This window comes from Pelodiscus sinensis, chromosome 1 (genome assembly GCF_052426305.1).
Source record: "Pelodiscus sinensis isolate ZL-2025 chromosome 1, ASM5242630v1, whole genome shotgun sequence".
Taxonomy (NCBI): domain Eukaryota; kingdom Metazoa; phylum Chordata; order Testudines; family Trionychidae; genus Pelodiscus; species Pelodiscus sinensis.
The window spans coordinates 139,545,231-139,683,750 of NC_143052.1; positions in this window are offsets into that span (position 1 = coordinate 139,545,231).

A 138,520-nucleotide genomic window follows, 5' to 3' on the forward strand; every position below is an offset into this window, starting at 1 on the left:
CGGACGTGATTTTTTCGCTCCGCTGCCCGGGTCGCCATTTTGACCTTCAAAAGTCGATTTCGGCCATCGCGGCCCGAATAGGGCGTTTTCGGGCTCCGCAGGTGAATTTCTGGCTCCACAGCCCGGGTCTCCGATTCCGGCTTCAAAAGTCGATTTTGGCCATCGCGGCCCGAGTAGGGCGTATTCAGGCTCTGGAAGTGATTTTCTCGGTCCGCAGCCCGGGTCGCCGTTTTTGGCTTCAAATTCGATTTCGGCCATCGCGGCACGAGGATAACGTTTTCGGCCTCCGGACATGGATTACTGGCTCCGCAGCCCGGGTCGCCGTTTTCGGCTTCAAAAGTCGATTTCGGCCATCACGGCCCGAAGAGGGTGTATTCGGGCACCGGATGTGGATTTAGGCCTACGCAGCCCGTTTCGACGTTTTCAACTACAGAAGTCAATTTTGTCCATCGCGGGTTGAGGAGGGCGTTTTCAGCCTCCGAACGTGCATTTGGCCTCCGAAGCCCGTGTCTCCATTTCTGGCCTCAAAAGTCGATTTCGGTCATCGTGGCGGGAGGAGGACGTTTTCGCGCTCTGGATGTGGATTTCTGGCTCCGCAGCCGGGTCGCCATTTTCACCTTCAAAAGTCATTTCGGCCATCGCGGCCCGAGAAGGGCTTTTTCGGGCTCTGGACGTGATTTTTTCGCTCCGCTGCCCGGGTCGCCATTTTGACCTTCAAAAGTCGATTTCGGCCATCGCGGCCCGAATAGGGCGTTTTCGGGCTCCGCAGGTGATTTTCTCTCTCCGCCGACCGGGGTCACCGTTTTCACCTTCAGAAGTGGATTTCGGCCATCATGGCCCGAGGAGGATGTTTTCAGGCTCCGGACATGAATTTCTGGCGCCGCGGCCCGTGTCGCCGTTTTCGGCTTCAAAACTCGATTTTGGCCATCGCGGCCCGAGTAGGGCGTATTCAGGCTCTGGAAGTGATTTTCTCGGTCCGCAGCCCGGGTCGCCGTTTTGTCTTCAAAAGTCAATTTCGGCCATCGCAGCATGAGGAGGACGTTTTTGGGCTCCGGAGGTGAATTTCTGGCTCCACAGCCCGGGTCTCCGATTCTGGCTTCAAAAGTCGATTTTGGCCATCGCGGCCCGAGTAGGGCGTATTCAGGCTCTGGAAGTGATTTTCTCGGTCCGCAGCCCGGGTCGCCGTTTTTGTCTTCAAAAGTCGATTTCGGCCATCGCTGCACGAGGATAGCGTTTTCGGCCTCCGGACATGGATTACTGGCTCCGCACCCCGGGTCGCCGTTTTCGGCTTCAAAAGTCGATTTCGGTCATCGCGGCCCGAATAGGGCGTTTTCGGGCTCCGCAGGTGATTTTCTCTCTCCGCCGACCGGGGTCACCGTTTTCACCTTCAGAAGTGGATTTCGGCCATCATGGACCGAGGAGGATGTTTTCAGGCTCCGGACATGAATTTCTGGCGCCGCGGCCCGGGTCGCCGTTTTCGGCTTCAAAACTCGATTTTGGCCATCGCGGCCCGAGTAGGGCGTATTCAGGTTCTGGAAATGATTTTCTCGGTCCGCAGCCCGGGTCGCCGTTTTGGCTTCAAAATCGATTTCGGCCATCGCAGCACGAGGATAGCGTTTTCGGCCTCCGGACATGGATTACTCGCTCCGCTGCCCGGGTCGCCATTTGACCTTCAAAAGTCGATTTCGGCCATCGCGGCCCGAATAGGGCGTTTTCGGGCTCCGCAGGTGATTTTCTCTCTCCGCCACCCGGGGTAACCGTTTTCACCTTCAGAGGTGGATTTCGGCCATCATGGCCCGGGGAGGATGTTTTCAGGCTCCGGACATGAATTTTTGGCTCCGCAGCACGGGTCGCCGTTTTCGGCTTCAAAACTCGATTTTGGCCATCGCGGCCCGAGTAGGGCGTATTCAGGCTCTGAAAGTGATTTTCTCGGTCCGCAGCCTGGGTCGCCGTTTTTGTCTTCAAAAGTCAATTTCGGCCATCGCAGCATGAGGAGGACGTTTTTGGGCTCCGGAGGTGAATTTCTGGCTCCACAGCCCGGGTCTCCGATTCCGGCTTCAAAAGTCGATTTTGGCCATCGCGGCCCGAGTAGGGCGTATTCAGGCTCTGGAAGTGATTTTCTCGGTCCGCAGCCCGGGTCGCCGTTTTTCGGCTTCAAAAGTCGATTTCGGCCATCGTGGCACGAGGATAGCGTTTTCGACCTCCGGACATGGATTACTGGCTCAGCAGCCCGGGTCGCCGTTTTCGGCTTCAAAAGTCGATTTCGGCCATCACGGCCCGAAGAGGGTGTTATCGGGCACCGGAATGGATTTAGGCCTACGCAGCCCGTTTCGACGTTTTCAACTACAGAAGTCAATTTTGTCCATCGCGGGTTGAGGAGGGCGTTTTCAGCCTCCGAACGTGCATTTTGGCCTCCGAAGCCCGTGTCTCCATTTTTGGCCTCAAAAGTCGATTTCGGTCATCGTGGCGCGAGGAGGACGTTTTCGCGCTCTGGATGTGGATTTCTGGCTCCGCAGCCCGGGTCGCCATTTTCACCTTCAAAAGTCGATTTCGGCCATCGCGGCCCGAGAAGGGCTTTTCGGGCTCCGCACGTGATTTTTTCGCTCCGCGGCCCGGGTCGCCATTTTGACCTTCAAAAGTCAATTTCGGCCATCGCGGCCCGAATAGGGCGTTTTCGGGCTCTGCAGGTGATTTCCTCTCTCCGCCGCCCGGGGTCACCGTTTTCACCTTCAGAAGTGGATTTCGGCCATCATGGCCCGAGGAGGATGTTTTCAGGCTCCGGACATGAATTTCTGGCTCCGCAGCACGGGTCGCCATTTTCACCTTCATAAGTCGATTTCGGCCATCGCGGCCCGAGTAGGGCGTATTCAGGCTCTGGAAGTGGTTTTCTCGGTCCGCAGCCCGGGTCGCCGTTTTCGGCTTCAAAAGTCGATTTCGGCCATCGCGGCCCGAATAGGGCGTTTTCGGGCTCCGCAGGTGATTTTCTCACTCCGCTGCCCAGGTCACCGTTTTCAACTTCAGAAGTGGATTTCGGCCATCATGGCCCGAGGATGATGTTTTCAGGCTCCGGACATGAATTTCTGGCGCCGCGGCCCGGGTCGCCGTTTTCGGCTTCAAAACTCGATTTTGGCCATCGTGGCCCGAGTAGGGCGTATTCAGGCTCTGGAAGTGATTTTCTCGGTCCGCAGCCCGGGTCGCCGTTTTGGCTTCAAAAGTCGATTTCGGCCATCGCGGCACGAGGATAGCGTTTTCGGCCTCCGGACATGGATTACTGGCTCCGCTGCCCGGGTCGCCGTTTTCGGCTTCGAAAGTCGATTTCGGCCATCACGGCCCGAAGAGGGTGTTTTCGGGCACCGGACCTGGATTTAGGCCTACGCAGCCCGTTTCGACGTTTTCAACTACAGAAGTCAATTTTGTCCATCGCGGCTTGAGGAGGGCGTTTTCAGCCTCCGAACGTGCATTTTGGCCTCCGAAGCCCGTGTCTCCATTTTTGGCCTCAAAAGTCGATTTCGGTCATCGTGGCGCGAGGAGGGCGTTTTCGCGCTCTGGATGTGGATTTCTGGCTCCGCAGCCCGGGTCGCCATTTTCACCTTCAAAAGTCGATTTCGGCCATCGCGGCCCGAGAAGGGCTTTTTCGGGCTCCGGACGTAATTTTTTCGCTTCGCGGCCCGGGTCGCCATTTTGACCTTCAAAAGTCAATTTCGGCCATCGCGGCCCGAATAGAGCGTTTTCAGGCTCCGCAGGTGATTTCCTCTCTCCGCCGCCCGGGGTCACCGTTTTCACCTTCAGAAGTGGATTTCGGCCATCATGGCCCGAGGATGATGTTTTCAGGCTCCGGACATGAATTTCTGGCTCCGCAGCCCGGGTCGCCGTTTTTGTTTTCAAAAGTCAATTTCGGCCATCGCAGCATGAGGAGGACGTTTTTGGGCTCCGGAGGTGAATTTCTGGCTCCAAAGCCCGGGTCTCCGATTCCTGCTTCAAAAGTCGATTTTGGCCATCGCGGCCCGAGTAGGGCGTATTCAGGCTCTGGAAGTGATTTTCTCGGTCCGCAGCCCGGGTCGCCGTTTTTGGCTTCAAAAGTCGATTTCGGCCATCATGGCCCGAAGAGGGTGTTTTCGGGCACCGGACGTGGATTTAGGCCTACGCAGCCCGTTTCGACGTTTTCAACTACAGAAGTCAATTTTGTCCATCGCGGGTTGAGGAGGGCGTTTTCAGCCTCCGAACGTGCATTTTGGCCTCCGAAGCCCGTGTCTCCATTTTTGGCCTCAAAAGTCGATTTCGGTCATCGTGGCGCGAGGAGGACGTTTTCGCGCTCTGGATGTGGATTTCTGGCTCCGCAGCCCGGGTCGCCATTTTCACCTTCAAAAGTCGATTTCGGCCATCGCGGCCCGAGAAGGGCTTTTTCGGGCTCCGGACGTGATTTTTTCGCTTCGCGGCCCGGGTCGCCATTTTGACCTTCAAAAGTCAATTTCGGCCATCGCGGCCCGAATAGAGCGTTTTCAGGCTCCGCAGGTGATTTCCTCTCTCCGCCGCCCGGGGTCACCGTTTTCACCTTCAGAAGTGGATTTCGGCCATCATGGCCCGAGGATGATGTTTTCAGGCTCCGGACATGAATTTCTGGCTCCGCAGCCCGGGTCGCCGTTTTTGTTTTCAAAAGTCAATTTCGGCCATCGCAGCATGAGGAGGACGTTTTTGGGCTCCGGAGGTGAATTTCTGGCTCCAAAGCCCGGGTCTCCGATTCCTGCTTCAAAAGTCGATTTTGGCCATCGCGGCCCGAGTAGGGCGTATTCAGGCTCTGGAAGTGATTTTCTCGGTCCGCAGCCCGGGTGCCGTTTTTGGCTTCAAAAGTCGATTTCGGCCATCACGGCCCGAAGAGGGTGTTTTCGGGCACCGGACGTGGATTTAGGCCTACGCAGCCCGTTTCGACGTTTTCAACTACAGAAGTCAATTTTGTCCATCGCGGGTTGAGGAGGGCGTTTTCAGCCTCCGAACGTGCATTTTGGCCTCCGAAGCCCGTGTCTCCATTTTTGGCCTCAAATGTCGATTTCGGTCATCGTGGCGCGAGGAGGACGTTTTCGCGCTCTGGATGTGTATTTCTGGCTCCGCAGCCCGGGTCGCCATTTTCACCTTCAAAAGTCGATTTCGGCCATCGCGGCCCGAGAAGGGCTTTTTCGGGCTCCGGACGTGATTTTTTCGCTTCGCGGCCCGGGTCGCCATTTTGACCTTCAAAAGTCAATTTCGGCCATCGCGGCCCGAATAGAGCGTTTTCAGGCTCCGCAGGTGATTTCCTCTCTCCGCCGCCCGGGGTCACCGTTTTCACCTTCAGAAGTGGATTTCGGCCATCATGGCCCGAGGATGATGTTTTCAGGCTCCGGACATGAATTTCTGGCTCCGCAGCCCGGGTCGCCGTTTTTGTTTTCAAAAGTCAATTTCGGCCATCGCAGCATGAGGAGGACGTTTTTGGGCTCCGGAGGTGAATTTCTGGCTCCAAAGCCCGGGTCTCCGATTCCTGCTTCAAAAGTCGATTTTGGCCATCGCGGCCCGAGTAGGGCGTATTCAGGCTCTGGAAGTGATTTTCTCGGTCCGCAGCCCGGGTCGCCGTTTTGGCTTCAAAAGTCGATTTCGGCCATCACGGCCCGAAGAGGGTGTTTTCGGGCACCGGACGTGGATTTAGGCCTACGCAGCCCGTTTCGACGTTTTCAACTACAGAAGTCAATTTTGTCCATCGCGGGTTGAGGAGGGCGTTTTCAGCCTCCGAACGTGCATTTTGGCCTCCGAAGCCCGTGTCTCCATTTTTGGCCTCAAATGTCGATTTCGGTCATCGTGGCGCGAGGAGGACGTTTTCGCGCTCTGGATGTGTATTTCTGGCTCCGCAGCCCGGGTCGCCATTTTCACCTTGAAAAGTCGATTTCGGCCATCGCGGCCCGAGAAGGGCTTTTTCGGGCTCCGGACGTGATTTTTTCGCTTCGCGGCCCGGGAAGCCATTTTGACCTTCAAAAGTCAATTTCGGCCATCGCGTCCCAGCAAGGGCATTTCGGGCTCCGCAGGTGATTTTCTCTCTCCGCCGCCCGGGGTCACCGTTTTCACCTTCAGAAGTGGATTTTGGCCATCATGGCCCGAGGAGGATGTTTTCAGGCTCCGGACATGAATTTCTGGCGCCGCGGCCCGGGTCGCCGTTTTCGGCTTCAAAACTCGATTTTGGCCATCATGGCCCGAGGAGGATGTTTTCAGGCTCCGGACATGAATTTCTGGCGCCGCGGCCCGGGTCGCCGTTTTCGGCTTCAAAACTCGATTTTGGCCATCGCGGCCCGAGTAGGGCGTATTCAGGCTCTGGAAGTGATTTTCTCGGTCCGCAGCCCGGGTCGCCGTTTTTGTCTTCAAAAGTCAATTTCGGCCATCGCAGCATGAGGAGGACGTTTTTGGGCTCCGGAGGTGAATTTCTGGCTCCACAGCCCGGGTCTCCGATTCCGGCTTCAAAGTCAATTTTGGCCATCGCGGCCCGAAGAGGGTGTTTTCGGGTACCGGATGTGGATTTAGGCCTACGCAGCCCGTTTCGGCGTTTTCAACTACAGAAGTCAATTTTGTCCATCGCGGGTTGAGGAGGGCGTTTTCAGCCTCCGAACGTGCATTTTGGCCTCCGAAGCCCGTGTCTCCATTTCTGGCCTCAAAAGTCGATTTTGGTCATCGTGGCGCGAGGAGGACGTTTTCGCGCTCTGGATGTGGATTTCTGGCTCCGCAGCCCGGGTCGCCATTTTCACCTTCAAAAGTCGATTTCGGCCATCGCGGCACGAGAAGGGATTTTTCGGGCTCCGGACGTGATTTTTTCGCTCCGCTGCCCGGGTCGCCATTTTGACCTTCAAAAGTCGATTTCGGCCATCGCGGCCCGAATAGGGCGTTTTCGGGCTCCGCAGGTGAATTTCTGGCTCCACAGCCCGGGTCTCCGATTCCGGCTTCAAAAGTCGATTTTGGCCATCGCGGCCCGAGTGGGGCGTATTCAGGCTCTGGAAGTGATTTTCTCGGTCCGCAGCCCGGGTCGCCGTTTTTGGCTTCAAATTCGATTTCGGCCATCGCGGCACGAGGATAACGTTTTCGGCCTCCGGACATGGATTACTGGCTCCGCAGCCCGGGTCGCCGTTTTCGGCTTCAAAAGTCGATTTCGGCCATCACGGCCCGAAGAGGGTGTATTCGGGCACCGGATGTGGATTTAGGCCTACGCAGCCCGTTTCGACGTTTTCAACTACAGAAGTCAATTTTGTCCATCGCGGGTTGAGGAGGGCGTTTTCAGCCTCCGAACGTGCATTTTGGCCTCCGAAGCCCGTGTCTCCATTTCTGGCCTCAAAAGTCGATTTCGGTCATCGTGGCGGGAGGAGGACGTTTTCGCGCTCTGGATGTGGATTTCTGGCTCCGCAGCCCGGGTCGCCATTTTCACCTTCAAAAGTCATTTCGGCCATCGCGGCCCGAGAAGGGCTTTTTCGGGCTCTGGACGTGATTTTTTCGCTCCGCTGCCCGGGTCGCCATTTGACCTTCAAAAGTCGATTTCGGCCATCGCGGCCCGAATAGGGCGTTTTCGGGCTCCGCAGGTGATTTTCTCTCTCCGCCGACCGGGGTCACCGTTTTCACCTTCAGAAGTGGATTTCGGCCATCATGGCCCGAGGAGGATGTTTTCAGGCTCCGGACATGAATTTCTGGCGCCGCGGCCCGTGTCGCCGTTTTCGGCTTCAAAACTCGATTTTGGCCATCGCGGCCCGAGTAGGGCGTATTCAGGCTCTGGAAGTGATTTTCTCGGTCCGCAGCCCGGGTCGCCGTTTTTGTCTTCAAAAGTCAATTTCGGCCATCGCAGCATGAGGAGGACGTTTTTGGGCTCCGGAGGTGAATTTCTGGCTCCACAGCCCGGGTCTCCGATTCTGGCTTCAAAAGTCGATTTTGGCCATCGCGGCCCGAGTAGGGCGTATTCAGGCTCTGGAAGTGATTTTCTCGGTCCGCAGCCCGGGTCGCCGTTTTTGTCTTCAAAAGTCGATTTCGGCCATCGCTGCACGAGGATAGCGTTTTCGGCCTCCGGACATGGATTACTGGCTCCGCAGCCGGGTCGCCGTTTTCGGCTTCAAAAGTCGATTTCGGTCATCGCGGCCCGAATAGGGCGTTTTCGGGCTCCGCAGGTGATTTTCTCTCTCCGCCGACCGGGGTCACCGTTTTCACCTTCAGAAGTGGATTTCGGCCATCATGGACCGAGGAGGATGTTTTCAGGCTCCGGACATGAATTTCTGGCGCCGCGGCCCGGGTCGCCGTTTTCGGCTTCAAAACTCGATTTTGGCCATCGCGGCCCGAGTAGGGCGTATTCAGGTTCTGGAAATGATTTTCTCGGTCCGCAGCCCGGGTCGCCGTTTTTGGCTTCAAAATCGATTTCGGCCATCGCAGCACGAGGATAGCGTTTTCGGCCTCCGGACATGGATTACTCGCTCCGCTGCCCGGGTCGCCATTTTGACCTTCAAAAGTCGATTTCGGCCATCGCGGCCCGAATAGGGCGTTTTCGGGCTCCGCAGGTGATTTTCTCTCTCCGCCACCCGGGGTAACCGTTTTCACCTTCAGAGGTGGATTTCGGCCATCATGGCCCGAGGAGGATGTTTTCAGGCTCCGGACATGAATTTTTGGCTCCGCAGCACGGGTCGCCGTTTTCGGCTTCAAAACTCGATTTTGGCCATCGCGGCCCGAGTAGGGCGTATTCAGGCTCTGAAAGTGATTTTCTCGGTCCGCAGCCTGGGTCGCCGTTTTTGTCTTCAAAAGTCAATTTCGGCCATCGCAGCATGAGGAGGGCGTTTTTGGGCTCCGGAGGTGAATTTCTGGCTCCACAGCCCGGGTCTCCGATTCCGGCTTCAAAAGTCGATTTTGGCCATCGCGGCCCGAGTAGGGCGTATTCAGGCTCTGGAAGTGATTTTCTCGGTCCGCAGCCCGGGTCGCCGTTTTCGGCTTCAAAAGTCGATTTCGGCCATCGCGGCCCGAATAGGGCGTTTTCGGGCTCCGCAGGTGATTTTCTCACTCCGCTGCCCGGGTCACCGTTTTCACCTTCAGAAGTGGATTTCGGCCATCATGGCCCGGGGATGATGTTTTCAGGCTCCGGACATGAATTTCTGGCTCCGCAGCCCGGGTCGCCGTTTTTGTTTTCAAAAGTCAATTTCGGCCATCGCAGCATGAGGAGGACGTTTTTGGGCTCCGGAGGTGAATTTCTGGCTCCAAAGCCCGGGTCTCCAATTCCTGCTTCAAAAGTCGATTTTGGCCATCGCGGCCCGAATAGGGCGTATTCAGGCTCTGGAAGTGATTTTCTCGGTCCGCAGCCCGGGTCGCCGTTTTTGGCTTCAAATTCGATTTCGGCCATCGCGGCCCGAAGAGGGTGTTTTCGGGCACCGGATGTAGATTTAGGCCTACGCAGCCCGTTTCGACGTTTTCAACTACAGAAGTCAATTTTGTCCATCGCGGGTTGAGGAGGGCGTTTTCAGCCTCCGAACGTGCATTTTGGCCTCCGAAGCCCGTGTCTCCATTTCTGGCCTCAAAAGTCGATTTCGGTCATCGTGGCGCGAGGAGGACGTTTTCGCGCTCTGGATGTGGATTTCTGGCTCCGCAGCCCGGGTCGCCATTTTCACCTTCAAAAGTCGATTTCGGCCATCGCGGCCCGAATAGGGCGTTTTCGGGCTCCGCAGGTGATTTTCTCTTTCCGCCGCCCGGGTCACCGTTTTCACCTTCAGAAGTGGATTTCGGCCATCGTGGCCCGAGGAGGATGTTTTCAGGCTCCGGACATGAATTTCTGGCGCCGCGGCCCAGGTCGCTGTTTTCGGCTTCAAAACTCGATTTTGGCCATCGCGGCCCGAGAAGGGCGTACTCAGGCTCTGGAAGTGATTTTCTCGCTCCGCAGCCCGGGTCGCCATTTCGGCTTCAAAAGTCGATTTCGGTCATCGCGGCCTGAATAAGGCGTTTTCGGGCTCCGCAGGTGGTTTTCTCTCTCCGCCGACCGGGGTCACCGTTTTCAACTTCAGAAGTGGATTTCGGCCATCATGGACCAAGGAGGATGTTTTCAGGCTCCGGACATGAATTTCTGGCGCCGCGGCCCGGGTCGCCGTTTTCGACTTCATAACTCGATTTTGGCCATCGCGGCCCGAGTAGGGCGTATTCAGGCTCTGGAAGTGATTTTCTCGGTCCGCAGCCCGGGTCGCCGTTTTTGTCTTCAAAGTCAATTTCGGCCATCGCAGCATGAGGAGGACGTTTTTGGGCTCCGGAGGTGAATTTCTGGCTCCACAGCCCGGGTCTCCGATTCCGGCTTCAAAAGTTGATTTTGGCCATCGCGGCCCGAGTAGGGCGTATTCAGGCTCTGGAAGTGATTTTCTCGGTCCGCAGCCCGGTTCGCCATTTTCAGCTTCAAAAGTCGATTTCGGCCATCGCGGCCCGAATAGGGCGTTTTCGGGCTCCACAGGTGATTTTCTTACTCCGCTGCCCGGGTCACCGTTTTCACCTTCAGAAGAGGATTTCGGCCATCATGGCCCGGGGAGGATGTTTTCAGGCTCCGGACATGAATTTCTGGCGCCGCGGCCTGGGTCGCCGTTTTCGGCTTCAAAACTCGATTTTGGCCATCGCGGCCCGAGTAGGGCGTATTCACGCTCTGGAAGTGATTTTCTCGGTCCGCAGCCTCGGTCGCCGTTTTTGTCTTCAAAAGTCAATTCGGCCATCGCAGCATGAGGAGGACGTTTTTGGGCTCCGGAGGTGAATTTCTGGCTCCACAGCCCGGGTCTCCGATTCCGGCTTCAAAAGTCGATTTTGGCCATCGCGGCCCGAGTAGGGCGTATTCAGGCTCTGGAAGTGATTTTCTCGGTCCGCAGCCCGGGTCGCCGTTTTTGGCTTCAAATTCGATTTCGGCCATCGCGGCACGAGGATAACGTTTTCGGCCTCCGGACATGGATTACTGGCTCCGCAGCCCGGGTCGCCGTTTTTCGGCTTCAAAAGTCGATTTCGGCCATCACGGCCCGAAGAGGGTGTATTCGGGCACCGGATGTGGATTTAGGCCTACGCAGCCCGTTTCGACGTTTTCAACTACAGAAGTCAATTTTGTCCATCGCGGGTTGAGGAGGGCGTTTTCAGCCTCCGAACGTGCATTTGGCCTCCGAAGCCCGTGTCTCCATTTCTGGCCTCAAAAGTCGATTTCGGTCATCGTGGCGGGAGGAGGACGTTTTCGCGCTCTGGATGTGGATTTCTGGCTCCGCAGCCGGGTCGCCATTTTCACCTTCAAAAGTCATTTCGGCCATCGCGGCCCGAGAAGGGCTTTTTCGGGCTCTGGACGTGATTTTTTCGCTCCGCTGCCCGGGTCGCCATTTTGACCTTCAAAAGTCGATTTCGGCCATCGCGGCCCGAATAGGGCGTTTCGGGCTCCGCAGGTGATTTTCTCTCTCCGCCGACCGGGGTCACCGTTTTCACCTTCAGAAGTGGATTTCGGCCATCATGGCCCGAGGAGGATGTTTTCAGGCTCCGGACATGAATTTCTGGCGCCGCGGCCCGTGTCGCCGTTTTCGGCTTCAAAACTCGATTTTGGCCATCGCGGCCCGAGTAGGGCGTATTCAGGCTCTGGAAGTGATTTTCTCGGTCCGCAGCCCGGGTCGCCGTTTTTGTCTTCAAAAGTCAATTTCGGCCATCGCAGCATGAGGAGGACGTTTTGGGCTCCGGAGGTGAATTTCTGGCTCCACAGCCCGGGTCTCCGATTCTGGCTTCAAAAGTCGATTTTGGCCATCGCGGCCCGAGTAGGGCGTATTCAGGCTCTGGAAGTGATTTTCTCGGTCCGCAGCCCGGGTCGCCGTTTTTGGCTTCAAATTCGATTTCGGCCATCGCGGCACGAGGATAGCGTTTTCGGCCTCTGGACATGGATTACTGGCTCCGCAGCCCGGGTCGCCGTTTTCGGCTTCAAAAGTCGATTTCGGCCATCACGGCCCGAAGAGGGTGTTTTCGGGCACCGGATGTGGATTTAGGCCTACGCAGCCCATTTCGACGTTTTCAACTACAGAAGTCAATTTTGTCCATCGCGGGTTGAGGAGGGCGTTTTTCAGCCTCCGAACGTGCATTTTTGCCTCCGAAGCCCGTGTCTCCATTTCTGGCCTCAAAAGTCGATTTCGGCCATCGCGGCCCGAGAAGGGCTTTTTCGGGCTCCGGACGTGATTTTTTCGCTCCGCGGCCCGGGTCGCCATTTTGACCTTCAAAAGTCAATTTCGGCCATCGCGGCCCAGGAAGGGCATTTCGGGCTCCGCAGGTGATTTTCTCTCTCCGCCGCCCGGGGTCACCGTTTTCACCTTCAGAAGTGGATTTCCGCCATCATGGCCCGAGGAGGATGTTTTCAGGCTCCGGACATGAATTTCTGGCTCCGCAGCACGGGTCACCATTTTAACCATCATAAGTCGATTTCGGCCATCGAGGCCCGAGTAGGGCGTATTCAGGCTCTGGAAGTGATTTTCTCGGTCCGCAGCCCGGGTTGCCGTTTTCGGCTTCAAAAGTCGATTTCGGCCATCGCGGCCCGAGAAGGGATATTTCGGGCTCCGCACGTGATTTTCTCGCTCCGCGGCCCGGGTCGCCGTTTTCACCTTCAAAAGTCGATTTCGGCCATCGCGGCCCAGGAAGGGCCTTTTCGGGCTCCGCACGTGATTTTCTCAGTCCTTGGCCCTGGTCGCCGTTTTCGGCTTCAAAAATCGATTTCGGCCATCGCGGCCCGAATAGGGCGTTTTCGGGCTCCGTCGGTGATTTTCTCACTCGGCAGCCCGGCTCACCGTTTTCACCTTCAGAAGTGGATTTCGGCCATCATGGCCCGAGGATGATGTTTTCAGTCTCCGGACATGAATTTCTGGCGCCGCGGCTCGGGTCGCCGTTTTCGGCTTCAAAACTCGATTTTGGCCATCGCGGCCCGAGTAGGGCGTATTCAGGCTCTGAAAGTGATTTTTTCGGTCCACAGCCCGGGTCGCCGTTTTTGTCTTCAAAAGTCAATTTCGGCCATCGCAGCATGAGGAGGACGTTTTTGGGCTCCGGAGGTGAATTTCTGGCTCCACAGCCCGGGTCTCCGATTCCGGCTTCAAAAGTCGAGTTTGGCCATCGCGGCCCGAGTAGGGCGTATTCAGGCTCTGGAAGTGATTTCCTCGGTCCGCAGCCCGGGTCGCCGTTTTTGGCTTCAAAAGTCGATTTCGGCCATCGCGGCCCGAATAGGGCGTTTTCGGGCTCCGCAGGTGATTTCCTCTATCCGCCGCCCGGGGTCACCGTTTTCACCTTCAGAAGTGGATTTCGGCCATCATGGCCCGAGGATGATGTTTTCAGGCTCCGGACATGAATTTCTGGCGCCGCGGCTCGGGTCGCCGTTTTCGGCTTAAAAACTCGATTTTGGCCATCGCGGCCCGAGCAGGGAGTATTCAGGCTCTGGAAGCGATTTTCTCGGTCCGCAGCCCGGGTCGCCGTTTTTGTCTTCAAAAGTCAATTTCGGCCATCGCAGCATGAGGAGGACATTTTTGGGCTCCGGAGGTGAATTTCTGGCTCCGCAGCCGGGTCGCCGTTTTCGGCTTCAAAAGTCAATTTCGGCCAACGCGGCCCTAGTAGGGCGTATTCAGGCTCTGGAAGTGATTTCCTCGGTCCGCAGCCCGGGTCGCCGTTTTTGGCTTCAAAAGTCGATTTCGGCCATCGCGGCACGAGGATAGCGTTATCGGGCTCCGGACATGGATTACTGGCTCCGCAGCCCGGGTCGCCGTTTCGGCTTCAAAAGTCTATTTTGGCCATCACGGCCCGAAGAGGGTGTTTTCGGGCACCGGATGTGGATTTAGGCCTACGAAGCCCGTTTCGACGTTTTCAGCTACAGAAGTCAATTTTGTCCATCGCGGATTGAGGAGGGCGTTTTCAGCCTCCAAACGTGCATTTTGGCCTCCGAAGCCCGTGTCTCCATTTTTGGCCTCAAAAGTCGATTTTGGCCATCGCGGCCCGAGTAGGGCGTATTCAGGCTCTGGAAGTGATTTTCTCGGTCCGCAGCCCGAGTCGCCGTTTTTGGCTTCAAAAGTCGATTTCGGCCATCGCGGCACGAGGATAGCGTTATCGGGCTCCGGACATGGATTACTGGCTCCCCAGCCCGGGTCGCCGTTTTCGGCTTCAAAAGTCTATTTTGGCCATCACGGCCCGAAGAGGGTGTTTTCGGGCACCGGACGTGGATTTAGGCCTACGCAGCTCGTTTCGACGTTTTCAACTACAGAAGTCAATTTTGTCCATCGCGGGTTGAGGAGGGCGTTTTCAGCCTCCGAACGTGCATTTTGGCCTCCGAAGCCCGTGTCTCCATTTTTGGCCTCAAAAGTCGATTTCGGTCATCGTGGCGCGAGGAGGACGTTTTCACGCTCTGGATGTGTATTTCTGGCTCCGCAGCCGGGTCGCCATTTTCACCTTCAAAGTCGATTTCGGCCATCGCGGCCCGAGAAGGGCTTTTTCGGGCTCCAGACGTGATTTTTTCGCTCCGCGGCCCGGGTCGCCATTTTGTCCTTCAAAAGTCAATTTTGGCCATCGCGGCCCGAATAGGGCGTTTTCGGGCTCCGCAGGTGATTTTCTCTCTCCGCCGCCCGGGGTCACCGTTTTCAGCTTCAGAAGTGGATTTCGGCCATCATGGCCCGAGGAGGATGTTTTCAGGCTCCGGACATGAATTTCTGGCGCCGCGGCCCGGGTCGCCGTTTTCGGCTTCAAAACTCGATTTTGGCCATCGCGGCCCGAGTAGGGCGTATTCAGGCTCTGGAAGTGATTTTCTCGGTCCGCAGCCCGGGTCGCCGTTTTGTCTTCAAAAGTCAATTTCGGCCATCGCAGCATGAGGAGGACGTTTTTGGGCTCCGGAGGTGAATTTCTGGCTCCACAGCCCGGGTCTCCGATTCCGGCTTCAAAAGTCGATTTTGGCCATCGCGGCCCGAGTAGGGCGTATTCAGGCTCTGGAAGTGATTTTCTCGGTCCGCAGCCCGGGTCGCCGTTTTCGCCTTCAAAAGTCGATTTCGGCCATCACGGCCCGAAGAGGGTGTTTTCGGGCACCGGACGTGGATTTAGGCCTACGCAGCTCGTTTCGACGTTTTCAACTACAGAAGTCAATTTTGTCCATCGCGGGTTGAGGAGGGCGTTTTCAGCCTCCCAACGTGCATTTTGGCCTCCGAAGCCCGTGTCTCCATTTTTGGCCTCAAAAGTCGATTTCGGTCATCGTGGCGAGAGGAGGACGTTTTCACGCTCTGGATGTGTATTTCTGGCTCCGCAGCCCGGGTCGCCATTTTCACCTTCAAAAGTCGATTTCGGCCATCGCGGCCCGAGAAGGGCTTTTTCGGGCTCCGCACGTGATTTTTTCGCTCCGCGGCCCGGGTCGCCATTTTGACCTTCAAAAGTCAATTTTGGCCATCGCGGCCCGAATAGGGCGTTTTCGGGCTCCGCAGGTGATTTTCTCTCTCCGCCGCCCGGGGTCACCGTTTTCACCTTCAGAAGTGGATTTCGGCCATCATGGCCCGAGGAGGATGTTTTCAGGCTCCGGACATGAATTTCTGGCGCCGCGGCCCGGGTCGCCGTTTTCGGCTTCACAACTCGATTTTGGCCATCGCGGCCCGAGTAGGGCGTATTCAGGCTCTGGAAGTGATTTTCTCGGTCCGCAGCCCGGGTCGCCGTTTTTGTCTTCAAAAGTCAATTTCGGCCATCGCAGCATGAGGAGGACGTTTTTGGGCTCCGGAGGTGAATTTCTGGCTCCACAGCCCGGGTCTCCGAATCAGGCTTCAAAAGTCGATTTTGGCCATCGCGGCCCGAGTAGGGCGTATTCAGGCTCTGGAAGTGATTTTCTCGGTCCGCAGCCCGGGTCGCCGTTTTCGGCTTCAAAAGTCGATTTCGGCCATCGCGGCCCGAATAGGGCGTTTTCGGGCTCCGCAGGTGATTTTCTCACTCCGCTGCCCGGGTCACCGTTTTCACCTTCAGAAGTGGATTTCGGCCATCATGGCCCGAGGAGGATGTTTTCAGGCTCCGGACATGAATTTCTGGCGCCGCTTTCGGCTTCAAAACTCGATTTTGGCCATCGCGGCCCGAGTAGGGCGTATTCAGGCTCTGGAAGTGATTTTCTCGGTCCGCAGCCCGGGTCGCCGTTTTTGTCTTCAAAAGTCAATTTCGGCCATCGCAGCATGAGGAGGACGTTTTTGGGCTCCGGAGGTGAATTTCTGGCTCCACAGCCCGGGTCTCCGATTCCGGCTTCAAAAGTCGATTTTGGCCATCGCGGCCCGAGTAGGGCGTATTCAGGCTCTGGAAGTGATTTTCTCGGTCCGCAGCCCGGGTCGCCGTTTTCACCTTCAAAAGTCGATTTCGGCCATCACGGCCCGAAGAGGGTGTTTTCGGGCACCGGACGTGGATTTAGGCCTACGCAGCTCGTTTCGACGTTTTCAACTACAGAAGTCAATTTTGTCCATCGCGGGTTGAGGAGGGCGTTTTCAGCCTCCGAACGTGCATTTTGGCCTCCGCAGCCCGGGTCGCCATTTTCACCTTCAAAGTCGATTTCGGCCATCGCGGCCCGAGAAGGGCTTTTTCGGGCTCCGGACGTGATTTTCGCTCCGCGGCCCGGGTCGCCATTTTGACCTTCAAAAGTCAATTTTGGCCATCGCGGCGTTTTCGGGCTCCGCAGGTGATTTTCTCTCTCCGCCGCCCGGGGTCACCGTTTTCACCTTCAGAAGTGGATTTCGGCCATCATGGCCCGAGGAGGATGTTTTCAGGCTCCGGACATGAATTTCTGGCGCCGCGGCCCGGGTCGCCGTTTTCGGCTTCAAAACTCGATTTTGGCCATCGCGGCCCGAGTAGGGCGTATTCAGGCTCTGGAAGTGATTTTCTCGGTCCGCAGCCCGGGTCGCCGTTTTTGTCTTCAAAAGTCAATTTCGGCCATCGCAGCATGAGGAGGACGTTTTTGGGCTCCGGAGGTGAATTTCTGGCTCCATAGCCCGGGTCTCCGAATCAGGCTTCAAAAGTCGATTTTGGCCATCGCGGCCCGAGTAGGGCGTATTCAGGCTCTGGAAGTGATTTTCTCGGTCCGCAGCCCGGGTCGCCGTTTTCGGCTTCAAAAGTCGATTTCGGCCATCGCGGCCCGAATAGGGCGTTTTCGGGCTCCGCAGGTGATTTTCTCACTCCGCTGCCCGGGTCACCGTTTTCACCTTCAGAAGTGGATTTCGGCCATCATGGCCCGAGGAGGATGTTTTCAGGCTCCGGACATGAATTTCTGGCGCCGCTTTCGGCTTCAAAACTCGATTTTGGCCATCGCGGCCCGAGTAGGGCGTATTCAGGCTCCGGAAGTGATTTTCTCGGTCCGCAGCCCGGGTCGCCGTTTTTGTCTTCAAAAGTCAATTTCGGCCATCGCAGCATGAGGAGGACGTTTTTGGGCTCCGGAGGTGAACTTCTGGCTCCACAGCCCGGGTCTCCGATTCCGGCTTCAAAAGTCGATTTTGGCCATCGCGGCCCGAGTAGGGCGTATTCAGGCTCTGGAAGTGATTTTCTCGGTCCGCAGCCCGGGTCGCCGTTTTCGCCTTCAAAAGTCGATTTCGGCCATCACGGCCCGAAGAGGGTGTTTTCGGGCACCGGACGTGGATTTAGGCCTACGCAGCTCGTTTCGACGTTTTCAACTACAGAAGTCAATTTTGTCCATCGCGGGTTGAGGAGGGCGTTTTCAGCCTCCGAACGTGCATTTTGGCCTCCGAAGCCCGTGTCTCCATTTTTGGCCTCAAAAGTCGATTTCGGTCATCGTGGCGCGAGGAGGACGTTTTCACGCTCTGGATGTGTATTTCTGGCTCCGCAGCCCGGGTCGCCATTTTCACCTTCAAAAGTCGATTTCGGCCATCGCGGCCCGAGAAGGGCTTTTTCGGGCTCCGCACGTGATTTTTTCGCTCCGCGGCCCGGGTCGCCATTTTGACCTTCAAAAGTCAATTTTGGCCATCGCGGCCCGAATAGGGCATTTTCGGGCTCCGCAGGTGATTTTCTCTCTCCGCCGCCCGGGGTCACCGTTTTCACCTTCAGAAGTGGATTTCGGCCATCATGGCCCGAGGAGGATGTTTTCAGGCTCCGGACATGAATTTCTGGCGCCGCAGCCCGGGTCGCCGTTTTCGGCTTCAAAACACGATTTTGGCCATCGCGGCCCGAGTAGGGCGTATTCAGGCTCTGGAAGTGATTTTCTCGGTCCGCAGCCCGGGTCGCCGTTTTTGTCTTCAAAAGTCAATTTCGGCCATCGCAGCATGAGGAGGACGTTTTTGGGCTCCGGAGGTGAATTTCTGGCTCCACAGCCCGGGTCTCCGAATCAGGCTTCAAAAGTCGATTTTGGCCATCGCGGCCCGAGTAGGGCGTATTCAGGCTCTGGAAGTGATTTTCTCGGTCCGCAGCCCGGGTCGCCGTTTTCGGCTTCAAAAGTCGATTTCGGCCATCGCGGCCCGAATAGGGCGTTTTCGGGCTCAGCAGGTGATTTTCTCACTCCGCTGCCCGGGTCACCGTTTTCACCTTCAGAAGTGGATTTCGGCCATCATGGCCCGAGGAGGATGTTTTCAGGCTCCGGACATGAATTTCTGGCGCCGCGGCCCGGGTCGCCGTTTTCGGCTTCAAAACTCGATTTTGGCCATCGCGGCCCGAGTAGGGCGTATTCAGGCTCTGGAAGTGATTTTCTCGGTCCGCAGCCCGGGTCGCCGTTTTTGTCTTCAAAAGTCAATTTCGGCCATCGCAGCATGAGGAGGACGTTTTTGGGCTCCGGAGGTGAATTTCTGGCTCCACAGCCCGGGTCTCCGATTCCGGCTTCAAAAGTCGATTTTGGCCATCGCGGCCCGAGTAGGGCGTATTCAGGCTCTGGAAGTGATTTTCTCGGTCCGCAGCCCGGGTCGCCGTTTTCGCCTTCAAAAGTCGATTTCGGCCATCACGGCCCGAAGAGGGTGTTTTCGGGCACCGGACGTGGATTTAGGCCTACGCAGCTCGTTTCGACGTTTTCAACTACAGAAGTCAATTTTGTCCATCGCGGGTTGAGGAGGGCGTTTTCAGCCTCCGAACGTGCATTTTGGCCTCCGAAGCCCGTGTCTCCATTTTTGGCCTCAAAAGTCGATTTCAGTCATCGTGGCGCGAGGAGGACGTTTTCACGCTCTGGATGTGTATTTCTGGCTCCGCAGCCCGGGTCGCCATTTTCACCTTCAAAGTCGATTTCGGCCATCGCGGCCCGAGAAGGGCTTTTTCGGGCTCCGCACGTGATTTTTTCGCTCCGCGGCCCGGGTCGCCATTTTGACCTTCAAAAGTCAATTTTGGCCATCGCGGCCCGAATAGGGCATTTTCGGGCTCCGCAGGTGATTTTTTCTCTCCGCCGCCCGGGGTCACCGTTTTCACCTTCAGAAGTGGATTTCGGCCATAATGGCCCGAGGAGGATGTTTTCAGCCTCCGGACATGAATTTCTGGCGCCGCGGCCCGGGTCGCCGTTTTAGGCTTCAAAACTCGATTTTGGCCATCGCGGCCCGAGTAGGGCGTATTCAGGCTCTGGAAGTGATTTTCTCGGTCCGCAGCCCGGGTCGCCGTTTTTGTCTTCAAAAGTCAATTTCGTCCATCGCAGCATGAGGAGGACGTTTTTGGGCTCCGGAGGTGAATTTCTGGCTCCACAGCCCGGGTCGCCGTTTTTGTCTTCAAAAGTCAATTTCGGCCATCGCAGCATGAGGAGGACGTTTTTGGGCTCCGGAGGTGAATTTCTGGCTCCACAGCCCGGGTCTCCGAATCAGGCTTCAAAAGTCGATTTTGGCCATCGCGGCCCGAGTAGGGCGTATTCAGGCTCTGGAAGTGATTTTCTCGGTCCGCAGCCCGGGTCGCCGTTTTCACCTTCAAAAGTCGATTTCGGCCATCGCGGCCCGAATAGGGTGTTTTCGGGCACCGGATGTGGATTTAGGCCTACGAAGCCCGTTTCGACGTTTTCAGCTACAGAAGTCAATTTTGTCCATCGCGGCTTGAGGAGGGCGTTTTCAGGCTCCGAACGTGCATTTTGGCCTCCGAAGCCCGTGTCTCCATTTTTGGCCTCAAAAGTCGATTTCGGTCATCGTGGCACGAGGAGGACGTTTTCGCGCTCTGGATGTGGATTTCTGACTCCGCAGCCCGGGTCGCCGTTTTCGGCTTCAAAAGTCGATTTCGGCCATCGCAGCCCGAGAAGGGATTTTTCGGGCTCCGGACGTGATTTTCTCGCTCCGCGGCCCGGGTCGCCGTTTTCACCTTCAAAAGTCGATTTTGGCCATCGCGGCCCGAGTAGGGCGTATTCAGGCTCTGGAAGTGATTTTCTCGGTCCGCAGCCCGGGTCGCCGTTTTCGGCTTCAAAAGTCGATTTCGGCCATCGCGGCCCGAATAGGGCGTTTTTGGGCTCCGCAGGTGATTTTCTCACTCCGCTGCCCGGGTCACCGTTTTCACCTTCAGAAGAGGATTTCGGCCATCATGGCCCGAGGATGATGTTTTCAGGCTCTGGACATGAATTTCTGGCGCCGCGGCCCGGGTCGCCGTTTTCGGCTTCAAAACTCGATATTGGCCATCGCGGCCCGAGTAGGGCGTATTCAGGCTCTGGAAGTGATTTTCTCGGTCCGCAGCCCGGGTCGCCGTTTTTGTCTTCAAAAGTCAATTTCGGCCATCGCAGCATGAGGAGGACGTTTTTGGGCTCCGGAGGTGAATTTCTGGCTCCACAGCCCGGGTCTCCGATTCCGGCTTCAAAAGTCGATTTTGGCCATCGCGGCCCGAGTAGGGCGTATTCAGGCTCTGGAAGTGATTTTCTCGGTCCGCAGCCCGGGTCGCCGTTTCGCCTTCAAAAGTCGATTTCGGCCATCATGGCCCGAGGATGATGTTTTCAGGCTCCGGACATGAATTTCTGGCACCACGGCCTGGGTTGCCGTTTTCGGTTTCAAAACTCGATTTTGGCCATCGCGGCCCGAGTAGGGCGTATTCAGGCTCTGGAAGTGATTTTCTTGGTCCGCAGCCCGGGTCGCTGTTTTTGTCTTCAAAAGTCAATTTCGGCCATCGCAGCATGAGGAGGACGTTTTGGGCTCCGGAGGTGAATTTCTGGCTCCACAGCCCGGGTCTCCGAATCAGGCCTCAAAAGTCGATTTTGGCCATCGCGGCCCGAGTAGGGCGTATTCAGGCTCTGGAAGTGATTTTCTCGGTCCGCAGCCCGGGTCGCCGTTTTTGTCTTCAAAAGTCAATTTCGGCCATCGCAGCATGAGGAGGACGTTTTTGGGCTCCGGAGGTGAATTTCTGGCTCCACAGTCCGGGTCTCCGATTCCGGCTTCAAAAGTCGATTTTGGCCATCGCGGCCCGAGTAGGGCGTATCCAGGCTCTGGAAGTGATTTTCTCGGTCCGCAGCCCGGGTCGCCGTTTTCGGCTTCAAAAGTCGATTTCGGCCATCACGGCCCGAAGAGGGTGTTTTCGGGCACCGGATGTGGATTTAGGCCTACGAAGCCCGTTTCGACGTTTTCAGCTACAGATGTCAATTTTGTCCATCGCGGCTTGAGGAGGGCGTTTTCAGGCTCCGAACGTGCATTTTGGCCTCCGAAGCCCGTGTCTCCATTTTTGGCCTCAAAAGTCGATTTCGGTCATCGTGGCACGAGGAGGACGTTTTCGCGCTCTGGATGTGGATTTCTGACTCCGCAGCCCGGGTCGCCGTTTTCGGCTTCAAAAGTCGATTTCGGCCATCGCGGCCCGAGAAGGGATTTTTCGGGCTCCGCACGTGATTTTCTCGCTCCGCGGCCCGGGTCGCCGTTTTCACCTTCAAAAGTCGATTTTGGCCATCGCGGCCCGAGTAGGGCGTATTCAGGCTCTGGAAGTGATTTTCTCGGTCCGCAGCCCGGGTCGCCGTTTTCGGCTTCAAAAGTCGATTTCGGCCATCGCGGCCCGAATAGGGCGTTTTTGGGCTCCGCAGGTGATTTTCTCACTCCGCTGCCCGGGTCACCGTTTTCACCTTCAGAAGAGGATTTCGGCCATCATGGCCCGAGGATGATGTTTTCAGGCTCTGGACATGAATTTCTGGCGCCGCGGCCCGGGTCGCCGTTTTCGGCTTCAAAAGTCGATTTTGGCCATCGCGGCCCGAGTAGGGCGTATTCAGGCTCTGGAAGTGATTTTCTCGGTCCGCAGCCCGGGTCGCCGTTTTTGTCTTTAAAAGTCAATTTCGGCCATCGCAGCATGAGGAGGACGTTTTGGGCTCCGGAGGTGAATTTCTGGCTCCACAGCCCGGGTCTCCGATTCCGGCTTCAAAAGTCGATTTTGGCCATCGCGGCCCGAGTAGGGCGTATTCAGGCTCTGGAAGTGATTTTCTCGGTCCGCAGCCCGGGTCGCCGTTTTCGGCTTCAAAAGTCGATTTCGGCCATCATGGCCCGAGGATGATGTTTTCAGGCTCCGGACATGAATTTCTGGCACCACGGCCTGGGTTGCCGTTTTCGGTTTCAAAACTCGATTTTGGCCATCGCGGCCCGAGTAGGGCGTATTCAGGCTCTGGAAGTGATTTTCTCGGTCCGCAGCCCGGGTCGCTGTTTTTGTCTTCAAAAGTCAATTTCGGCCATCGCAGCATGAGGAGTACGTTTTCCGGCTCCGCACGTGATTTTCTCGCTCCGTGGCACGGGTCGCCGTTTTCACCTTCAAAAGTCGATTTTGGCCATCGCGGCCCGAGTAGGGCGTATTCAGGCTCTGGAAGTGATTTTCTCGGTCCGCAGCCCGGGTCGCCGTTTTGTCTTCAAAAGTCAATTTCGGCCATCGCAGCATGAGGAGGACGTTTTTGGGCTCCGGAGGTGAATTTCTGGCTCCACAGCCCGGGTCTCCGATTCCGGCTTCAAAAGTCGATTTTGGCCATCGCGGCCCGAGTAGGGCGTATTCAGGCTCTGGAAGTGATTTTCTCGGTCCGCAGCCCGGGTCGCCGTTTTCGCCTTCAAAAGTCGATTTCGGCCATCACGGCCCGAAGAGGGTGTTTTCGGGCACCGGACGTGGATTTAGGCCTACGCAGCTCGTTTCGACGTTTTCAACTACAGAAGTCAATTTTGTCCATCGCGGGTTGAGGAGGGCGTTTTCAGCCTCCGAACGTGCATTTTGGCCTCCGAAGCCCGTGTCTCCATTTTTGGCCTCAAAAGTCGATTTCGGTCATCGTGGTGCGAGAAGGGCTTTTTCGGGCTCTGGACGTGATTTTTTCGCTCCGCGGCCCGGGTCGCCATTTTGACCTTCAAAAGTCAATTTTGGCCATCGCGGCCCGAATAGGGCGTTTTCGGGCTCCGCAGGTGATTTTCTCTCTCCCCCGCCCGGGGTCACCGTTTTCACCTTCAGAAGTGGATTTCGGCCATCATGGCCCGAGGAGGATGTTTTCAGGCTCTGGACATGAATTTCTGGCGCCGCAGCCCGGGTCGCCGTTTTCGGCTTCAAAACTCGATTTTGGCCATCGCGGCCCGAGTAGGGCGTATTCAGGCTCTGGAAGTGATTTTCTCGGTCCGCAGCCCGGGTCGCCGTTTTTGTCTTCAAAAGTCAATTTCGGCCATCGCAGCATGAGGAGGACGTTTTTGGGCTCCGGAGGTGAATTTCTGGCTCCACAGCCCGGGTCTCCGAATCAGGCTTCAAAAGTCGATTTTGGCCATCGCGGCCCGAGTAGGGCGTATTCAGGCTCTGGAAGTGATTTTCTCGGTCCGCAGCCCGGGTCGCCGTTTCGGCTTCAAAAGTCGATTTCGGCCGTCACGGCCCGAAGAGGGTGTTTTCGGGCTCCGCAGGTGATTTTCTCACTCCGCTGCCCGGGTCACCGTTTTCACCTTCAGAGTGGATTTCGGCCATCATGGCCCGAGGAGGATATTTTCAGGCTCCGGACATGAATTTCTGGCGCCGCGGCCCGGGTCGCCGTTTTCGGCTTCAAAACTCGATTTTGGCCATCGCGGCCCGAGTAGGGCGTATTCAGGCTCTGGAAGTGATTTTCTCGGTCCGCAGCCTGGGTCGCCGTTTTTGTCTTCAAAAGTCAATTTCGGCCATCGCAGCATGAGGAGGACGTTTTTGGGCTCCGGAGGTGAATTTCTGGCTCCACAGCCCGGGTCTCCAATTCCGGCTTCAAAAGTCGATTTTGGCCATCGCGGCCCGAGTAGGGCGTATTCAGGCTCTGGACGTGATTTTCTCGCTCCGCGGCCCGGGTCGCCGTTTTCGCCTTCAAAAGTCAATTTCGGCCATCACGGCCCGAATAGGGCGTTTTCGGGCTCCGCAGGTGATTTTCTCACTCCGCCGCCCGGGTCACCGTTTTCACCTTCAGAAGTGGATTTCGGCCATCATGGCCCGAGGAGGATGTTTTCAGGCTCCGGACATGAATTTCTGGCGCCGCGGTCCGGGTCGCCGTTTTCGGCTTCAAAACTCGATTTTGGCCATCGCGGCCCGAGTAGGGCGTATTCAGGCTCTGGAAGTGATTTTCTCGGTCCGCAGCCCGGGTCGCCCTTTTTGTCTTCAAAAATCAATTTCGGCCATCGCAGCATGAGGAGGACGTTTTTGGGCTCCGGAGGTGAATTTCTGGCTCCACAGCCCGGGTCTCCGAATCAGGCTTCAAAAGTCGATTTTGGCCATCGCGGCCCGAGTAGGGCGTATTCAGGCTCTGGAAGTGATTTTCTCGGTCCGCAGCCCGGGTCGCCGTTTTCGGCTTCAAAAGTCGATTTCGGCCATCACGGCCCGAAGAGGGTGTTTTCGGGCACCGGACGTGGATTTAGGCCTACGCAGCTCGTTTCGACGTTTTCAACTACAGAAGTCAATTTTGTCCATCGCGGGTTGAGGAGGGCGTTTTCAGCCTCCGAACGTGCATTTTGGCCTCCGAAGCCCGTGTCTCCATTTTTGGCCTCAAAAGTCGATTTCGGTCATCGTGGCGCGAGGAGGACGTTTTCACGCTCTGGATGTGTATTTCTGGCTCCGCAGCCCGGGTCGCCATTTTCACCTTCAAAAGTCGATTTCGGCCATCGCGGCCCGAGAAGGGCTTTTTCGGGCTCCGCACGTGATTTTTTCGCTCCGCGGCCCGGGTCGCCATTTTGACCTTCAAAAGTCAATTTTGGCCATCGCGGCCCGAATAGGGCGTTTTCGGGCTCCGCAGGTGATTTTCTCACTCCGCTGCCCGGGGTCACCGTTTTCACCTTCAGAAGTGGATTTCGGCCATCATGGCCCGAGGAGGATGTTTTCAGGCTCCGGACATGAATTTCTGGCGCCGCGGCCCGGGTCGCCGTTTTCGGCTTCAAAACTCGATTTTGGCCATCGCGGCCCGAGTAGGGCGTATTCAGGCTCTGGAAGTGATTTTCTCGGTCCGCAGCCCGGGTCGCCGTTTTTGTCTTCAAAAGTCAATTTCGGCCATCGCAGCATGAGGAGGACGTTTTTGGGCTCCGGAGGTGAATTTCTGGCTCCACAGCCCGGGTCTCCGAATCAGGCTTCAAAAGTCGATTTTGACCATCGCGGCCCGAGTAGGGCGTATTCAGGCTCTGGAAGTGATTTTCTCGGTCCGCAGCCCGGGTCGCCGTTTTCGGCTTCAAAAGTCGATTTCGGCCATCGCGGCCCGAATAGGGCGTTTTCGGGCTCAGCAGGTGATTTTCTCACTCCGCTGCCCGGGTCACCGTTTTCACCTTCAGAAGTGGATTTCGGCCATCATGGCCCGAGGAGGATGTTTTCAGGCTCCGGACATGAATTTCTGGCGCCGCGGCCCGGGTCGCCGTTTTCGGCTTCAAAACTCGATTTTGGCCATCGCGGCCCGAGTAGGGCGTATTCAGGCTCTGGAAGTGATTTTCTCGGTCCGCAGCCCGGGTCGCCGTTTTTGTCTTCAAAAGTCAATTTTGGCCATCGCAGCATGAGGAGGACGTTTTTGGGCTCCGGAGGTGAATTTCTGGCTCCACAGCCCGGGTCTCCGATTCCGGCTTCAAAAGTCGATTTTGGCCATCGCGGCCCGAGTAGGGCGTATTCAGGCTCTGGAAGTGATTTTCTCGGTCCGCAGCTCGGGTCGCCGTTTTCGGCTTCAAAAGTCGATTTCGGCCATCATGGCCCGAGGATGATGTTTTCAGGCTCCGGACAAGAATTTCTGGCACCACGGCCTGGGTTGCCGTTTTCGGTTTCAAAACTCGATTTTGGCCATCGCGGCCCGAGTAGGGCGTATTCAGGCTCTGGAAGTGATTTTCTCGGTCCGCAGCCCGGGTCGCCGTTTTTGTCTTCAAAAGTCAATTTCGGCCATCGCAGCATGAGGAGGACGTTTTTGGGCTCCGGAGGTGAATTTCTGGCTCCACAGTCCGGGTCTCCGATTCCGGCTTCAAAAGTCGATTTTGGCCATCGCGGCCCGAGTAGGGCGTATTCAGGCTCTGGAAGTGATTTTCTCGGTCCGCAGCCCGGGTCGCCGTTTTCGCCTTCAAAAGTCGATTTCGGCCATCACGGCCCGAAGAGGGTGTTTTCGGGCACCGGATGTGGATTTAGGCCTACGAAGCCCGTTTCGACGTTTTCAGCTACAGAAGTCAATTTTGTCCATCGCGGCTTGAGGAGGGCGTTTTCAGCCTCCGAACGTGCATTTTGGCCTCCGAAGCCCGTGTCTCCATTTTTGGCCTCAAAAGTCGATTTCGGTCATCGTGGCACGAGGAGGACGTTTTCGCGCTCTGGATGTGGATTTCTGACTCCGCAGCCCGGGTCGCCGTTTTCGGCTTCAAAAGTCGATTTCGGCCATCGCGGCCCGAGAAGGGATTTTTCGGGCTCCGCACGTGATTTTCTCGCTCCGCGGCCCGGGTCGCCGTTTTCACCTTCAAAAGTCGATTTTGGCCATCGCGGCCCGAGTAGGGCGTATTCAGGCTCTGGAAGTGATTTTCTCGGTCCGCAGCCCGGGTCGCCGTTTTCGGCTTCAAAAGTCGATTTCGGCCATCGCGGCCCGAATAGGGCGTTTTTGGGCTCCGCAGGTGATTTTCTCACTCCGCTGGCCGGGTCACCGTTTTCACCTTCAGAAGAGGATTTCGGCCATCATGGCCCGAGGATGATGTTTTCAGGCTCTGGACATGAATTTCTGGTGCCGCGGCCCGGGTCGCCGTTTTCGGCTTCAAAAGTCGATTTTGGCCATCGCGGCCCGAGTAGGGCGTATTCAGGCTCTGGAAGTGATTTTCTCGGTCCGCAGCCCGGGTCGCCGTTTTTGGCTTCAAAAGTCGATTTCGGCCATCATGGCCCGAGGAGGATGTTTTCAGGCTCCGGAGGTGAATTTCTGGCTCCACAGCCCGGGTTGCCGATTTCGGCTTCAAAAGTCGATTTTGGCCATCGCGGCCCGAGTAGGGCGTATTCAGGCTCTGGAAGTGATTTTCTCGGTCCGCAGCCCGGGTCGCTGTTTTCGGCTTCAAAAGTCAATTTCGGCCATCGCAGCATGAGGAGTATGTTTTCCGGCTCCGCACGTGATTTTCTCGCACCGTGGCCTGGGTTGCCGTTTTCGGTTTCAAAAGTCGATTTTGGCCATCGCGGCCCGAGTAGGGCGTATTCAGGCTCTGGAAGTGATTTTCTCGGTCCGCAGCCCGGGTCGCTGTTTTTGTCTTCAAAAGTCAATTTCGGCCATCGCAGCATGAGGAGTACGTTTTTGGGCTCCGGAGGTGAATTTCTCGCTCCACAGTCCGGGTCTCCGATTCCGGCTTCAAAAGTCGATTTTGGCCATCGCGGCCCGAGTAGGGCGTATTCAGGCTCTGGAAGTGATTTTCTCGGTCCGCAGCCCGGGTCGCCGTTTTCGCCTTCAAAAGTCGATTTCGGCCATCACGGCCCGAAGAGGGTGTTTTCGGGCACCGGACGTGGATTTAGGCCTACGCAGCTCGTTTCGACGTTTTCAACTACAGAAGTCAATTTTGTCCATCGCGGGTTGAGGAGGGCGTTTTCAGCCTCCGAACGTGCATTTTGGCCTCCGAAGCCCGTGTCTCCATTTTTGGCCTCAAAAGTCGATTTCGGTCATCGTGGTGCGAGAAGGGCTTTTTCGGGCTCCGGACGTGATTTTTTCGCTCCGCGGCCCGGTCGCCATTTTGACCTTCAAAAGTCAATTTTGGCCATCGCGGCCCGAATAGGGCGTTTTCGGGCTCCGCAGGTGATTTTCTCTCTCCACCGCCCGGGGTCACCGTTTTCACCTTCAGAAGTGGATTTCGGCCATCATGGCCCGAGGAGGATGTTTTCAGGCTCCGGACATGAATTTCTGGCGATGCAGCCCGGGTCGCCGTTTTCACCTTCAAAACTCGATTTTGGCCATCGCGGCCCGAGTAGGGCGTATTCAGGCTCTGGAAGTGATTTTCTCGGTCCGCAGCCCGGGTCGCCGTTTTTGTCTTCAAAAGTCAATTTCGGCCATCGCAGCATGAGGAGGACGTTTTTGGGCTCCGGAGGTGAATTTCTGGCTCCACAGTCCGGGTCTCCGAATCAGGCTTCAAAAGTCGATTTCGGCCATCGCGGCCCGAGTAGGGCGTATTCAGGCTCTGCAAGTGATTTTCTCGGTCCGCAGCCCGGGTCGTCGTTTTCGGCTTCAAAAGTCAATTTCGGCCATCGCGGCCCGAATAGGGCGTTTTCGGGCTCTGCAGGTGATTTTCTCTCTCCGCTGCCCGGGTCACCGTTTTCACCTTCAGAAGTGGATTTCGGCCATTATGGCCCGAGGAGGATGTTTTCAGCCTCCGGACATGAATTTCTGGCGCCGCGGCCCGGGTCGCCGTTTTCGGCTTCAAAACTCGATTTTGGCCATCGCGGCCCGAGTAGGGCGTATTCAGGCTCTGGAAGTGATTTTCTCGGTCCGCAGCCCGGGTCGCCGTTTTTGTCTTCAAAAGTCAATTTCGGCCATCGCAGCATGAGGAGGACGTTTTTGGGCTCCGGAGGTGAATTTCTGGCTCCACAGCCCGGGTCTCCGATTCCGGCTTCAAAGTCGATTTTGGCCATCGCGGCCCGAGTAGGGCGTATTCAGGCTCTGGAAGTGATTTTCTCGGTCCGCAGCCCGGGTCGCCGTTTTAGCCTTCAAAAGTCGATTTCGGCCATCACGGCCCGAAGAGGGTGTTTTCGGGCACCGGACGTGGATTTAGGCCTACGCAGCTCGTTTCGACGTTTTCAACTACAGAAGTCAATTTTGTCCATCGCAGGCTGAGGAGGGCGTTTTCAGCCTCCGAACGTGCATTTTGGCCTCCGAAGCCCGTGTCTCCATTTTTGGCCTCAAAAGTCGATTTCGGTCATCGTGGCGCGAGGAGGACGTTTTCACGCTCTGGATGTGTATTTCTGGCTCCGCAGCCCGGGTCGCCGTTTTCGCCTTCAAAAGTCGATTTCGGCCATCGCGGCCCGAGAAGGGCTTTTTCGGGCTCCGCACGTGATTTTTTCGCTCCGCGGCACGGGTCGCCATTTTGACCTTCAAAAGTCAATTTTGGCCATCGCGGCCCGAATAGGGCGTTTTCGGGCTCCGCAGGTGATTTTCTCTCTCCGCCGCCCGGGGTCACCGTTTTCACCTTCAGAAGTGGATTTCGGCCATCATGGCCCGAGGAGGATGTTTTCAGGCTCCGGACATGAATTTCTGGCGCCGCGGCCCGGGTCGCCGTTTTCGGCTTCACAACTCGATTTTGGCCATCGCGGCCCGAGTAGGGCGTATTCAGGCTCTGGAAGTGATTTTCTCGGTCCGCAGCCCGGGTCGCCGTTTTTGTCTTCAAAAGTCAATTTCGGCCAGCGCAGCATGAGGAGGACGTTTTTGGGCTCCGGAGGTGATATTCTCACTCCGCTGCCCGGGTCACCGTTTTCACCTTCGGAAGTGGATTTCGGCCATCGCGGCCCGAGGAGGATGTTTTCAGGCTCCGGACATGAATTTCTGGCGCCGCGGCCCGGGTCGCCGCTTTCGGCTTCAAAACTCGATTTTGGCCATCGCGGCCCGAGTAGGGCGTATTCAGGCTCTGGAAGTGATTTTCTCGGTCCGCAGCCCGGGTCGCCGTTTTTGTCTTCAAAAGTCAATTTCGGCCATCGCAGCATGAGGAGGACGTTTTTGGGCTCCGGAGGTGAATTTCTGGCTCCACAGCCCGGGTCTCCGATTCCGGCTTCAAAAGTCGATTTTGGCCATCGCGGCCCGAGTAGGGCGTATTCAGGCTCTGGAAGTGATTTTCTCGGTCCGCAGCCCGGGTCGCCGTTTTCGCCTTCAAAAGTCGATTTCGGCCATCACGGCCCGAAGAGGGTGTTTTCGGGCACCGGACGTGGATTTAGGCCTACGCAGCTCGTTTCGACGTTTTCAACTACAGAAGTCAATTTTGTCCATCGCGGGTTGAGGAGGGCGTTTTCAGCCTCCGAACGTGCATTTTGGCCTCCGAAGCCCGTGTCTCCATTTTTGGCCTCAAAAGTCGATTTCGGTCATCGTGGCGCGAGGAGGACGTTTTCACGCTCTGGATGTGTATTTCTGGCTCCGCAGCCCGGGTCGCCATTTTCACCTTCAAAAGTCGATTTCGGCCATCGCGGCCCGAGAAGGGCTTTTTCGGGCTCCGGACGTGATTTTTTCGCTCCGCAGCCCGGGTCGCCATTTTGACCTTCAAAAGTCAATTTTGGCCATCGCGGCCCGAATAGGGCGTTTTCGGGCTCCGCAGGTGATTTTCTCTCTCCGCCGCCCGGGGTCACCGTTTTCACCTTCAGAAGTGGATTTCGGCCATCATGGCCCGAGGAGGATGTTTTCAGGCTCCGGACATGAATTTCTGGCGCCGCGGCCCGGGTCGCCGTTTTCGGCTTCAAAACTCGATTTTGGCCATCGCGGCCCGAGTAGGGCGTATTCAGGCTCTGGAAGTGATTTTCTCGGTCCGCAGCCCGGGTCGCCGTTTTTGTGTTCAAAAGTCAATTTCGGCCATCGCAGCATGAGGAGGACGTTTTTGGGCTCCGGAGGTGATATTCTCACTCCGCAGCCCGGGTCACCGTTTTCACCTTCAGAAGTGGATTTCGGCCATCATGGCCCGAGGAGGATGTTTTCAGGCTCCGGACATGAATTTCTGGCGCCGCGGCCCGGGTCGCCGTTTTCGGCTTCAAAACTCGATTTTGGCCATCGCGGCCCGAGTAGGGCGTATTCAGGCTCTGGAAGTGATTTTCTCGGTCCGCAGCCCGGGTCGCCGTTTTTGTCTTCAAAAGTCAATTTCGGCCATCGCAGCATGAGGAGGACGTTTTTGGGCTCCGGAGGTGAATTTCTGGCTCCACAGCCCGGGTCTCCGATTCCGGCTTCAAAAGTCGATTTTGGCCATCGCGGCCCGAGTAGGGCGTATTCAGGCTCTGGAAGTGATTTTCTCGGTCCGCAGCCCGGGTCGCCGTTTTCGCCTTCAAAAGTCGATTTCGGCCATCACGGCCCGAAGAGGGTGTTTTCGGGCACCGGACGTGGATTTAGGCCTACGCAGCTCGTTTCGACGTTTTCAACTACAGAAGTCAATTTTGTCCATCGCGGGTTGAGGAGGGCGTTTTCAGCCTCCGAACGTGCATTTTGGCCTCCGAAGCCCGTGTCTCCATTTTTGGCCTCAAAAGTCGATTTCGGTCATCGTGGCGCGAGGAGGACGTTTTCACGCTCTGGATGTGTATTTCTGGCTCCGCAGCCCGGGTCGCCATTTTCACCTTCAAAAGTCGATTTCGGCCATCGCGGCCCGAGAAGGGCTTTTTCGGGCTCCGGACGTGATTTTTTCGCTCCGCGGCCCGGGTCGCCATTTTGACCTTCAAAAGTCAATTTTGGCCATCGCGGCCCGAATAGGGCGTTTTCGGGCTCCGCAGGTGATTTTCTCTCTCCGCCGCCCGGGGTCACCGTTTTCACCTTCAGAAGTGGATTTCGGCCATCATGGCCCGAGGAGGATGTTTTCAGGCTCCGGACATGAATTTCTGGCGCCGCGGCCCGGGTCGCCGTTTTCGGCTTCAAAACTCGATTTTGGCCATCGCGGCCCGAGTAGGGCGTATTCAGGCTCCGGAAGTGATTTTCTCGGTCCGCAGCCCGGGTCGCCGTTTTTGTCTTCAAAAGTCAATTTCGGCCATCGCAGCATGAGGAGGACGTTTTTGGGCTCCGGAGGTGAACTTCTGGCTCCACAGCCCGGGTCTCCGATTCCGGCTTCAAAAGTCGATTTTGGCCATCGCGGCCCGAGTAGGGCGTATTCAGGCTCTGGAAGTGATTTTCTCGGTCCGCAGCCCGGGTCGCCGTTTTCGCCTTCAAAAGTCGATTTCGGCCATCACGGCCCGAAGAGGGTGTTTTCGGGCACCGGACGTGGATTTAGGCCTACGCAGCTCGTTTCGACGTTTTCAAGTACAGAAGTCAATTTTGTCCATCACGGGTTGAGGAGGGCGTTTTCAGCCTCCGAACGTGCATTTTGGCCTCCGAAGCCAGTGTCTCCATTTTTGGCCTCAAAAGTCGATTTCGGTCATCGTGGCGCGAGGAGGACGTTTTCACGCTCTGGATGTGTATTTCTGGCTCCGCAGCCCGGGTCGCCATTTTCACCTTCAAAAGTCGATTTTGGCCATCGCGGCCCGAATAGGGCGTTTTCGGGCTCCGCAGGTGATTTTCTCTCTCCGCCGCCCGGGGTCACCGTTTTCACCTTCAGAAGTGGATTTCGGCCATCATGGCCCGAGGAGGATGTTTTCAGGCTCCGGACATGAATTTCTGGCGCCGCAGCCCGGGTCGCCGTTTTCGGCTTCAAAACTCGATTTTTGCCATCGCGGCCCGAGTAGGGCGTATTCAGGCTCTGGAAGTGATTTTCTCGGTCCGCAGCCCGGGTCGCCGTTTTTGTCTTCAAAGTCAATTTCGGCCATCGCAGCATGAGGAGGACGTTTTTGGGCTCCGGAGGTGAATTTCTGGCTCCACAGCCCGGGTCTCCGAATCAGGCTTCAAAAGTCGATTTTGGCCATCGCGGCCCGAGTAGGGCGTATTCAGGCTCTGGAAGTGATTTTCTCGGTCCGCAGCCCGGGTCGCCGTTTTCGGCTTCAAAAGTCGATTTCGGCCATCGCGGCCCGAATAGGGCGTTTTCGGGCTCAGCAGGTGATTTTCTCACTCCGCTGCCCGGGTCACCGTTTTCACCTTCAGAAGTGGATTTCGGCCATCATGGCCCGAGGAGGATGTTTTCAGGCTCCGGACATGAATTTCTGGCGCCGCGGCCCGGGTCGCCGTTTTCGGCTTCAAAACTCGATTTGGCCATCGCGGCCCGAGTAGGGCGTATTCAGGCTCTGGAAGTGATTTTCTCGGTCCGCAGCCCGGGTCGCCGTTTTTGTCTTCAAAAGTCAATTTCGGCCATCGCAGCATGAGGAGGACGTTTTGGGCTCCGGACGTGAATTTCTGGCTCCACAGCCCGGGTCTCCGATTCCGGCTTCCAAAGTCGATTTTGGCCATCGCGGCCCGAGTAGGGCGTATTCAGGCTCTGGAAGTGATTTTCTCGGTCCGCAGCCCGGGTCGCCGTTTTCGGCTTCAAAAGTCGATTTCGGCCATCATGGCCCGAGGATGATGTTTTCAGGCTCCGGACAAGAATTTCTGGCACCACGGCCTGGGTTGCCGTTTTCGGTTTCAAAACTCGATTTTGGCCATCGCGGCCCGAGTAGGGCGTATTCAGGCTCTGGAAGTGATTTTCTCGGTCCGCAGCCCGGGTCGCCGTTTTCGCCTTCAAAGTCGATTTCGGCCATCACGGCCCGAAGAGGGTGTTTTCGGGCACCGGACGTGGATTTAGGCCTACGCAGCTCGTTTCGACGTTTTCAACTACAGAAGTCAATTTTGTCCATCGCGGGTTGAGGAGGGCGTTTTCAGCCTCCGAACGTGCATTTTGGCCTCCGAAGCCCGTGTCTCCATTTTTGGCCTCAAAAGTCGATTTCGGTCATCGTGGCCCTAGTAGGGCGTATTCAGGCTCTGGAAGTGATTTTCTCGGTCCGCAGCCCGGGTCGCCGTTTTCGGCTTCAAAAGTCGATTTCGGCCATCGCGGCCCGAATAGGGCGTTTTCGGGCTCCGCAGGTGATTTTCTCACTCCGCTGCCCGGGTCACCGTTTTCACCTTCAGAAAAGGATTTCGGCCATCATGGCCCGAGGATGACGTTTTCAGGCTCCGGACATGAATTTCTGGCGCCGCGGCCCGGGTCGCCGTTTTCGGCTTCAAAACTCGATTTTGGCCATCGCGGCCCGAGTAGGGCGTATTCAGGCTCTGGAAGTGATTTTCTCGGTCCGCAGCCCGGGTCGCCGTTTTTGTCTTCAAAAGTCAATTTCGGCCATCGCAGCATGAGGAGGACGTTTTTGGGCTCCGGAGGTGAATTTCTGGCTCCAAAGCCCGGGTCTCCGATTCCTGCTCCAAAAGTCAATTTTGGCCATCGCGGCCCGAGTAGGGCGTATTCAGGCTCTGGAAGTGATTTTCTCGGTCCGCAGCCCGGGTCGCCGTTTTCGCCTTCAAAACTCGATTTCGGCCATCACGGCCCGAAGAGGGTGTTTTCGGGCACCGGACGTGGATTTAGGCCTACGCAGCCCGTTTCGACGTTTTCAACTACAGAAGTCAATTTTGTCCATCGCGGGTTGAGGAGGGCGTTTTCAGCCTCCGAACGTGCATTTTGGCCTCCGAAGCCCGTGTCTCCATTTTTGGCCTCAAATGTCGATTTCGGTCATCGTGGCGCGAGGAGGACGTTTTCGCGCTCTGGATGTGGATTTCTGGCTCCGCAGCCGGGTCGCCATTTTCACCTTCAAAAGTCGATTTCGGCCATCGCGGCCCGAGAAGGGCTTTTTCGGGCTCCGGACGTGATTTTTTCGCTCCGCGGCCCGGGTCGCCATTTTGACCTTCAAAAGTCAATTTCGGCCATCGCGGCCCAGGAAGGGCATTTCGGGCTCCGCAGGTGATTTTCTCTCTCCGCCGCCCGGGGTCACCGTTTTCACCTTCAGAAGTGGATTTCGGCCATCGCGGCCCGAGTAGGGCGTATTCAGGCTCTGGAAGTGATTTTCTCGGTCCGCAGCCCGGGTCGCCGTTTTTGTCTTCAAAAGTCAATTTCGGCCATCGCAGCATGAGGAGGACGTTTTTGGGCTCCGGAGGTGAATTTCTGGCTCCACAGCCCGGGTCTCCGATTCCGGCTTCAAAAGTCGATTTTGGCCATCGCGGCCCGAGTAGGGCGTATTCAGGCTCTGGAAGTGATTTTCTCGGTCCGCAGCCCGGGTCGCCGTTTCGCCTTCAAAAGTCGATTTCGGCCATCACGGCCCGAAGAGGGTGTTTTCGGGCACCGGACGTGGATTTAGGCCTACGCAGCTCGTTTCGACGTTTTCAACTACAGAAGTCAATTTTGTCCATCGCGGGTTGAGGAGGGCGTTTTCAGCCTCCGAACGTGCATTTTGGCCTCCGAAGCCCGTGTCTCCATTTTTGTCCTCAAAAGTCGATTTCGGTCATCGTGGCGCGAGGAGGATGTTTTCAGGCTCCGGACATGAATTTCTGGCGCCGCGGCCCGGGTCGCCGTTTTCGGCTTCAAAACTCGATTTTGGCCATCGCGGCCCGAGAAGGGCTTTTTCGGGCTCCGCACGTGATTTTTTCGCTCCGCGGCCCGGGTCGCCATTTTGACCTTCAAAAGTCGATTTCGGCCATCGCGGCCCGAGAAGGGCTTTTTCGGGCTCCGCACGTGATTTTTTCGCTCCGCGGCCCGGGTCGCCATTTTGACCTTCAAAAGTCAATTTTGGCCATCGCGGCCCGAATAGGGCGTTTTCGGGCTCCGCAGGTGATTTTCTCTCTCCGCCGCCCGGGGTCACCGTTTTCACCTTCAGAAGTGGATTTCGGCCATCATGGCCCGAGGAGGATGTTTTCAGGCTCCGGACATGAATTTCTGGCGCCGCGGCCCGGGTCGCCGTTTTCGGCTTCAAAACTCGATTTTGGCCATCGCGGCCCGAGTAGGGCGTATTCAGGCTCTGGAAGTGATTTTCTCGGTCCGCAGCCCGGGTCGCCGTTTTCGCCTTCAAAAGTCGATTTCGGCCATCACGGCCCGAAGAGGGTGTTTTCGGGCACCGGACGTGGATTTAGGCCTACGCAGCTCGTTTCGACGTTTTCAACTACAGAAGTCAATTTTGTCCATCGCGGGTTGAGGAGGGCGTTTTCAGCCTCCGAACGTGCATTTTGGCCTCCGAAGCCCGTGTCTCCATTTTTGGCCTCAAAAGTCGATTTCGGTCATCGTGGTGCGAGGAGGACGTTTTCGCGCTCTGGATGTGTATTTCTGGCTCCGCAGCCCGGGTCGCCATTTTCACCTTCAAAAGTCGATTTCGGCCATCGCGGCCCGAGAAGGGCTTTTTCGGGCTCCGCACGTGATTTTTTCGCTCCGCGGCCCGGGTCGCCATTTTGACCTTCAAAAGTCAATTTTGGCCATCGCGGCCCGAATAGGGCATTTTCGGGCTCCGCAGGTGATTTTCTCTCTCCGCCGCCCGGGGTCACCGTTTTCACCTTCAGAAGTGGATTTCGGCCATCATGGCCCGAGGAGGATGTTTTCAGGCTCCGGACATGAATTTCTGGCGCCGCGGCCCGGGTCGCCGTTTTCGGCTTCAAAACTCGATTTTGGCCATCGCGGCCCGAGTAGGGCGTATTCAGGCTCTGGAAGTGATTTTCTCGGTCCGCAGCCCGGGTCGCCGTTTTTGTCTTCAAAAGTCAATTTCGGCCATCGCAGCATGAGGAGGACGTTTTTGGGCTCCGGAGGTGAATTTCTGGCTCCACAGCCCGGGTCTCCGAATCAGGCTTCAAAAGTCGATTTTGGCCATCGCGGCCCGAGTAGGGCGTATTCAGGCTCTGGAAGTGATTTTCTCGGTCCCCAGCCCGGGTCGCCGTTTTCGGCTTCAAAAGTCGATTTCGGCCATCACGGCCCGAAGAGGGTGTTTTCGGGCACCGGACGTGGATTTAGGCCTACGCAGCTCGTTTCGACGTTTTCAACTACAGAAGTCAATTTTGTCCATCGCGGGTTGAGGAGGGCGTTTTCAGCCTCCGAACGTGCATTTTGGCCTCCGAAGCCCGTGTCTCCATTTTTGGCCTCAAAAGTCGATTTCGGTCATCGTGGCGCGAGGAGGACGTTTTCACGCTCTGGATGTGGATTTCTGGCTCCGCAGCCCGGGTCGCCATTTTCACCTTCAAAGTCGATTTCGGCCATCGCGGCCCGAGAAGGGATTTTTCGGGCTCCGCACGTGATTTACTCGCTCCGCGGCCCGGGTCGCCGTTTTCACCTTCAAAAGTCGATTTCGGCCATCCCGGCCCAGGAAGGGCATTTCGGGCTCCGCACGTGATTTTCTCAGTCCATGGCCCGGGTCGCCGTTTTCGGCTTCAAAAGTCGATTTCGGCCATCGCGGCCCGAATAGGGCGTTTTCGGGATCCGCAGGTGATTTTCTCACTCCGCTGCCCGTGTCACCGTTTTCACCTTCAGAAGTGGATTTCGGCCATCATGGCCCGAGGATAATGTTTTCAGGCTCCGGACATGAATTTCTGGCGCCGCGGCCCGGGTCGCCGTTTTCGGCTTCAAAACTCGATTTTGGCCATCGCGGCCCGAGTAGGGCGTATTCAGGCTCTGGAAGTGATTTTCTCGGTCCGCAGCCCGGGTCGCCGTTTTTGTCTTCAAAAGTCAATTTCGGCCATCGCAGCATGAGGAGGACGTTTTTCGGCTCCGGAGGTGAATTTCTGGCTCCACAGCCCGGGTCTCCGATTCCGGCTTCAAAACTCGATTTTGGCCATCGCGGCCCGAGTAGGGCGTATTCAGGCTCTGGAAGTGATTTTCTCGGTCCGCAGCCCGGGTCGCCGTTTTCGGCTTCAAAAGTCGATTTCGGCCATCGCGGCCCGAATAGGGCGTTTTCAGGCTCCGCAGGTGATTTTCTCACTCCGCTGCCCGGGTCACCGTTTTCACCTTCAGAAGAGGATTTCGGCCATCATGGCCCGAGGATGATGTTTTCAGGCTCCGGACATGAATTTCTGGCGCCGCGGCCCGGGTCGCCGTTTTCGGCTTCAAAACTCGATTTTGGCCATCATGGCCCGAGGAGGATGCTTTCAGGCTCCGGACATGAATTTCTGGCGCCGCGGCCCGGGTCGCCGTTTTCGGCTTCAAAAGTCGATTTTGGCCATCGCGGCCCGAGTAGGGCGTATTCAGGCTCTGGAAGTGATTTTCTCGGTCCGCAGCCCGGGTCGCCGTTTTTGTTTTCAAAAGTCAATTTCGGCCATCGCAGCATGAGGAGGACGTTTTTGGGCTCCGGAGGTGAATTACTGGCTCCACAGCCCGGGTCTCCGATTCCTGCTTCAAAAGTCGATTTTGGCCATCGCGGCCTGAGTAGGGCGTATTCAGGCTCTGGAAGTGATTTTCTCGGTCCACAGCCCGGGTCGCCGTTTTTGGCTTCAAAAGTCGATTTCGGCCATTGCGGCACGAGGATAGCGTTTTCGGCCTATGGACATGGATTACTGGCTCCGCAGCCCGGGTCGCCGTTTTCGGCTTCAAAAGTCGATTTCGGCCATCACGGCCCGAAGAGGGTGTTTTCGGACACCGGACGTGGATTTAGGCCTACGCAGCCCGTTTCGACGTTTTCAACTACAGAAGTCAATTTTGTCCATCGCGGGTTGAGGAGGGCGTTTTCAGCCTCCGAACGTGCATTTTGGCCTCCGAAGCCCGTGTCTCCATTTCTGGCCTCAAAAGGCGATTTCGGTCATCGTGGCGCGAGGAGGACGTTTTCGCGCTCTGGATGTGGATTTCTGGCTCCGCAGCCCGGGTCGCCATTTTGACCTTCAAAAGTCGATTTCGGCCATCGCGGCCCGAATAGGGCGTTTTCGGGCTCCGCAGGTGATTTCCTCTCTCCGCCGCCCGGGGTCACCTTTTTCACCTTCAGAAGTGGATTTCGGCCATCATGGCCCGAGGAGGATGTTTTCAGGCTCCGGACATGAATTACTGGCGCCGCGGCCAGGGTCGCCGTTTTCGGCTTCAAAACTCGATTTTGGCCATCGCGGCCCGAGAAGGGCGTACTCAGGCTCTGGAAGTGATTTTCTCGGTCCGCAGCCCGGGTCGCCGTTTTTGTCTTCAAAAGTCAATTTCGGCCATCGCAGCATGAGGAGGACGTTTTTGAGCTCCGGAGGTGAATTTCTGGCTCCACAGCCCGGGTCTCCGATTCCGGCTTCAAAAGGCAATTTTGGCCATCGCGGCCCGAGTAGGGCGTATTCAGGCTCTGGAAGTGATTTTCTCGGTCCGCAGCCCGGGTCGCCGTTTTCGGCTTCAAAAGTCGATTTCGGCCATCGTGGCACGAGGATAGCGTTTTCGGCCTCCGGACATGGATTACTGGCTCAGCAGCCCGGGTCGCCGTTTTCGGCTTCAAAAGTCGATTTCGGCCATCACGGCCCGAAGAGGGTGTTATCGGGCACCGGAATGGATTTAGGCCTACGCAGCCCGTTTCGACGTTTTCAACTACAGAAGTCAATTTTGTCCATCGCGGGTTGAGGAGGGCGTTTTCAGCCTCCGAACGTGCATTTTGGCCTCCGAAGCCCGTGTCTCCATTTTGGGCCTCAAAAGTCGATTTCGGTCATCGTGGCGCGAGGAGGACGTTTTCGCGCTCTGGATGTGGATTTCTGGCTCCGCAGCCCGGGTCGCCATTTTCACCTTCAAAAGTCGATTTCGGCCATCGCGGCCCGAGAAGGGCTTTTCGGGCTCCGCACGTGATTTTTTCGCTCCGCGGCCCGGGTCGCCATTTTGACCTTCAAAAGTCAATTTCGGCCATCGCGGCCCGAATAGGGCGTTTTCGGGCTCTGCAGGTGATTTCCTCTCTCCGCCGCCCGGGGTCACCGTTTTCACCTTCAGAAGTGGATTTCGGCCATCATGGCCCGAGGAGGATGTTTTCAGGCTCCGGACATGAATTTCTGGCTCCGCAGCACGGGTCGCCATTTTCACCTTCATAAGTCGATTTCGGCCATCGCGGCCCGAGTAGGGCGTATTCAGGCTCTGGAAGTGGTTTTCTCGGTCCGCAGCCCGGGTCGCCGTTTTCGGCTTCAAAAGTCAATTTCGGCCATCGCGGCCTGAATAGGGCGTTTTCGGGCTCCGCAGGTGATTTTCTCACTCCGCTGCCCAGGTCACCGTTTTCACCTTCAGAAGTGGATTTCGGCCATCATGGCCCGAGGATGATGTTTTCAGGCTCCGGACATGAATTTCTGGCGCCGCGGCCAGGGTCGCCGTTTTCGGCTTCAAAACTCGATTTTGGCCATCGTGGCCCGAGTAGGGCGTATTCAGGCTCTGGAAGTGATTTTCTCGGTCCGCAGCCCGGGTCGCCGTTTTTGGCTTCAAAAGTCGATTTCGGCCATCGCGGCACGAGGATAGCGTTTTCGGCCTCCGGACATGGATTACTGGCTCCGCTGCCCGGGTCGCCGTTTTCGGCTTCGAAAGTCGATTTTGGCCATCACGGCCCGAAGAGGGTGTTTTCGGGCACCGGACCTGGATTTAGGCCTACGCAGCCCGTTTCGACGTTTTCAACTACAGAAGTCAATTTTGTCCATCGCGGCTTGAGGAGGGCGTTTTCAGCCTCCGAACGTGCATTTTGGCCTCCGAAGCCCGTGTCTCCATTTTTGGCCTCAAAAGTCGATTTCGGTCATCGTGGCGCGGGGAGGACGTTTTCGCGCTCTGGATGTGGATTTCTGGCTCCGCAGCCGGGTCGCCATTTTCACCTTCAAAGTCGATTTCGGCCATCGCGGCCCGAGAAGGGCTTTTTCGGGCTCCGGACGTAATTTTTTCGCTTCGCGGCCCGGGTCGCCATTTTGACCTTCAAAAGTCAATTTCGGCCATCGCGGCCCGAATAGAGCGTTTTCAGGCTCCGCAGGTGATTTCCTCTCTCCGCCGCCCGGGGTCACCATTTTCACCTTCAGAAGTGGATTTCGGCCATCATGGCCCGAGGATGATGTTTTCAGGCTCCGGACATGAATTTCTGGCTCCGCAGCCCGGGTCGCCGTTTTTGTTTTCAAAAGTCAATTTCGGCCATCGCAGCATGAGAAGGACGTTTTTGGGCTCCGGAGGTGAATTTCTGGCTCCAAAGCCCGGGTCTCCGATTCCTGCTTCAAAAGTCGATTTTGGCCATCGCGGCCCGAGTAGGGCGTATTCAGGCTCTGGAAGTGATTTTCTCGGTCCGCAGCCCGGGTCGCCGTTTTTGGCTTCAAAAGTCGATTTCGGCCATCATGGCCCGAAGAGGGTGTTTTCGGGCACCGGACGTGGATTTAGGCCTACGCAGCCCGTTTCGACGTTTTCAACTACAGAAGTCAATTTTGTCCATCGCGGGTTGAGGAGGGCGTTTTCAGCCTCCGAACGTGCATTTTGGCCTCCGAAGCCCGTGTCTCCATTTTTGGCCTCAAAAGTCGATTTCGGTCATCGTGGCGCGAGGAGGACGTTTTCGCGCTCTGGATGTGGATTTCTGGCTCCGCAGCCCGGGTCGCCATTTTCACCTTCAAAAGTCGATTTCGGCCATCGCGGCCCGAGAAGGGCTTTTTCGGGCTCCGGACGTGATTTTTTCGCTTCGCGGCCCGGGTCGCCATTTTGACCTTCAAAAGTCAATTTCGGCCATCGCGGCCCGAATAGAGCGTTTTCAGGCTCCGCAGGTGATTTCCTCTCTCCGCCGCCCGGGGTCACCGTTTTCACCTTCAGAAGTGGATTTCGGCCATCATGGCCCGAGAATGATGTTTTCAGGCTCCGGACATGAATTTCTGGCTCCGCAGCCCGGGTCGCCGTTTTTGTTTTCAAAAGTCAATTTCGGCCATCGCAGCATGAGGAGGACGTTTTTGGGCTCCGGAGGTGAATTTCTGGCTCCAAAGCCCGGGTCTCCGATTCCTGCTTCAAAAGTCGATTTTGGCCATCGCGGCCCGAGTAGGGCGTATTCAGGCTCTGGAAGTGATTTTCTCGGTCCGCAGCCCGGGTCGCCGTTTTTGGCTTCAAAAGTCGATTTCGGCCATCACGGCCCGAAGAGGGTGTTTTCGGGCACCGGACGTGGATTTAGGCCTACGCAGCCCGTTTCGACGTTTTCAACTACAGAAGTCAATTTTGTCCATCGCGGGTTGAGGAGGGCGTTTTCAGCCTCCGAACGTGCATTTGGCCTCCGAAGCCCGTGTCTCCATTTTTGGCCTCAAATGTCGATTTCGGTCATCGTGGCGCGAGGAGGACGTTTTCGCGCTCTGGATGTGTATTTCTGGCTCCGCAGCCCGGGTCGCCATTTTCACCTTGAAAAGTCGATTTCGGCCATCGCGGCCCGAGAAGGGCTTTTTCGGGCTCCGGACGTGATTTTTTCGCTTCGCGGCCCGGGAAGCCATTTTGACCTTCAAAAGTCGATTTCGGCCATCGCGGCCCGAATAGGGCATTTTCGGGCTCCGCAGGTGATTTTCTCTCTCCGCTGCCCGGGGTCACCGTTTTCACCTTCAGAAGTGGATTTCGGCCATCATGGCCCGAGAAGGATGTTTTCAGGCTCCGGACATGAATTTCTGGCGCCGCGGCCCGGGTCGCCGTTTTCGGCTTCAAAACTCGATTTTGGCCATCGCGGCCCGAGTAGGGCGTATTCAGGCTCTGGAAGTGATTTTCTCGGTCCGCAGCCCGGGTCGCCGTTTTTGTCTTCAAAAGTCAATTTTGGCCCTCGCAGCATGAGGAGGACGTTTTTGGGCTCCGGAGGTCGCCGTTTTCGGCTTCAAAACTCGATTTTGGCCATCGCGGCCCGAGTAGGGCGTATTCAGGCTCTGGAAGTGATTTTCTCGGTCCGCAGCCCGGGTCGCCGTTTTTGTCTTCAAAAGTCAATTTCGGCCATCGCAGCATGAGGAGGACGTTTTGGGCTCCGGAGGTGAATTTCTGGCTCCACAGCCCGGGTCTCCGAATCAGGCTTCAAAAGTCGATTTTGGCCATCGCGGCCCGAGTAGGGCGTATTCAGGCTCTGGAAGTGATTTTCTCGGTCCGCAGCCCGGGTCGCCGTTTTCGGCTTCAAATGTCGATTTCGGCCATCGCGGCCCGAATAGGGCGTTTTCGGGCTCCGCAGGTGATTTTCTCACTCCGCTGCCCGGGTCACCGTTTTCACCTTCAGAAGTGGATTTCGGCCATCATGGCCCGAGGAGGATGTTTTCAGGCTCCGGACATGAATTTCTGGCGCCGCGGCCCGGGTCACCGTTTTCGGCTTCAAAACTCGATTTTGGCCATTGCGGCCCGAGTAGGCTCTGGAAGTGATTTTCTCGGTCCGCAGCCCGGGTCGCCGTTTTTGTCTTCAAAAGTCAATTTCGGCCATCGCAGCATGAGGAGGACGTTTTTGGGCTCCGGACATGAATTTCTGGCTCCACAGCCCGGGTCTCCGATTCCGGCTTCAAAAGTCGATTTTGGCCATCGCGGCCCGAGTAGGGCGTATTCAGGCTCTGGAAGTGATTTTCTCGGTCCGCAGCCCGGGTCGCCGTTTTCGCCTTCAAAAGTCGATTTCAGCCATCATGGCCCGAAGAGGGTGTTTTCGGGCACCGGACGTGGATTTAGGCCTACGCAGCTCGTTTCGACGTTTTCAACTACAGAAGTCAATTTTGTCCATCGCGGGTTGAGGAGGGCGTTTTCAGCCTCCGAACGTGCATTTTGGCCTCCGAAGCCCGTGTCTCCATTTTTGGCCTCAAAAGTCGATTTCGGTCATCGTGGCGCGGGGAGGACGTTTTCACGCTCTGGATGTGTATTTCTGGCTCCGCAGCCCGGGTCGCCATTTTCACCTTCAAAAGTCGATTTCGGCCATCGCGGCCCGAGTAGGGCGTATTCAGGCTCTGGAAGTGATTTTCTCGGTCCGCAGCCCGGGTCGCCGTTTCGGCTTCAAAAGTCGATTTCGGCCATCACGGCCCGAATAGGGCGTTTTCGGGCTCCGAAGGTGATTTTATCACTCCGCTGCCCGGGTCACCGTTTTCACCTTCAGAAGTGGATTTCGGCCATCATGGCCCGAGGAGGATGTTTTCAGCCTCCGGACATGAATTTCTGGCGCCGCGGCCCGGGTCGCCGTTTTCGGCTTCAAAACTCGATTTTGGCCATCGCGGCCCGAGTAGGGCGTATTCAGGCTCTGGAAGTGATTTTCTCGGTCCGCATCCCGGGTCGCCGTTTTTGTCTTCAAAAGTCAATTTCGGCCATCGCAGCATGAGGAGGACGTTTTTGGGCTCCGGAGGTGAATTTCTGGCTCCACAGCCCGGGTCTCGGATTCCGGCTTCAAAAGTCGATTTTGGCCATCGCGGCCCGAGTAGGGCGTATTCAGGCTCTGGAAGTGATTTTCTCGGTCCGCAGCCCGGGTCGCCGTTTTCACCTTCAAAAGTCGATTTCGGCCATCGCGGCCCGAGTAGGGCGTATTCAGGCTCTGGAAGTGATTTTCTCGGTCCGCAGCCCGGGTCGCCGTTTTTGTCTTCAAAAGTCAATTTCGGCCATCGCAGCATGAGGAGGACGTTTTTGGGCTCCGGAGGTGAATTTCTGGCTCCACAGCCCGGGTCTCCGAATCAGGCTTCAAAAGTCGATTTTGGCCATCGCGGCCCGAGTAGGGCGTATTCAGGCTCTGGAAGTGATTTTCTCGGTCCGCAGCCCGGGTCGCCGTTTTTGTCTTCAAAAGTCGATTTCGGTCATCGTGGCGCGAGGAGGACGTTTTCACGCTCTGGATGTGTATTTCTGGCTCCGCAGCCCGGGTCGCGGATTCCGGCTTCAAAAGTCGATTTTGGCCAGCGCGGCCCGAGTAGGGCGTATTCAAGGCTCTGGAAGTGATTTTCTCGGTCCGCAGCCCGGGTCGCCGTTTTCGGCTTCAAAAGTCGATTTCGGCCATCGCGGCCCGAATAGGGCGTTTTCGGGCTCCGCAGGTGATTTTCTCACTCCGCTGCCCGGGTCACCGTTTTCACCTTCAGAAGTGGATTTCGGCCATCATGGCCCGAGGAGGATGTTTTCAGGCTCCGGACATAAATTTCTGGCGCCGCGGCCCAGGTCGCCGTTTTCGGCTTCAAAACTCGATTTGGCCATCGCGGCCCGAGTAGGGCGTATTCAGGCTCTGGAAGTGATTTTCTCAGTCCGCAGCCCGGGTCGCCGTTTTTTTCTTAAAAAGTCAATTTCGGCCATCGCAGCATGAGGAGGACGTTTTTGGGCTCCGGATATGAATTTCTGGCTCCACAGCCCGGGTCTCCGATTCCGGCTTCAAAAGTCGATTTTGGCCATCGCGGCCCGAGTAGGGCGTATTCAGGCTCTGGAAGTGATTTTCTCGGTCCGCAGCCCAGGTCGCCGTTTTCGCCTTCAAAAGTCGATTTCGGCCATCACGGCCCGAAGAGGGTGTTTTCGGGCACCGGACGTGGATTTAGGCCTACGCAGCTCGTTTCGACGTTTTCAACTACAGAAGTCAATTTTGTCCATCGCGGGTTGAGGAGGGCGTTTTCAGCCTCCGAACGTGCATTTTGGCCTCCGAAGCCCGTGTCTCCATTTTTGGCCTCAAAAGTCGATTTCGGTCATCGTGGCGCGAGGAGGACGTTTTCGCGCTCTGGATGTGTATTTCTGGCTCCGCAGCCCGGGTCGCCATTTTCACCTTCAAAAGTCGATTTCGGCCATCGCGGCCCGAGAAGGGCGTATTCAGGCTCTGGAAGTGATTTTCTCGGTCCGCATCCCGGGTCGCCGTTTTTGTCTTCAAAAGTCAATTTCGGCCATCGCAGCATGAGGAGGACGTTTTTGGGCTCCGGAGGTGAATTTCTGGCTCCACAGCCCGGGTCTCGGATTCCGGCTTCAAAAGTCGATTTGGCCATCGCGGCCCGAGTAGGGCGTATTCAGGCTCTGGAAGTGATTTTCTCGGTCCGCAGCCCGGGTCGCCGTTTTCACCTTCAAAAGTCGATTTCGGCCATCACGGCCCGAAGAGGGTGTTTTCGGGCACCGGACGTGGATTTAGGCCTACGCAGCTCGTTTCGACGTTTTCAACTACAGAAGTCAATTTTGTCCATCGCGGGTTGAGGAGGGCGTTTTCAGCCTCCGAACGTGCATTTTGGCCTCCGAAGCCCGTGTCTCCATTTTTGGCCTCAAAAGTCGATTTCGGTCATCGTGGCGCGAGGAGGACGTTTTCGCGCTCTGGATGTGTATTTCTGGCTCCGCAGCCCGGGTCGCCATTTTCACCTTCAAAAGTCGATTTTGGCCATCGCGGCCCGAGAAGGGCTTTTTCGGGCTCCGCACGTGATTTTTTCGCTCCGCGGCCCGGGTCGCCATTTTGACCTTCAAAAGTCAATTTTGGCCATCGCGGCCCGAATAGGGCGTTTTCGGGCTCCGCAGGTGATTTTCTCTCTCCGCTGCCCGGGGTCACCGTTTTCACCTTCAGAAGTGGATTTCGGCCATCATGGCCCGAGGAGGATGTTTTCAGGCTCCGGACATGAATTTCTGGCGCCGCGGCCCGGGTCGCCGTTTTCGGCTTCAAAACTCGATTTTGGCCATCGCGGCCCGAGTAGGGCGTATTCAGGCTCTGGAAGTGATTTTCTCGGTCCGCAGCCCGGGTCGCCGTTTTTGTCTTCAAAAGTCAATTTCGGCCATCGCAGCATGAGGAGGACGTTTTTGGGCTCCGGAGGTGAATTTCTGGCTCCACAGCCCGGGTCTCCGAATCAGGCTTCAAAAGTCGATTTTGGCCATCGCGGCCCGAGTAGGGCGTATTCAGGCTCTGGAAGTGATTTTCTCGGTCCGCAGCCCGGGTCGCCGTTTTCGGCTTCAAAAGTCGATTTCGGCCATCGCGGCCCGAATAGGGCGTTTTCGGGCTCCGCAGGTGATTTTCTCACTCCGCTGCCCGGGTCACCGTTTTCACCTTCAGAAGTGGATTTCGGCCATCATGGCCCGAGGAGGATGTTTTCGCGCTCTGGATGTGTATTTCTGGCTCCGCAGCCCGGGTCGCCATTTTCACCTTCAAAAGTCGATTTCGGCCATCGCGGCCCGAGAAGGGCGTATTCAGGCTCTGGAAGTGATTTTCTCGGTCCGCATCCCGGGTCGCCGTTTTTGTCTTCAAAAGTCAATTTCGGCCATCGCAGCATGAGGAGGACATTTTTGGGCTCCGGAGGTGAATTTCTGGCTCCACAGCCCGGGTCTCGGATTCCGGCTTCAAAAGTCGATTTTGGCCATCGCGGCCCGAGTAGGGCGTATTCAGGCTCTGGAAGTGATTTTCTCGGTCCGCAGCCCGGGTCGCCGTTTTCACCTTCAAAAGTCGATTTCGGCCATCACGGCCCGAAGAGGGTGTTTTCGGGCACCGGACGTGGATTTAGGCCTACGCAGCTCGTTTCGACGTTTTCAACTACAGAAGTCAATTTTGTCCATCGCGGGTTGAGGAGGGCGTTTTCAGCCTCCGAACGTGCATTTTGGCCTCCGAAGCCCGTGTCTCCATTTTTGGCCTCAAAAGTCGATTTCGGTCATCGTGGCGCGAGGAGGACGTTTTCGCGCTCTGGATGTGTATTTCTGGCTCCGCAGCCCGGGTCGCCATTTTCACCTTCAAAAGTCGATTTTGGCCATCGCGGCCCGAGAAGGGCTTTTTCGGGCTCCGCACGTGATTTTTTCGCTCCGCGGCCCGGGTCGCCATTTTGACCTTCAAAAGTCAATTTTGGCCATCGCGGCCCGAATAGGGCGTTTTCGGGCTCCGCAGGTGATTTTCTCTCTCCGCTGCCCGGGGTCACCGTTTTCACCTTCAGAAGTGGATTTCGGCCATCATGGCCCGAGGAGGATGTTTTCAGGCTCCGGACATGAATTTCTGGCGCCGCGGCCCGGGTCGCCGTTTTCGGCTTCAAAACTCGATTTTGGCCATCGCGGCCCGAGTAGGGCGTATTCAGGCTCTGGAAGTGATTTTCTCGGTCCGCAGCCCGGGTCGCCGTTTTTGTCTTCAAAAGTCAATTTCGGCCATCGCAGCATGAGGAGGACGTTTTTGGGCTCCGGAGGTGAATTTCTGGCTCCACAGCCCGGGTCTCCGATTCCAGCTTCAAAAGTCGATTTTGGCCATCGCGGCCCGAGTAGGGCGTATTCAGGCTCTGGAAGTGATTTTCTCGGTCCGCAGCCCGGGTCGCCGTTTTCACCTTCAAAAGTCGATTTCGGCCATCACGGCCCGAAGAGGGTGTTTTCGGGCACCGGACGTGGATTTAGGCCTACGCAGCTCGTTTCGACGTTTTCAACTACAGAAGTCAATTTTGTCCATCGCGGGTTGAGGAGGGCGTTTTCAGCCTCCGAACGTGCATTTTGGCCTCCGAAGCCCGTGTCTCCATTTTTGGCCTCAAAAGTCGATTTCGGTCATCGTGGCGCGAGGAGGACGTTTTCGCGCTCTGGATGTGTATTTCTGGCTCCGCAGCCCGGATCGCCATTTTCACCTTCAAAAGTCGATTTCGGCCATCGCGGCCCGAGAAGGGCTTTTTCGGGCTCCGGACGTGATTTTTTCGCTCCGCGGCCCGGGTCGCCATTTTGACCTTCAAAAGTCAATTTTGGCCATCGCGGCCCGAGTAGGGCGTATTCAGGCTCTGGAAGTGATTTTCTCGGTCCGCAGCCCGGGTCGCCGTTTTTGTCTTCAAAAGTCAATTTTGGCCCTCGCAGCATGAGGAGGACGTTTTTGGGCTCCGGAGGTCGCCGTTTTCGGCTTCAAAACTCGATTTTGGCCATCGCGGTCCGAGTAGGGCGTATTCAGGCTCTGGAAGTGATTTTCTCGGTCCGCAGCCCGGGTCGCCGTTTTTGTCTTCAAAAGTCAATTTCGGCCATCGCAGCATGAGGAGGACGTTTTTGGGCTCCGGAGGTGAATTTCTGGCTCCACAGCCCGGGTCTCCGAATCAGGCTTCAAAAGTCGATTTTGGCCATCGCGGCCCGAGTAGGGCGTATTCAGGCTCTGGAAGTGATTTTCTCGGTCCGCAGCCCGGGTCGCCGTTTTCGGCTTCAAAAGTCGATTTCGGCCATCGCGGCCCGAATAGGGCGTTTTCGGGCTCCGCAGGTGATTTTCTCACTCCGCTGCCCGGGTCACCGTTTTCACCTTCAGAAGTGGATTTCGGCCATCATGGCCCGAGGAGGATGTTTTCAGGCTCCGGACATGAATTTCTGGCGCCGCGGCCCGGGTCACCGTTTTCGGCTTCAAAACTCGATTTTGGCCATTGCGGCCCGAGTAGGCTCTGGAAGTGATTTTCTCGGTCCGCAGCCCGGGTCGCCGTTTTTGTCTTCAAAAGTCAATTTCGGCCATCGCAGCATGAGGAGGACGTTTTTGGGCTCCGGACATGAATTTCTGGCTCCACAGCCCGGGTCTCCGATTCCGGCTTCAAAAGTCGATTTTGGCCATCGCGGCCCGAGTAGGGCGTATTCAGGCTCTGGAAGTGATTTTCTCGGTCCGCAGCCCGGGTCGCCGTTTTCGCCTTCAAAAGTCGATTTCAGCCATCATGGCCCGAAGAGGGTGTTTTCGGGCACCGGACGTGGATTTAGGCCTACGCAGCTCGTTTCGACGTTTTCAACTACAGAAGTCAATTTTGTCCATCGCGGGTTGAGGAGGGCGTTTTCAGCCTCCGAACGTGCATTTTGGCCTCCGAAGCCCGTGTCTCCATTTTTGGCCTCAAAAGTCGATTTCGGTCATCGTGGCGCGAGGAGGACGTTTTCACGCTCTGGATGTGTATTTCTGGCTCCGCAGCCCGGGTCGCCATTTTCACCTTCAAAAGTCGATTTCGGCCATCGCGGCCCGAATAGGGCGTTTTCGGGCTCCGCAGGTGATTTTCTCTCTCCGCCGCCCGGGGTCACCGTTTTCACCTTCAGAAGTGGATTTCGGCCATCATGGCCCGAGGAGGATGTTTTCAGGCTCCGGACATGAATTTCTGGCGCCGCGGCCCGGGTCGCCGTTTTCGGCTTCAAAACTCGATTTTGGCCATCGCGGACCGAGTAGGGCGTATTCAGGCTCTGGAAGTGATTTTCTCGGTCCGCAGCCCGGGTCGCCGTTTTTGTCTTCAAAAGTCAATTTCGGCCATCGCAGCATGAGGAGGACGTTTTTGGGCTCCGGAGGTGAATTTCTGGCTCCACAGCCCGGGTCTCCGAATCAGGCTTCAAAAGTCGATTTTGGCCATCGCGGCCCGAGTAGGGCGTATTCAGGCTCTGGAAGTGATTTTCTCGGTCCGCAGCCCGGGTCGCCGTTTTCGGCTTCAAAAGTCGATTTCGGCCATCGCGGCCCGAATAGGGCGTTTTCGGGCTCCGCAGGTGATTTTCTCACTCCGCTGCCCGGGTCACCGTTTTCACCTTCAGAAGTGGATTTCGGCCATCATGGCCCGAGGAGGATGTTTTCAGGCTCCGGACATGAATTTCTGGCGCCGCGGCCCGGGTCGCCGTTTTCGGCTTCAAAACTCGATTTTGGCCATCGCGGCCCGAGTAGGGCGTATTCAGGCTCTGGAAGTGATTTTCTCGGTCCGCAGCCCGGGTCGCCGTTTTTGTCTTCAAAAGTCAATTTCGGCCATCGCAGCATGAGGAGGACGTTTTTGGGCTCCGGAGGTGAATTTCTGGCTCCACAGCTCGGGTCTCCGATTCCAGCTTCAAAAGTCGATTTTGGCCATCGCGGCCCGAGTAGGGCGTATTCAGGCTCTGGAAGTGATTTTCTCGGTCCGCAGCCCGGGTCACCGTTTTTGGCTTCGAAAGTCCATTTCGGCCATCGCGGCCCGAGTAGGGCGTATTCAGGCTCTGGAAGTGATTTTCTCGGTCCGCAGCCCGGGTCGCCGTTTTTGTCTTCAAAAGTCAATTTTGGCCCTCGCAGCATGAGGAGGACGTTTTTGGGCTCCGGAGGTCGCCGTTTTCGGCTTCAAAACTCGATTTTGGCCATCGCGGCCCGAGTAGGGCGTATTCAGGCTCTGGAAGTGATTTTCTCGGTCCGCAGCCCGGGTCGCCGTTTTTGTCTTCAAAAGTCAATTTCGGCCATCGCAGCATGAGGAGGACGTTTTTGGGCTCCGGAGGTGAATTTCTGGCTCCACAGCCCGGGTCTCCGAATCAGGCTTCAAAAGTCGATTTTGGCCATCGCGGCCCGAGTAGGGCGTATTCAGGCTCTGGAAGTGATTTTCTCGGTCCGCAGCCCGGGTCGCCGTTTTCGGCTTCAAAAGTCAATTTCGGCCATCGCGGCCCCAATAGGGCGTTTTCGGGCTCCGCAGGTGATTTTCTCTCTCCGCCGCCCGGGGTCACCGTTTTCACCTTCAGAAGTGGATTTCGGCCATCATGGCCCGAGGAGGATGTTTTCAGGCTCCGGACATGAATTTCTGGCGCCGCGGCCCGGGTCGCCGTTTTCGGCTTCAAAACTCGATTTTGGCCATTGCGGCCCGAGTAGGGCGTATTCAGGCTCTGGAAGGGCTTTTTCGGGCTCCGCACGTGATTTTTTCGCTCCGCGGCCCGGGTCGCCATTTTGACCTTCAAAAGTCAATATTGGCCATCGCGGCCCGAATAGGGCGTTTTCGGGCTCCGCAGGTGATTTTCTCTCTCCGCCGCCCGGGGTCCCGTTTTCACCTTCAGAAGTGGATTTCGGCCATCATGGCCCGAGGAGGATGTTTTCAGGCTCCGGACATGAATTTCTGGCGCCGCAGCCCGGGTCGCCGTTTTTGGCTTCAAAAGTCGATTTCGGCCATCGCGGCACGAGGATAGCGTTTTCGGCCTCCGGACATGGATTACTGGCTCCGCAGCCCGGGTCGCCGTTTTCGGCTTCAAAAGTCGATTTCAGCCATCACGGCCCGAAGAGGGTGTTTTCGGGCACCGGAATGGATTTAGGCCTACGCAGCCCGTTTCGACGTTTTCAACTACAGAAGTCAGTTTTCTCCATCGCGGGTTGAGGAGGGCGTTTTCAGCCTCCGAACGTGCATTTTGGCCTCCGAAGCCCGTGTCTCCATTTTTGGCCTCAAAAGTCGATTTCGGTCATCGTGGCGCGAGGAGGACGTTTTCGCGCTCTGGATGTGTATTTCTGGCTCCGCAGCCCGGGTCGCCATTTTCACCTTCAAAAGTCGATTTCGGCCATCGCGGCCCGAGAAGGGCTTTTTCGGGCTCCGGACGTGATTTTCGCTCCGCGGCCCGGGTCGCCATTTTGACCTTCAAAAGTCTATTTTGGCCATCGCGGCCCGAATAGGGCGTTTTCGGGCTCCGCAGGTGATTTTCTCTCTCCGCCGCCCGGGGTCACCGTTTTCACCTTCAGAAGTGGATTTCGGCCATCATGGCCCGAGGAGGATGTTTTCAGGCTCCGGACATGAATTTCTGGCGCCGCGGCCCGGGTCGCCGTTTTCGGCTTCAAAACTCGATTTTGGCCATCGCGGCCCGAGTAGGGCGTATTCAGGCTCTGGAAGTGATTTTCTCGGTCCGCAGCCCGGGTCGCCGTTTTTGTCTTCAAAAGTCAATTTCGGCCATCGCAGCATGAGGAGGACGTTTTTGGGCTCCGGAGGTGAATTTCTGGCTCCACAGCCCGGGTCTCCGAATCAGGCTTCAAAAGTCGATTTTGGCCATCGCGGCCCGAGTAGGGCGTATTCAGGCTCTGGAAGTGATTTTCTCGGTCCGCAGCCCGGGTCGCCGTTTTCGGCTTCAAAAGTCGATTTCGGCCATCGCGGCCCGAATAGGGCGTTTTCGGGCTCCGCAGGTGATTTTCTCACTCCGCTGCCCGGGTCACCGTTTTCACCTTCAGAAGTGGATTTCGGCCATCATGGCCCGAGGAGGATGTTTTCAGGCTCCGGACATGAATTTCTGGCGCCGCGGCCCGGGTCGCCGTTTTCGGCTTCAAAACTCGATTTTGGCCATCGCGGCCCGAGTAGGGCGTATTCAGGCTCTGGAAGTGATTTTCTCGGTCCGCAGCCCGGGTCGCCGTTTTTGTCTTCAAAAGTCAATTTCGGCCATCGCAGCATGAGGAGGACGTTTTTGGGCTCCGGAGGTGAATTTCTGGCTCCACAGCCCGGGTCTCCGATTCCAGCTTCAAAAGTCGATTTTGGCCATCGCGGCCCGAGTAGGGCGTATTCAGGCTCTGGAAGAGATTTTCTCGATCCGCAGCCCGGGTCACCGTTTTCGGCTTCGAAAGTCGATTTCGGCCATCGCGGCCCGAGTAGGGCGTATTCAGGCTCTGGAAGTGATTTTCTCGGTCCGCAGCCCGGGTCGCCGTTTTTGTCTTCAAAAGTCAATTTCGGCCATCGCAGCATGAGGAGGACGTTTTTGGGCTCCGGAGGTGAATTTCTGGCTCCACAGCCAGGGTCTCCGAATCAGGCTTCAAAAGTCGATTTTGGCCATCGCGGCCCGAGTAGGGCGTATTCAGGCTCTGGAAGTGATTTTCTCGGTCCGCAGCCCGGGTCGCCGTTTTTGTCTTCAAAAGTCAATTGCGGCCATCGCAGCATGAGGAGGACGTTTTTGGGCTCCGGAGGTGAATTTCTGGCTCCACAGCCCGGGTCTCCGATTCCGGCTTCAAAAGTCGATTTTGGCCATCGCGGCCCGAGTAGGGCGTATTCAGGCTCTGGAAGTGATTTTCTCGGTCCGCAGCCCGGGTCGCCGTTTTCGGCTTCAAAAGTCGATTTTGGCCATCGCGGCCCGAGTAGGGCGTATTCAGGCTCTGGAAGTGATTTTCTCGGTCCGCAGCCCGGGTCTCCGAATCAGGCTTCAAAAGTCGATTTCGGCCATCGCGGCCCGAATAGGGCGTTTTCGGGCTCCGCAGGTGATTTTCTCACTCCGCTGCCCGGGTCACCGTTTTCACCTTCAGAAATGGATTTCGGCCATCATGGCCCGAGGAGGATGTTTTCAGGCTCCGGACATGAATTTCTGGCACCGCGGCCCGGGTCGCCGTTTTCGGCTTCAAAACTCGATTTTGGCCATCGCGGCCCGAGTAGGGCGTATTCAGGCTCTGGAAGTGATTTTCTCGGTCCGCAGCCCGGGTCGCCGTTTTTGTCTTCAAAAGTCAATTTCGGCCATCGCAGCATGAGGAGGACGTTTTTGGGCTCCGGAGGTGAATTTCTGGCTCCACAGCCCGGGTCTCCGAATCAGGCTTCAAAAGTCGATTTTGGCCATCGCGGCCCGAGTAGGGCGTATTCAGGCTCTGGAAGTGATTTTCTCGGTCCGCAGCCCGGGTCGCCGTTTTCGCCTTCAAAAGTCGATTTCAGCCATCACGGCCCGAAGAGGGTGTTTTCGGGCACCGGACGTGGATTTAGGCCTACGCAGCTCGTTTCGACGTTTTCAACTACAGAAGTCAATTTTGTCCATCGCGGGTTGAGGAGGGCGTTTTCAGCCTCCGAACGTGCATTTTGGCCTCCGAAGCCCGTGTCTCCATTTTTGGCCTCAAAAGTCGATTTCGGTCATCGTGGCGCGAGGAGGACGTTTTCACGCTCTGGATGTGTATTTCTGGCTCCGCAGCCCGGGTCGCCATTTTCACCTTCAAAAGTCGATTTCGGCCATCGCGGCCCGAGAAGGGCTTTTTCGGGCTCCGCACGTGATTTTTTCGCTCCGCGGCCCGGGTCGCCATTTTGACCTTCAAAAGTCAATTTTGGCCATCGCGGCCCGAGTAGGGCGTATTCAGGCTCTGGAAGTGATTTTCTCGGTCCGCAGCCCGGGTCACCGTTTTCGGCTTCGAAAGTCGATTTCGGCCATCGCGGCCCGAGTAGGGCGTATTCAGGCTCTGGAAGTGATTTTCTCGGTCCGCAGCCCGGGTCGCCGTTTTTCTCTTCAAAAGTCAATTTCGGCCATCGCAGCATGAGGAGGACGTTTTTGGGCTCCGGAGGTGAATTTCTGGCTCCACAGCCAGGGTCTCCGAATCAGGCTTCAAAAGTCGATTTTGGCCATCGCGGCCTGAGTAGGGCGTATTCAGGCTCTGGAAGTGATTTTCTCGGTCCGCAGCCCGGGTCGCCGTTTTTGTCTTCAAAAGTCAATTGCGGCCATCGCAGCATGAGGAGGACGTTTTTGGGCTCCGGAGGTGAATTTCTGGCTCCACAGCCCGGGTCTCCGATTCCGGCTTCAAAAGTCGATTTTGGCCATCGCGGCCCGAGTAGGGCGTATTCAGGCTCTGGAAGTGATTTTCTCGGTCCGCAGCCCGGGTCGCCGTTTTCGGCTTCAAAAGTCGATTTTGGCCATCGCGGCCCGAGTAGGGCGTATTCAGGCTCTGGAAGTGATTTTCTCGGTCCGCAGCCCGGGTCGCCGTTTTCGGCTTCAAAAGTCGATTTCGGCCATCGCGGCCCGAATAGGGCGTTTTCGGGCTCCGCAGGTGATTTTCTCACTCCGCTGCCCGGGTCACCGTTTTCACCTTCAGAAGTGGATTTCGGCCATCATGGCCCGAGGAGGATGTTTTCAGGCTCCGGACATGAATTTCTGGCACCGCGGCCCGGGTCGCCGTTTTCGGCTTCAAAACTCGATTTTGGCCATCGCGGCCCGAGTAGGGCGTATTCAGGCTCTGGAAGTGATTTTCTCGGTCCGCAGCCCGGGTCGCCGTTTTTGTCTTCAAAAGTCAATTTCGGCCATCGCAGCATGAGGAGGACGTTTTTGGGCTCCGGACATGAATTTCTGGCTCCACAGCCCGGGTCTCCGATTCCGGCTTCAAAAGTCGATTTTGGCCATCGCGGCCCGAGTAGGGCGTATTCAGGCTCTGGAAGTGATTTTCTCGGTCCGCAGCCCGGGTCGCCGTTTTCGCCTTCAAAAGTCGATTTCAGCCATCATGGCCCGAAGAGGGTGTTTTCGGGCACCGGACGTGGATTTAGGCCTACGCAGCTCGTTTCGACGTTTTCAACTACAGAAGTCAATTTTGTCCATCGCGGGTTGAGGAGGGCGTTTTCAGCCTCCGAACGTGCATTTTGGCCTCCGAAGCCCGTGTCTCCATTTTTGGCCTCAAAAGTCGATTTCGGTCATCGTGGCGCGAGGAGGACGTTTTCACGCTCTGGATGTGTATTTCTGGCTCCGCAGCCCGGGTCGCCATTTTGACCTTCAAAAGTCGATTTCGGCCATCGCGGCCCGAATAGGGCGTTTTCGGGCTCCGCAGGTGATTTTCTCACTCCGCTGCCCGGGTCACCGTTTTCACCTTCAGAAGTGGATTTCGGCCATCATGGCCCGAGGAGGATGTTTTCAGGCTCCGGACATGAATTTCTGGCGCCGCGGCCCGGGTCGCCGTTTTCGGCTTCAAAACTCGATTTTGGCCATCGCGGCCCGAGTAGGGCGTATTCAGGCTCTGGAAGTGATTTTCTCGGTCCGCAGCCCGGGTCGCCGTTTTTGTCTTCAAAAGTCAATTTCGGCCATCGCAGCATGAGGAGGACGTTTTTGGGCTCCGGAGGTGAATTTCTGGCTCCACAGCCCGGGTCTCCGAATCAGGCTTCAAAAGTCGATTTTGGCCATCGCGGCCCGAGTAGGGCGTATTCAGGCTCTGGAAGTGATTTTCTCGGTCCGCAGCCCGGGTCACCGTTTTCGGCTTCAAAAGTCGATTTCGGCCATCGCGGCCCGAATAGGGCGTTTTCGGGCTCCGCAGGTGATTTTCTCACTCCGCTGCCCGGGTCACCGTTTTCACCTTCAGAAGTGGATTTCGGCCATCATGGCCCGAGGAGGATGTTTTCAGGCTCCGGACATGAATTTCTGGCGCCGCGGCCCGGGTCACCGTTTTCGGCTTCAAAACTCGATTTTGGCCATGGCGGCCCGAGTAGGGCGTATTCAGGCTCTGGAAGTGATTTTCTCGGTCTGCAGCCCGGGTCGCCGTTTTTGTCTTCAAAAGTCAATTTCGGCCATCGCAGCATGAGGAGGACGTTTTTGGGCTCCGGAGGTGAATTTCTGGCTCCACAGCCCGGGTCTCCGATTCCGGCTTCAAAAGTCGATTTTGGCCATCGCGGCCCGAGTAGGGCGTATTCAGGCTCTGGAAGTGATTTTCTCGGTCCGCAGCCCGGGTCGCCGTTTTCGCCTTCAAAAGTCGATTTCAGCCATCATGGCCCGAAGAGGGTGTTTTCGGGCACCGGACGTGGATTTAGGCCTACGCAGCTCGTTTCGACGTTTTCAACTACAGAAGTCAATTTTGTCCATCGCGGGTTGAGGAGGGCGTTTTCAGCCTCCGAACGTGCATTTTGGCCTCAAAAGTCGATTTCGGTCATCGTGGCGCGAGGAGGACGTTTTCACGCTCTGGATGTGTATTTCTGGCTCCGCAGCCCGGGTCGCCATTTTCACCTTCAAAAGTCGATTTCGGCCATCGCGGCCCGAGAAGGGCTTTTTCGGGCTCCGGACATGATTTTTTCGCTCCGCGGCCCGGGTCGCCATTTTGACCTTCAAAAGTCTATTTTGGCCATCGCGGCCCGAATACGGCGTTTTCGGGCTCCGCAGGTGATTTTCTCTCTCCGCCGCCCGGGGTCACCGTTTTCACCTTCAGAAGTGGATTTCGGCCATCATGGCCCGAGGAGGATGTTTTCAGGCTCCGGACATGAATTTCTGGCGCCGCGGCCCGGGTCGCCGTTTTCGGCTTCAAAACTCGATTTTGGCCATCGCGGCCCGAGTAGGGCGTATTCAGGCTCTGGAAGTGATTTTCTCGGTCCGCAGCCCGGGTCGCCGTTTTTGTCTTCAAAAGTCAATTTCGGCCATCGCAGCATGAGGAGGACGTTTTTGGGCTCCGGAGGTGAATTTCTGGCTCCACAGCCCGGGTCTCCGATTCCGGCTTCAAAAGTCGATTTTGGCCATCGCGGCCCGAGTAGGGCGTATTCAGGCTCTGGAAGTGATTTTCTCGGTCCGCAGCCCGGGTCGCCGTTTTCGGCTTCAAAAGTCGATTTCGGCCATCGCGGCCCGAATAGGGCGTTTTCGGGCTCCGCAGGTGATTTTCTCACTCCGCTGCCCGGGTCACCGTTTTCACCTTCAGAAGTGGATTTCGGCCATCATGGCCCGAGGAGGATGTTTTCAGGCTCCGGACATGAATTTTTGGCGCCGCGGCCCGGGTCGCCGTTTTCGGCTTCAAAACTCGATTTTGGCCATCGCGGCCCGAGTAGGGCGTATTCAGGCTCTGGAAGTGATTTTCTCGGTCCGCAGCCCGGGTCGCCGTTTTTGTCTTCAAAAGTCAATTTCGGCCATCGCAGCATGAGGAGGACGTTTTTGGGCTCCGGACATGAATTTCTGGCTCCACAGCCCGGGTCTCCGATTCCGGCTTCAAAAGTCGATTTTGGCCATCGCGGCCCGAGTAGGGCGTATTCAGGCTCTGGAAGTGATTTTCTCGGTCCGCAGCCCAGATCGCCGTTTTCGCCTTCAAAAGTCGATTTCGCCATCACGGCCCGAAGAGGGTGTTTTCGGGCACCGGACGTGGATTTAGGCCTACGCAGCTCGTTTCGACGTTTTCAACTACAGAAGTCAATTTTGTCCATCGCGGGTTGAGGAGGGCGTTTTCAGCCTCCGAACGTGCATTTTGGCCTCCGAAGCCCGTGTCTCCATTTTTGGCCTCAAAAAGTCGATTTCGGTCATCGTGGCGCGAGGAGGACGTTTTCACGCTCTGGATGTGTATTTCTGGCTCCGCAGCCCGGGTCGCCATTTTGACCTTCAAAAGTCGATTTCGGCCATCGCGGCCCGAATAGGGCGTTTTCGGGCTCCGCAGGTGATTTTCTCACTCCGCTGCCCGGGTCACCGTTTTCACCTTCAGAAGTGGATTTCGGCCATCATGGCCCGAGGAGGATGTTTTCAGGCTCCGGACATGAATTTCTGGCGCCGCGGCCTGGGTCGCCGTTTTCGGCTTCAAAACTCGATTTTGGCCATTGCGGCCCGAAGAGGGCGTATTCAGGCTCTGGAAGTGATTTTCTCGGTCCGCAGCCCGGGTCGCCGTTTTTGTCTTCAAAAGTCAATTTCGGCCATCGCAGCATGAGGAGGACGTTTTTGGGCTCCGGAGGTGAATTTTAGTCTCCACAGCCCGGGTCTCCGATTCTGGCTTCAAAAGTCGATTTTGGCCATCGCGGCCCGAGTAGGGTGTATTCAGGCTCTGGAAGTGGATTTAGGCCTACGCAGCCCGTTTCGACGTTTTCAACAACAGAAGTCAATTTTGTCCATCGCGGGTTGAGGAGGGCGTTTTCAGCCTCCGAATGTGCATTTTGGTCTCCGAAGCCCGTGTCTCCATTTTTGGCCTCAAAAGTCGATTTCGGTCATCGTGGCGCGAGGAGGACGTTTTCGCGCTCTGGATGTGGATTTCTGGCTCCGCAGCCCGGGTCGCCATTTTCACCTTCAAAAGTCGATTTCGGCCATCGCGGCCCGAGAAGGGCTTTTTCGGGCTCCGGACGTGATTTTTTCGCTCCGCGGCCCGGGTCGCCGTTTTTGGCTTCAAAAGTCGATTTCGGCCATCGCGGCCCGAATAGGGCGTTTTCGGGCTCCGCAGGTGATTTTCTCACTCCGCCGCCCGGGGTCACCGTTTTCACCTTCAGAAGTGGATTTCGGCCATCATGGCCCGAGGAGGATGTTTTCAGGCTCCGGACATGAATTTCTGGCGTCGCGGCCCGGGTCGCCGTTTTCGGCTTCAAAACTCGATTTGGCCATCGCGGCCCGAGTAGGGCGTATTCAGGCTCTGGAAGTGATTTTCTCGGTCAGCAGCCCGGGTCGCCGTTTTTGTCTTCAAAAGTCAATTCGGCCATCGCAGCATGAGGAGGACGTTTTTGGGCTCCGGAGGTGAATTTCTGGCTCCCCTGCCCGGGTCTCCGATTCCGGCTTCAAAAGTCGATTTTGGCCATCGCGGCCCGAGTAGGGCGTATTCAGGCTCTGGAAGTGATTTTCTCGGTCCGCAGCCCGGGTCGCCGTTTTTGGCTTCAAAAGTCGATTTCGGGCATCGCGGCACGAGGATAGCGTTATCGGGCTCCGGACATGGATTACTGGCTCCGAAGCCCGGGTCGCCGTTTTCGGCTTCAAAAGTCTATTTTGGCCATCACGGCCCGAAGAGGGTGTTTTCGGGCACCGGACGTGGATTTAGGCCTACGAAGCCCATTTCGACGTTTTCAGCTACAGAAGTCAATTTTGTCCATCGCGGCTTGAGGAGCGCGTTTTCAGGCTCCGAACGTGCATTTTGGCCTCCGGAGCCCGTGTCTCCATTTTTGGCCTCTAAAGTCGATTTCGGTCATCGTGGCGCGAGGAGGACGTTTTCGCGCTCGGGATGTGGATTTCTGGCTCCGCAGCCCGTGTCGCCATTTTCACCTTCATAAGTCGATTTCGGCCATCGCGGCCCGAGTAGGGCGTATTCAGGCTCTGGAAGTGATTTTCTCGGTCCGCAGCCCGGGTCGACGTTTTCGGCTTCAAAAGTCGATTTCGGCCATCACGGCCCGAGGATGATGTTTTCAGGCTCCGGACATGAATTTCTGGCGCCGCGGCCTGGGTCGCCGTTTTTGGCTTCAAAACTCGATATTGGCCATCGCGGCCCGAGTAGGGCGTATTCAGGCTCTGGAAGTGATTTTCTCGGTCCGCAGCCCGGGTCGCCGTTTTTGTCTTCAAAAGTCAATTTCGGCCATCGCAGCATGAGGAGGACGTTTTTGGGCTCCGGAGGTGATTTTCTGGCTCCACAGCCCGGGTCTCCGATTCCGGCTTCAAAAGTCGATTTTGGCCATCGCGGCCCGAGTAGGGCGTATTCAGGCTCTGGAAGTGATTTTCTCGGTCCGCAGCCCGGGTCGCCGTTTTTGGCTTCAAATTCGATTTCGGCCATCGCGGCACGAGGATAGCGTTTTCGGCCTCCGGACATGGATTACTGGCTCCGCAGCCCGGGTCGCCGTTTTCGGCTTCAAAAGTCGATTTCGGCCATCACAGCCCGAACAGGGGGTTTTCGGGCACCGGATGTGGATTTAGGCCTACGCAGCCCGTTTCGACGTTTTCAACTCCAGAAGTCAATTTTGTCCATCGCGGGTTGAGGAGGGCGTTTTCAGCCTCCGAACGTGCATTTTGGCCTCCGAAGCCCGTGTCTCCATTTCTGGCCTCAAAAGTCGATTTCGGTCATCGTGGCACGAGGAGGACGTTTTCGCGCTCTGGATGTGGATTTCTGGCTCCGCAGCCCGGGTCGCCATTTTCACCTTCAAAAGTCGATTTCGGCCATCGCGGCCCGAGAAAGGATTTTTCGGGCTCCGGACGTGATTTTTTCGCTCCGCTGCCCGGGTCGCCATTTTGACCTTCAAAAGTCGATTTCGGCCATCGCGGCCCGAATAGGGCGTTTTCGGGCTCCGCAGGTGATTTTCTCTCTCCGCCGCCCGGGGTCACCGTTTTCACCTTCAGAAGTGGATTTCGGCCATCATGGCCCGAGGAGGATGTCTTCAGGCTCCGGACATGAATTTCTGGCGCCGCGGCCCGGGTCGCTGTTTTCGGCTTCAAAACTCGATTTTGGCCATCGCGGCCCGAGAAGGGCGTACTCTGGCTCTGGAAGTGATTTTCTCGGTCCGCAGCCCGGGTCGCCGTTTTTGTCTTCAAAAGTCAATTTCGGCCATCGCAGCATGAGGAGGACGTTTTTGGGCTCCGGAGGTGAATTTCTGGCTCCACAGCCCGGGTCTCCGATTCCGGCTTCAAAAGTCGATTTTGGCCATCGCGGCCCGAGTAGGGCGTATTCAGGCTCTGGAAGTGGATTTAGGCCTACGCAGCCCGTTTCGACGTTTTCAACAACAGAAGTCAATTTTGTCCATCGCGGGTTGAGGAGGGCGTTTTCAGCCTCCGAATGTGCATTTTGGTCTCCGGAGCCCGTGTCTCCATTTTTGGCCTCAAAAGTCGATTTCGGTCATCGTGGCGCGAGGAGGACGTTTTCGCGCTCTGGATGTGGATTTCTGGCTCCGCAGCCATTTTCACCTTCAAAACTCGATTTTGGCCATCGCGGCCCGAGTAGGGCGTATTCAGGCTCTGGAAGTGATTTTCTCGGTCCGCAGCCCGGGTCGCCGTTTTTGTCTTCAAAAGTCAATTCGGCCATCTCAGCATGAGGAGGACGTTTTTGGGCTCCGGAGGTGAATTTCTGGCTCCACAGCCCGGGTCTCCGATTCCGGCTTCAAAAGTCGATTTTGGCCATCGCGGCCCGAGTAGGGCGTATTCAGGCTCTGGAAGTGATTTTCTCGGTCCGCAGCCCGGGTCGCCGTTTTCGGCTTCAAAAGTCGATTTCGGCCATTGCGGCCCGAATAGGGCGTTTTCGGGCTCCGCAGGTGATTTTCTCACTCCGCTGCCCGGGTCACCGTTTTCACCTTCAGAAGAGGATTTCGGCCATCATGGCCCGAGGATGATGTTTTCAGGCTCCGGACATGACTTTCTGGCGCCGCGGCCCGGGTCGCCGTTTTCGGCTTCAAAACTCGATTTTGGCCATCGCGGCCCGAGTAGGGCGTATTCAGGCTCTGGAAGTGATTTTCTCGGTCTGCAGCCCGGGTCGCCTTTTTTGGCTTCAAAAGTCGATTTCGGCCATCACCGCCCGAAGAGGGTGTTTTCGGGCCCCGGACGTGGATTTAGGCCTACGCAGCCCGTTTCGACGTTTTCAACTACAGAAGTCAATTTTGTCCATCGCGGATTGAGGAGGGCGTTTTCAGGCTCCGAACGTGCATTTTGGCCTCCGAAGCCCGTGTCTCCATTTTTGGCCCTAAAAGTCGATTTCGATCATCGTGGCACGAGGAGGACGTTTTCGCGCTCTGGATGTGGATTTCTGGCTCCGCAGCCCGTGTCGTCGCTTTCGGCTTCAAAGGCGATTTCGGCCATCGTGGCCCGAGAAGGGATTTTTCGGGCTCCGCACGTGATTTACTCGCTCCGCGGCCCGGGTCGCCGTTTTCACCTTCCAATGTCGATTTCGGCCATCGTGGCCCGAATAGGGCGTTTTCGGGCTCCGCAGGTGATTTTCTCACTCCGCTGCCCGGGTCACCGTTTTCACCTTCAGAAGTGGATTTCGGCCATCATGGCCCGAGGAGGATGTTTTCAGGCTCCGGACATGAATTTCTGGCGCCGCGGCCCGGGTCGCCGTTTTCGGCTTCAAAACTCGATTTTGGCCATCGCGGCCCGAGTACGGCGTATTCAGGCTCTGAACGTGATTTTCTCGGTCCGCAGCCCGGGTCGCCGTTTTTGTCTTCAAAAGTCAATTTCGGCCATCGCAGCATGGTGAGGTCGTTTTTGGGCTCCGGAGGTGAATTTCTGGCTCCACAGCCCGGGTCTCCGATTCCGGCTTCAAAAGTAGATTTTGGCCATCGCGGCCCGAGTAGGGCGTATTCAGGCTCTGGAAGTGATTTTCTCGGTCCGCAACCCGGTTCGCCGTTTTCAGCTTCAAAAGTCGATTTTGGCCATCGCGGCCCGAGTAGGGCGTATTCAGGCTCTGGAAGTGGATTTAGGCCTACGCAGCCCGTTTCGACGTTTTCAACAACAGAAGTCAATTTTGTCCATCGCGGGTTGAGGAGGGCGTTTTCAGCCTCCGAATGTGCATTTTGGTCTCCGAAGCCCGTGTCTCCATTTTTGGCCTCAAAAGTCGATTTCGGTCATCGTGGCGCGAGGAGGACGTTTTCGCGCTATGGATGTGGATTTCTGGCTCCGCAGCCCGGGTCGCCATTTTCACCTTCAAAAGTCGATTTCGGCCATCGCGGCCCGAGAAGGGCTTTTTCGGGCTCCGGACGTGAATTTTTCGCTCCGCGGCCCGGGTCGCCATTTTGACCTTCAAAAGTCAATTTCGGCCATCGCGGCCCGAATAGGGCCTTTTCGGGCTCCGCAGGTGATTTCCTCTCTCCGCCGCCCGGGGTCACCGTTTTCACCTTCAGAAGTGGATTTCGGCCATCATGGCCCGAGGAGGATGTTTTCAGGCTCCGGACATGAATTTCTGGCATCGCGGCCCGGGTCGCCGTTTTCGGCTTCAAAACTCGATTTGGCCGTCGCGGCCCGAGTAGGGCGTATTCAGGCTCTGGAAGTGATTTTCTCGGTCCGCAGCCCGGGTCGCCGTTTTTGTCTTCAAAAGTCAATTCGGCCATCGCAGCATGAGGAGGACGTTTTTGGGCTCCGGAGGTGAATTTCTGGCTCCCCTGCCCGGGTCTCCGATTCCGGCTTCAAAAGTCGATTTCGGCCATCGCGGCACGAGGATAGCGTTATCGGGCTCCGGACATGGATTACTGGCTCCGCAGCCCGGGTCGCCGTTTTCGGCTTCAAAAGTCTATTTTGGCCATCACGGCCCGAAGAGGGTGTTTTCGGGCACCGGACGTGGATTTAGGCCTACGAAGCCCATTTCGACGTTTTCAGCTACAGAAGTCAATTTTGTCCATCACGGCTTGAAGAGGGCGTTTTCAGGCTCTGAACGTGCATTTTGGCCTCCGGAGCCCGTGTCTCCATTTTTGGCCTCTAAAGTCGATTTCGGTCATCGTGGCGCGAGGAGGACGTTTTCGCGCTCGGGATGTGGATTTCTGGCTCCGCAGCCCGTGTCGCCATTTTCACCTTCATAAGTCGATTTCGGCCATCACGGCCCGAGTAGGGCGTATTCAGGCTCTGGAAGTGATTTTCTCGGTCCGCAGCCCGGGTCGCCGTTTTCGGCTTCAAAAGTCGATTTCGGACATCGCGGCCCAGGAAGGGCTTTTTCGGGCTCCGCACGTGATTTTCTCAGTCCTTGCCCCTGGTCGCCGTTTTCGGCTTCAAAAGTCGATTTCGGCCATCGCGGCCCGAATAGGGCGTTTTCGGGCTCCGCAGGTGATTTTCTCACTCCGCTGCCCGGGTCACCGTTTTCACCTTCAGAAATGGATTTCGGCCATCATGGCCCGAGGAGGATGTTTTCAGGCTCCGGACATGAATTTCTGGCACCGCGGCCCGGGTCGCCGTTTTCGGCTTCAAAACTCGATTTTGGCCATCGCGGCCCGAGTAGGGCGTATTCAGGCTCTGGAAGTGATTTTCTCGGTCCGCAGCCCGGGTCGCCGTTTTTGTCTTCAAAAGTCAATTTCGGCCATCGCAGCATGAGGAGGACGTTTTTGGGCTCCGGAGGTGAATTTCTGGCTCCACAGCCCGGGTCTCCGAATCAGGCTTCAAAAGTCGATTTTGGCCATCGCGGCCCGAGTAGGGCGTATTCAGGCTCTGGAAGTGATTTTCTCGGTCCGCAGCCCGGGTCGCCGTTTTCGCCTTCAAAAGTCGATTTCAGCCATCACGGCCCGAAGAGGGTGTTTTCGGGCACCGGACGTGGATTTAGGCCTACGCAGCTCGTTTCGACGTTTTCAACTACAGAAGTCAATTTTGTCCATCGCGGGTTGAGGAGGGCGTTTTCAGCCTCCGAACGTGCATTTTGGCCTCCGAAGCCCGTGTCTCCATTTTTGGCCTCAAAAGTCGATTTCGGTCATCGTGGCGCGAGGAGGACGTTTTCACGCTCTGGATGTGTATTTCTGGCTCCGCAGCCCGGGTCGCCATTTTCACCTTCAAAAGTCGATTTCGGCCATCGCGGCCCGAGAAGGGCTTTTTCGGGCTCCGCACGTGATTTTTTCGCTCCGCGGCCCGGGTCGCCATTTTGACCTTCAAAAGTCAATTTTGGCCATCGCGGCCCGAGTAGGGCGTATTCAGGCTCTGGAAGTGATTTTCTCGGTCCGCAGCCCGGGTCACCGTTTTCGGCTTCGAAAGTCGATTTCGGCCATCGCGGCCCGAGTAGGGCGTATTCAGGCTCTGGAAGTGATTTTCTCGGTCCGCAGCCCGGGTCGCCGTTTTTGTCTTCAAAAGTCAATTTCGGCCATCGCAGCATGAGGAGGACGTTTTTGGGCTCCGGAGGTGAATTTCTGGCTCCACAGCCAGGGTCTCCGAATCAGGCTTCAAAAGTCGATTTTGGCCATCGCGGCCTGAGTAGGGCGTATTCAGGCTCTGGAAGTGATTTTCTCGGTCCGCAGCCCGGGTCGCCGTTTTTGTCTTCAAAAGTCAATTGCGGCCATCGCAGCATGAGGAGGACGTTTTTGGGCTCCGGAGGTGAATTTCTGGCTCCACAGCCCGGGTCTCCGATTCCGGCTTCAAAAGTCGATTTTGGCCATCGCGGCCCGAGTAGGGCGTATTCAGGCTCTGGAAGTGATTTTCTCGGTCCGCAGCCCGGGTCGCCGTTTTCGGCTTCAAAAGTCGATTTTGGCCATCGCGGCCCGAGTAGGGCGTATTCAGGCTCTGGAAGTGATTTTCTCGGTCCGCAGCCCGGGTCGCCGTTTTCGGCTTCAAAAGTCGATTTCGGCCATCGCGGCCCGAATAGGGCGTTTTCGGGCTCCGCAGGTGATTTTCTCACTCCGCTGCCCGGGTCACCGTTTTCACCTTCAGAAGTGGATTTCGGCCATCATGGCCCGAGGAGGATGTTTTCAGGCTCCGGACATGAATTTCTGGCGCCGCGGCCCGGGTCGCCGTTTTCGGCTTCAAAACTCGATTTTGGCCATCGCGGCCCGAGTAGGGCGTATTCAGGCTCTGGAAGTGATTTTCTCGGTCCGCAGCCCGGGTCGCCGTTTTCGCCTTCAAAAGTCGATTTCAGCCATCATGGCCCGAAGAGGGTGTTTTCGGGCACCGGACGTGGATTTAGGCCTACGCAGCTCGTTTCGACGTTTTCAACTACAGAAGTCAATTTTGTCCATCGCGGGTTGAGGAGGGCGTTTTCAGCCTCCGAACGTGCATTTTGGCCTCCGAAGCCCGTGTCTCCATTTTTGGCCTCAAAAGTCGATTTCGGTCATCGTGGCGCGAGGAGGACGTTTTCACGCTCTGGATGTGTATTTCTGGCTCCGCAGCCCGGGTCGCCATTTTGACCTTCAAAAGTCGATTTCGGCCATCGCGGCCCGAATAGGGCGTTTTCGGGCTCCGCAGGTGATTTTCTCACTCCGCTGCCCGGGTCACCGTTTTCACCTTCAGAAGTGGATTTCGGCCATCATGGCCCGAGGAGGATGTTTTCAGGCTCCGGACATGAATTTCTGGCGCCGCGGCCCGGGTCGCCGTTTTCGGCTTCAAAACTCGATTTTGGCCATCGCGGCCCGAGTAGGGCGTATTCAGGCTCTGGAAGTGATTTTCTCGGTCCGCAGCCCGGGTCGCCGTTTTTGTCTTCAAAAGTCAATTTCGGCCATCGCAGCATGAGGAGGACGTTTTTGGGCTCCGGAGGTGAATTTCTGGCTCCACAGCCCGGGTCTCCGAATCAGGCTTCAAAAGTCGATTTTGGCCATCGCGGCCCGAGTAGGGCGTATTCAGGCTCTGGAAGTGATTTTCTCGGTCCGCAGCCCGGGTCGCCGTTTTCGGCTTCAAAAGTCGATTTCGGCCATCGCGGCCCGAATAGGGCGTTTTCGGGCTCCGCAGGTGATTTTCTCACTCCGCTGCCCGGGTCACCGTTTTCACCTTCAGAAGTGGATTTCGGCCATCATGGCCCGAGGAGGATGTTTTCAGGCTCCGGACATGAATTTCTGGCGCCGCGGCCCGGGTCACCGTTTTCGGCTTCAAAACTCGATTTTGGCCATTGCGGCCCGAGTAGGGCGTATTCAGGCTCTGGAAGTGATTTTCTCGGTCTGCAGCCCGGGTCGCCGTTTTTGTCTTCAAAAGTCAATTTCGGCCATCGCAGCATGAGGAGGACGTTTTTGGGCTCCGGAGGTGAATTTCTGGCTCCACAGCCCGGGTCTCCGATTCCGGCTTCAAAAGTCGATTTTGGCCATCGCGGCCCGAGTAGGGCGTATTCAGGCTCTGGAAGTGATTTTCTCGGTCCGCAGCCCGGGTCGCCGTTTTCGCCTTCAAAAGTCGATTTCAGCCATCATGGCCCGAAGAGGGTGTTTTCGGGCACCGGACGTGGATTTAGGCCTACGCAGCTCGTTTCGACGTTTTCAACTACAGAAGTCAATTTTGTCCATCGCGGGTTGAGGAGGGCGTTTTCAGCCTCCGAACGTGCATTTTGGCCTCCGAAGCCCGTGTCTCCATTTTTGGCCTCAAAAGTCGATTTCGGTCATCGTGGCGCGAGGAGGACGTTTTCACGCTCTGGATGTGTATTTCTGGCTCCGCAGCCCGGGTCGCCATTTTCACCTTCAAAAGTCGATTTCGGCCATCGCGGCCCGAGAAGGGCTTTTTCGGGCTCCGGACATGATTTTTTCGCTCCGCGGCCCGGGTCGCCATTTTGACCTTCAAAAGTCTATTTTGGCCATCGCGGCCCGAATACGGCGTTTTCGGGCTCCGCAGGTGATTTTCTCTCTCCGCCGCCCGGGGTCACCGTTTTCACCTTCAGAAGTGGATTTCGGCCATCATGGCCCGAGGAGGATGTTTTCAGGCTCCGGACATGAATTTCTGGCGCCGCGGCCCGGGTCGCCGTTTTCGGCTTCAAAACTCGATTTTGGCCATCGCGGCCCGAGTAGGGCGTATTCAGGCTCTGGAAGTGATTTTCTCGGTCCGCAGCCCGGGTCGCCGTTTTTGTCTTCAAAAGTCAATTTCGGCCATCGCAGCATGAGGAGGACGTTTTTGGGCTCCGGAGGTGAATTTCTGGCTCCACAGCCCGGGTCTCCGATTCCGGCTTCAAAAGTCGATTTTGGCCATCGCGGCCCGAGTAGGGCGTATTCAGGCTCTGGAAGTGATTTTCTCGGTCCGCAGCCCGGGTCGCCGTTTTCGGCTTCAAAAGTCGATTTCGGCCATCGCGGCCCGAATAGGGCGTTTTCGGGCTCCGCAGGTGATTTTCTCACTCCGCTGCCCGGGTCACCGTTTTCACCTTCAGAAGTGGATTTCGGCCATCATGGCCCGAGGACGATGTTTTCAGGCTCCGGACATGAATTTTTGGCGCCGCGGCCCGGGTCGCCGTTTTCGGCTTCAAAACTCGATTTTGGCCATCGCGGCCCGAGTAGGGCGTATTCAGGCTCTGGAAGTGATTTTCTCGGTCCGCAGCCCGGGTCGCCGTTTTTGTCTTCAAAAGTCAATTTCGGCCATCGCAGCATGAGGAGGACGTTTTTGGGCTCCGGACATGAATTTCTGGCTCCACAGCCCGGGTCTCCGATTCCGGCTTCAAAAGTCGATTTTGGCCATCGCGGCCCGAGTAGGGCGTATTCAGGCTCTGGAAGTGATTTTCTCGGTCCGCAGCCCAGATCGCCGTTTTCGCCTTCAAAAGTCGATTTCGGCCATCACGGCCCGAAGAGGGTGTTTTCGGGCACCGGACGTGGATTTAGGCCTACGCAGCTCGTTTCGACGTTTTCAACTACAGAAGTCAATTTTGTCCATCGCGGGTTGAGGAGGGCGTTTTCAGCCTCCGAACGTGCATTTTGGCCTCCGAAGCCCGTGTCTCCATTTTTGGCCTCAAAAAGTCGATTTCGGTCATCGTGGCGCGAGGAGGACGTTTTCACGCTCTGGATGTGTATTTCTGGCTCCGCAGCCCGGGTCGCCATTTTGACCTTCAAAAGTCGATTTCGGCCATCGCGGCCCGAATAGGGCGTTTTCGGGCTCCGCAGGTGATTTTCTCACTCCGCTGCCCGGGTCACCGTTTTCACCTTCAGAAGTGGATTTCGGCCATCATGGCCCGAGGAGGATGTTTTCAGGCTCCGGACATGAATTTCTGGCGCCGCGGCCTGGGTCGCCGTTTTCGGCTTCAAAACTCGATTTTGGCCATTGCGGCCCGAAGAGGGCGTATTCAGGCTCTGGAAGTGATTTTCTCGGTCCGCAGCCCGGGTCGCCGTTTTTGTCTTCAAAAGTCAATTTCGGCCATCGCAGCATGAGGAGGACGTTTTTGGGCTCCGGAGGTGAATTTTAGTCTCCACAGCCCGGGTCTCCGATTCTGGCTTCAAAAGTCGATTTTGGCCATCGCGGCCCGAGTAGGGTGTATTCAGGCTCTGGAAGTGGATTTAGGCCTACGCAGCCCGTTTCGACGTTTTCAACAACAGAAGTCAATTTTGTCCATCGCGGGTTGAGGAGGGCGTTTTCAGCCTCCGAATGTGCATTTTGGTCTCCGAAGCCCGTGTCTCCATTTTTGGCCTCAAAAGTCGATTTCGGTCATCGTGGCGCGAGGAGGACGTTTTCGCGCTCTGGATGTGGATTTCTGGCTCCGCAGCCCGGGTCGCCATTTTCACCTTCAAAAGTCGATTTCGGCCATCGCGGCCCGAGAAGGGCTTTTTCGGGCTCCGGACGTGATTTTTTCGCTCCGCGGCCCGGGTCGCCGTTTTTGGCTTCAAAAGTCGATTTCGGCCATCGCGGCCCGAATAGGGCGTTTTCGGGCTCCGCAGGTGATTTTCTCACTCCGCCGCCCGGGGTCACCGTTTTCACCTTCAGAAGTGGATTTCGGCCATCATGGCCCGAGGAGGATGTTTTCAGGCTCCGGACATGAATTTCTGGCGTCGCGGCCCGGGTCGCCGTTTTCGGCTTCAAAACTCGATTTGGCCATCGCGGCCCGAGTAGGGCGTATTCAGGCTCTGGAAGTGATTTTCTCGGTCAGCAGCCCGGGTCGCCGTTTTTGTCTTCAAAAGTCAATTCGGCCATCGCAGCATGAGGAGGACGTTTTTGGGCTCCGGAGGTGAATTTCTGGCTCCCCTGCCCGGGTCTCCGATTCCGGCTTCAAAAGTCGATTTTGGCCATCGCGGCCCGAGTAGGGCGTATTCAGGCTCTGGAAGTGATTTTCTCGGTCCGCAGCCCGGGTCGCCGTTTTTGGCTTCAAAAGTCGATTTCGGGCATCGCGGCACGAGGATAGCGTTATCGGGCTCCGGACATGGATTACTGGCTCCGAAGCCCGGGTCGCCGTTTTCGGCTTCAAAAGTCTATTTTGGCCATCACGGCCCGAAGAGGGTGTTTTCGGGCACCGGACGTGGATTTAGGCCTACGAAGCCCATTTCGACGTTTTCAGCTACAGAAGTCAATTTTGTCCATCGCGGCTTGAGGAGCGCGTTTTCAGGCTCCGAACGTGCATTTTGGCCTCCGGAGCCCGTGTCTCCATTTTTGGCCTCTAAAGTCGATTTCGGTCATCGTGGCGCGAGGAGGACGTTTTCGCGCTCGGGATGTGGATTTCTGGCTCCGCAGCCCGTGTCGCCATTTTCACCTTCATAAGTCGATTTCGGCCATCGCGGCCCGAGTAGGGCGTATTCAGGCTCTGGAAGTGATTTTCTCGGTCCGCAGCGCGGGTCGACGTTTTCGGCTTCAAAAGTCGATTTCGGCCATCACGGCCCGAGGATGATGTTTTCAGGCTCCGGACATGAATTTCTGGCGCCGCGGCCTGGGTCGCCGTTTTTGGCTTCAAAACTCGATATTGGCCATCGCGGCCCGAGTAGGGCGTATTCAGGCTCTGGAAGTGATTTTCTCGGTCCGCAGCCCGGGTCGCCGTTTTTGTCTTCAAAAGTCAATTTCGGCCATCGCAGCATGAGGAGGACGTTTTTGGGCTCCGGAGGTGATTTTCTGGCTCCACAGCCCGGGTCTCCGATTCCGGCTTCAAAAGTCGATTTTGGCCATCGCGGCCCGAGTAGGGCGTATTCAGGCTCTGGAAGTGATTTTCTCGGTCCGCAGCCCGGGTCGCCGTTTTTGGCTTCAAATTCGATTTCGGCCATCGCGGCACGAGGATAGCGTTTTCGGCCTCCGGACATGGATTACTGGCTCCGCAGCCCGGGTCGCCGTTTTCGGCTTCAAAAGTCGATTTCGGCCATCACAGCCCGAACAGGGGGTTTTCGGGCACCGGATGTGGATTTAGGCCTACGCAGCCCGTTTCGACGTTTTCAACTCCAGAAGTCAATTTTGTCCATCGCGGGTTGAGGAGGGCGTTTTCAGCCTCCGAACGTGCATTTTGGCCTCCGAAGCCCGTGTCTCCATTTCTGGCCTCAAAAGTCGATTTCGGTCATCGTGGCACGAGGAGGACGTTTTCGCGCTCTGGATGTGGATTTCTGGCTCCGCAGCCCGGGTCGCCATTTTCACCTTCAAAAGTCGATTTCGGCCATCGCGGCCCGAGAAAGGATTTTTCGGGCTCCGGACGTGATTTTTTCGCTCCGCTGCCCGGGTCGCCATTTTGACCTTCAAAAGTCGATTTCGGCCATCGCGGCCCGAATAGGGCGTTTTCGGGCTCCGCAGGTGATTTTCTCTCTCCGCCGCCCGGGGTCACCGTTTTCACCTTCAGAAGTGGATTTCGGCCATCATGGCCCGAGGAGGATGTCTTCAGGCTCCGGACATGAATTTCTGGCGCCGCGGCCCGGGTCGCTGTTTTCGGCTTCAAAACTCGATTTTGGCCATCGCGGCCCGAGAAGGGCGTACTCTGGCTCTGGAAGTGATTTTCTCGGTCCGCAGCCCGGGTCGCCGTTTTTGTCTTCAAAAGTCAATTTCGGCCATCGCAGCATGAGGAGGACGTTTTTGGGCTCCGGAGGTGAATTTCTGGCTCCACAGCCCGGGTCTCCGATTCCGGCTTCAAAAGTCGATTTTGGCCATCGCGGCCCGAGTAGGGCGTATTCAGGCTCTGGAAGTGGATTTAGGCCTACGCAGCCCGTTTCGACGTTTTCAACAACAGAAGTCAATTTTGTCCATCGCGGGTTGAGGAGGGCGTTTTCAGCCTCCGAATGTGCATTTTGGTCTCCGGAGCCCGTGTCTCCATTTTTGGCCTCAAAAGTCGATTTCGGTCATAGTGGCGCGAGGAGGACGTTTTCGCGCTCTGGATGTGGATTTCTGGCTCCGCAGCCATTTTCACCTTCAAAACTCGATTTTGGCCATCGCGGCCCGAGTAGGGCGTATTCAGGCTCTGGAAGTGATTTTCTCGGTCCGCAGCCCGGGTCGCCGTTTTTGTCTTCAAAAGTCAATTCGGCCATCTCAGCATGAGGAGGACGTTTTTGGGCTCCGGAGGTGAATTTCTGGCTCCACAGCCCGGGTCTCCGATTCCGGCTTCAAAAGTCGATTTTGGCCATCGCGGCCCGAGTAGGGCGTATTCAGGCTCTGGAAGTGATTTTCTCGGTCCGCAGCCCGGGTCGCCGTTTTCGGCTTCAAAAGTCGATTTCGGCCATTGCGGCCCGAATAGGGCGTTTTCGGGCTCCGCAGGTGATTTTCTCACTCCGCTGCCCGGGTCACCGTTTTCACCTTCAGAAGAGGATTTCGGCCATCATGGCCCGAGGATGATGTTTTCAGGCTCCGGACATGACTTTCTGGCGCCGCGGCCCGGGTCGCCGTTTTCGGCTTCAAAACTCGATTTTGGCCATCGCGGCCCGAGTAGGGCGTATTCAGGCTCTGGACGTGATTTTCTCGGTCTGCAGCCCGGGTCGCCTTTTTTGGCTTCAAAAGTCGATTTCGGCCATCACCGCCCGAAGAGGGTGTTTTCGGGCCCCGGACGTGGATTTAGGCCTACGCAGCCCGTTTCGACGTTTTCAACTACAGAAGTCAATTTTGTCCATCGCGGATTGAGGAGGGCGTTTTCAGGCTCCGAACGTGCATTTTGGCCTCCGAAGCCCGTGTCTCCATTTTTGGCCCTAAAAGTCGATTTCGATCATCGTGGCACGAGGAGGACGTTTTCGCGCTCTGGATGTGGATTTCTGGCTCCGCAGCCCGTGTCGTCGCTTTCGGCTTCAAAGGCGATTTCGGCCATCGTGGCCCGAGAAGGGATTTTTCGGGCTCCGCACGTGATTTACTCGCTCCGCGGCCCGGGTCGCCGTTTTCACCTTCCAATGTCGATTTCGGCCATCGTGGCCCGAATAGGGCGTTTTCGGGCTCCGCAGGTGATTTTCTCACTCCGCTGCCCGGGTCACCGTTTTCACCTTCAGAAGTGGATTTCGGCCATCATGGCCCGAGGAGGATGTTTTCAGGCTCCGGACATGAATTTCTGGCGCCGCGGCCCGGGTCGCCGTTTTCGGCTTCAAAACTCGATTTTGGCCATCGCGGCCCGAGTACGGCGTATTCAGGCTCTGAACGTGATTTTCTCGGTCCGCAGCCCGGGTCGCCGTTTTTGTCTTCAAAAGTCAATTTCGGCCATCGCAGCATGGTGAGGTCGTTTTTGGGCTCCGGAGGTGAATTTCTGGCTCCACAGCCCGGGTCTCCGATTCCGGCTTCAAAAGTAGATTTTGGCCATCGCGGCCCGAGTAGGGCGTATTCAGGCTCTGGAAGTGATTTTCTCGGTCCGCAACCCGGTTCGCCGTTTTCAGCTTCAAAAGTCGATTTTGGCCATCGCGGCCCGAGTAGGGCGTATTCAGGCTCTGGAAGTGGATTTAGGCCTACGCAGCCCGTTTCGACGTTTTCAACAACAGAAGTCAATTTTGTCCATCGCGGGTTGAGGAGGGCGTTTTCAGCCTCCGAATGTGCATTTTGGTCTCCGAAGCCCGTGTCTCCATTTTTGGCCTCAAAAGTCGATTTCGGTCATCGTGGCGCGAGGAGGACGTTTTCGCGCTATGGATGTGGATTTCTGGCTCCGCAGCCCGGGTCGCCATTTTCACCTTCAAAAGTCGATTTCGGCCATCGCGGCCCGAGAAGGGCTTTTTCGGGCTCCGGACGTGAATTTTTCGCTCCGCGGCCCGGGTCGCCATTTTGACCTTCAAAAGTCAATTTCGGCCATCGCGGCCCGAATAGGGCCTTTTCGGGCTCCGCAGGTGATTTCCTCTCTCCGCCGCCCGGGGTCACCGTTTTCACCTTCAGAAGTGGATTTCGGCCATCATGGCCCGAGGAGGATGTTTTCAGGCTCCGGACATGAATTTCTGGCATCGCGGCCCGGGTCGCCGTTTTCGGCTTCAAAACTCGATTTGGCCGTCGCGGCCCGAGTAGGGCGTATTCAGGCTCTGGAAGTGATTTTCTCGGTCCGCAGCCCGGGTCGCCGTTTTTGTCTTCAAAAGTCAATTCGGCCATCGCAGCATGAGGAGGACGTTTTTGGGCTCCGGAGGTGAATTTCTGGCTCCCCTGCCCGGGTCTCCGATTCCGGCTTCAAAAGTCGATTTCGGCCATCGCGGCACGAGGATAGCGTTATCGGGCTCCGGACATGGATTACTGGCTCCGCAGCCCGGGTCGCCGTTTTCGGCTTCAAAAGTCTATTTTGGCCATCACGGCCCGAGGAGGGTGTTTTCGGGCACCGGACGTGGATTTAGGCCTACGAAGCCCATTTCGACGTTTTCAGCTACAGAAGTCAATTTTGTCCATCACGGCTTGAAGAGGGCGTTTTCAGGCTCTGAACGTGCATTTTGGCCTCCGGAGCCCGTGTCTCCATTTTTGGCCTCTAAAGTCGATTTCGGTCATCGTGGCGCGAGGAGGACGTTTTCGCGCTCGGGATGTGGATTTCTGGCTCCGCAGCCCGTGTCGCCATTTTCACCTTCATAAGTCGATTTCGGCCATCACGGCCCGAGTAGGGCGTATTCAGGCTCTGGAAGTGATTTTCTCGGTCCGCAGCCCGGGTCGCCGTTTTCGGCTTCAAAAGTCGATTTCGGACATCGCGGCCCAGGAAGGGCTTTTTCGGGCTCCGCACGTGATTTTCTCAGTCCTTGCCCCTGGTCGCCGTTTTCGGCTTCAAAAGTCGATTTCGGCCATCGCGGCCCGAATAGGGCGTTTTCGGGCTCCGCAGGTGATTTTCTCACTCCGCTGCCCGGGTCAGTGTTTTCACCTTCAGAAGAGGATTTCGGCCATCGTGGCCCGAGAAGGGATTTTTCGGGCTCCGCACGTGATTTACTCGCTCCGCGGCCCGGGTCGCCGTTTTCACCTTCCAATGTCGATTTCGGCCATCGTGGCCCGAATAGGGCGTTTTCGGGCTCCGCAGGTGATTTTCTCACTCCGCTGCCCGGGTCACCGTTTTCACCTTCAGAAGTGGATTTCGGCCATCATGGCCCGAGGACGATGTTTTCAGGCTCCGGACATGAATTTCTGGCGCCGCGGCCCGGGTCGCCGTTTTCGGCTTCAAAACTCGATTTTGGCCATCGCGGCCCGAGTAGGGCGTATTCAGGCTCTGAAAGTGATTTTCTCGGTCCGCAGCCCGGGTCGCCGTTTTTGTCTTCAAAAGTCAATTTCGGCCATCGCAGCATGGTGAGGTCGTTTTTGGGCTCCGGAGGTGAATTTCTGGCTCCACAGCCCGGGTCTCCGATTCCGGCTTCAAAAGTAGATTTTGGCCATCGCGGCCCGAGTAGGGCGTATTCAGGCTCTGGAAGTGATTTTCTCGGTCCGCAACCCGGTTCGCCGTTTTCAGCTTCAAAAGTCGATTTTGGCCATCGCGGCCCGAGTAGGGCGTATTCAGGCTCTGGAAGTGGATTTAGGCCTACGCAGCCCGTTTCGACGTTTTCAACAACAGAAGTCAATTTTGTCCATCGCGGGTTGAGAAGGGCGTTTTCAGCCTCCGAACGTGCATTTTGGCCTCCGGAGCCCGTGTCTCCATTTTTGGCCTCTAAAGTCGATTTCGGTCATCGTGGCGCGAGGAGGACGTTTTCGCGCTCGGGATGTGGATTTCTGGCTCCGCAGCCCGTGTCGCCATTTTCACCTTCATAAGTCGATTTCGGCCATCGCGGCCCGAGTAGGGCGTATTCAGGCTCTGGAAGTGATTTTCTCGGTCCGCAGCCCGGGTCGCCGTTTTCGGCTTCAAAAGTCGATTTCGGACATCGCGGCCCAGGAAGGGCTTTTTCGGGCTCCGCACGTGATTTTCTCAGTCCTTGCCCCTGGTCGCCGTTTTCGGCTTCAAAAGTCGATTTCGGCCATCGCGGCCCGAATAGGGCGTTTTCGGGCTCCGCAGGTGATTTTCTCACTCCGCTGCCCGGGTCAGTGTTTTCACCTTCAGAAGAGGATTTCGGCCATCATGGCCCAAGGATGATGTTTTCAGGCTCCGGACATGAATTTCTGGCGCCACGGCCAGGGTCGCCGTTTTCGGCTTCAAAACTCGATTTTGGCCATCGCGGCCCGAGTAGGGCGTATTCAGGCTCTGGAAGTGATTTTCTCGATCCGCAGCCCGGGTCGCCGTTTTCGGCTTCAAAAGTTGATTTCGGCCATCATGGCCCGAAGAGGGTGTTTTCGGGCACCGGATGTGGATTTAGGCCTACGCAGCCCGTTTCGACGTTTTCAACTACAGAAGTCAATTTTGTCCATCGCGGGTTGAGGAGGGCGTTTTCAGCCTCCGAACGTGCATTTTGGCCTCCGAAGCCCGTGTCTCCATTTTAGGCCTCAAAAGTCGATTTCGGTCATCGTGGCCCAGGAAGGGCATTTCGGGCTCCGCAGGTGATTTTCTCTCTCCGCCGCCCGAGGTCACCGTTTTCACCTTCAGAAGTGGATTTCGGCCATCATGGCCCGAGGAGGATGTTTTCAGCCTCCGGACATGAATTTCTGACGCCGCGGCCCGGGTCGCCGTTTTGGGCTTCAAAACTCGATTTTAGCCATCATGGCCCGAGGAGGATGTTTTCAGGCTCCGGACATGAATTTCTGGTGCCGAGGCCCGGGTCGCCGTTTTCGGCTTCAAAAGTTGATTTTGGCCATCGCGGCCCGAGTAGGGCGTATTCAGGGTCTTGAAGTGATTTTCTCGGTCCGCAGCCCGGGTCGCCGTTTTTGTCTTCAAAGGTCAATTTCGGCCATCGCAGCATGAGAAGGACGTTTTTGGGCTCCGGAGGTGAGTTTCTGGCTCCACAGCCCGGGTCTCCGATTCCGGCTTCAAAAGTCGATTTTGGCCATCGCGGCCCGAGTAGGGCGTATTCAGGCTCTGAAAGTGATTTTCTCGGTCCGCAACCCGGTTCGCCGTTTTCGGCTTCAAAAGTCGATTTAGGCCATCGCGGCCCGAATAGGGCGTTTTCGGGCTCCGCAGGTGATTTTCTCACTCCGCTGCCCGGGTCACCGTTTTCACCTTCAGAAGTGGATTTCGGCCCTCATGGCCCGAGGAGGATGTTTTCAGGCTCCGGACATGAATTTCTGGCGCCGCGGCCCGGGTCGCCGTTTTCGGCTTCAAAACTCGATTTTGGCCATCGCGGCCCGAAGAGGGCGTATTCAGGCTCTGGAAGTGATTTTCTCGGTCCGCAGCCCGGGTCACCGTTTTTGTCTTCAAAAGTCAATTTCGGCCATCGCAGAATGAGGAGGACGTTTTTGGGCTCCGGAGGTGAATTTTAGGCTCCACAGCCCGGGTCTCCGATTCTGGCTTCAAAAGTCGATTTTGGCCATCGTGGCCCGAGTAGGGCGTATTCAGGCTCTGGAAGTGGATTTAGGCCTACGCAGCCCGTTTCGACGTTTTCAACAACAGAAGTCAATTTTGTCCATCGCGGGTTGAGGAGGGCGTTTTCAGCCTCCGAATGTGCATTTTGGTCTCCGGAGCCCGTGTCTCCATTTTTGGCCTCAAAAGTCGATTTCGGTCATCGTGGCGCGAGGAGGACGTTTTCGCGCTCTGGATGTGGATTTCTGGCTCCGCAGCCATTTTCACCTTCAAAACTCGATTTTGGCCATCGCGGCCCGAGTAGGGCGTATTCAGGCTCTGGAAGTGATTTTCTCGGTCCGCAGCCCGGGTCGCCGTTTTTGTCTTCAAAAGTCAATTCGGCCATCTCAGCATGAGGAGGACGTTTTTGGGCTCCGGAGGTGAATTTCTGGCTCCACTGCCCGGGTCTCCGATTCCGGCTTCAAATGTCGATTTTGGTCATCGCGGCCCGAGTAGGGCGTATTCAGGCTCTGGAAGTGATTTTCTCGGTCTGCAGCCCGGGTCGCCGTTTTTGGCTTCAAAAGTCGATTTCGGCCATCGCGGCCCGAAGAGGGTGTTTTCGGGCACCGGACGTGGATTTAGGCCTACGAAGCCCATTTCGACGTTTTCAGCTACAGAAGTCAATTTTGCCCATCGCGGCTTGAGGAGGGCGTTTTCAGGCTCCGAACGTGCATTTTGGCCTCCGAAGCCCGTGTCTCCATTTTTGGCCTCTAAAGTCGATTTCGGTCATCGTGGCGCGAGGAGGACGTTTTCGCGCTCGGGATGTGGATTTCTGGCTCCGCAGCCCGTGTCGCCATTTTCACCTTCATAAGTCGATTTCGGCCATCGCGGCCCGAGTAGGGCGTATTCAGGCTCTGGAAGTGATTTTCTCGGTCCGCAGCCCGGGTCGCCGTTTTCGGCTTCAAAAGTCGATTTCGGACATCGCGGCCCAGGAAGGGCTTTTTCGGGCTCCGCACGTGATTTTCTCTCTCCGCCGCCCGGGGTCACCGTTTTCACCTTCAGAAGTGGATTTCGGCCATCATGGCCCGAGGAGGATGTTTTCAGCCTCCGGACATGAATTTCTGGCGCCGCGGCCCGGGTCGCCGTTTTGGGCTTCAAAACTCGATTTTGGCCATCATGGCCCGAGGAGGATGTTTTCAGGCTCAGGACATTAATTTCTGGTGCCGAGGCCCGGGTCGCCGTTTTCGGCTTCAAAAGTCGATTTTGGCCGTCGCGGCCCGAGTAGGGCGTATTCAGGGTCTGGAAGTGATTTTCTCGGTCCGCAGCCCGGGTCGCCGTTTTTGTCTTCAAAGGTCAATTTCGGCCATCGCAGCATGAGGAGGACGTTTTTGGGCTCCGGAGGTGAATTTCTGGCTCCACAGCCCGGGTCTCCGATTCCGGCTTCAAAAGTCGATTTTGGCCATCGCGGCCCGAGTAGGGCGTATTCAGGCTCTGGAAGTGATTTTCTCGGTCCGCAGCCCGGGTCGCCGTTTTTGGCTTCAAATTCGATTTCGGCCATCGCGGCACGAGGATAGCGTTTTCGGCCTCCGGACATGGATTACTGGCACCGCAGCCCGGGTCGCGGTTTTCGGCTTCAAAACTCGATTTTGGCCATCGCGGCCCGAGTAGGGCGTATTCAGGCTCTGAAAGTGATTTTCTCGGTCCGCAGCCCGGGTCGCCGTTTTTGTCTTCAAAAGTCAATTTCGGCCATAGCAGCATGAGGAGGACGTTTTTGGGCTCCGGAGGTGAATTTCTGGCTCCACAACCCGGGTCTCCGATTCCGGCTTCAAAAGTCGATTTTGGCCATCGCGGCCCGAGTAGGGCGTATTCAGGCTCTGGAAGTGATTTTCTCGGTCCGCAACCCGGTTCGCCGTTTTCAGCTTCAAAAGTCGATTTCGGCCATCGCGGCCCGAATAGGGCGTTTTCGGGCTCCGCAGGTGATTTTCTCACTCCGCTGCCCGGGTCACCGTTTTCACCTTGAGAAGTGGATTTCGGCCCTCATGGCCCGAGGAGGATGTTTTCAGGCTCCGGACATGAATTTCTGGCGCGGCGGCCTGGGTCGCCGTTTTCGGCTTCAAAACTCGATTTTGGCCATCGCGGCCCGAAGAGGGCGTATTCAGGCTCTGGAAGTGATTTTCTCGGTCCGCAGCCCGGGTCGCCGTTTTTGTCTTCAAAAGTCAATTTCGGCCATCGCAGCATGAGGAGGACGTTTTTGGGCTCCGGAGGTGAATTTTAGGCTCCACAGCCCGGGTCTCCGATTCTGGCTTCAAAAGTCGATTTTGGCCATCGCGGCCCGAGTAGGGCGTATTCAGGCTCTGGAAGTGGATTTAGGCCTACGCAGCCCGTTTCGACGTTTTCAACAACAGAAGTCAATTTTGTCCATCGCGGGTTGAGGAGGGCGTTTTCAGCCTCCGAATGTGCATTTTGGTCTCCGAAGCCCGTGTCTCCATTTTTGGCCTCAAAAGTCGATTTCGGTCATCGTGACGCGAGGAGGACGTTTTCGCGCTCTGGATGTGGATTTCTGGCTCCGCAGCCATTTTCAGCTTCAAAACTCGATTTTGGCCATCGCGGCCCGAGTAGGGCGTATTCAGGCTCTGGAAGTGATTTTCTCGGTCCGCAGCCCGGGTCGCCGTTTTTGTCTTCAAAAGTCAATTTCGGCCATGGCAGCATGAGGAGGACGTTTTTGGGCTCCGGAGGTGAATTACTGGCTCCACAGCCCGGGTCTCCGAATCAGGCTTCAAAAGTCGATATTGGCCATCGCGGCCCGAGTAGGGCGTATTCAGGCTCTGGAAGTGATTTCCTCGGTCCACAGCCCGGATCGCCGTTTTTGTCTTCAAAAGTCGATTTCGGCCATCGCGGCCCGAATAGGGCGTTTTCGGGCTCCGCAGGTGATTTTCTCACTCCGCTGTCACCATTTTCACCTTCAGAAGTCTATTTCGGCCATCATGGCCCGAGGAGGATGTTTTCAGGCTCCGGACATGAATTTCTGGCGCCGCGGCCCGGGTCGCCATTTTCGGCTTCAAAACTCGATTTTGGCCATCGCGGCCCGAGTAGGGCGTATTCAGGCACTGGAAGCGATTTTCTCGGTCCGCAGCCCGGGTCGCCGTTTTTGTCTTCAAAAGTCAATTTCGGCCATCGCAGCATGAGGAGGACGTTTTTGCGCTCCGGAGGTGAATTTCTGGCTCCGCAGCCCGGGTCGCCGTTTTCGGCTTCAAAAGTCTATTTTGGCCATCACGGCCCGAAGAGGGTGTTTTCGGGCACCGGACGTGGATTTAGGCCTACGAAGCCCGTTTCGACGTTTTCAGCTACAGAAGTCAATTTTGTCCATCGCTGCTTGAGGAGGGCGTTTTCAGGCTCCGAACGTGCATTTTGGCCTCCGAAGCCCGTGTCTCCATTTTTGGCCTCAAAAGTCGATTTCGGTCATCGTGGCGCGAGGAGGACGTTTTCGCGCTCTGGATGTGGATTTCTGACTCCGCAGCCCGGGTCGCCGTTTTCGGCTTCAAAAGTCGATTTCGGCCATCGCGGCCCGAGAAGGGATTTTTCGAGCTCCGCACGTGATTTACTCGCTCCGCGGCCCGGGTCGCCGTTTTCACCTTCAAAAGTCGATTTCGGCCATCGCGGGCCAGGAAGGGCATTTCGGGCTCCGCACGTGATTTTCTCAGTCCTTGGCCCGGGTCGCCGTTTTCGGCTTCAAAAGTCGATTTCGGCCATCGCGGCCCGAATAGGGCGTTTTCGGGATCCGCAGGTGATTTTCTCACTCCGCTGCCCGGGTCACCGTTTTCACCTTCAGAAGTGGATTTCGGCCATCATGGCCCGAGGATAATGTTTTCAGGCTCCGGACATGAATTTCTGGCGCCGCGGCCCGGGTTGCCGTTTTCGTCTTCAAAACTCGATTTTGGCCATCGCGGCCCGAGTAGTGCGTATTCAGGCTCTGGAAGTGATTTTCTCGGTCCGCAGCCCGGGTCGCCGTTTTTGTCTTCAAATGTCAATTTCGGCCATCGCAGCATGAGGAGGACGTTTTTGGGCTCCGGACCTGAATTTCTGGCTCCACAGCCCGGGTCTCCGATTCCGGGTTCAAAAGTCGATTTTGGCCATCGCGGCCCGAGTAGGGCGTATTCAGGCTCTGGAAGTGATTTTCTCGGTCCGCAGCCCGGGTCGCCGTTTTCGGCTTCAAAAGTCGATTTCGGCCATCGCGGCCCGAATAGGGCGTTTTCGGGCTCCGCAGGTGATTTTCTCACTCCGCTGCCCGGGTCACCGTTTTCACCTTCAGAAGAGGATTTCGGCCATCATGGCCCGAGGATGATGTTTTCAGGCTCCGGACATGAATTTCTGGCGCCGCGGCCCGGGTCGCCGTTTTCGGCTTCAAAACTCGATTTTGGCCATCGCGGCCCGAGTAGGGCGTATTCTGGCTCTGGAAGTGATTTTCCCGTTCCTCAGCCCGGGTCGCCGTTTTTGGCTTCAAAAGTCGATTTCGGCCATCACGGGCCGAAGAGGGTGTTTTCGGGCCCCGGATGTGGATTTAGGCCTACGCAGCCCGTTTCGACGTTTTCAACTACAGAAGTCAATTTTGTCCATCGCGGATTGAGGAGGGCGTTTTCAGCCTCCGAACGTGCATTTTGGCCTCCGAAGCCCGTGTCTCCATTTTTGACCTCAAATGTCGATTTCGGTCATCGTGGCGCGAGGAGGACGTTTTCACGCTCTGGATGTGGATTTCTGGCTCCGCAGCCCGGGTCACCATTTTCACCTTCAAAAGTCGATTTCGGCCATCGCGGCCCGAATAGGGCGTTTTCGGGCTCCGCAGGTGATTTTCTCACTCCGCTGCCCGGGTCACCGTTTTCACCTTCAGAAGTGCATTTCGGCCATCATGGCCCGAGGATAATGTTTTCAGGCTCCGGACATGAATTTCTGGCGCCGCGGCCCGGGTCGCCGTTTTCGGCTTCAAAACTCGATTTTGGCCATCGCGGCCCGAGTAGGGCGTATTCAGGCTCTGGAAGCGATTTTCTCGGTCCGCAGCCCGGGTCGCCGTTTTTGTCTTCAAAAGTCAATTTCGGCCATCGCAGCATGAGGAGGACGTTTTTGCGCTCCGGAGGTGAATTTCTGGCTCCGCAGCCCGGGTCGCCGTTTTCGGCTTCAAAAGTCTATTTTGGCCATCACGGCCCGAAGAGGGTGTTTTCGGGCACCGGACGTGGATTTAGGCCTACGCAGCCCGTTTCGACGTTTTCAGCTACAGAAGTCAATTTTGTCCATCGCGGATTGAGGAGGGCGTTTTCAGGCTCCGAACGTGCATTTTGGCCTCCGAAGCCTGTGTCTCCATTTTTGGCCTCAAAAGTCAATTTCGGTCATCGTAGCACGAGGAGGACGTTTTCGCGCTCCGGATGTGGATTTCTGGCTCCGCAGCCCGGGTCGCCGTTTTCGGCTTCAAAAGTCGATTTCGGCCATCGCGGCCCGAGAAGGGATTTTTCGGGCTCGGCACGTGATTTACTCGCTCCGCGGCCCGGGTCACCGTTTTCACCTTCAAAAGTCGATTTCGGCCATCGCGGCCCAGGAAGGGCATTTCGGGCTCCGCACGTGATTTTCTCAGTCCTTGGCCCGGGTCGCCGTTTTCGGCTTCAAAAGTCGATTTCGGCCATCGCGGCCCGAATAGGGCGTTTTCGGGATCCGCAGGTGATTTTCTCACTCCGCTGCCCGGGTCACCGTTTTCACCTTCAGAAGTGGATTTCGGCCATCATGGCCCGAGGATAATGTTTTCAGGCTCCGGACATGAATTTCTGGCGCCGCGGCCCGGGTCGCCGTTTTCGTCTTCAAAACTCGATTTTGGCCATCGCGGCCCGAGTAGGGCGTATTCAGGCTCTGGAAGTGATTTTCTCGGTCCGCAGCCCGGGTCGCCGTTTTTGTCTTCAAAAGTCAATTTCGGCCATCGCAGCATGAGGAGGACGTTTTTGGGCTCCGGAGGTGAATTTCTGGCTCCACAGCCCGGGTCTCCGATTCCGGCTTCAAACGTCGATTTTGGCCATCGCGGCCCGAGTAGGGCGTATTCAGGCTCTGGAAGTGATTTTCTCGGTCCGCAGCCCGGGTCGCCGTTTTCGGCTTCAAAAGTCGATTTCGGCCATCGCGGCCCGAATAGGGCGGTTTCGGGCTCCGCAGGTGATTTTCTCACTCCGCAGCCCGGGTCGCCGTTTTTGGCTTCAAAAGTCGATTTCGGCCATCACGGCCCGAAGAGGGTGTTTTCGGGCCCCGGACGTGGATTTAGGCCTACGCAGACCATTTCGACGTTTTCAACTACAGAAGTCAATTTTGTCCATCGCGGATTGAGGAGGGCGTTTTCAGCCTCCGAACGTGCATTTTGGCCTCCGAAGCCCGTGTCTCCATTTTTGGCCTCAAATGTCGATTTCGGTCATCGTGGCGCGAGGAGGACGTTTTCGCGCTCTGGATGTGGATTTCTGGCTCCGCAGCCCGGGTCGCCATTTTCACCTTCAAAAGTCGATTTCGGCCATCGCGGCCCGAAAAGGGCTTTTTCGGGCTCCGGAGGTGATTTTTTCGCTCCGCGGCCCGGGTCGCCATTTTGACCTTCAAAAGTCAATTTCGGCCATCGCGGCCCAGGAAGGGCATTTCGGGCTCCGCAGGTGATTTTCTCTCTCCGCCGCCCGGGGTCACCGTTTTCACCTTCAAAAGTGGATTTCGGCCATCATGGCCCGAGGAGGATGTTTTCAGGCTCCGGACATGAATTTCTGGCGCCGCGGACCGGGTCGCCGTTTTCGGCTTCAAAACTCGATTTTGGCCATCATGGCCCGAGGAGGATGTTTTCAGGCTCCGGACATGAATTTCTGGCGCCGCGGCCCGGGTCGCCGTTTTCGGCTTCAAAAGTCGATTTTGGCCATCGCGGTCCGAATAGGGCGTTTTCGGGCTCCGCAGGTGATTTTCTCTCTCCGCCGACCGAGGTCACCGTTTTCACCTTCAGAAGTGGATTTCGGCCATCATGGACCGAGGAGGATGTTTTCAGGCTCCGGACATGAATTTCTGGCGCCGCGGCCCGGGTCGCCGTTTTCGGCTTCAAAACTCGATTTTGGCCATCGCGGCCCGAGTAGGGCGTATTCAGGCTCTGAAAGTGATTTTCTCGGTCCGCAGCCCGGGTCGCCGTTTTTGTCTTCAAAAGTCAATTTCGGCCATCGCAGCATGAGGAGGACGTTTTTGAGCTCCGGAGGAGAATTTCTGGCTCCTCAGCCCGGGTCGCCGTTTTCGGCTTCAAAAGTCTATTTTGGCCATCACGGCCCGAAGAGGGTGTTTTCGGGCACCGGACGTGGATTTAGGCTTACGAAGCCCGTTTCGACGTTTTCAGCTACAGAAGTCAATTTTGTCCATCGCGGCTTGAGGAGGGCGTTTTCAGGCTCCGAACGTGCATTTTGGCCTCCGAAGCCCATGTCTCCATTTTTGGCCTCAAAAGTCGATTTCGGTCATCGTAGCACGACGAGGACGTTTTCGCGCTCTGGATGTGGATTTATGGCTCCGCAGCCCGGGTCGCCGTTTTGGGCTTCAAAAGTCGATTTCGGCCATCGCGGCCCAGGAAGGGCATTTCGGGCTCCGCACGTGATTTTCTCAGTCCTTGGCCCGGGTCGCCGTTTTCGGCTTCAAAAGTCGATTTCGGCCATCGCGGCCCGAATAGGGCGTTTTCGGGATCCGCAGGTGATTTTCTCACTCCGCTGCCCGGGTCACCGTTTTCACCTTCAGAAGTGGATTTCGGCCATCATGGCCCAAGGATAATGTTTTCAGGCTCCGGACATGAATTTCTGGCGCCGCGGCCCGGGTCGCCGTTTTCGGCTTCAAAACTCGATTTTGGCCATCGCGGCCCGAGTAGGGCGTATTCAGGCTCTGGAAGTGATTTTCTCGGTCCGCCGCCCGGGTCGCCGTTTTTGTCTTCAAAAGTCAATTTCGGCCATCGCAGCATGAGGAGGACGTTTTTGGGCTCCGGAGGTGAATTTCTGGCCCGGCAGCCCGGGTCGCCGTTTTCGGCTTCAAAAGTCTATTTTGGCCATCACGGCCCGAAGAGGGTGTTTTCGGGCACCGGACGTGGATTTAGGCCTACGAAGCCCGTTTCGACGTTTTCAGCTACAGAAGTCAATTTTGTCCATCGCGGCTTGAGGAGGGCGTTTTCAGGCTCCGAACGTGCATTTTGGCCTCCGAAGCCCGTGTCTCCATTTTTGGCCTCAAAAGTCGATTTCGGTCATCGTAGCACAAGCAGGACGTTTTCGCGCTCTGGATGTGGATTTCTGGCTCCGCAGCCCGGGTCGCCGTTTTCGGCTTCAAAAGTCGATTTCGGCCATCGCGGCCCGAGAAGGGATTTTTCGGGCTCCGCACGTGATTTTCTCGCTCCGTGGCCCGGGTCGCCGTTTTCACCTTCAAAAGTCGATTTCGGCCATCGCGGCCCAGGAAGGGCTTTTTCGGGTTCCGCACGTGATTTTCTCAGTCCATGGCCCGGGTCGCCGTTTTCGGCTTCAAAACTCGATTTTGGCCATCGCGGCCCGAGTAGGGCGTATTCAGGCTCTGGAAGTGATTTTCTCGGTCCGCAGCCCGGGTCGCCGTTTTTTGGCTTCAAAAGTCGATTTCGGCCATCACGGCCCGAAGAGGGTGTTTTCGGGCACCGGACGTGGATTTAGGCCTACGCAGCCCGTGTCGACGTTTTCAACTACAGAAGTCAATTTTGTCCATCGCGGGTTGAGGAGGGCGTTTTCAGCCTCCGAACGTGCATTTTGGCCTCCGAAGCCCGTGTCTCCATTTTTGGCCTCAAATGTCGATTTCGGTCATCGTGGCGCGAGGAGGACGTTTTCGCGCTCTGGATGTGGATTTCTGGCTCCGCAGCCCGGGTCGCCATTTTCACCTTCAAAAGTCGATTTCGGCCATCGCGGCCCGAGAAGGGCTTTTTCGGGCTCCGGACGTGATTTTTTCGCTCCGCGGCCCGGGTCGCCATTTGACCTTCAAAAGTCAATTTCGGCCATCGCGGCCCAGGAAGGGCATTTCGGGCTCCGCAGATGATTTTCTCTCTCCACCGCCCGGGGTCACCGTTTTCACCTTCAGAAGTGGATTTCGGCCATCATAGCCCGAGGAGGATGTTTTCAGGCTCCGGACATGAATTTCTGGCGCCGCGGCCCGGGTCGCCGTTTTCGGCTTCAAAAGTCGATTTTGGCCATCGCGGCCCGAGTAGGGCGTATTCAGGGTCTGGAAGTGATTTTCTCGGTCAGCAGCCCGGGTCGCCGTTTTTGTCTTCAAAAGTCAATTTCGGCCATCGCCGCATGAGGAGGACGTTTTTGGGCTCCGGAGGTGAATTTCTGGCTCCACAGCCCGGGTCTTCGATTCCGGCTTCAAAAGTCGATTTTGGCCATCGCGGCCCGAGTAGGGCGTATTCAGGCTCTGGAAGTGATTTTCTCGGTCCGCAGCCCGGGTCGCCATTTTTGGCTTCAAATTCGATTTCGGCCATCGCGGCCCGAGTAGGGCGTATTCAGGCTCTGGAAGTGATTTTCTCGGTCCGCAGCCCGGGTCGCCGTTTTTGTCTTCAAAAGTCAATTTCGGCCATCGCAGCATGAGGAGGACGTTTTTGGGCTCCGGAGGTGAATTTCTGGCTCCGCAGCCCGGGTCTCCGATTCCGGCTTCAAAAGTCGATTTTGGCCATCGCGGCCCGAGTAGGGCGTATTCAGGCTCTGGAAGTGATTTTCTCGGTCCGCAGCCCGGGTCGCCGTTTTTGGCTTCAAAAGTCGATTTCGGCCATCGCGGCCCGAAGAGGGTGTTTTCGGGCACCGGATGTAGATTTAGGCCTACGCAGCCCGTTTCGACGTTTTCAACTACAGAAGTCAATTTTGTCCATCGCAGGTTGAGGAGGGCGTTTTCAGCCTCCGAACGTGCATTTTGGCCTCCAAAGCCCGTGTCTCCATTTCTGGCCTCAAAAGTCGATTTCGGTCATCGTGGCGCGAGGAGGACATTTTCGCGCTCTGGATGTGGATTTCTGGCTCCGCAGCCCGGGCCGCCATTTTCACCTTCAAAAGTCGATTTCGGCCATCGCGGCCCGAGAAGGGATTTTTCGGGCTCCGGACGTGATTTTTTCGCTCCGCTGCCCGGGTCGCCATTTTGACCTTCAAAAGTCAATTTCGGCCATCGCGGCCCAGGAAGGGCATTTCGGGCTCAGCAGGTGATTTTCTCTCTCCGCCGCCCGGGGTCACCGTTTTCACCTTCAGAAGTGGATTTCGGCCATCATGGACCGAGGAGGATGTTTTCAGGCTCCGGACATGAATTTCTGGCGCCGCGGCCCGGGTCGCCGTTTTCGGCTTCAAAACTCGATTTTGGCCATCATGGCCCGAAGAGGATGTTTTCAGGCTCCGGACATGAATTTCTGGCGCCGCGGCCCGGGTCGCCGTTTTCGGCTTCAAAAGTCGATTTTGGCCATCGCGGCCCGAGAAGGGCGTACTCAGGCTCTGGAAGTGATTTTCTCGGTCCGCAGCCCGGGTCGCCGTTTTTGTCTTCAAAAGTCAATTTCGGCCATTGCAGCATGAGGAGGACTTTTTTGGGCTCCAGAGGTGAATTTCTGGCTCCAAAAGTCGATTTTGGCCATCGCGGCCCGAGAAGGGCGTACTCAGGCTCTGGAAGTGATTTTCTCGGTCCGCAGCCCGGGTCGCCGTTTTCGGCTTCAAAAGTCGATTTCAGCCATCACGGCCCGTAGAGGGTGTTTTCGGGCACCGGATGTGGATTTAGGCCTACGCAGCCCGTTTCGACGTTTTCAACTACAGAAGTCAATTTTGTCCATCGCGGGTTGAGGAGGGCGTTTTCAGCCTCCGAACGTGCATTTTTGCCTCCGAAGCCCGTGTCTCCATTTCTGGCCTCAAAAGTCGATTTTGGTCATCGTGGCGCGAGGAGGACGTTTTCGCGCTCTGGATGTGGATTTCTGGCTCCGCAGCCCGGGTCGCCATTTTCACCTTCAAAAGTCGATTTCGGCCATCGCGGCCCGAGAAGGGCTATTTCGGGCTCCGGACGTGATTTTTTCGCTCCGCTGCCAGGGTCGCCATTTTGACCTTCAAAAGTCGATTTCGGGCATCGCGGCCCGAATAGGGCGTTTTCAGGCTCCGCAGGTGATTTTCTCTCTCCGCTGCCCGGGGTCACCGTTTTCACCTTCAGAAGTGGATTTCGGCCATCATGGCCCGAGGAGGATGTTTTCAGGCTCCGGACATGAATTTCTGGCGCCGCGGCCCGGGTCACTGTTTTCGGCTTCAAAACTCGATTTTGGCCATCGCGGCCCGAGAAGGGCGTACTCAGGCTCTGGAAGTGATTTTCTCGGTCCCCCGCCCGGGTCGCCGTTTTTGTCTTCAAAAGTCAATTTCGGCCATCGCAGCATGAGGAGGACGTTTTTGAGCTCCGGAGGTGAATTTCTGGCTCCACAGCCCGGGTCTCCGATTCCGGCTTCAAAAGTCGATTTTGGCCATCGCGGCCCGAGTAGGGCGTATTCAGGCTCTGGAAGTGATTTTCTCGGTCCGCAGCCCGGGTCGCCGTTTTCGGCTTCAAAAGTCGATTTCGGCCATCGCGGCACGAGGATAGCGTTTTCGGCCTCCGGACATGGATTACTGGCTCCGCAGCCCGGGTCGCCGTTTTCGGCTTCAAAAGTCGATTTCGGCCATCACGGCCCGAAGAGGGTGTTTTCGGGCACCGGAATGGATTTAGGCCTACGCAGCCCGTTTCGACGTTTTCAACTACAGAAGTCAATTTTGTCCATCGCGGGTTGAGGAGGGCGTTTTCAGCCTCCGAACGTGCATTTTGGCCTCCGAAGCCCGTGTCTCCATTTTTGGCCTCAAAAGTCGATTTCGGTTATCGTGGCGCGAGGAGGACGTTTTCGCGCTCAGGATGTGGATTTCTGGCTCCGCAGTCCGGGTCGCCACTTTCACCTTCAAAAGTCGATTTCGGCCATTGCGGCCCGAGAAGGGCTTTTTCGGGCTCCGCACGTGATTTTTTCGCTCCGCGTCCCGGGTCGCCATTTTGACCTTCTAAAGTCAATTTCGGCCATCGCGGCCCGAATAGGGCGTTTTCGGGCTCCGCAGGTGATTTCCTCTCTCCGCCGCCCGGGGTCACCGTTTTCACCTTCAGAAGTGGTTTTCGGCCATGAATTTCTGGCGCCGCGACCTGGGTGGCCGTTTTCGGCTTCAAAAGTCGATTTCGGCCATCACGGCCCGAAGAGGGTGTTTTCGGGCACCGGACGTGGATTTAGGCCTACGCAGCTCGTTTCGACGTTTTCAACTACAGAAGTCAATTTTGTCCATCGTGGGTTGAGGAGGGCGTTTTCAGCCTCCGAACGTGCATTTTGGCCTCCGAAGCCCGTGTCTCCATTTTTGGCCTCAAAAGTCGATTTCGGTCATCGTGGAGCGAGGAGGACGTTTTCACGCTCTGGATGTGTATTTCTGGCTCCGCAGCCCGGGTCGCCATTTTCACCTTCAAAAGTCGATTTCGGCCATCGCGGCCCGAGAAGGGCTTTTTCGGGCTCCGGACGTGATTTTTTCGCTCCGCGGCCCGGGTCGCCATTTTGACCTTCAAAAGTCAATTTTGGCCATCGCGGCCCGAATAGGGCGTTTTCGGGCTCCGCAGGTGATTTTCTCTCTCCGCCGCCCGGGGTCACCGTTTTCACCTTCAGAAGTGGATTTCGGCCATCATGGCCCGAGGAGGATGTTTTCACGCTCCGGACATGAATTTCTGGCGCCGCGGCCCGGGTCGCCGTTTTCGGCTTCAAAACTCGATTTTGGCCATCGCGGCCCGAGTAGGGCGTATTCAGGCTCTGGAAGTGATTTTCTCGGTCCGCAGCCCGGGTCGCCGTTTTTGTCTTCAAAAGTCAATTTCAGCCATCGCAGCATAAGGAGGACGTTTTTGGGCTCCGGAGGTGAATTTCTGGCTCCACAGCCCGGGTCTCCGATTCCGGCTTCAAAAGTCGATTTTGGCCATCGCGGCCCGAATAGGGCGTTTTTGGGGTCCGCAGGTGATTTTCTCGGTCCGCAGCCCGGGTCGCCATTTTCGCCTTCAAAAGTCGATTTCGGCCATCACGGCCCGAAGAGGGTGTTTTCGGGCACCGGACGTGGATTTAGGCCTACGCAGCTCGTTTCGACGTTTTCAACTACAGAAGTCAATTTTGTCCATCGCGGGTTGAGGAGGGCGTTTTCAGCCTCCGAACGTGCATTTTGGCCTCCGAAGCCCGTGTCTCCATTTTTGGCCTCAAAAGTCGATTTCGGTCATCGTGGCGCGAGGAGGACGTTTTCACGCTCTGGATGTGTATTTCTGGCTCCGCAGCCCGGGTCGCCATTTTCACCTTCAAAAGTCGATTTCGGCCATCGCGGCCCGAGAAGGGCTTTTTCGGGCTCCGGACGTGATTTTTTCGCTCCGCGGCCCGGGTCGCCATTTTGACCTTCAAAAGTCAATTTTGGCCATCGCGGCCCGAATAGGGCGTTTTCAGGCTCCGCAGGTGATTTTCTCTCTCCGCCGCCCGGGGTCACCGTTTTCACCTTCAGAAGTGGATTTCGGCCATCATGGCCCGAGGAGGATGATTTCAGGCTCCGGACATGAATTTCTGGCGCCGCGGCCCGGGTCGCCGTTTTCGGCTTCAAAACTCGATTTTGGCCATCGCGGCCCGAGTAGGGCGTATTCAGGCTCTGGAAGTGATTTTCTCGGTCTGCAGCCCGGGTCGCCGTTTTTGTCTTCAAAAGTCAATTTCGGCCATCGCAGCATGAGGAGGACGTTTTTGGGCTCCGGAGGTGAATTTCTGGCTCCACAGCCCGGGTCTCCGATTCCGGCTTCAAAAGTCGATTTTGGCCATCGCGGCCCGAGTAGGGCGTATTCAGGCTCTGGAAGTGATTTTCTCGGTCCGCAGCCCGGGTCGCCGTTTTCGCCTTCAAAAGTTGATTTCGGCCATCACGGCCCGAAGAGGGTGTTTTCGGGCACCGGACGTGGATTTAGGCCTACGCAGCTCGTTTCGACGTTTTCAACTACAGAAGTCAATTTTGTCCATCGCGGGTTGAGGAGGGCGTTTTCAGCCTCCGAACGTGCATTTTGGCCTCCGAAGCCCGTGTCTCCATTTTTGGCCTCAAAAGTCGATTTCGGTCATCGTGGTGCGAGAAGGGCTTTTTCGGGCTCCGGACGTGATTTTTTCGCTCCGCGGCCCGGGTCGCCATTTTGACCTTCAAAAGTCAATTTTGGCCATCGCGGCCCGAATAGGGCGTTTTCGGGCTCCGCAGGTGATTTTCTCTCTCCCCCGCCCGGGGTCACCGTTTTCACCTTCAGAAGTGGATTTCGGCCATCATGGCCCGAGAAGGATGTTTTCAGGCTCCGGACATGAATTTCTGGCGCCGCGGCCCGGGTCGCCGTTTTCGGCTTCAAAACTCGATTTTGGCCATCATGGCCCGAAGAGGATGTTTTCAGGCTCCGGACATGAATTTCTGGCGCCGCGGCCCGGGTCGCCGTTTTCGGCTTCAAAAGTCGATTTTGGCCATCGCGGCCCGAGAAGGGCGTACTCAGGCTCTGGAAGTGATTTTCTCGGTCCGCAGCCCGGGTCGCCGTTTTTGTCTTCAAAAGTCAATTTCGGCCATTGCAGCATGAGGAGGACTTTTTTGGGCTCCAGAGGTGAATTTCTGGCTCCAAAAGTCGATTTTGGCCATCGCGGCCCGAGAAGGGCGTACTCAGGCTCTGGAAGTGATTTTCTCGGTCCGCAGCCCGGGTCGCCGTTTTTGGCTTCAAAAGTCGATTTCGGCCATCGCGGCACGAGGATACCGTTTTCGGCCTCCGGACATGGATTACTGGCTCCCCAGCCCGGGTCGCCGTTTTCGGCTTCAAAAATCTATTTTGGCCATCACGGCCCGAAGAGGGTGTTTTCGGGCACTGGACGTGGATTTAGGCCTACGAAGCCCGTTTCGACGTTTTCAGCTACAGAAGTCAATTTTGTCCATCGCGGCTTGAGGAGGGCGTTTTCAGGCTCCGAACGTGCATTTTGGCCTCCGAAGCCCGTGTCTCCATTTTTGGCCTCAAAAGTCGATTTCGGTCATCGTGGCACAAGGAGGACGTTTTCGCGCTCTGGATGTGGATTTATGGCTCCGCAGCCCGGGTCGCCGTTTTCGGCTTCAAAAGTCAATTTCGGCCATCGTGGCCCGAGAAGGGATTTTTCGGGCTCCGCACGTGATTTTCTCAGTCCTTGGCCCGGGTCGCCGTTTTCGGCTTCAAAAGTCGATTTCGGCCATCGCGGCCCGAGGATGATGTTTTCAGGCTCCGGACATGAATTTCTGGCGCCGCGGCCCGGGTCGCCGTTTTCGGCTTCAAAAGTCGATTTCGGCCATCACGGCCCGAAGAGGGTGTTTTCGGGCACCGGACGTGGATTTAGGCCTACGCAGCTCGTTTCGACGTTTTCAACTACAGAAGTCAATTTTGTCCATCGCGGGTTGAGGAGGGCGTTTTCAGCCTCCGAACGTGCATTTTGGCCTCAGAAGCCCGTGTCTCCATTTTTGGCCTCAAAAGTCGATTTCGGTCATCGTGGCGTGAGGAGGACGTTTTCACGCTCTGGATGTGGATTTCTGGCTCCGCAGACCGGGTCGCCATTTTCACCTTCAAAAGTCGATTTCGGCCATCGCGGCCCGAGAAGGGCTTTTTTGGGCTCCGGACGTGATTTTTTCGCTCCGCGGCCCGGGTCGCCATTTTGACCTTCAAAAGTCAATTTTGGCCATCGCGGCCCGAATAGGGCGTTTTCGGGCTCCGCAGGTGATTTTCTCTCTCCGCCGCCCGGGGTCACCGTTTTCACCTTCAGAAGTGGATTTCGGCCATCATGGCCCGAGGAGGATGTTTTCAGGCTCCGGACATGAATTTCTGGCGCCGCGGCCCGGGTCGCCGTTTTCGGCTTCAAAACTCGATTTTGGCCATCGCGGCCCGAGTAGGGCGTATTCAGGCTCTGGAAGTGATTTTCTCGGTCCGCAGCCCGGGTCGCCGTTTTTGTCTTCAAAAGTCAATTTCGGCCATCGCAGCATGAGGAGGACGTTTTTGGGCTCCGGAGGTGAATTTCTGGCTCCACAGCCCGGGTCTCCGATTCCGGCTTCAAAAGTCGATTTTGGCCATCGCGGCCCGAATAGGGCGTTTTTGGGGTCCGCAGGTGATTTTCTCGGTCCGCAGCCCGGGTCGCCATTTTCGCCTTCAAAAGTCGATTTCGGCCATCACGGCCCGAAGAGGGTGTTTTCGGGCACCGGACGTGGATTTAGGCCTACGCAGCTCGTTTCGACGTTTTCAACTACAGAAGTCAATTTTGTCCATCGCGGGTTGAGGAGGGCGTTTTCAGCCTCCGAACGTGCATTTTGGCCTCCGAAGCCCGTGTCTCCATTTTTGGCCTCAAAAGTCGATTTCGGTCATCGTGGCGCGAGGAGGACGTTTTCACGCTCTGGATGTGGATTTCTGGCTCCGCAGCCCGGGTCGCCATTTTCACCTTCAAAAGTCGATTTCGGCCATCGCGGCCCGAGAAGGGCTTTTTCGGGCTCCGCACGTGATTTTTTCGCTCCGCGGCCCGGGTCGCCATTTTGACCTTCAAAAGTCAATTTTGGCCATCGCGGCCCGAATAGGGCGTTTTCGGGCTCCGCAGGTGATTTTCTCTCTCCGCCGCCCGGGGTCACCGTTTTCACCTTCAGAAGTGGATTTCGGCCATCATGGCCCGAGGAGGATGTTTTCAGGCTCCGGACATGAATTTCTGGCGCCGCGGCCCGGGTCGCCGTTTTCGGCTTCAAAACTCGATTTTGGCCATCGCGGCCCGAGTAGGGCGTATTCAGGCTCTGGAAGTGATTTTCTCGGTCCGCAGCCCGGGTCGCCGTTTTTGTCTTCAAAAGTCAATTTCGGCCATCGCAGCATGAGGAGGACGTTTTTGGGCTCCGGACGTGAATTTCTGGCTCCAAAGCCCGGGTCTCCGATTCCGGCTTCAAAAGTCGATTTTGGCCATCGCAGCCCGAGTAGGGCGTATTCAGGCTCTGGAAGTGATTTTCTCGGTCCGCAGCCCGGGTCGCCGTTTTTGTCTTCAAAAGTCGATTTCGGCCATCGCAGCATGAGGAGGACGTTTTTGGGCTCCGGAGGTGAATTTCTGGCTCCACAGCCCGGGTCTCCGATTCCGGCTTCAAAAGTCGATTTTGGCCATCGCGGCCCGAGTAGGGCGTATTCAGGGTCTGGAAGTGATTTTCTCGGTCCGCAGCCCGGGTCGCCGTTTTCGGCTTCAAAAATCGATTTCGGCCATCGCGGCCCGAATAGGGCGTTTTCGGGCTCCGCAGGTGATTTTCTCTCTCCGCTGCCCGGGTCACCGTTTTCACCTTCAGAAGTGGATTTCGGCGATCATGGCCCGAGGAGGATGTTTTCAGGCTCCGGACATGAATTTCTGGCGCCGCGGCCCGGGTCGCCGTTTTCGGCTTCAAAACTCGATTTTGGCCATCGCGGCCCGAGTAGGGCGTATTCAGGCTCTGGAAGTGATTTTCTCGGTCCGCAGCCCGGGTCGCCGTTTTTGTATTCAAAAGTCAATTTCGGCCATCGCAGCATGAGGAGGACGTTTTTGGGCTCCGGACGTGAATTTCTGGCTCCACAGCCCGGGTCTCCGATTCCGGTTTCAAAAGTCGATTTTGGCCATCGCAGCCCGAGTAGGGCGTATTCAGGCTCTGGAAGTGATTTTCTCGGTCCGCAGCCCGGGTCGCCGTTTTTGTCTTCAAAACTCGATTTTGGCCATCGCGGCCCGAGTAGGGCGTATTCAGGCTCTGGAAGTGATTTTCTCGGTCAGCAGCCCAGGTCGCCGTTTTCGGCTTCAAAAGTCTATTTTGGCCATCACGGCCCGAAGAGGGTGTTTTCGGGCACCGGACGTGGATTTAGGCCTACGAAGCCCGTTTCGACGTTTTCAGCTACAGAAGTCAATTTTGTCCATCGCGGCTTGAGGAGGGCGTTTTCAGGCTCCGAACGTGCATTTTGGCCTCCGAAGCCCGTGTCTCCATTTTTGGCCTCAAAAGTCGATTTCGGTCATCGTGGCACGAGGAGGACGTTTTCGCACTCTGGATGTGGATTTCTGGCTCCGCAGCCCGGGTTGCCGTTTTCGGCTTCAAAAGTCAATTTCGGCCAACGCGGCCCGAGAAGGACTTTTTCGGGCTCCGCACGTGATTTTCTCAATCCTTGGCCCGGGTCGCCGTTTTTGTCTTCAAAAGTCAATTTTGGCCATCGCAGCATGAGGAGGACGTTTTTGGGCTCCGGACGTGAATTTATGGCTCCACAGCCCGGGTCTCCGATTCCGGCTTCAAAAGTCGATTTTGGCCATCGCGGCCCGAGTAGGGCGTATTCAGGCTCCGGAAGTGATTTTCTCGGTCCGCAGCCCGGGTCGCCGTTTTTGGCCTCAAAAGTCGATTTTGGCCATCGCGGCCCGAGTAGGTCGTATTCAGGCTCTGGAAGTGATTTTCTCGGTCCGCAGCCCGGGTCGCCGTTTTTGTCTTCAAAAGTCAATTTCGGCCATCGCAGCATGAGGAGGACGTTTTTGGGCTCCGGAGGTGAATTTCTGGCTCCACAGCCCGGGTCTCCGAATCAGGCTTCAAAAGTCGATTTTGGCCATCGCGGCCCGAGTAGGGCGTATTCAGGCTCTGGAAGTGATTTTCTCGGTCCGCAGCCCGGGTCGCCGTTTTCGGCTTCAAAAGTCGATTTCAGCCATCGCGGCCCGAATAGGGCGTTTTCGGGATCCGCAGGTGATTTTCTCACTCCGCTGCCCGGGTCACCGTTTTCACCTTCAGAAGTGGATTTCGGCCATCATGGCCCGAGGAGGATGTTTTCAGGCTCCGGACATGAATTTCTGGCGCCGCGGCCCAGGTCGCCGTTTTCGCCTTCAAAAGTCGATTTCGGCCATCACGGCCCGAAGAGGGTGTTTTCGGGCACCGGACGTGGATTTAGGCCTACGCAGCTCGTTTCGACGTTTTCAACTACAGAAGTCAATTTTGTCCATCGCGGGTTGAGGAGGGCGTTTTCAGCCTCCGAACGTGCATTTTGGCCTCCGAAGCCCGTGTCTCCATTTTTGGCCTCAAAAGTCGATTTCGGTCATCGTGGCGCGAGGAGGACGTTTTCACGCTCTGGATGTGTATTTCTGGCTCCGCAGCCCGGGTCGCCATTTTCACCTTCAAAAGTCGATTTCGGCCATCGCGGCCCGAGAAGGGCTTTTTCGGGCTCCGCACGTGATTTTTTCGCTCCGCGGCCCGGGTCGCCATTTTGACCTTCAAAAGTCAATTTTGGCCATCGCGGCCCGAATAGGACGTTTTCGGGCTCCGCAGGTGATTTTCTCTCTCCGCCGCCCGGGGTCACCGTTTTCACCTTCAGAAGTGGATTTCGGCCATCATGGCCCGAGGAGGATGTTTTCAGCCTCCGGACATGAATTTCTGGCGCCGCGGCCCGGGTCGCCGTTTTCGGCTTCAAAACTCGATTTTGGCCATCGCGGACCGAATAGGGCGTATTTAGGCTCTGGAAGTGATTTTCTCGGTCCGCAGCCCGGGTCGCCGTTTTTGTCTTCAAAAGTCAATTTCGGCCATCGCAGCATGAGGAGGACGTTTTTGGGCTCCGGAGGTGAATTTCTGGCTCCACAGCCCGGGTCTCCGAATCAGGCTTCAAAAGTCGATTTTGGCCATCGCGGCCCGAGTAGGGCGTATTCAGGCTCTGGAAGTGATTTTCTCGGTCCGCAGCCCGGGTCACCGTTTTCGGCTTCAAGAGTCGATTTCGGCCATCGCGGCCCGAATAGGGCGTTTTCGGGCTCCGCAGGTGATTTTCTCACTCCGCTGCCCGGGTCACCGTTTTCACCTTCAGAAGTGGATTTCGGCCATCATGGCCCGAGGAGGATGTTTTCAGGCTCCGGACATGAATTTCTGGCGCCACGGCCCGGGTCGCCGTTTTCGGCTTCAAAACTCGATTTTGGCCATCGCGGCCCGAGTAGGGCGTATTCAGGCTCTGGAAGTGATTTTCTCGGTCCGCAGCCCGGGTCGCCGTTTTTGTATTCAAAAGTCAATTTCGGCCATCGCAGCATGAGGAGGACGTTTTTGGGCTCCGGACGTGAATTTCTGGCTCCACACCCCCGGGTCTCCGATTCCGGCTTCAAAAGTCGATTTTGGCCATCGCGGCCCGAGTAGGGCGTATTCAGGGTCTGGAAGTGATTTTCTCGGTCCGCAGCCCGGGTCGCCGTTTTTGGCTTCAAAAGTCGATTTCGGCCATCGCGGCACGAGGATAGCGTTATCGGGCTCGGGACATGGATTACTGGCTCCGCAGCCCGGGTCGCCGTTTTCGGCTTCAAAAGTCTATTTTGGCCATCACGGCCCGAATAGGGTGTTTTCGGGCACCGAATGTGGATTTAGGCCTACGAAGCCCGTTTCGACGTTTTCAGCTACAGAAGTCAATTTTGTCCATCGCGGCTTGAGGAGGGCGTTTTCAGGCTCCGAACGTGCATTTTGGCCTCCGAAGCCCGTGTCTCCATTTTTGGCCTCAAAAGTCGATTTCGGTCATCGTGGCACGAGGAGGACGTTTTCGCGCTCTGGATGTGGATTTCTTGCTCCGCAGCCCGGGTCGCCGTTTTCGGCTTCAAAAGTCGATTTTGGCCATCGCGGCCCGAGAAGGGATTTTTCGGGCTCCACACGTGATTTTTTCGCTCCGCGGCCCGGGTCGCCGTTTTCACCTTCAAAAGTGGATTTCGGCCATCGCAGCCCAGGAAGGGCTTTTGCGGGCTCCGCACGTGATTTTCTCAGTCCTTGGCCCGGGTCGCCGTTTTCGGCTTCAAAAGTCGATTTCGGCCATCGCGGCCCGAGTAGGGCGTTTTCGGGCTCCGCAGGTGATTTTCTCACTCCGCTGCCCGGGTCACCGTTTTCACCTTCAGAAGTGGATTTCGGCCATCATGGCCCGAGGAGGATGTTTTCAGGCTCCGGACATGAATTTCTGGCGCCGCGGCCCGGGTCGCCGTTTTCGGCTTCAAAACTCGATTTTGGCCATCGCGGCCCGAGTAGGGCGTATTCAGGCTCTGGAAGTGATTTTCTCGGTCCGCAGCCCGGGTCGCCGTTTTTGTCTTCAAAAGTCAATTTCGGCCATCGCAGCATGAGGAGGACGTTTTTGGGCTCCGGAGGTGAATTTCTGGCTCCACAGCCCGGGTCTCCGATTCCGGCTTCAAAAGTCGATTTTGGCCATCGCGGCCCGAGTAGGGCGTATTCAGGCTCTGGAAGTGATTTTCTCGGTCCGAAGCCCGGGTCGCCGTTTTCGCCTTCAAATGTCGATTTCGGCCATCACGGCCCGAAGAGGGTGTTTTCGGGCACCGGACGTGGATTTAGGCCTACGCAGCTCGTTTCGACGTTTTCAACTACAGAAGTCAATTTTGTCCATCGCGGGTTGAGGAGGGCGTTTTCAGCCTCCGAACGTGCATTTTGGCCTCCGAAGCCCGTGTCTCCATTTTTGGCCTCAAAAGTCGATTTCGGTCATCGTGGCGCGAGGAGGACGTTTTCACGCTCTGGATGTGTATTTCTGGCTCCGCAGCCCGGGTCGCCATTTTCACCTTCAAAAGTCGATTTCGGCCATCGCGGCCCGAGAAGGGCTTTTTCGGGCTCCGCACGTGATTTTTTCGCTCCGCGGCCCGGGTCGCCATTTTGACCTTCAAAAGTCAATTTTGGCCATCGCGGCCCGAATAGGGCGTTTTCGGGCTCCGCAGGTGATTTTCTCTCTCCGCCGCCCGGGGTCACCGTTTTCACCTTCAGAAGTGGATTTCGGCCATCATGGCCCGAGGAGGATGTTTTCAGCCTCCGGACATGAATTTCTGGCGCCGCGGCCCGGGTCGCCATTTTCGGCTTCAAAACTCGATTTTGGCCATCGCGGACCGAGTAGGGCGTATTCAGGCTCTGGAAGTGATTTTCTCGGTCCGCAGCCCGGGTCGCCGTTTTTGTCTTCAAAAGTCAATTTCGGCCATCGCAGCATGAGGAGGACGTTTTTGGGCTCCGGAGGTGAATTTCTGGCTCCACAGCCCGGGTCTCCGAATCAGGCTTCAAAAGTCGATTTTGGCCATCGCGGCCCGAGTAGGGCGTATTCAGGCTCTGGAAGTGATTTTCTCGGTCCGCAGCCCGGGTCGCCGTTTTCGCCTTCAAAAGTCGATTTCGGCCATCACGGCCCGAAGAGGGTGTTTTCGGGCACCGGACGTGGATTTAGGCCTACGCAGCTCGTTTCGACGTTTTCAACTACAGAAGTCAATTTTGTCCATCGCGGGTTGAGGAGGGCGTTTTCAGCCTCCGAACGTGCATTTTGGCCTCCGAAGCCCGTGTCTCCATTTTGGGCCTCAAAAGTCGATTTCGGTCATCGTGGCGCGAGGAGGACGTTTTCACGCTCTGGATGTGTATTTCTGGCTCCGCAGCCCGGGTCGCCATTTTCACCTTCAAAAGTCGATTTCGGCCATCGCGGCCCGAGAAGGGCTTTTTCGGGCTCCGCACGTGATTTTTTCGCTCCGCGGCCCGGGTCGCCATTTTGACCTTCAAAAGTCAATTTTGGCCATCGCGGCCCGAATAGGGCGTTTTCGGGCTCCGCAGGTGATTTTCTCTCTCCGCCGCCCGGGGTCACCGTTTTCACCTTCAGAAGTGGATTTCGGCCATCATGGCCCGAGGAGGATGTTTTCAGGCTCCGGACATGAATTTCTGGCGCCGCGGCCCGGGTCGCCGTTTTCGGCTTCAAAACTCGATTTTGGCCATCGCGGCCCGAGTAGGGCGTATTCAGGCTCTGGAAGTGATTTTCTCGGTCCGCAGCCCGGGTCGCCGTTTTTGTCTTCAAAAGTCAATTTCGGCCATCGCAGCATGAGGAGGACGTTTTTGGGCTCCGGAGGTGAATTTCTGGCTCCACAGCCCGGGTCTCCGATTCCGGCTTCAAAAGTCGATTTTGGCCATCGCGGCCCGAGTAGGGCGTATTCAGGCTCTGGAAGTGATTTTCTCGGTCCGCAGCCCGGGTCGCCGTTTTCGGCTTCAAAAGTCGATTTCGGCCATCGCGGCCCGAGTAGGTCGTATTCAGGCTCTGGAAGTGATTTTCTCGGTCCGCAGCCCGGGTCGCCGTTTTTGTCTTCAAAAGTCAATTTCGGCCATCGCAGCATGAGGAGGACGTTTTTGGGCTCCGGAGGTGAATTTCTGGCTCCACAGCCCGGGTCTCCGAATCAGGCTTCAAAAGTCGATTTTGGCCATCGCGGCCCGAGTAGGGCGTATTCAGGCTCTGGAAGTGATTTTCTCGGTCCGCAGCCCGGGTCGCCGTTTTCGCCTTCAAAAGTCGATTTCGGCCATCACGGCCCGAAGAGGGTGTTTTCGGGCACCGGACGTGGATTTAGGCCTACGCAGCTCGTTTCGACGTTTTCAACTACAGAAGTCAATTTTGTCCATCGCGGGTTGAGGAGGGCGTTTTCAGCCTCCGAACGTGCATTTTGGCCTCCGAAGCCCGTGTCTCCATTTTTGGCCTCAAAAGTCGATTTCGGTCATCGTGGCGCGAGGAGGACGTTTTCACGCTCTGGATGTGTATTTCTGGCTCCGCAGCCCGGGTCGCCATTTTCACCTTCAAAAGTCGATTTCGGCCATCGCGGCCCGAGAAGGGCTTTTTCGGGCTCCGCACGTGATTTTTTCGCTCCGCGGCCCGGCTCGCCATTTTGACCTTCAAAAGTCAATTTTGGCCATCGCGGCCCGAATAGGGCGTTTTCGGGCTCCGCAGGTGATTTTCTCTCTCCGCCGCCCGGGGTCACCGTTTTCACCTTCAGAAGTGGATTTCGGCCATCATGGCCCGAGGAGGATGTTTTCAGGCTCCGGACATGAATTTCTGGCGCCGCGGCCCGGGTCGCCGTTTTCGGCTTCAAAAGTCGATTTTGGCCATCGCGGCCCGAGTAGGGCGTATTCAGGCTCTGGAAGTGATTTTCTCGGTCCGCAGCCCGGGTCGCCGTTTTCGGCTTCAAAAGTCGATTTCGGCCATCACGGCCCGAAGAGGGTGTTTTCGGGCACCGGACGTGGATTTAGGCCTACGCAGCTCGTTTCGACGTTTTCAACTACAGAAGTTAATTTTGTCCATCGCGGGTTGAGGAGGGCGTTTTCAGCCTCCGAACGTGCATTTTGGCCTCCGAAGCCCGTGTCTCCATTTTTGGCCTCAAAAGTCGATTTCGGTCATCGTGGCGCGAGGAGGACGTTTTCACGCTCTGGATGTGTATTTCTGGCTCCGCAGCCCGGGTCGCCATTTTCACCTTCAAAAGTCGATTTCGGCCATCGCGGCCCGAGAAGGGCTTTTTCGGGCTCCGGACGTGATTTTTTCGCTCCGCGGCCCGGGTCGCCATTTTGACCTTCAAAAGTCGATTTCGGCCATCGCGGCCCGAATAGGGCGTTTTCGGGCTCCGCAGGTGATTTTCTCACTCCGCTGCCCGGGTCACCGTTTTCACCTTCAGAAGTGGATTTCGGCCATCATGGCCCGAGGAGGATGTTTTCAGGCTCCGGACATGAATTTCTGGCGCCGCGGCCCGGGTCGCCGTTTTCGGCTTCAAAACTCGATTTTGGCCATCGCGGCCCGAGTAGGGCGTATTCAGGCTCTGGAAGTGATTTTCTCGGTCCGCAGCCCGGGTCGCCGTTTTTGTCTTCAAAAGTCAATTTCGGCCATCGCAGCATGAGGAGGACGTTTTTGGGCTCCGGAGGTGAATTACTGGCTCCACAGCCCGGGTCTCCGAATTAGGCTTCAAAAGTCGATTTTGGCCATCGCGGCCCGAGTAGGGCGTATTCAGGCTCTGGAAGTGATTTTCTCGGTCCGCAGCCCGGGTCGCCGTTTTCGGCTTCAAAAGTCGATTTCGGCCATCGCGGCCCGAATAGGGCGTTTTCGGGCTCCGCAGGTGATTTTCTCACTCCGCTGCCCGGGTCACCGTTTTCACCTTCAGAAGTGGATTTCGGCCATCATGGCCCGAGGAGGATGTTTTCAGGCTCCGGACATGAATTTCTGGCGCCGCGGCCCGGGTCGCCGTTTTCGGCTTCAAAACTCGATTTTGGCCATCGCGGCCCGAGTAGGGCGTATTCAGGCTCTGGAAGTGATTTTCTCGGTCCGCAGCCCGGGTCGCCGTTTTCGGCTTCAAAAGTCGATTTCGGCCATCGCGGCCCGAATAGGGCGTTTTCGGGCTCCGCAGGTGATTTTCTCACTCCGCTGCCCGGGTCACCGTTTTCACCTTCAGAAGTGGATTTCGGCCATCGCGGCCCGAGTAGGGCGTATTCAGGCTCCGGACATGAATTTCTGGCGCCGCGGCCCGGGTCGCCGTTTTCGGCTTCAAAACTCGATTTTGGCCATCGCGGCCCGAGTAGGGCGTATTCAGGCTCTGGAAGTGATTTTCTCGGTCCGCAGCCCGGGTCGCCGTTTTCGCCTTCAAAAGTCGATTTCTGCCATCACGGCCCGAGTAGGGCGTATTCAGGCTCTGGAAGTGATTTTCTCGGTCCGCAGCCCGGGTCGCCGTTTTTGTCTTCAAAAGTCAATTTCGGCCATCGCAGCATGAGGAGGATGTTTTTGGGCTCCGGAGGTGAATTTCTGGCTCCACAGCCCGGGTCTCCGAATCAGGCTTCAAAAGTCGATTTTGGCCATCGCGGCCCGAAGAGGGTGTTTTCGGGCACCGGACGTGGATTTAGGCCTACGCAGCTCGTTTCGACGTTTTCAACTACAGAAGTCAATTTTGTCCATCGCGGGTTGAGGAGGGCGTTTTCAGCCTCCGAACGTGCATTTTGGCCTCCGAAGCCCGTGTCTCCATTTTGGGCCTCAAAAGTCGATTTCGGTCATCGTGGCGCGAGGAGGACGTTTTCACGCTCTGGATGTGTATTTCTGGCTCCGCAGCCCGGGTCGCCATTTTCACCTTCAAAAGTCGATTTCGGCCATCGCGGCCCGAGAAGGGCTTTTTCGGGCTCCGCACGTGATTTTTTCGCTCCGCGGCCCGGGTCGCCATTTTGACCTTCAAAAGTCTATTTTGGCCATCGCGGCCCGAATAGGGCGTTTTCGGGCTCCGCAGGTGATTTTCTCTCTCCGCCGCCCGGGGTCACCGTTTTCACCTTCAGAAGTGGATTTCGGCCATCATGGCCCGAGGAGGATGTTTTCAGGCTCCGGACATGAATTTCTGGCGCCGCGGCCCGGGTCGCCGTTTTCGGCTTCAAAACTCGATTTTGGCCATCGCGGCCCGAGTAGGGCGTATTCAGGCTCTGGAAGTGATTTTCTCGGTCCGCAGCCCGGGTCGCCGTTTTTGTCTTCAAAAGTCAATTTCGGCCATCGCAGCATGAGGAGGACGTTTTTGGGCTCCGGAGGTGAATTTCTGGCTCCACAGCCCGGGTCTCCGAATCAGGCTTCAAAAGTCGATTTTGGCCATCGCGGCCCGAGTAGGGCGTATTCAGGCTCTGGAAGTGATTTTCTCGGTCCGCAGCCCGGGTCGCCGTTTTCGGCTTCAAAAGTCGATTTCGGCCATCGCGGCCCGAGTAGGTCGTATTCAGGCTCTGGAAGTGATTTTCTCGGTCCGCAGCCCGGGTCGCCGTTTTTGTCTTCAAAAGTCAATTTCGGCCATCGCAGCATGAGGAGGACGTTTTTGGGCTCCGGAGGTGAATTTCTGGCTCCACAGCCCGGGTCTCCGAATCAGGCTTCAAAAGTCGATTTTGGCCATCGCGGCCCGAGTAGGGCGTATTCAGGCTCTGGAAGTGATTTTCTCGGTCCGCAGCCCGGGTCGCCGTTTTCGCCTTCAAAAGTCGATTTCGGCCATCACGGCCCGAAGAGGGTGTTTTCGGGCACCGGACGTGGATTTAGGCCTACGCAGCTCGTTTCGACGTTTTCAACTACAGAAGTCAATTTTGTCCATCGCGGGTTGAGGAGGGCGTTTTCAGCCTCCGAACGTGCATTTTGGCCTCCGAAGCCCGTGTCTCCATTTTGGGCCTCAAAAGTCGATTTCGGTCATCGTGGCGCGAGGAGGACGTTTTCACGCTCTGGATGTGTATTTCTGGCTCCGCAGCCCGGGTCGCCATTTTCACCTTCAAAAGTCGATTTCGGCCATCGCGGCCCGAGAAGGGCTTTTTCGGGCTCCGCACGTGATTTTTTCGCTCCGCGGCCCGGGTCGCCATTTTGACCTTCAAAAGTCGATTTCGGCCATCGCGGCCCGAATAGGGCGTTTTCGGGCTCCGCAGGTGATTTTCTCACTCCGCTGCCCGGGTCACCGTTTTCACCTTCAGAAGTGGATTTCGGCCATCATGGCCCGAGGAGGATGTTTTCAGGCTCCGGACATGAATTTCTGGCGCCGCGGCCCGGGTCGCCGTTTTCGGCTTCAAAACTCGATTTTGGCCATCGCGGCCCGAGTAGGGCGTATTTAGGCTCTGGAAGTGATTTTCTCGGTCCGCAGCCCGGGTCGCCGTTTTTGTCTTCAAAAGTCAATTTCGGCCATCGCAGCATGAGGAGGACGTTTTTGGGCTCCGGAGGTGAATTTCTGGCTCCACAGCCCGGGTCTCCGATTCCGGCTTCAAAAGTCGATTTTGGCCATCGCGGCCCGAGTAGGGCGTATTCAGGCTCTGGAAGTGATTTTCTCGGTCCGCAGCCCGGGTCGCCGTTTTCGGCTTCAAAAGTCGATTTCGATCATCGCGGCCCGAATAGGGCGTTTTCGGGCTGCGCAGGTGATTTTCTCACTCCGCTGCCCGGGTCACCGTTTTCACCTTCAGAAGTGGATTTCGGCCATCATGGCCCGAGGAGGATGTTTTCAGGCTCCGGACATGAATTTCTGGCGCCGCGGCCCGGGTCGCCGTTTTCGGCTTCAAAACTCGATTTTGGCCATCGCGGCCCGAGTAGGGCGTATTCAGGCTCTGGAAGTGATTTTCTCGGTCCGCAGCCCGGGTCGCCGTTTTCGGCTTCAAAAGTCGATTTCGGCCATCGCGGCCCGAATAGGGCGTTTTCGGGCTCCGCAGGTGATTTTCACACTCCGCTGCCCGGGTCACCGTTTTCACCTTCAGAAGTGGATTTCGGCCATCATGGCCCGAGGAGGATGTTTTCAGGCTCCGGACATGAATTTCTGGCGCCGCGGCCCGGGTCGCCGTTTTCGGCTTCAAAACTCGATTTTGGCCATCGCGGCCCGAGTAGGGCGTATTCAGGCTCTGGAAGTGATTTTCTCGGTCCGCAGCCCGGGTCGCCGTTTTCGCCTTCAAAAGTCGATTTCGGCCATCACGGCCCGAGTAGGGCGTATTCAGGCTCTGGAAGTGATTTTCTCGGTCCGCAGCCCGAGTCGCCGTTTTTGTCTTCAAAAGTCAATTTCGGCCATCGCAGCATGAGGAGGACGTTTTTGGGCTCCGGAGGTGAATTTCTGGCTCCACAGCCCGGGTCTCCGAATCAGGCTTCAAAAGTCGATTTTGGCCATCGCGGCCCGAGTAGGGCGTATTCAGGCTCTGGAAGTGATTTTCTCGGTCCGCAGCCCGGGTCGCCGTTTTTGTCTTCAAAAGTCAATTTCGGCCATCGCAGCATGAGGAGGACATTTTTGGGCTCCGGAGGTGAATTTCTGGCTCCACAGCCCGGGTCTCCGAATCAGGCTTCAAAAGTCGATTTTGGCCATCGCGGCCCGAAGAGGGTTATTTCGGGCACCGGACGTGGATTTAGGCCTACACAGCTCGTTTCGACGTTTTCAACTACAGAAGTCAATTTTGTCCATCGCGGGTTGAGGAGGGCGTTTTCAGCCTCCGAACGTGCATTTTGGCCTCCGAAGCCCGTGTCTCCATTTTTGGCCTCAAAAGTCGATTTCGGTCATCGTGGCGCGAGGAGGACGTTTTCACGCTCTGGATGTGTATTTCTGGCTCCGCAGCCCGGGTCGCCATTTTCACCTTGAAAAGTCGATTTCGGCCATCGCGGCCCGAGAAGGGCTTTTTCGGGCTCCGCACGTGATTTTTTCGCTCCGCGGCCCGGGTCGCCATTTTGACCTTCAAAAGTCAATTTTGGCCATCGCGGCCCGAATAGGGCGTTTTCGGGCTCCGCAGGTGATTTTCTCTCTCCGCCGCCCGGGGTCACCGTTTTCACCTTCAGAAGTGGATTTCGGCCATCATGGCCCGAGGAGGATGTTTTCAGGCTCCGGACATGAATTTCTGGCGCCGCGGCCCGGGTCGCCGTTTTCGGCTTCAAAACTCGATTTTGGCCATCGCGGCCCGAGTAGGGCGTATTCAGGCTCTGGAAGTGATTTTCTCGGTCCGCAGCCCGGGTCGCCGTTTTTGTCTTCAAAAGTCAATTTCGGCCATCGCAGCATGAGGAGGACGTTTTTGGGCTCCGGAGGTGAATTTCTGGCTCCACAGCCCGGGTCTCCGATTCCGGCTTCAAAAGTCGATTTTGGCCATCGCGGCCCGAGTAGGGCGTATTCAGGCTCTGGAAGTGATTTTCTCGGTCCGCAGCCCGGGTCGCCGTTTTGGTCTTCAAAAGTCAATTTCGGCCATCGCAGCATGAGGAGGACGTTTTTGGGCTCCGGAGGTGAATTTCTGGCTCCACAGCCCGGGTCTCCGATTCCGGCTTCAAAAGTCGATTTTGGCCATCGCGGCCCGAGTAGGGCGTATTCAGGCTCTGGAAGTGATTTTCTCGGTCCGCAGCCCGGGTCGCCGTTTTTGTCTTCAAAAGTCAATTTCGGCCATCGCAGCATGAGGAGGACGTTTTTGGGCTCCGGAGGTGAATTTCTGGCTCCACAGCCTGGGTCTCCGATTCCGGCTTCAAAAGTCGATTTTGGCCATCGCGGCCCGAGTAGGGCGTATTCAGGCTCTGGAAGTGATTTTCTCGGTCCGCAGCCCGGGTCGCCGTTTTTGGCTTCAAAAGTCGATTTCGGCCATTGCTGCACGAGGATAGCATTATCGGGCTTCTGACATGGATTACTGGCTCCGCAGCCCGGGTCGCCGTTTTCGGCTTCAAAAGTCTATTTTGGCCATCACGTCCCGAAGAGGGTGTTTTCGGGCACCGGACGTGGATTTAGGCCTACGAAGCCCGTTTCGACGTTTTCAGCTACAGAAGTCAATTTTGTCCATCGCGGGTTGAGGAGGGCGTTTTCAGGCTCCGAACGTGCATTTTGGCCTCCGAAGCCCGTGTCTCCATTTTTGGCCTCAAAAGTCGATTTCGGTCATCGTGGCACGAGGAGGACGTTTTCGCGCTCTGGATGTGGATTTCTGGCTCCGCGGCCCGGGTCGCCGTTTTCGGCTTCAAAAGTCGATTTCGGCCCTCGCGGCCCGAGAAGGGATTTTTTGGGCTCCGCAGGTGATTTTCTCTCTCCGCCGCCCGGGGTCACCGTTTTCACCTTCAGAAGTGGATTTCGGCCATCATGGCCCGAGGAGGATGTTTTCAGGCTCCGGACATGAATTTCTGGCGCCGCGGCCCGGGTCGCCGTTTTCGGCTTCAAAACTCGATTTTGGCCATCGCGGCCCGAGTAGGGCGTATTCAGGCTCTGGAAGTGATTTTCTCGGTCCGCAGCCCGGGTCGCCGTTTTTGTCTTCAAAAGTCAATTTCGGCCATCGCAGCATGAGGAGGACGTTTTTGGGCTCCGGAGGTGAATTTCTGGCTCCACAGCCCGGGTCTCCGATTCCGGCTTCAAAAGTCGATTTTGGCCATCGCGGCCCGAGTAGGGCGTATTCAGGCTCTGGAAGTGATTTTCTCGGTCCGCAGCCCGGGTCGCCGTTTTCGCCTTCAAAAGTCGATTTCGGCCATCACGGCCCGAAGAGGGTGTTTTCGGGCACCGGACGTGGATTTAGGCCTACGCAGCTCGTTTCGACGTTTTCAACTACAGAAGTCAATTTTGTCCATCGCGGGTTGAGGAGGGCGTTTTCAGCCTCCGAACGTGCATTTTGGCCTCCGAAGCCCGTGTCTCCATTTTTGGCCTCAAAAGTCGATTTCGGTCATCGTGGCGCGAGGAGGACGTTTTCACGCTCTGGATGTGTATTTCTGGCTCCGCGGCCCGGGTCGCCATTTTGACCTTCAAAAGTCAATTTTGGCCATCGCGGCCCGAATAGGGCGTTTTCGGGCTCCGCAGGTGATTTCTCTCTCCGCCGCCCGGGGTCACCGTTTTCACCTTCAGAAGTGGATTTCGGCCATCATGGCCCGAGGAGGATGTTTTCAGGCTCCGGACATGAATTTCTGGCGCCGCGGCCCGGGTCGCCGTTTTCGGCTTCAAAACTCGATTTTGGCCATCGCGGCCCGAGTAGGGCGTATTCAGGCTCTGGAAGTGATTTTCTCGATCCGCAGCCCGGGTCGCCGTTTTTGTCTTCAAAAGTCAATTTCGGCCATCGCAGCATGAGGAGGACGTTTTTGGGCTCCGGAGGTGAATTTCTGGCTCCACAGCCCGGGTCTCCGATTCCGGCTTCAAAAGTCGATTTTGGCCATCGCGGCCCGAGTAGGGCGTATTCAGGCTCTGGAAGTGATTTTCTCGGTCCGCAGCCCGGGTCGCCGTTTTCGGCTTCAAAAGTCGATTTCGGCCATCGCGGCCCGAGTAGGTCGTATTCAGGCTCTGGAAGTGATTTTCTCGGTCCGCAGCCCGGGTCGCCGTTTTTGTCTTCAAAAGTCAATTTCGGCCATCGCAGCAAAAGGAGGACGTTTTTGGGCTCCGGAGGTGAATTTCTGGCTCCACAGCCCGGGTCTCCGAATCAGGCTTCAAAAGTCGATTTTGGCCATCGCGGCCCGAGTAGGGCGTATTCAGGCTCTGGAAGTGATTTTCTCGGTCCGCAGCCCGGGTCGCCATTTTCGGCTTCAAAAGTCGATTTCGGCCATCGCGGCCCGAATAGGGTGTTTTCGGGCTCCGCAGGTGATTTTCTCACTCCGCTGCCCGGGTCACCGTTTTCACCTTCATAAGTGGATTTCGGCCATCATGGCCCGAGGAGGATGTTTTCAGGCTCCGGACATGAATTTCTGGCGCCGCGGCCCGGGTCGCCGTTTTCGGCTTCAAAACTCGATTTTGGCCATCGCGGCCCGAGTAGGGCGTATTCAGGCTCTGGAAGTGATTTTCTCGGTCCGCAGCCCGGGTCGCCGTTTTTGTCTTCAAAAGTCAATTTCGGCCATCGCAGCATGAGGAGGACGTTTTTGGGCTCCGGAGGTGAATTTCTGGCTCCACAGCCCGGGTCTCCGATTCCGGCTTCAAAAGTCGATTTTGGCCATCGCGGCCCGAGTAGGGCGTATTCAGGCTCTGGAAGTGATTTTCTCGGTCCGCAGCCCGGGTCGCCGTTTTCGGCTTCAAAAGTCGATTTCGGCCATCGCGGCCCGAGTAGGTCGTATTCAGGCTCTGGAAGTGATTTTCTCGGTCCGCAGCCCGGGTCGCCGTTTTTGTCTTCAAAAGTCAATTTCGGCCATCGCAGCAAAAGGAGGACGTTTTTGGGCTCCGGAGGTGAATTTCTGGCTCCACAGCCCGGGTCTCCGAATCAGGCTTCAAAAGTCGATTTTGGCCATCGCGGCCCGAGTAGGGCGTATTCAGGCTCTGGAAGTGATTTTCTCGGTCCGCAGCCCGGGTCGCCATTTTCGGCTTCAAAAGTCGATTTCGGCCATCGCGGCCCGAATAGGGTGTTTTCGGGCTCCGCAGGTGATTTTCTCACTCCGCTGCCCGGGTCACCGTTTTCACCTTCAGAAGTGGATTTCGGCCATCATGGCCCGAGGAGGATGTTTTCAGGCTCCGGACATGAATTTCTGGCGCCGCGGCCCGGGTCGCCGTTTTCGGCTTCAAAACTCGATTTTGGCCATCGCGGCCCGAGTAGGGCGTATTCAGGCTCTGGAAGTGATTTTCTCGGTCTGCAGCCCGGGTCGCCGTTTTTGTCTTCAAAAGTCAATTTCGGCCATCGCAGCATGAGGAGGACGTTTTTGGGCTCCGGAGGTGAATTTCTGGCTCCACAGCCCGGGTCTCCGATTCCGGCTTCAAAAGTCGATTTTGGCCATCGCGGCCCGAGTAGGGCGTACTCAGGCTCTGGAAGTGATTTTCTCGGTCCGCAGCCCGGGTCGCCGTTTTCGGCTTCAAAAGTCGATTTCGGCCATCGCGGCCCGAGTAGGTCGTATTCAGGCTCTGGAAGTGATTTTCTCGGTCCGCAGCCCGGGTCGCCGTTTTTGTCTTCAAAAGTCAATTTCGGCCATCGCAGCAAAAGGAGGACGTTTTTGGGCTCCGGAGGTGAATTTCTGGCTCCACAGCCCGGGTCTCCGAATCAGGCTTCAAAAGTCGATTTTGGCCATCGCGGCCCGAGTAGGGCGTATTCAGGCTCTGGAAGTGATTTTCTCGGTCCGCAGCCCGGGTCGCCATTTTCGGCTTCAAAAGTCGATTTCGGCCATCGCGGCCCGAATAGGGTGTTTTCGGGCTCCGCAGGTGATTTTCTCACTCCGCTGCCCGGGTCACCGTTTTCACCTTCAGAAGTGGATTTCGGCCATCATGGCCCGAGGAGGATGTTTTCAGGCTCCGGACATGAATTTCTGGCGCCGCGGCCCGGGTCGCCGTTTTCGGCTTCAAAACTCGATTTTGGCCATCGCGGCCCGAGTAGGGCGTATTCAGGCTCTGGAAGTGATTTTCTCGGTCTGCAGCCCGGGTCGCCGTTTTTGTCTTCAAAAGTCAATTTCGGCCATCGCAGCATGAGGAGGACGTTTTTGGGCTCCGGAGGTGAATTTCTGGCTCCACAGCCCGGGTCTCCGATTCCGGCTTCAAAAGTCGATTTTGGCCATCGCGGCCCGAGTAGGGCGTATTCAGGCTCTGGAAGTGATTTTCTCGGTCCGCAGCCCGGGTCGCCGTTTTCGGCTTCAAAAGTCGATTTCGGCCATCGCGGCCCGAGTAGGTCGTATTCAGGCTCTGGAAGTGATTTTCTCGGTCCGCAGCCCGGGTCGCCGTTTTTGTCTTCAAAAGTCAATTTCGGCCATCGCAGCAAAAGGAGGACGTTTTTGGGCTCCGGAGGTGAATTTCTGGCTCCACAGCCCGGGTCTCCGAATCAGGCTTCAAAAGTCGATTTTGGCCATCGCGGCCCGAGTAGGGCGTATTCAGGCTCTGGAAGTGATTTTCTCGGTCCGCAGCCCGGGTCGCCATTTTCGGCTTCAAAAGTCGATTTCGGCCATCGCGGCCCGAATAGGGTGTTTTCGGGCTCCGCAGGTGATTTTCTCACTCCGCTGCCCGGGTCACCGTTTTCACCTTCAGAAGTGGATTTCGGCCATCATGGCCCGAGGAGGATGTTTTCAGGCTCCGGACATGAATTTCTGGCGCCGCGGCCCGGGTCGCCGTTTTCGGCTTCAAAACTCGATTTTGGCCATCGCGGCCCGAGTAGGGCGTATTCAGGCTCTGGAAGTGATTTTCTCGGTCTGCAGCCCGGGTCGCCGTTTTTGTCTTCAAAAGTCAATTTCGGCCATCGCAGCATGAGGAGGACGTTTTTGGGCTCCGGAGGTGAATTTCTGGCTCCACAGCCCGGGTCTCCGATTCCGGCTTCAAAAGTCGATTTTGGCCATCGCGGCCCGAGTAGGGCGTATTCAGGCTCTGGAAGTGATTTTCTCGGTCCGCAGCCCGGGTCGCCGTTTTCGCCTTCAAAAGTCGATTTCGGCCATCACGGCCCGAAGAGGGTGTTTTCGGGCACCGGACGTGGATTTAGGCCTACGCAGCTCGTTTCGACGTTTTCAACTACAGAAGTCAATTTTGTCCATCGCGGGTTGAGGAGGGCGTTTTCAGCCTCCGAACGTGCATTTTGGCCTCCGAAGCCCGTGTCTCCATTTTTGGCCTCAAAAGTCGATTTCGGTCATCGTGGCTCGAGGAGGACGTTTTCACGCTCTGGATGTGTATTTCTGGCTCCGCAGCCCGGGTCGCCATTTTCACCTTCAAAAGTCGATTTCGGCCATCGCGGCCCGAGAAGGGCTTTTTCGGGCTCCACACGTGATTTTTTCGCTCCGCGGCCCGGGTCGCCATTTTGACCTTCAAAAGTCTATTTTGGCCATCGCGGCCCGAATAGGGCGTTTTCGGGCTCCGCAGGTGATATTCTCTCTCCGCCGCCCGGGGTCACCGTTTTCACCTTCAGAAGTGGATTTCGGCCATCATGGCCCGAGGAGGATGTTTTCAGGCTCCAGACATGAATTTCTGGCGCCGCGGCCCGGGTCGCCGTTTTCGGCTTCAAAACTCGATTTTGGCCATCGCGGCCCGAGTAGGGCGTATTCAGGCTCTGGATGTGATTTTCTCGGTCCGCAGCCCGGGTCGCCGTTTTTGTCTTCAAAAGTCAATTTCGGCCATCGCAGCATGAGGAGGACGTTTTTGGGCTCCGGAGGTGAATTTCTGGCTCCACAGCCCGGGTCTCCGATTCCGGCTTCAAAAGTCGATTTTGGCCATCGCGGCCCGAGTAGGGCGTATTCAGGCTCTGGAAGTGATTTTCTCGGTCCGCAGCCCGGGTCGCCGTTTTGGTCTTCAAAAGTCAATTTCGGCCATCGCAGCATGAGGAGGACGTTTTTGGGCTCCGGAGGTGAATTTCTGGCTCCACAGCCCGGGTCTCCGATTCCGGCTTCAAAAGTCGATTTTGGCCATCGCGGCCCGAGTAGGGCGTATTCAGGCTCTGGAAGTGATTTTCTCGGTCCACAGCCCGGGTCGCCGTTTTTGTCTTCAAAAGTCAATTTCGGCCATCGCAGCATGAGGAGGACGTTTTTGGGCTCCGGAGGTGAATTTCTGGCTCCACAGCCTGGGTCTCCGATTCCGGCTTCAAAAGTCGATTTTGGCCATCGCGGCCCGAGTAGGGCGTATTCAGGCTCTGGAAGTGATTTTCTCGGTCCGCAGCCCGGGTCGCCGTTTTTGGCTTCAAAAGTCGATTTCGGCCATTGCTGCACGAGGATAGCATTATCGGGCTTCTGACATGGATTACTGGCTCCGCAGCCCGGGTCGCCGTTTTCGGCTTCAAAAGTCTATTTTGGCCATCACGTCCCGAAGAGGGTGTTTTCGGGCACCGGACGTGGATTTAGGCCTACGAAGCCCGTTTCGACGTTTTCAGCTACAGAAGTCAATTTTGTCCATCGCGGGTTGAGGAGGGCGTTTTCAGGCTCCGAACGTGCATTTTGGCCTCCGAAGCCCGTGTCTCCATTTTTGGCCTCAAAAGTCGATTTCGGTCATCGTGGCACGAGGAGGACGTTTTCGCGCTCTGGATGTGGATTTCTGGCTCCGCGGCCCGGGTCGCCGTTTTCGGCTTCAAAAGTCGATTTCGGCCCTCGCGGCCCGAGAAGGGATTTTTTGGGCTCCGCAGGTGATTTTCTCTCTCCGCCGCCCGGGGTCACCGTTTTCACCTTCAGAAGTGGATTTCGGCCATCATGGCCCGAGGAGGATGTTTTCAGGCTCCGGACATGAATTTCTGGCGCCGCGGCCCGGGTCGCCGTTTTCGGCTTCAAAACTCGATTTTGGCCATCGCGGCCCGAGTAGGGCGTATTCAGGCTCTGGAAGTGATTTTCTCGGTCCGCAGCCCGGGTCGCCGTTTTTGTCTTCAAAAGTCAATTTCGGCCATCGCAGCATGAGGAGGACGTTTTTGGGCTCCGGAGGTGAATTTCTGGCTCCACAGCCCGGGTCTCCGATTCCGGCTTCAAAAGTCGATTTTGGCCATTGCGGCCCGAGTAGGGCGTATTCAGGCTCTGGAAGTGATTTTCTCGGTCCGCAGCCCGGGTCGCCGTTTTCGCCTTCAAAAGTCGATTTCGGCCATCACGGCCCGAAGAGGGTGTTTTCGGGCACCGGACGTGGATTTAGGCCTACGCAGCTCGTTTCGACGTTTTCAACTACAGAAGTCAATTTTGTCCATCGCGGGTTGAGGAGGGCGTTTTCAGCCTCCGAACGTGCATTTTGGCCTCCGAAGCCCGTGTCTCCATTTTTGGCCTCAAAAGTCGATTTCGGTCATCGTGGCGCGAGGAGGACGTTTTCACGCTCTGGATGTGTATTTCTGGCTCCGCAGCCCGGGTCGCCATTTTCACCTTCAAAAGTCGATTTCGGCCATCGCGGCCCGAGAAGGGCTTTTTCGGGCTCCGCACGTGATTTTTTCGCTCCGCGGCCCGGGTCGCCATTTTGACCTTCAAAAGTCAATTTTGGCCATCGCGGCCCGAATAGGGCGTTTTCGGGCTCCGCAGGTGATTTTCTCTCTCCGCCGCCCGGGGTCACCGTTTTCACCTTCAGAAGTGGATTTCGGCCATCATGGCCCGAGGAGGATGTTTTCAGCCTCCGGACATGAATTTCTGGCGCCGCGGCCCGGGTCGCCGTTTTCGGCTTCAAAACTCGATTTTGGCCATCGCGGACCGAATAGGGCGTATTTAGGCTCTGGAAGTGATTTTCTCGGTCCGCAGCCCGGGTCGCCGTTTTTGTCTTCAAAAGTCAATTTCGGCCATCGCAGCATGAGGAGGACGTTTTTGGGCTCCGGAGGTGAATTTCTGGCTCCACAGCCCGGGTCTCCGAATCAGGCTTCAAAAGTCGATTTTGGCCATCGCGGCCCGAGTAGGGCGTATTCAGGCTCTGGAAGTGATTTTCTCGGTCCGCAGCCCGGGTCGCCGTTTTCGGCTTCAAGAGTCGATTTCGGCCATCGCGGCCCGAATAGGGCGTTTTCGGGCTCCGCAGGTGATTTTCTCACTCCGCTGCCCGGGTCACCGTTTTCACCTTCAGAAGTGGATTTCGGCCATCATGGCCCGAGGAGGATGTTTTCAGGCTCCGGACATGAATTTCTGGCGCCGCGGCCCGGGTCGCCGTTTTCGGCTTCAAAACTCGATTTTGGCCATCGCGGCCCGAGTAGGGCGTATTCAGGCTCTGGAAGTGATTTTCTCGGTCCGCAGCCCGGGTCGCCGTTTTTGTATTCAAAAGTCAATTTCGGCCATCGCAGCATGAGGAGGACGTTTTTGGGCTCCGGACGTGAATTTCTGGCTCCACACCCCGGGTCTCCGATTCCGGCTTCAAAAGTCGATTTTGGCCATCGCGGCCCGAGTAGGGCGTATTCAGGGTCTGGAAGTGATTTTCTCGGTCCGCAGCCCGGGTCGCCGTTTTTGGCTTCAAAAGTCGATTTCGGCCATCGCGGCACGAGGATAGCGTTATCGGGCTCGGGACATGGATTACTGGCTCCGCAGCCCGGGTCGCCGTTTTCGGCTTCAAAAGTCTATTTTGGCCATCACGGCCCGAATAGGGTGTTTTCGGGCACCGAATGTGGATTTAGGCCTACGAAGCCCGTTTCGACGTTTTCAGCTACAGAAGTCAATTTTGTCCATCGCGGCTTGAGGAGGGCGTTTTCAGGCTCCGAACGTGCATTTTGGCCTCCGAAGCCCGTGTCTCCATTTTTGGCCTCAAAAGTCGATTTCGGTCATCGTGGCACGAGGAGGACGTTTTCGCGCTCTGGATGTGGATTTCTTGCTCCGCAGCCCGGGTCGCCGTTTTCGGCTTCAAAAGTCGATTTTGGCCATCGCGGCCCGAGAAGGGATTTTTCGGGCTCCACACGTGATTTTTTCGCTCCGCGGCCCGGGTCGCCGTTTTCACCTTCAAAAGTGGATTTCGGCCATCGCAGCCCAGGAAGGGCTTTTGCGGGCTCCGCACGTGATTTTCTCAGTCCTTGGCCCGGGTCGCCGTTTTCGGCTTCAAAAGTCGATTTCGGCCATCGCGGCCCGAGTAGGGCGTTTTCGGGCTCCGCAGGTGATTTTCTCACTCCGCTGCCCGGGTCACCGTTTTCACCTTCAGAAGTGGATTTCGGCCATCATGGCCCGAGGAGGATGTTTTCAGGCTCCGGACATGAATTTCTGGCGCCGCGGCCCGGGTCGCCGTTTTCGGCTTCAAAACTCGATTTTGGCCATCGCGGCCCGAGTAGGGCGTATTCAGGCTCTGGAAGTGATTTTCTCGGTCCGCAGCCCGGGTCGCCGTTTTTGTCTTCAAAAGTCAATTTCGGCCATCGCAGCATGAGGAGGACGTTTTTGGGCTCCGGAGGTGAATTTCTGGCTCCACAGCCCGGGTCTCCGAATCAGGCTTCAAAAGTCGATTTTGGCCATCGCGGCCCGAGTAGGGCGTATTCAGGCTCTGGAAGTGATTTTCTCGGTCCGCAGCCCGGGTCACCGTTTTCGGCTTCAAGAGTCGATTTCGGCCATCGCGGCCCGAATAGGGCGTTTTCGGGCTCCGCAGGTGATTTTCTCACTCCGCTGCCCGGGTCACCGTTTTCACCTTCAGAAGTGGATTTCGGCCATCATGGCCCGAGGAGGATGTTTTCAGGCTCCGGACATGAATTTCTGGCGCCGCGGCCCGGGTCGCCGTTTTCGGCTTCAAAACTCGATTTTGGCCATCGCGGCCCGAGTAGGGCGTATTCAGGCTCTGGAAGTGATTTTCTCGGTCCGCAGCCCGGGTCGCCGTTTTTGTCTTCAAAAGTCAATTTCGGCCATCGCAGCATGAGGAGGACGTTTTTGGGCTCCGGAGGTGAATTTCTGGCTCCACAGCCCGGGTCTCCGAATCAGGCTTCAAAAGTCGATTTTGGCCATCGCGGCCCGAGTAGGGCGTATTCAGGCTCTGGAAGTGATTTTCTCGGTCCGCAGCCCGGGTCACCGTTTTCGGCTTCAAGAGTCGATTTCGGCCATCGCGGCCCGAATAGGGCGTTTTCGGGCTCCGCAGGTGATTTTCTCACTCCGCTGCCCGGGTCACCGTTTTCACCTTCAGAAGTGGATTTCGGCCATCATGGCCCGAGGAGGATGTTTTCAGGCTCCGGACATGAATTTCTGGCGCCGCGGCCCGGGTCGCCGTTTTCGGCTTCAAAACTCGATTTTGGCCATCGCGGCCCGAGTAGGGCGTATTCAGGCTCTGGAAGTGATTTTCTCGGTCCGCAGCCCGGGTCGCCGTTTTTGTATTCAAAAGTCAATTTCGGCCATCGCAGCATGAGGAGGACGTTTTTGGGCTCCGGACGTGAATTTCTGGCTCCACACCCCCGGGTCTCCGATTCCGGCTTCAAAAGTCGATTTTGGCCATCGCGGCCCGAGTAGGGCGTATTCAGGGTCTGGAAGTGATTTTCTCGGTCCGCAGCCCGGGTCGCCGTTTTTGGCTTCAAAAGTCGATTTCGGCCATCGCGGTACGAGGATAGCGTTATCGGGCTCCGGACATGGATTACTGGCTCCGCAGCCCGGGTCGCCGTTTTCGGCTTCAAAAGTCTATTTTGGCCATCACGGCCCGAATAGGGTGTTTTCGGGCACCGAATGTGGATTTAGGCCTACGAAGCCCGTTTCGACGTTTTCAGCTACAGAAGTCAATTTTGTCCATCGCGGCTTGAGGAGGGCGTTTTCAGGCTCCGAACGTGCATTTTGGCCTCCGAAGCCCGTGTCTCCATTTTTGGCCTCAAAAGTCGATTTCGGTCATCGTGGCACGAGGAGGACGTTTTCGCGCTCTGGATGTGGATTTCTTGCTCCGCAGCCCGGGTCGCCGTTTTCGGCTTCAAAAGTCGATTTTGGCCATCGCGGCCCGAGAAGGGATTTTTCGGGCTCCACACGTGATTTTTTCGCTCCGCGGCCCGGGTCGCCGTTTTCACCTTCAAAAGTGGATTTCGGCCATCGCAGCCCAGGAAGGGCTTTTGCGGGCTCCGCACGTGATTTTCTCAGTCCTTGGCCCGGGTCGCCGTTTTCGGCTTCAAAAGTCGATTTCGGCCATCGCGGCCCGAGTAGGGCGTTTTCGGGCTCCGCAGGTGATTTTCTCACTCCGCTGCCCGGGTCACCGTTTTCACCTTCAGAAGTGGATTTCGGCCATCATGGCCCGAGGAGGATGTTTTCAGGCTCCGGACATGAATTTCTGGCGCCGCGGCCCGGGTCGCCGTTTTCGGCTTCAAAACTCGATTTTGGCCATCGCGGCCCGAGTAGGGCGTATTCAGGCTCTGGAAGTGATTTTCTCGGTCCGCAGCCCGGGTCGCCGTTTTTGTCTTCAAAAGTCAATTTCGGCCATCGCAGCATGAGGAGGACGTTTTTGGGCTCCGGAGGTGAATTTCTGGCTCCACAGCCCGGGTCTCCGATTCCGGCTTCAAAAGTCGATTTTGGCCATCGCGGCCCGAGTAGGGCGTATTCAGGCTCTGGAAGTGATTTTCTCGGTCCGAAGCCCGGGTCGCCGTTTTCGCCTTCAAAAGTCGATTTCGGCCATCACGGCCCGAAGAGGGTGTTTTCGGGCACCGAATGTGGATTTAGGCCTACGAAGCCCGTTTCGACGTTTTCAGCTACAGAAGTCAATTTTGTCCATCGCGGCTTGAGGAGGGCGTTTTCAGGCTCCGAACGTGCATTTTGGCCTCCGAAGCCCGTGTCTCCATTTTTGGCCTCAAAAGTCGATTTCGGTCATCGTGGCACGAGGAGGACGTTTTCGCGCTCTGGATGTGGATTTCTTGCTCCGCAGCCCGGGTCGCCGTTTTCGGCTTCAAAAGTCGATTTTGGCCATCGCGGCCCGAGAAGGGATTTTTCGGGCTCCACACGTGATTTTTTCGCTCCGCGGCCCGGGTCGCCGTTTTCACCTTCAAAAGTGGATTTCGGCCATCGCAGCCCAGGAAGGGCTTTTGCGGGCTCCGCACGTGATTTTCTCAGTCCTTGGCCCGGGTCGCCGTTTTCGGCTTCAAAAGTCGATTTCGGCCATCGCGGCCCGAGTAGGGCGTTTTCGGGCTCCGCAGGTGATTTTCTCACTCCGCTGCCCGGGTCACCGTTTTCACCTTCAGAAGTGGATTTCGGCCATCATGGCCCGAGGAGGATGTTTTCAGGCTCCGGACATGAATTTCTGGCGCCGCGGCCCGGGTCGCCGTTTTCGGCTTCAAAACTCGATTTTGGCCATCGCGGCCCGAGTAGGGCGTATTCAGGCTCTGGAAGTGATTTTCTCGGTCCGCAGCCCGGGTCGCCGTTTTTGTCTTCAAAAGTCAATTTCGGCCATCGCAGCATGAGGAGGACGTTTTTGGGCTCCGGAGGTGAATTTCTGGCTCCACAGCCCGGGTCTCCGATTCCGGCTTCAAAAGTCGATTTTGGCCATCGCGGCCCGAGTAGGGCGTATTCAGGCTCTGGAAGTGATTTTCTCGGTCCGAAGCCCGGGTCGCCGTTTTCGCCTTCAAATGTCGATTTCGGCCATCACGGCCCGAAGAGGGTGTTTTCGGGCACCGGACGTGGATTTAGGCCTACGCAGCTCGTTTCGACGTTTTCAACTACAGAAGTCAATTTTGTCCATCGCGGGTTGAGGAGGGCGTTTTCAGCCTCCGAACGTGCATTTTGGCCTCCGAAGCCCGTGTCTCCATTTTTGGCCTCAAAAGTCGATTTCGGTCATCGTGGCGCGAGGAGGACGTTTTCACGCTCTGGATGTGTATTTCTGGCTCCGCAGCCCGGGTCGCCATTTTCACCTTCAAAAGTCGATTTCGGCCATCGCGGCCCGAGAAGGGCTTTTTCGGGCTCCGCACGTGATTTTTTCGCTCCGCGGCCCGGGTCGCCATTTTGACCTTCAAAAGTCAATTTTGGCCATCGCGGCCCGAATAGGGCGTTTTCGGGCTCCGCAGGTGATTTTCTCTCTCCGCCGCCCGGGGTCACCGTTTTCACCTTCAGAAGTGGATTTCGGCCATCATGGCCCGAGGAGGATGTTTTCAGCCTCCGGACATGAATTTCTGGCGCCGCGGCCCGGGTCGCCATTTTCGGCTTCAAAACTCGATTTTGGCCATCGCGGACCGAGTAGGGCGTATTCAGGCTCTGGAAGTGATTTTCTCGGTCCGCAGCCCGGGTCGCCGTTTTTGTCTTCAAAAGTCAATTTCGGCCATCGCAGCATGAGGAGGACGTTTTTGGGCTCCGGAGGTGAATTTCTGGCTCCACAGCCCGGGTCTCCGAATCAGGCTTCAAAAGTCGATTTTGGCCATCGCGGCCCGAGTAGGGCGTATTCAGGCTCTGGAAGTGATTTTCTCGGTCCGCAGCCCGGGTCACCGTTTTCGGCTTCAAAAGTCGATTTCGGCCATCGCGGCCCGAATAGGGTGTTTTCGGGCTCCGCAGGTGATTTTCTCACTCCGCTGCCCGGGTCACCGTTTTCACCTTCAGAAGTGGATTTCGGCCATCATGGCCCGAGGAGGATGTTTTCAGGCTCCGGACATGAATTTCTGGTGCCGCGGCCCGGGTCGCCGTTTTCGGCTTCAAAAGTCGATTTTGGCCATCGCGGCCCGAGTAGGGCGTATTCAGGGTCTGGAAGTGATTTTCTCGGTCCGCAGCCCGGGTCGCCGTTTTTGGCTTCAAAAGTCGATTTCGGCCATCGCGGCACGAGGATAGCGTTATCGGGCTCGGGACATGGATTACTGGCTCCGCAGCCCGGGTCGCCGTTTTCGGCTTCAAAAGTCTATTTTGGCCATCACGGCCCGAAGAGGGTGTTTTCGGGCACCGAATGTGGATTTAGGCCTACGAAGCCTGTTTCGACGTTTTCAGCTACAGAAGTCAATTTTGTCCATCGCGGCTTGAGGAGGGCGTTTTCAGGCTCCGAACGTGCATTTTGGCCTCCGAAGCCCGTGTCTCCATTTTTGGCCTCAAAAGTCGATTTCGGTCATCGTGGCACGAGGAGGACGTTTTCGCGCTCTGGATGTGGATTTCTGGCTCCGCAGCCCGGGTCGCCGTTTTCGGCTTCAAAAGTCGATTTTGGCCATCGCGGCCCGAGAAGGGATTTTTCGGGCTCCACACGTGATTTTCTCGCTCCGCGGCCCGGGTCGCCGTTTTCACCTTCAAAAGTCGATTTCGGCCATCGCAGCCCAGGAAGGGCTTTTGCGGGCTCCGCACGTGATTTTCTCAGTCCTTGGCCCGGGTCGCCGTTTTCGGCTTCAAAAGTCGATTTCGGCCATCGCAGCCCGAATTGGCGTTTTCGGGCTCCGCAGGTGATTTTCTCACTCCGCTGCCCGGGTCACCGTTTTCACCTTCAGAAGTGGATTTCGGCCATCATGGCCCGAGGAGGATGTTTTCAGGCTCCGGACATGAATTTCTGGCGCCGCGGCCCGGGTCGCCGTTTTCGGCTTCAAAACTCGATTTTGGCCATCGCGGCCCGAGTAGGGCGTATTCAGGCTCTGGAAGTGATTTTCTCGGTCCGCAGCCCGGGTCGCCGTTTTTGTCTTCAAAAGTCAATTTCGGCCATCGCAGCATGAAGAGAACGTTTTTGGGCTCCGGAGGTGAATTTCTGGCTCCACAGCCCGGGTCTCCGATTCCGGCTTCAAAAGTCGATTTTGGCCATCGCGGCCCGAGTAGGGCGTATTCAGGCTCTGGAAGTGATTTTCTCGGTCCGCAGCCCGGGTCGCCGTTTTCGCCTTCAAAAGTCGATTTCGGCCATCACGGCCCGAAGAGGGTGTTTTCGGGCACCGGACGGGGATTTAGGCCTACGCAGCTCGTTTCGACGTTTTCAACTACAGAAGTCAATTTTGTCCATCGCGGGTTGAGGAGGGCGTTTTCAGCCTCCGAACGTGCATTTTGGCCTCCGAAGCCCGTGTCTCCATTTTTGGCCTCAAAAGTCGATTTCGGTCATCGTGGCGCGAGGAGGACGTTTTCACGCTCTGGATGTGTATTCCTGGCTCCGCAGCCCGGGTCGCCATTTTCACCTTCAAAAGTCGATTTCGGCCATCGCGGCCCGAGAAGGGCTTTTTCGGGCTCCGCACGTGATTTTTTCGCTCCGCGGCCCGGGTCGCCATTTTGACCTTCAAAAGTCAATTTCGGCCATCGCGGCCCGAATAGGGCGTTTTCGGGCTCCGCAGGTGATTTTCTGTCTCCGCCGCCCGGGGTCACCGTTTTCACCTTCAGAAGTGGATTTCGGCCATCATGGCCCGAGGAGGATGTTTTCAGGCTCCGGACATGAATTTCTGGCGCCGCGGCCCGGGTCGCCGTTTTCGGCTTCAAAACTCGATTTTGGCCATCGCGGCCCGAGTAGGGCGTATTTAGGGTCTGGAAGTGTTTTCTCGGTACGCAGCCCGGGTCGCCGTTTTTGTCTTCAAAAGTCAATTTCGGCCATTGCAGCATGAGGAGGACGTTTTTGGGCTCCGGAGGTGAATTTCTGGCTCCACAGCCCGGGTCTCCGAATCAGGCTTCAAAAGTCGATTTTGGCCATCGCGGCCCGAGTAGGGCGTATTCAGGCTCTGGAAGTGATTTTCTCGGTCCGCAGCCCGGGTCGCCGTTTTCGGCTTCAAAAGTCGATTTCGGCCATCGCGGCCCGAATAGGGCGTTTTCGGGCTCCGCAGGTGATTTTCTCACTCCGCTGCCCGGGTCACCGTTTTCACCTTCAGAAGTGGATTTCGGCCATCATGGCCCGAGGAGGATGTTTTCAGGCTCCGGACATGAATTTCTGGTGCCGCGGCCCGGGTCTCCGATTCCGGCTTCAAAAGTCGATTTTGGCCATCGCGGCCCGAGTCGGGCGTATTCAGGCTCTGGAAGTGATTTTCTCGGTCTGCAGCCCGGGTCGCCGTTTTCGCCTTCAAAAGTCGATTTCGGCCATCGCAGCATGAGGAGGACGTTTTTGGGCTCCGGACGTGGATTTAGGCCTACGCAGCTCGTTTCGACGTTTTCAACTACAGAAGTCAATTTTGTCCATCGCGGGTTGAGGAGGGCATTTTCAGCCTCCGAACGTGCATTTTGGCCTCCGAAGCCCGTGTCTCCATTTTTGGCCTCAAAAGTCGATTTCGGTCATCGTGGCGCGAGGAGGACGTTTTCACGCTCTGGATGTGTATTTCTGGCTCCGCAGCCCGGGTCGCCATTTTCACCTTCAAAAGTCGATTTCGGCCATCGCGGCCCGAGAAGGGCTTTTTCAGGCTCCGGACGTGATTTTTTCGCTCCGCGGCCCGGGTCGCCATTTTGACCTTCAAAAGTCAATTTTGGCCATCGCGGCCCGAATAGGGCGTTTTCGGGCTCCGCAGGTGATTTTCTCTCTCCGCCGCCCGGGGTCACCGTTTTCACCTTCAGAAGTGGATTTCGGCCATCATGGCCCGAGGAGGATGTTTTTAGGCTCCGGACATGAATTTCTGGCGCCGCGGCCTGGGTCGCCGTTTTCGGCTTCAAAACTCGATTTTGGCCATCGCGGCCCGAGTAGGGCGTATTCAGGCTCTGGAAGTGATTTTCTCGGTCCGCAGCCCGGGTCGCCGTTTTTGTCTTCAAAAGTCAATTTCGGCCATCGCAGCATGAGGAGGACGTTTTTGGGCTCCGGAGGTGAATTTCTGGCTCCACAGCCTGGGTCTCCGAATCAGGCTTCAAAAGTCGATTTTGGCCATCGCGGCCCGAGTAGGGCGTATTCAGGCTCTGGAAGTGATTTTCTCGGTCCGCAGCCCGGGTCGCCGTTTTCGGCTTCAAAAGTCGATTTCGGCCATCGCGGCCCGAATAGGGCGTTTTCGGGATCCGCAGGTGATTTTCTCACTCCGCTGCCCGGGTCACCGTTTTCACCTTCAGAAGTGGATTTCGGCCATCATGGCCCGAGGAGGATGTTTTCAGGCTCCGGACATGAATTTCTGGCGCCGCGGCCCGGGTCGCCGTTTTCGGCTTCAAAACTCGATTTTGGCCATCGCGGCCCGAGTAGGGCGTATTCAGGCTCTGGAAGTGATTTTCTCGGTCCGCAGCCCGGGTCGCCGTTTTTGTCTTCAAAAGTCAATTTCGGCCATCGCAGCATGAGGAGGACGTTTTTGGGCTCCGGAGGTGAATTTCTGGCTCCACAGCCCGGGTCTCCGATTCTGGCTTCAAAAGTCGATTTTGGCCATCGCGGCCCGAGTAGGGCGTATTCAGGCTCTGGAAGTGATTTTCTCGGTCCGCAGCCCGGGTCGCCGTTTTCGCCTTCAAAAGTCGATTTCGGCCATCACGGCCCGAAGAGGGTGTTTTCGGGCACCGGACGTGGATTTAGGCCTACGCAGCTCGTTTCGACGTTTTCAACTACAGAAGTCAATTTTGTCCATCGCGGGTTGAGGAGGGCGTTTTCAGCCTCCGAACGTGCATTTTGGCCTCCGAAGCCCGTGTCTCCATTTTGGGCCTCAAAAGTCGATTTCGGTCATCGTGGCGCGAGGAGGACGTTTTCACGCTCTGGATGTGTATTTCTGGCTCCGCAGCCCGGGTCGCCATTTTCACCTTCAAAAGTCGATTTCGGCCATCGCGGCCCGAGAAGGGCTTTTTCGGGCTCCGCACGTGATTTTTTCGCTCCGCGGCCCGGGTCGCCATTTTGACCTTCAAAAGTCAATTTTGGCCATCGCGGCCCGAATAGGGCGTTTTCGGGCTCCGCAGGTGATTTTCTCTCTCCGCCGCCCGGGGTCACTGTTTTAACCTTCAGAAGTGGATTTCGGCCATCATGGCCCGAGGAGGATGTTTTCAGGCTCCGGACATGAATTTCTGGCGCCGCGGCCCAGGTCGCCGTTTTCGGCTTCAAAACTCGATTTTGGCCATCGCGGCCCGAGTAGGGCGTATTCAGGCTCTGGAAGTGATTTTCTCGGTCCGCAGCCCGGGTCGCCGTTTTTGTCTTCAAAAGTCAATTTCGGCCATCGCAGCATGAGGAGGACGTTTTTGGGCTCCGGAGGTGAATTTCTGGCTCCACAGCCCGGGTCTCCGATTCCGGCTTCAAAAGTCGATTTTGGCCATCGCGGCCCGAGTAGGGTGTATTCAGGCTCTGGAAGTGATTTTCTCGGTCCGCAGCCCGGGTCGCCGTTTTCGGCTTCAAAAGTCGATTTCGGCCATCGCGGCCCGAGTAGGTCGTATTCAGGCTCTGGAAGTGATTTTCTCGGTCCGCAGCCCGGGTCGCCGTTTTTGTCTTCAAAAGTCAATTTCGGCCATCGCAGCATGAGGAGGACGTTTTTGGGCTCCGGAGGTGAATTTCTGGCTCCACAGCCCGGGTCTCCGATTCCGGCTTCAAAAGTCGATTTTGGCCATCGCGGCCCGAGTAGGGCGTATTCAGGCTCTGGAAGTGATTTTCTCGGTCCGCAGCCCGGGTCGCCGTTTTCGCCTTCAAAAGTCGATTTCGGCCATCACGGCCCGAAGAGGGTGTTTTCGGGCACCGGACGTGGATTTAGGCCTACGCAGCTCGTTTCGACGTTTTCAACTACAGAAGTCAATTTTGTCCATCGCGGGTTGAGGAGGGCGTTTTCAGCCTCCGAACGTGCATTTTGGCCTCCGAAGCCCGTGTCTCCATTTTTGGCCTCAAAAGTCGATTTCGGTCATCGTGGCGCGAGGAGGACGTTTTCACGCTCTGGATGTGTATTTCTGGCTCCGCAGCCCGGGTCGCCATTTTCACCTTCAAAAGTCGATTTCGGCCATCGCGGCCCGAGAAGGGCTTTTTCGGGCTCCGCACGTGATTTTTTCGCTCCGCGGCCCGGGTCGCCATTTTGACCTTCAAAAGTCAATTTTGGCCATCGCGGCCCGAATAGGGCGTTTTCGGGCTCCGCAGGTGATTTTCTCTCTCCGCCGCCCGGGGTCACCGTTTTCACCTTCAGAAGTGGATTTCGGCCATCATGGCCCGAGGAGGATGTTTTCAGGCTCCGGACATGAATATCTGGCGCCGCGGCCCGGGTCGCCGTTTTCGGCTTCAAAACTCGATTTTGGCCATCGCGGCCCGAGTAGGGCGTATTCAGGCTCTGGAAGTGATTTTCTCGGTCCGCAGCCCGGGTCGCCGTTTTTGTCTTCAAAAGTCAATTTCGGCCATCGCAGCATGAGGAGGACGTTTTTGGGCTCCGGAGGTGAATTTCTGGCTCCACAGCCCGGGTCTCCGATTCCGGCTTCAAAAGTCGATTTTGGCCATCGCGGCCCGAGTACGGCGTATTCAGGCTCTGAACGTGATTTTCTCGGTCCGCAGCCCGGGTCGCCGTTTTTGTCTTCAAAAGTCAATTTCGGCCATCGCAGCATGAGGAGGACGTTTTTGGGCTCCGGAGGTGAATTTCTGGCTCCACAGCCCGGGTCTCCGAATCAGGCTTCAAAAGTCGATTTTGGCCATCGCGGCCCGAGTAGGGCGTATTCAGGCTCTGGAAGTGATTTTCTCGGTCCGCAACCCGGTTCGCCGTTTTCAGCTTCAAAAGTCGATTTTGGCCATCGCGGCCCGAGTAGGGCGTATTCAGGCTCTGGAAGTGGATTTAGGCCTACGCAGCCCGTTTCGACGTTTTCAACAACAGAAGTCAATTTTGTCCATCGCGGGTTGAGGAGGGCGTTTTCAGCCTCCGAATGTGCATTTTGGTCTCCGAAGCCCGTGTCTCCATTTTTGGCCTCAAAAGTCGATTTCGGTCATCGTGGCGCGAGGAGGACGTTTTCGCGCTATGGATGTGGATTTCTGGCTCCGCAGCCCGGGTCGCCATTTTCACCTTCAAAAGTCGATTTCGGCCATCGCGGCCCGAGAAGGGCTTTTTCGGGCTCCGGACGTGATTTTTTCGCTCCGCGGCCCGGGTCGCCATTTTGACCTTCAAAAGTCAATTTTGGCCATCGCGGCCCGAATAGGGCGTTTTCGGGCTCCGCAGGTGATTTTCTCTCTCCGCCGCCCGGGGTCACCGTTTTCACCTTCAGAAGTGGATTTCGGCCATCATGGCCCGAGGAGGATGTTTTCAGGCTCCGGACATGAATTTCTGGCATCGCGGCCCGGGTCGCCGTTTTCGGCTTCAAAACTCGATTTTGGCCATCGCGGCCCGAGTAGGGCGTATTCAGGCTCTGGAAGTGATTTTCTCGGTCCGCAGCCCGGGTCGCCGTTTTTGTCTTCAAAAGTCAATTTCGGCCATCGCAGCATGAGGAGGACGTTTTTGGGCTCCGGAGGTGAATTTCTGGCTCCACAGCCCGGGTCTCCGATTCCGGCTTCAAAAGTCGATTTTGGCCATCGCGGCCCGAGTAGGGCGTATTCAGGCTCTGGAAGTGATTTTCTTGGTCCGCAGCCCGGGTCGCCGTTTTCGGCTTCAAAAGTCGATTTCGGCCATCGCGGCCCGAGTAGGTCGTATTCAGGCTCTGGAAGTGATTTTCTCGGTCCGCAGCCCGGGTCGCCGTTTTTGTCTTCAAAAGTCAATTTCGGCCATCGCAGCATGAGGAGGACGTTTTTGGGCTCCGGAGGTGAATTTCTGGCTCCGCAGCCCGGGTCTCCGAATCAGGCTTCAAAAGTCGATTTTGGCCATCGCGGCCCGAGTAGGGCGTATTCAGGCTCTGGAAGTGATTTTCTCGGTCCGCAGCCCGGGTCGCCGTTTTCGCCTTCAAAAGTCGATTTCGGCCATCACGGCCCGAAGAGGGTGTTTTCGGGCACCGGACGTGGATTTAGGCCTACGCAGCTCGTTTCGACGTTTTCAACTACAGAAGTCAATTTTGTCCATCGCGGGTTGAGGAGGGCGTTTTCAGCCTCCGAACGTGCATTTTGGCCTCCGAAGCCCGTGTCTCCATTTTGGGCCTCAAAAGTCGATTTCGGTCATCGTGGCGCGAGGAGGACGTTTTCACGCTCTGGATGTGTATTTCTGGCTCCGCAGCCCGGGTCGCCATTTTCACCTTCAAAAGTCGATTTCGGCCATCGCGGCCCGAGAAGGGCTTTTTCGGGCTCCGCACGTGATTTTTTCGCTCCGCGGCCCGGGTCGCCATTTTGACCTTCAAAAGTCGATTTCGGCCATCGCGGCCCGAATAGGGCGTTTTCGGGCTCCGCAGGTGATTTTCTCTCTCCGCCGCCCGGGGTCACCGTTTTCACCTTCAGAAGTGGATTTCGGCCATCATGGCCCGAGGAGGATGTCTTCAGGCTCCGGACATGAATTTCTGGCGCCGCGGCCCGGGTCGCCGTTTTCGGCTTCAAAACTCGATTTTGGCCATCGCGGCCCGAGTAGGGCGTATTCAGGCTCTTGAAGTGATTTTCTCGGTCCGCAGCCCGGGTCGCCGTTTTTGTCTTCAAAAGTCAATTTCGGCCATCGCAGCATGAGGAGGACGTTTTTGGGCTCCGGAGGTGAATTTCTGGCTCCACAGCCCGGGTCTCCGATTCCGGCTTCAAAAGTCGATTTTGGCCATCGCGGCCCGAGTAGGGCGTATTCAGGCTCTGGAAGTGATTTTCTCGGTCCGCAGCCCGGGTCGCCGTTTTTGTCTTCAAAAGTCAATTCGGCCATCTCAGCATGAGGAGGACGTTTTTGGGCTCCGGAGGTGAATTTCTGGCTCCACAGCCCGGGTCTCCGATTCCGGCTTCAAAAGTCGATTTTGGCCATCGCGGCCCGAGTAGGGCGTATTCAGGCTCTGGAAGTGATTTTCTCGGTCCGCAGCCCGGGTCGCCGTTTTCGGCTTCAAAAGTCGATTTCGGCCATTGCGGCCCGAATAGGGCGTTTTCGGGCTCCGCAGGTGATTTTCTCACTCCGCTGCCCGGGTCACCGTTTTCACCTTCAGAAGAGGATTTCGGCCATCATGGCCCGAGGATGATGTTTTCAGGCTCCGGACATGACTTTCTGGCGCCGCGGCCCGGGTCGCCGTTTTCGGCTTCAAAACTCGATTTGGCCGTCGCGGCCCGAGTAGGGCGTATTCAGGCTCTGGAAGTGATTTTCTCGGTCCGCAGCCCGGGTCGCCGTTTTTGTCTTCAAAAGTCAATTCGGCCATCGCAGCATGAGGAGGACGTTTTTGGGCTCCGGAGGTGAATTTCTGGCTCCCCTGCCCGGGTCTCCGATTCCGGCTTCAAAAGTCGATTTCGGCCATCGCGGCACGAGGATAGCGTTATCGGGCTCCGGACATGGATTACTGGCTCCGCAGCCCGGGTCGCCGTTTTCACCTTCCAATGTCGATTTCGGCCATCGTGGCCCGAATAGGGCGTTTTCGGGCTCCGCAGGTGATTTTCTCACTCCGCTGCCCGGGTCACCGTTTTCACCTTCAGAAGTGGATTTCGGCCATCATGGCCCGAGGACGATGTTTTCAGGCTCCGGACATGAATTTCTGGCGCCGCGGCCCGGGTCGCCGTTTTCGGCTTCAAAACTCGATTTTGGCCATCGCGGCCCGAGTAGGGCGTATTCAGGCTCTGAAAGTGATTTTCTCGGTCCGCAGCCCGGGTCGCCGTTTTTGTCTTCAAAAGTCAATTTCGGCCATCGCAGCATGGTGAGGTCGTTTTTGGGCTCCGGAGGTGAATTTCTGGCTCCACAGCCCGGGTCTCCGATTCCGGCTTCAAAAGTAGATTTTGGCCATCGCGGCCCGAGTAGGGCGTATTCAGGCTCTGGAAGTGATTTTCTCGGTCCGCAACCCGGTTCGCCGTTTTCAGCTTCAAAAGTCGATTTTGGCCATCGCGGCCCGAGTAGGGCGTATTCAGGCTCTGGAAGTGGATTTAGGCCTACGCAGCCCGTTTCGACGTTTTCAACAACAGAAGTCAATTTTGTCCATCGCGGGTTGAGAAGGGCGTTTTCAGCCTCCGAACGTGCATTTTGGCCTCCGGAGCCCGTGTCTCCATTTTTGGCCTCTAAAGTCGATTTCGGTCATCGTGGCGCGAGGAGGACGTTTTCGCGCTCGGGATGTGGATTTCTGGCTCCGCAGCCCGTGTCGCCATTTTCACCTTCATAAGTCGATTTCGGCCATCGCGGCCCGAGTAGGGCGTATTCAGGCTCTGGAAGTGATTTTCTCGGTCCGCAGCCCGGGTCGCCGTTTTCGGCTTCAAAAGTCGATTTCGGACATCGCGGCCCAGGAAGGGCTTTTTCGGGCTCCGCACGTGATTTTCTCAGTCCTTGCCCCTGGTCGCCGTTTTCGGCTTCAAAAGTCGATTTCGGCCATCGCGGCCCGAATAGGGCGTTTTCGGGCTCCGCAGGTGATTTTCTCACTCCGCTGCCCGGGTCAGTGTTTTCACCTTCAGAAGAGGATTTCGGCCATCATGGCCCAAGGATGATGTTTTCAGGCTCCGGACATGAATTTCTGGCGCCACGGCCAGGGTCGCCGTTTTCGGCTTCAAAACTCGATTTTGGCCATCGCGGCCCGAGTAGGGCGTATTCAGGCTCTGGAAGTGATTTTCTCGATCCGCAGCCCGGGTCGCCGTTTTCGGCTTCAAAAGTTGATTTCGGCCATCATGGCCCGAAGAGGGTGTTTTCGGGCACCGGATGTGGATTTAGGCCTACGCAGCCCGTTTCGACGTTTTCAACTACAGAAGTCAATTTTGTCCATCGCGGGTTGAGGAGGGCGTTTTCAGCCTCCGAACGTGCATTTTGGCCTCCGAAGCCCGTGTCTCCATTTTAGGCCTCAAAAGTCGATTTCGGTCATCGTGGCCCAGGAAGGGCATTTCGGGCTCCGCAGGTGATTTTCTCTCTCCGCCGCCCGAGGTCACCGTTTTCACCTTCAGAAGTGGATTTCGGCCATCATGGCCCGAGGAGGATGTTTTCAGCCTCCGGACATGAATTTCTGACGCCGCGGCCCGGGTCGCCGTTTTGGGCTTCAAAACTCGATTTTAGCCATCATGGCCCGAGGAGGATGTTTTCAGGCTCCGGACATGAATTTCTGGTGCCGAGGCCCGGGTCGCCGTTTTCGGCTTCAAAAGTCGATTTTGGCCATCGCGGCCCGAGTAGGGCGTATTCAGGGTCTTGAAGTGATTTTCTCGGTCCGCAGCCCGGGTCGCCGTTTTTGTCTTCAAAGGTCAATTTCGGCCATCGCAGCATGAGAAGGACGTTTTTGGGCTCCGGAGGTGAGTTTCTGGCTCCACAGCCCGGGTCTCCGATTCCGGCTTCAAAAGTCGATTTTGGCCATCGCGGCCCGAGTAGGGCGTATTCAGGCTCTGAAAGTGATTTTCTCGGTCCGCAACCCGGTTCGCCGTTTTCGGCTTCAAAAGTCGATTTAGGCCATCGCGGCCCGAATAGGGCGTTTTCGGGCTCCGCAGGTGATTTTCTCACTCCGCTGCCCGGGTCACCGTTTTCACCTTCAGAAGTGGATTTCGGCCCTCATGGCCCGAGGAGGATGTTTTCAGGCTCCGGACATGAATTTCTGGCGCCGCGGCCCGGGTCGCCGTTTTCGGCTTCAAAACTCGATTTTGGCCATCGCGGCCCGAAGAGGGCGTATTCAGGCTCTGGAAGTGATTTTCTCGGTCCGCAGCCCGGGTCACCGTTTTTGTCTTCAAAAGTCAATTTCGGCCATCGCAGAATGAGGAGGACGTTTTTGGGCTCCGGAGGTGAATTTTAGGCTCCACAGCCCGGGTCTCCGATTCTGGCTTCAAAAGTCGATTTTGGCCATCGTGGCCCGAGTAGGGCGTATTCAGGCTCTGGAAGTGGATTTAGGCCTACGCAGCCCGTTTCGACGTTTTCAACAACAGAAGTCAATTTTGTCCATCGCGGGTTGAGGAGGGCGTTTTCAGCCTCCGAATGTGCATTTTGGTCTCCGGAGCCCGTGTCTCCATTTTTGGCCTCAAAAGTCGATTTCGGTCATCGTGGCGCGAGGAGGACGTTTTTGCGCTCTGGATGTGGATTTCTGGCTCCGCAGCCATTTTCACCTTCAAAACTCGATTTTGGCCATCGCGGCCCGAGTAGGGCGTATTCAGGCTCTGGAAGTGATTTTCTCGGTCCGCAGCCCGGGTCGCCGTTTTTGTCTTCAAAAGTCAATTCGGCCATCTCAGCATGAGGAGGACGTTTTTGGGCTCCGGAGGTGAATTTCTGGCTCCACTGCCCGGGTCTCCGATTCCGGCTTCAAATGTCGATTTTGGTCATCGCGGCCCGAGTAGGGCGTATTCAGGCTCTGGAAGTGATTTTCTCGGTCTGCAGCCCGGGTCGCCGTTTTTGGCTTCAAAAGTCGATTTCGGCCATCGCGGCCCGAAGAGGGTGTTTTCGGGCACCGGACGTGGATTTAGGCCTACGAAGCCCATTTCGACGTTTTCAGCTACAGAAGTCAATTTTGCCCATCGCGGCTTGAGGAGGGCGTTTTCAGGCTCCGAACGTGCATTTTGGCCTCCGAAGCCCGTGTCTCCATTTTTGGCCTCTAAAGTCGATTTCGGTCATCGTGGCGCGAGGAGGACGTTTTCGCGCTCGGGATGTGGATTTCTGGCTCCGCAGCCCGTGTCGCCATTTTCACCTTCATAAGTCGATTTCGGCCATCGCGGCCCGAGTAGGGCGTATTCAGGCTCTGGAAGTGATTTTCTCGGTCCGCAGCCCGGGTCGCCGTTTTCGGCTTCAAAAGTCGATTTCGGACATCGCGGCCCAGGAAGGGCTTTTTCGGGCTCCGCACGTGATTTTCTCTCTCCGCCGCCCGGGGTCACCGTTTTCACCTTCAGAAGTGGATTTCGGCCATCATGGCCCGAGGAGGATGTTTTCAGCCTCCGGACATGAATTTCTGGCGCCGCGGCCCGGGTCGCCGTTTTGGGCTTTTCAAAACTCGATTTTGGCCATCATGGCCCGAGGAGGATGTTTTCAGGCTCAGGACATTAATTTCTGGTGCCGAGGCCCGGGTCGCCGTTTTCGGCTTCAAAAGTCGATTTTGGCCGTCGCGGCCCGAGTAGGGCGTTTTTGGGCTCCGGAGGTGAATTTCTGGCTCCACAGCCCGGGTCTCCGATTCCGGCTTCAAAAGTCGATTTTGGCCATCGCGGCCCGAGTAGGGCGTATTCAGGCTCTGGAAGTGATTTTCTCGGTCCGCAGCCCGGGTCGCCGTTTTCGCCTTCAAAAGTCGATTTCGGCCATCACGGCCCGAAGAGGGTGTTTTCGGGCACCGGACGTGGATTTAGGCCTACGCAGCTCGTTTCGACGTTTTCAACTACAGAAGTCAATTTTGTCCATCGCGGGTTGAGGAGGGCGTTTTCAGCCTCCGAACGTGCATTTTGGCCTCCGAAGCCCGTGTCTCCATTTTTGGCCTCAAAAGTCGATTTCGGTCATCGTGGCGCGAGGAGGACGTTTTCACGCTCTGGATGTGTATTTCTGGCTCCGCAGCCCGGGTCGCCATTTTCACCTTCAAAAGTCGATTTCGGCCATCGCGGCCCGAGAAGGGCTTTTTCGGGCTCCGCACGTGATTTTTTCGCTCCGCGGCCCGGGTCGCCATTTTGACCTTCAAAACTCTATTTTGGCCATCGCGGCCCGAATAGGGCGTTTTCGGGCTCCGCAGGTGATTTTCTCTCTCCGCCGCCCGGGGTCACCGTTTTCACCTTCAGAAGTGGATTTCGGCCATCATGGCCCGAGGAGGATGTTTTCAGGCTCCAGACATGAATTTCTGGCGCCGCGGCCCGGGTCGCCGTTTTCGGCTTCAAAACTCGATTTTGGCCATCGCGGCCCGAGTAGGGCGTATTCAGGCTCTGGATGTGATTTTCTCGGTCCGCAGCCCGGGTCGCCGTTTTTGTCTTCAAAAGTCAATTTCGGCCATCGCAGCATGAGGAGGACGTTTTTGGGCTCCGGAGGTGAATTTCTGGCTCCACAGCCCGGGTCTCCGATTCCGGCTTCAAAAGTCGATTTTGGCCATCGCGGCCCGAGTAGGGCGTATTCAGGCTCTGGAAGTGATTTTCTCGGTCCCCCGCCCGGGTCGCCGTTTTTGTCTTCAAAAGTCAATTTCGGCCATCGCAGCATGAGGAGGACGTTTTTGAGCTCCGGAGGTGAATTTCTGGCTCCACAGCCCGGGTCTCCGATTCCGGCTTCAAATGTCGATTTTGGCCATCGCGGCCCGAGTAGGGCGTATTCAGGCTCTGGAAGTGATTTTCTCGGTCCGCAGCCCGGGTCGCCGTTTTCGGCTTCAAAAGTCGATTTCGGCCATCGCGGCACGAGGATAGCGTTTTCGGCCTCCGGACATGGATTACTGGCTCCGCAGCCCGGGTCGCCGTTTTCGGCTTCAAAAGTCGATTTCGGCCATCACGGCCCGAAGAGGGTGTTTTCGGGCACCGGAATGGATTTAGGCCTACGCAGCCCGTTTCGACGTTTTCAACTACAGAAGTCAATTTTGTCCATCGCGGGTTGAGGAGGGCGTTTTCAGCCTCCGAACGTGCATTTTGGCCTCCGAAGCCCGTGTCTCCATTTTTGGCCTCAAAAGTCGATTTCGGTTATCGTGGCGCGAGGAGGACGTTTTCGCGCTCAGGATGTGGATTTCTGGCTCCGCAGTCCGGGTCGCCACTTTCACCTTCAAAAGTCGATTTCGGCCATTGCGGCCCGAGAAGGGATTTTTCGGGCTCCGCACGTGATTTTTTCGCTCCGCGTCCCGGGTCGCCATTTTGACCTTCTAAAGTCAATTTCGGCCATCGCGGCCCGAATAGGGCGTTTTCGGGCTCCGCAGGTGATTTCCTCTCTCCGCCGCCCGGGGTCACCGTTTTCACCTTCAGAAGTGGTTTTCGGCCATGAATTTCTGGCGCCGCGACCTGGGTGGCCGTTTTCGGCTTCAAAAGTCGATTTCGGCCATCACGGCCCGAAGAGGGTGTTTTCGGGCACCGGACGTGGATTTAGGCCTACGCAGCTCGTTTCGACGTTTTCAACTACAGAAGTCAATTTTGTCCATCGTGGGTTGAGGAGGGCGTTTTCAGCCTCCGAACGTGCATTTTGGCCTCCGAAGCCCGTGTCTCCATTTTTGGCCTCAAAAGTCGATTTCGGTCATCGTGGAGCGAGGAGGACGTTTTCACGCTCTGGATGTGTATTTCTGGCTCCGCAGCCCGGGTCGCCATTTTCACCTTCAAAAGTCGATTTCGGCCATCGCGGCCCGAGAAGGGCTTTTTCGGGCTCCGGACGTGATTTTTTCGCTCCGCGGCCCGGGTCGCCATTTTGACCTTCAAAAGTCAATTTTGGCCATCGCGGCCCGAATAGGGCGTTTTCGGGCTCCGCAGGTGATTTTCTCTCTCCGCCGCCCGGGGTCACCGTTTTCACCTTCAGAAGTGGATTTCGGCCATCATGGCCCGAGGAGGATGTTTTCACGCTCCGGACATGAATTTCTGGCGCCGCGGCCCGGGTCGCCGTTTTCGGCTTCAAAACTCGATTTTGGCCATCGCGGCCCGAGTAGGGCGTATTCAGGCTCTGGAAGTGATTTTCTCGGTCCGCAGCCCGGGTCGCCGTTTTTGTCTTCAAAAGTCAATTTCAGCCATCGCAGCATAAGGAGGACGTTTTTGGGCTCCGGAGGTGAATTTCTGGCTCCACAGCCCGGGTCTCCGATTCCGGCTTCAAAAGTCGATTTTGGCCATCGCGGCCCGAATAGGGCGTTTTTGGGGTCCGCAGGTGATTTTCTCGGTCCGCAGCCCGGGTCGCCATTTTCGCCTTCAAAAGTCGATTTCGGCCATCACGGCCCGAAGAGGGTGTTTTCGGGCACCGGACGTGGATTTAGGCCTACGCAGCTCGTTTCGACGTTTTCAACTACAGAAGTCAATTTTGTCCATCGCGGGTTGAGGAGGGCGTTTTCAGCCTCCGAACGTGCATTTTGGCCTCCGAAGCCCGTGTCTCCATTTTTGGCCTCAAAAGTCGATTTCGGTCATCGTGGCGCGAGGAGGACGTTTTCACGCTCTGGATGTGTATTTCTGGCTCCGCAGCCCGGGTCGCCATTTTCACCTTCAAAAGTCGATTTCGGCCATCGCGGCCCGAGAAGGGCTTTTTCGGGCTCCGGACGTGATTTTTTCGCTCCGCGGCCCGGGTCGCCATTTTGACCTTCAAAAGTCAATTTTGGCCATCGCGGCCCGAATAGGGCGTTTTCAGGCTCCGCAGGTGATTTTCTCTCTCCGCCGCCCGGGGTCACCGTTTTCACCTTCAGAAGTGGATTTCGGCCATCATGGCCCGAGGAGGATGATTTCAGGCTCCGGACATGAATTTCTGGCGCCGCGGCCCGGGTCGCCGTTTTCGGCTTCAAAACTCGATTTTGGCCATCGCGGCCCGAGTAGGGCGTATTCAGGCTCTGGAAGTGATTTTCTCGGTCTGCAGCCCGGGTCGCCGTTTTTGTCTTCAAAAGTCAATTTCGGCCATCGCAGCATGAGGAGGACGTTTTTGGGCTCCGGAGGTGAATTTCTGGCTCCACAGCCCGGGTCTCCGATTCCGGCTTCAAAAGTCGATTTTGGCCATCGCGGCCCGAGTAGGGCGTATTCAGGCTCTGGAAGTGATTTTCTCGGTCCGAAGCCCGGGTCGCCGTTTTCGCCTTCAAAAGTTGATTTCGGCCATCACGGCCCGAAGAGGGTGTTTTCGGGCACCGGACGTGGATTTAGGCCTACGCAGCTCGTTTCGACGTTTTCAACTACAGAAGTCAATTTTGTCCATCGCGGGTTGAGGAGGGCGTTTTCAGCCTCCGAACGTGCATTTTGGCCTCCGAAGCCCGTGTCTCCATTTTTGGCCTCAAAAGTCGATTTCGGTCATCGTGGTGCGAGAAGGGCTTTTTCGGGCTCCGGACGTGATTTTTTCGCTCCGCGGCCCGGGTCGCCATTTTGACCTTCAAAAGTCAATTTTGGCCATCGCGGCCCGAATAGGGCGTTTTCGGGCTCCGCAGGTGATTTTCTCTCTCCCCCGCCCGGGGTCACCGTTTTCACCTTCAGAAGTGGATTTCGGCCATCATGGCCCGAGAAGGATGTTTTCAGGCTCCGGACATGAATTTCTGGCGCCGCGGCCCGGGTCGCCGTTTTCGGCTTCAAAACTCGATTTTGGCCATCATGGCCCGAAGAGGATGTTTTCAGGCTCCGGACATGAATTTCTGGCGCCGCGGCCCGGGTCGCCGTTTTCGGCTTCAAAAGTCGATTTTGGCCATCGCGGCCCGAGAAGGGCGTACTCAGGCTCTGGAAGTGATTTTCTCGGTCCGCAGCCCGGGTCGCCGTTTTTGTCTTCAAAAGTCAATTTCGGCCATTGCAGCATGAGGAGGACTTTTTTGGGCTCCAGAGGTGAATTTCTGGCTCCAAAAGTCGATTTTGGCCATCGCGGCCCGAGAAGGGCGTACTCAGGCTCTGGAAGTGATTTTCTCGGTCCGCAGCCCGGGTCGCCGTTTTTGGCTTCAAAAGTCGATTTCGGCCATCGCGGCACGAGGATACCGTTTTCGGCCTCCGGACATGGATTACTGGCTCCCCAGCCCGGGTCGCCGTTTTCGGCTTCAAAAATCTATTTTGGCCATCACGGCCCGAAGAGGGTGTTTTCGGGCACTGGACGTGGATTTAGGCCTACGAAGCCCGTTTCGACGTTTTCAGCTACAGAAGTCAATTTTGTCCATCGCGGCTTGAGGAGGGCGTTTTCAGGCTCCGAACGTGCATTTTGGCCTCCGAAGCCCGTGTCTCCATTTTTGGCCTCAAAAGTCGATTTCGGTCATCGTGGCACAAGGAGGACGTTTTCGCGCTCTGGATGTGGATTTATGGCTCCGCAGCCCGGGTCGCCGTTTTCGGCTTCAAAAGTCAATTTCGGCCATCGTGGCCCGAGAAGGGATTTTTCGGGCTCCGCACGTGATTTTCTCAGTCCTTGGCCCGGGTCGCCGTTTTCGGCTTCAAAAGTCGATTTCGGCCATCGCGGCCCGAGGATGATGTTTTCAGGCTCCGGACATGAATTTCTGGCGCCGCGGCCCGGGTCGCCGTTTTCGGCTTCAAAAGTCGATTTCGGCCATCACGGCCCGAAGAGGGTGTTTTCGGGCACCGGACGTGGATTTAGGCCTACGCAGCTCGTTTCGACGTTTTCAACTACAGAAGTCAATTTTGTCCATCGCGGGTTGAGGAGGGCGTTTTCAGCCTCCGAACGTGCATTTTGGCCTCAGAAGCCCGTGTCTCCATTTTTGGCCTCAAAAGTCGATTTCGGTCATCGTGGCGTGAGGAGGACGTTTTCACGCTCTGGATGTGGATTTCTGGCTCCGCAGACCGGGTCGCCATTTTCACCTTCAAAAGTCGATTTCGGCCATCGCGGCCCGAGAAGGGCTTTTTTGGGCTCCGGACGTGATTTTTTCGCTCCGCGGCCCGGGTCGCCATTTTGACCTTCAAAAGTCAATTTTGGCCATCGCGGCCCGAATAGGGCGTTTTCGGGCTCCGCAGGTGATTTTCTCTCTCCGCCGCCCGGGGTCACCGTTTTCACCTTCAGAAGTGGATTTC